The sequence below is a fragment of the Lampetra fluviatilis genome, chromosome 7 (assembly GCF_964198595.1).
Source record: "Lampetra fluviatilis chromosome 7, kcLamFluv1.1, whole genome shotgun sequence".
Lineage (NCBI taxonomy): Eukaryota > Metazoa > Chordata > Hyperoartia > Petromyzontiformes > Petromyzontidae > Lampetra > Lampetra fluviatilis.
The window spans coordinates 2,396,753-2,536,880 of record NC_136281.1 but is presented as its reverse complement, the minus strand read 5'-3'; the positions used below and the strand labels follow the sequence as shown (position 1 = coordinate 2,536,880).

The window sequence follows — 140,128 nt, the reverse complement described above, 5'->3', positions numbered from 1 at the left end:
ACAACCCCAACCCCCACAACCCCAACCCCCACAACCCCAACCCACACAACCCCAACCCACACAACCCCAACCCACACAACCCCCACAACCCCAACCCCCACAACCCCAACCCACACAACCCCAACCCACACAACCCCAACCCACACAACCCCAACCCACACAACCCCAACCCTCATAACCCCAACCCTCACAACCCCACACAACTCACACAACCCCAACCCACACAACCCACACAACCCCAACCCACACAACCCCAACCCTCACAACCCCAACCCTCACAACCCCAACCCTCACAACCCACACAACCCTCACAACCCCAACCCACACAACCCACACAACCCCAACCCACACAACCCACACAACCCCAACCCACACAACCCACACAACCCACACAACCCCAACCCTCACAACCCCAACCCACACAACCCCGATGCGCGTAACCCTGACGGGGCATGCCTGTGGCACGAAGGCTCATCCACATCACATCTCCCGCAGAGTGACGCGGAGGCGACAGTCACGATGGCAAGCGCCGTAACAAAACGAACGCACAATGAGCTCTTAACTTTGCGACGTGCGCTTCTGTCGAGTTTAAAAACCAGCCTAGCGCAGTTGGAAGTGTACGCATGCGTTCGAAAACTTTAGGGTCTCCTCCCCCCGTGGCATTTTTTTCTGCCCGCCATCTCTTGCCCTCCTTTCCTCGCTCTGTTTACCCGTATTCTTCTCCATATGTCTCTCTCTCTCTCTGCCTCTGTCTTGTCTCCCTCATTCCCGAGATCACAGCTGGGGATCGCTACGGTTAAGCTCGTACGCGTCGGTCATTTGGAGGATGTGTACCCCGGTTCTTTGTGCCTCTGCACCCTTCCGAACCAAAACACGTCGATGTATTTCTCCCATGGGTCGACAGCTGATTTATGGACACGGGTGTCGATAGCGATTTGTTGAGAGCACGTGAGTAACTTGACTTTAGAAACCAGCAAAGGACACGTGATACATTCTGGTATTTACATTACAAAACAAAGAGGGCTGCTTAAATTCGAGCACGGCATGAGGATCTGTGCAGAGCAGGGAGGTTCCAGATGGTATCGCCTGTCTGCAAGGCATGTTCCCTAGCAGGGCCATATCACTCCGTGCAATTACTTTGCCAGCAACCCTATCGCGTCGATAGAGTTACACCCAGGACAGGTCTAAGCAGCAAGGATGCCGAGACACCTGCGGCCAGAGTCCGTGTTACCATCTTATCTACACAACAAACCTGTCAGGTGGCACATCGTGCCCATGTTGTACAACGCGTAATCAAGGTGCACAATCACATTTAACAATAAAAACGTTGGTTACAAATGCAACGCCGATCATTGTGAACACAATCCCAATATTTCTTTGTTCTGTACAAATTATAGATATATCGTGTTATATATTTAATTATGCAGACAACTTTTATACTATCAATGCTTCACGACATTAGTGATACCACGTATACCCTTGCCTTCGCTCTTACTACATTTCAACAATTGGTTAATCATGATTATTATTTCTCTTGAAACATTTGTGCCGACTGTATGGATCACAATGGGTACGAGATCGATGGTTTGCGGAGTTGTATTTTATACTTCGTATATGGTCAAATTGTCACGAATCCCAACTTGCTCGAATATATGCAACAGTTCCGCTCGTTGATTAAAAAAATCATTTTCCTCGTGGCTTGACCATTGCAAGTGTGTTTTGACCGGGGCTGCAGATTTCCACTTAAAACATCAGCGTCTCCAAGATGCAGCTGTTAGTCCTACTCAGGGTGCTACTCATAGCATGCAAATATGACCATGCTACTCCTTTACTGGATCGAAGGTCATTATCTTTACTGGTAGGAACCTCCTGGTTCCACCAGCCCACAGGGGATTATTGTGTCCGTCCGTCGTGCATTCAAAAATGGGAGGGGTGGGGCTGGGTGGAGAGGGGAGGGTGGGGAGGGGCTGGGTGGGGAGGGTGGGGCTGGGTGGGGCGGGCCTGGTCACCCCGTGGTGCCCTTATAAAACTCAACGTTTAACCTACTCACGCCGGCTTGTGCTCGCCCTCACAGTCGGCTATATTTGCGGAATACACCACGCCGCCGTTGACCCTGGCCATTGACCGAGCAACCCAACGTTCCTACCAGCTCCCTCCGCAGGAATGTGTTCTTAAAACACTGTGCCTCGTCTTGTTCCAAGCTACGCCCTCTGCTCTTCACCCATTTGTCCAACAGCAGACTACATTCAGGAGCTGCTGTGAGCGAGCACCTATGAAGGAAGGCACGGCCAGGACCCCGCTCGGCCGCCTTTGTCTCCCCAGTGTTGATGTTTACACACTGCACCAGGTACTAGTTTGAGGCCGAGTCGACCGAGGGGAGGCCCAGGAGTGGTTCAGACAATCATCGTCACTGGCGTTGGCCGTGTGCGGGAATAGAACTCGGGTCGCGGTTTCGTAGCGCAGTGAGCTAATCACTGCCAACTACTGCCAGCACGGTGCCCAGAGGGATGCCGGTCACCGGGCAAATCACGACCGACGCTCTTCAAACTAAACCGGAAGTATTACATCTGACACCGTAACGTCGAAGCGCCCCCCCCCCAACAAAGCAAGGGGCCCGGGGCGGTCGCCCTTGGGACGGCTCTGACTAGCGCACCCCACAGACACACGGAGAGACGACAGCCGCCGTTGCGTCGATGTCAGCACGGCGCTCGCGCGAGGGCTGTGCGCACCCTGAAGGCACATCCACAAATGCACACACACATATACGTACACACAGACACGTACACACAGAGGGACATACAGACACGTACACACAGACACACAGACTCGTACACACACAGACACGTACACACAGACACAAACACGGACACACAGACACGTACACACGCACAGACACGTACACACAGACACGTACACACAGAGGGACACACAGACACGTACACACAGACACACAGACTCGTACACACACATACACGTACACACAGACACAAACACGGACACACAGACACGTACACACAGAGGGACACACATCCACAAATGCACACATACACAGACACGTACACACAGACACAAACACGTACACACAGACACGTTCATCCAGACACAAACACGTACACACAGACACGTACACACAGACACGTGCAGAGGGACACACACAGAGACACGTGCAGAGGGACATACACACAGACACGTGCAGAGGGACACACACACAGACACGTGCAGAGGGACACACACAGACACGTGCAGAGGGACACACACACACACAGACACGTGCAGAGGAACACACAGACACGTGCAGAGGGACACACACACACAGACACGTGCAGAGGGACACACACACACAGACACGTGCAGAGGGACACATACACAGACACGTGCAGAGGGACACACAGACACGTGCAGAGGGACACACACACAGACACGTGCAGAGGGACACACACAGACACGTGCAGAGGGACACACACACACAGACACGTGCAGAGGGACACACAGACACGTGCAGAGGGACACACACACAGACACGTGCAGAGGGACACACACACACAGACACGTGCAGAGGGACACATACACAGACACGTGCAGAGGGACACACAGACACGTGCAGAGGGACACACACACACAGACACGTGCAGAGGGACACACACAGACACGTGCAGAGGGACACACACACACAGACACGTGCAGAGGGACACACAGACACGTGCAGAGGGACACACACACAGACACGTGCAGAGGGACACACACACAGACACTTGCAGAGGGACACACAGACACGTGCAGAGGGACACACACACACAGACACGTGCAGAGGGACACACACACACAGACACGTGCAGAGGGACACACACACAGACACGTGCAGAGGGACACACACAGACACGTGCAGAGGGACACACACACACAGACACGTGCAGAGGGACACACACAGACACGTGCAGAGGGACACACACACACAGACACGTGCAGAGGGACACACACAGACACGTGCAGAGGGACACACAGACACGTGCAGAGGGACACACACAGACACGTGCAGAGGGACACACACAGACACGTGCAGAGGGACACACACAGACACGTGCAGAGGGACACACACACAGACACGTGCAGAAGGACACACACACAGACACGTGCAGAAGGACACACACACACAGACACGTGCAGAGGGACACACACACAGACACGTGCAGAGGGACACACACACACAGACACGTGCAGAGGGACACACACACAGACACGTGCAGAGGGACACACACACCACACACAGACACGTGCAGAGGGACACACACAGACACGTGCAGAGGGACACACACACAGACACGTGCAGAGGGACACACACAGACACGTGCAGAGGGACACACACACACACACAGACACGTGCAGAGGAACACACACACACAGACACGTGCAGAGGGACACACACACACACAGACACGTGCAGAGGGACACAAACACACATACACGTGCAGAGGGACACACAGACACGTGCAGAGGGACACACACACACACCACACGCCACTGAGAGGTGCACGCGCACCTGGAGAGTGAGGTGAGTCCAGCGGCCCGGGGGGAACCTGTCCGTGGCGTTGATGACGAGGGGACCCTGCGGACCTTCCGCCGTGTGGTAGTGAAACCTGACCTCGTCGGGCGCCACCTCCAACTTGAACACAGTCCGCCCCTCCGTGGCCTTCTCGATGATGGTCCTGGCCACACCGACCGTTCCACAAACAACATCGTTTCGTATTCTTGGTTCTTTCGGTAAAGTCACGTAGGAGGGAAATAATAAAATAATAAAAATACGCGACTTTACCGAAAGAACCAAGCATATGAATCCCTGCAGCCACCAAAGCTTTAAATGGAAAGATCGTTTTGTTTCAACGGGCAAGGCGATGTAGCGTGTGCTGCTGCATGCACTGCACACGCCTTCAGTGGCGTAATAAGCTCGTGCGCGGCCTGTAGCATATGTTATAAAAAAAAACACACTTCAATATTAAAACACGTACATTTTTAACTTGCATAGTAAAGTTATTGTATTTTTTCATTTGCTACACGGCCAGATAATACGACAAATCGATAACCGTAAACACCCAGTCGTTCATAAAAGTTGAAGGTGGTACAGTACTATAGTAGCAGAGCAAGTGCAGAATCACTGAACCGGAATTGATAGCTTGAAAGCGTTTAGCACGGGGCCCTTGAAAGTGCGAGGCTTGTAGCATCTGTAGCTACTACACGTGTAGCTACTACACGTGTAGCTACTACACGTGTAGCTACTACACGTGTAGCTACTACACGTGTAGCTACTACATGTGTAGCTACTGCACGTATAGCTACTGCACGTGCAGCTACTGCACGTGTAGCTACTACACATGCAGCTACTACACGTGTAGCTACTACACATGTAGCTACTACACGTGCAGCTACTGCACGTATAGCTACTGCACGTGTAGTAGCTGCACGTGTAGCTACTGCACGTGTAGCTACTACACGTGCAGCTACTACACATGCAGCTACTACACGTGCAGCTACTACACATGCAGCTACTACACGTGTAGCTACTACACATGTAGCTACTACACATGTAGCTACTATTGCTACTGGGATAATTCGGCTGTGAGCGTGTGTCCGCGTGTGATCAGCGCGCTATCGCGTAGGCCTCGCCTGCGAGGGCCGCGCAAGGCGACCACCACCCCACAGTGAACTCGACGCAACCGTGTCGTGCACGACAGCTCGTTACCTTGACAAGATATCCGTGTACGACTGAAGTGGTTGGTGGTGGTGGCGGTGGTGGTGCACAGGCCACGAGATTCACTCTGACGCTGTAATGAACATTCGCGAATCGCGAACGAGCGCAGCCACCTGTTGCTGCTGCGCGCAGCCGAGCCGCCGACAAGTTCAAAGCGACCTCAAAACTTGCGCGGCACGACCTAGTTGTGCCCCCCCCCCTTACCCGTATGCGCCCACGCAACCGCGGACCCCCTTTTACTCACGCCAGGCCGGTCCCCTCCTTCTGGAGCCAAACGGCGACGGTGAACGAGGCGGCGGCTCCCAGGGACTCGCTGGGCAGAGTCGCGAGGCAGTCGCCGTCCTCGGCGAACCGCAGCACCGGCTCTCCTGCCCCAGCGCCGGACGGCCCCTGGCCCCCCGGATCGACGGCCGCGCACGCCCCGGGCTCGCCCGCCCACGAGCGCGAGCCCAGCGTGGAGTGCGGCGGCGTTGCGGCGCGGTGCGGGCAGGCGTTGGCGCACAGGGCCGGCCTGCACGCCGGGCCTCCTCCTCCCTCGCCGGGGCCGGGACTGGGGAAGCAAAAGGTGGTCGGACCCGAGAGGCCGCAGGTCGCGCCCGGGGGCGTTAGCCTCACCGGCCTGAAGGCGGCCACGTTTTCCAGGCGTGGGAAGAGGCCCAGCGCCGCGGCCCGGCTCGCGACGAGCAGCAGCGGCAGCAGCAGCAGAGACGCGACCGCGGCGCGCATTGTGGGCGTCAAGAGAGGCGCTTGAAACGCATCCCCCAGTCGCGACCGCTCGCGGGCGGAGCGGCACGGGGCTGCGATGTCCGCACAGCGACTCTTCAGCTCCACGGGCTGAGCCCCGCGTCCAGCAAGCAGCAACAGCAGCAGCAAGAGCAGCAGCAGCAGCAACAGCAGCAGCGGCAGCAACAGCGGCAGCAGCCGCCGCCCTCTTCAGCACCACGGGCAGCGCTCACGGCGCGGCTCAGCCCTCGAAACCAACTCGTGCTTGAAACCCCTCGGCGGGGAATGCATGCGCTCGTGTGTGGTGTTAATGCATTTGGCGGTCAGCGAGTCCTGCTTCGGCACAGAGCATGTCGCTCAATCAATTGCACACGCGAATGCTGCGTCTTGCACGCACGTCGCCGTCGACGGGCGGAAATAATTCTCTGGTAATGTATCGCGCGTAAGCGGCTTTTGGATAGCTTGCAGTCACGGCGCATACACTTAATTAGCAAAGAGGGTTCCCGGCCGAACTTGAGCTCGCGTCGAGACAGCTTTGACGGACAGCGGCGCGTCTTCTTGTGTGTGTGCCCGTGTCCCCGCGTCCTTGTGCTCTCGGCCGGGTTGGCGCGTACAGTGAGGACCGATCGGAACGGGGGCCCGGCCGACCGCTCGCTCCCTCTTCGACGGTCGCCAGGCAACGTCGAGGGTGTCCTCCACACTCCACGAAGCGGCTCGAGTGCTCGGGCCGAGCTCCACGAGACCCCGGGGGTACTCGCGTTAGACGAGAGAGAAACGCCACGAAGCACGAGCGCGTTACACAAACCCCCGGTACCCGCGCACTGTAACGTTGCACATAACTGCATGAATATTGCATGCGACGGCATGAATATTACATGCAACTACAATGGACCGCGCCGCGAAACGCAGCTCACGAATCTCGCCGGGCTCCACCGGTTAAAGAGGACATTGAAGCGTGGTGCGATTTGTAAAAGCATGTAAATGTGACTGAGACGAGTCGCCTCCCCCTCCCCCCCCAAACAGGCCAACGTTGGCTCAACGTTGGCCGAACGTCCCATGGTTACTGGGCTATCGGCAACCTGTAAACTAAACCTGGCGCTACGCTTCGTCAAAAGTTCCTCGACGCCGTCGCAGGGCCGGGAGTGGCTCGGCGGAGTGGGGTCTGGGCACCTCGGGTCAAGGCACGGAGCTCGGGGAGGGTGTTGAGCGACCTCGGTTCGAATGTAGGTGAAGGCGCTTGGTAGCGCGCGACCCAGAGCGCCGGGGAGTACAACAACACGAGGACGTGGCTCTGGGAGTCGCTCGCGACTCGCCGAGGTCGCTCTGTCCCCGTGTCTTTGACTCGATCACCCCGTTCTGTGATTGTCTTGCGAATATTTATTATATTAGAGGCGAATGACCCGGTTCAACGCGACAGGCGTGGCTGAAATGTCCATGTAAAACCAAGTTATAAACTAGGGTTGTTAATTTTCTTTTATCCGTTAAGCGGTTCTCGTTTTAAGAACCCAGTAAACTTGACTTAAAGCTTTCGTGACTGTAGGAATCCATACTCTTTGGTCTTTCGGTAAAATCACGTCGATAGAAAAATAATAACATAAAATGATGACGTTTAGATCGCAACACAAGCAATCGTCTCCAGGTGAAAACATAGAAAAAAAAATCACGTGAAAAATATATGATTAGCCGAGGTATGCCTTACTCTGCGATCTTACATTTACTTTCAAATTCCATCTCTTACCCTTGTGTTGTACCCACCTCAAACATATATAACTTTTGGCTGCAGTAGCTCTCTCGCTACATTTCTTCCTGCCTCAGCAGTCCACCTGCTGTATTTTTACACCTGAAGACGATTTCTTGTGTTGCGATCGAAACTTCGTGATTTTTTTTCTTATTTTCTTATTTTTTTTCTATCTACGTGACTTTACCGAAAGACCCAAAGAGTAAGAACTCAGTAAACGCGGAACTTTGATTCAACTTTGGGTCCAGGTGGGTCCAATGATTCTTACCACATTCCCAATGTTGGCCCAAAATGTCACGTTTACTGGGAATAGATCACCGTTTGACAAAACACAATAATTGCCAATAGATTCCAGTGCAATTTTAGTAGGAAGAGGTGGACATACACCGCAGCTTACCCCACCACGCGAAGTCCGTCGATCGATGTACCGTGGTGTACGGTACTGAACCAACTTGACTGCTGGGTTGACAGAGGCGGGTAGATTTTAAAAGCATCGTCTCTATCTACTGCGGCGTGGGGAGATCTCCGCGGTGACCTCGGGATGATTAAAAGCCGCGTTTGTCAACCCACTCCACCACCACCACGGCGACTGACATCGTTTCACAGCCACGAAGGTCAACTTGTTTGTGCGTATTGCTCTCGAACAGGTGTCTGCAACCTGCGGCTTCGGACCCGCATGCCGCTCTTTAAGGACCCCCCCCCCCCTCGTCTCGTATTCACCACACATTGCATTGCGGCTCTTGAAAGAGGGGGGAGGGGGGCGGGGGGTTTGTTTACCGAATTCGAAAAAAATGTCTCTTCTTGTGTTTTTTTAGTTGTCGACCCTGCTCTAGACATTTCAATGCGGCAAACCGGTAGCCAATTCCTTTGACCGTGTTGCCTGCGTTTACCAGTAATGCAACAACAACAACAGCAGTGTTTTTTTTTTAAAACAACCCTCGTTAAATCGATGTGTCCGCAAACGTTGCAAATATGATCTCGCCACACGTAAACGCTTTGATCAAAGTGGCTCTAACGCTTTTGCATGCGAACCAGTTTCGTTTCCACTTTGTGCGCGACTGCACGTGCACATCGTGACTCACACCGTGTGCACTCATCAGCATCTGCTTTGCAATGGGCTCATTGCTCCCATCCACCACAGTCACCAGCACAGCCACGATCCACCACCTCACAGTATCGATTACTCGTTTAGGAGCACACTTGCACCTTGTACCTAGCCATTTCTGGCGCCTCTTGCTCTCACGTTCTATTTGCACGGTGTTCTTTCTTTTGTATGCACGCGTGTCTCGTTAATGACCGTTAAATGCCTCGTTTGTTAGTTGTGCAAAATGGAGTATTGGTGTTGTTTGTATGCCTTTCTTTTGTTGTTTATGTGCTCACGCGCCACGGATCTCCCTTGCAAAATAGCCAAGAAATTGGCGGCACGGGATTGTGAGTGGAACAAATAAAATAACCACAGCGACCGTCTCCACCGATCTCTACCCAAACACATCTGGTACCACCACATCCTTCACGACAACACCCACCAAAGACAAAGATCCCCCGTATAGCCTTAACAGACTGTTGGGGGCAAGTGCTGTTAGCGAGCACCTATGAAGGCTGGGGATGGCACACGAAGGGGTGGGTGGATAGCACCACGCCCGGACGCCTTTGTCTTCCCAGTGACGATGTTTACACACCGCACCAGGTGCCAATTTGAGGCCTAGTTAACCTAGGGGAGACTCAGGACCGGTTCAGATAATCATCACTGGTGGCGTTGGCCGTGAGCGGGAATCGAACTCGGGTCGCCGGGTTCGCAGCGCGCTAACTGTTGCACTCCACGCTCCCCCCATCCAGTGGCGGATTACCCTCGTAGCACAAGTAGCTACATATGTAGCACAAGTAGCTGCATATGTAGTAGCCACGGGCCCCGCACTTTCAACGGCCCCGCGCTAAACGCTTTCGAGCTATTAATTCAGGTTAAGGGATTCTGCACTCGCTCTATTACTATAGTACTATACCGCCTTCAACTTTTATGAACGACTGGGTGTTTAAGGTTAGCGATTTGTCGTATTATCTGGCTGTATAGCAAATTAAAAAACACAATTACTTTACTACGCAAGTATAAAAATGTTGTTTCAATATTTATGTATTTATTTATTATAACATATGCTACAGGCCCCGTACCTAGCTTAATCCGGCACTGCCCCCATCTTTGTCTCACACCCACCACCACCACCGCATCCACCGCGTCCACACTTCACCCCTCTAACGTCATCTTCCTCTACCACTACGCACCAGCCCACTTGTGGGTCGTCACCACAACGCGCATGGACAACGACGAGACCTGTCGCCTCGCTCGCGTGTTCCCTGAATTGAGCAGGGCTGCTCGTCTGTCAGCGGGTGCGCGCGCATCAAGCCCAGCTGCACTTGATTCTGTCATTGCAAATGTGCATACGGTGGGGAATACAGATGTCACGGAATGAAGATGACGTTGAATAAATGCCTTTGTGCTGCTTAACTTCCAGTGGCGTATCGTGTAAAACACTGTGATTGGATTTCACCCCGCCCCCCCCTTAACTTGCTATTCAAAGCATTACATGTGAAGGGAAGACGCCCTGAAGGTGTTCCATGCTTTCGGCCAGTGGAGTGATTGAGTCACACTGATTACGTCTGCTATGTTTAGTAAGCGATGGTGCAAGTGGCTCAGCTGCTCTCTGCAAATTAGCTTCCACTTAGAAACGGTTCCAGTTTCAATAATATCGAATTTAGCTTATCGCCCATCAGCATTACTCGAGCAGCCGTGCTATTGGCAACCTTAGGCTCGTTTAGCCAACAATAGCCAACAATAGCATTTCCCTTTCCCTGCCAAAGTCGCTGCACAGTCAGACCGGGCCAGAGATTGGAGTCAGGCTGATGAATGCCTTGAGCAAACTTTTCAAACACGAGACTGGACCCTTTACCGTGATTAATGAATGTATTTTATGTAAAGTCTGTGCGCTGCGATCGATACGTTCGAGTCAATGGCTTGATGCATCTTAGCGGCGCTGCCCAGCCGGGGTTCCGTGCTTGCCCACGCGGCTCGCTAAGGGGGGCGGGGGGGGGGGGTCATCGGTGCGCCCTGCATGGAAAAATGTGGCCGATGAAGCATCGACTCGCGTCCCGAATCTCGCGCGTGGGGAGCGCGGCACGGCCCAGGGCTGCGGCTCCGGCAGCCTCTCTCGCCCCGGGACCTCCGACTCGCGCGGCGCGTCAACTCGAGCCATGGAAAAAGAAACGTGCGAATAGCCGAGCTTGGTCGTGGACAAAATGCACGAGTGCAAACGCCATAGTCCGTATTATTTGGGTCTATCGGTAAAGTCACGTAGATAGGTTCAAAATTAATTAATTAATAAAAAAAAACACGACGTTTCCATCGCAACACGAGCGATCTTCTTCAGGTGGAAAAAAAGGTGGAAAAAAGGGGTGGAAGCTCCCAAAGGCAAGCTGTCTTTAAAGTTGTAAGATGGGCGAAGCCCAAGTGTCAACTTGCAGTGCATCCACAAGGGCCCTGGGGCCAGCACAGGTGGAGATGGTTGTGTTAATGTGGGAAATTAACAACTTCCTTGTACTTGTAGTACACCCAAGTTCAAGCGGAGATGTTTATGTCGCCCGTGGTATTGGAATAACACGCCGATGCAGGACCCTCCTCGAGAGAAGTATCGAGGCTCAAGTGAAGCTGCCCTGGATACATCGGAGGTAGACTACGTGCGCGCCTGGGCGTGATCTCGACTCGTGTATTTTTATTTTGTTTTACCGTCCCTCGTACGTGTCCATAAAAAAATACCACCGCTTGTTCTTTAAACTGACTTTAATTCCAGCCTTAAACGCCGGGGTCAACGCGCTGCGGTAAAGGGTCACGGTGCAATCAGCGCGTAGAACCCGCATGGACGCACGTGCAACGTATCAAAAAGTTGTCGCTTTACCAGCGCCGCCTCCTCCTCCTCCCCCCCCCCCGTCGGCGTCGTTGGGAGCGCGCTCGTTTTGCTTCTCGCCGACCGCCGCCGTCCCACGCGGAGACGCCGCGAGCGCCTGGCGCGTCGTGGGCTCGGTGAGGTGCGCGCCCTCGGCAGTTGTCTTTGTTGAGCGACTGTTTTGATCGTTGAGCAACCACCCCCCACCCCCCCCCCCCCCCCCGAGTTGTGCGCGCGCGCGGCGTGTGATTGACATACCCCGGGAGACTGAGCGACAGCGCGCTCTTGCCTGGAGAAACCGTGAGGTTGACGACGACGACGATGATGATGATGATAGTGATGGCTATGAAACCAATGGTGTTAGCTATTGTGCCGGCGGTTGCTGATATAATAATAATAATGTCAGCGATGATGATGATAATGATGGTTGTGGTGATGGTGGTGGTAATGATGATTGATAATGATGATGGCTCGCAACGCTCGTGTGTCTCTGTGAGTTGTCCGCGCCGCAGCAATCGAGCGGTGGGAGACCGCGTCGGGCAGGCGGCTGATTGATGGCGTTTGTTAAGATGCGATACTGACAGGGGAAGAGGAGGTCCTCGCGGTGCCCCGCGCCTCATGGGCAACACCGCTGCCCCCCCCCTCCTCCCGCCCCCCACACACCGCCCACCACCCCCACCCCCCGATCGCACCCCGCCACGAGGGTTAATGAGCGACCGAGACCTTTAAAACGTGGGCGCAACCTCTCTCGCAGCACGTGGCGAATTACCACCCGCAATCGATTTGCTTAAACAAATATCTGCAATGAATCTGCACGCCCGAGGCAAATATGTTGCGAGTTAATAAAGGGGAGATTTATTCGGGTCTTCCGCCAATCCCCCTTATCTCGCTCTGCCCCCGAAAGCCGCGCGCTGTGCTCAAGGCCAGGTGAGGCCGTCTTCACACCTGGCCGAGGACGAGGGTGGGGTGAAGTGGATCGGGGGGAGGGGGGGCAGGCACCTGCTACGGATGGCCTCATCCGTAGCAGGCGGGCAGGTGGCCTCGTGCTTTAAGTTGCTCTCCGCCGTGTACGGCTCAGGCTGCACGACCTGCAACACCAAACCGATTGCGCCACTTGCTTTGCCCGACGCGCGTGTTTACCGCGTGCGCGACTTCATGGCTCCTACCTGCAACTACCTGGCCTGCGTTGCCTGTGCACCCCCGACTATTGCAGTGAGATATCACCCGTCCTGCCTGTGAACTCCTGGCACAATTTGCATTGCTGCACTTACCTAGCACTGCCAGCTGCACCGCCTGTAACGGCGATTATAACTTTCCCTGCGTTACGTGCACTACATGGGCCCATAATAGAGCTTTGTTTAGGTTCGATCGCGTAAATATAAGTGCATCGTTAAATCCGCCACCACCCGACACAGCCATTTAGTAAGGTTTGTCACGTAAACGAAAGATGCCAATTCGTTACTAGTGCAGCACACCGGTGTGTGTTGGAGAGTAACACCCACAGCATTTACGCGGTCCCACCTGTCCACACACACCGCGTGCGTCACCTGTGAGTCGTGACGAGGTCAACGTCCGCCTCGATGAGATTGGGCGCCGTGAGATGACCGGGCGGGCGTCTTTGATGAGGCTGAGCACGGCGCCGCTCCCCAGTCGCCACTTTCACATTCTCCCTTGGGCTGAGCTCGCGTTGGCCCGGACCTGCGAGCCGCCGACAGTAGGTGGCACCCGACTGTCTGCCGAGCGGCGAGCTGCGGAGCGCGACTTTGAGACGAGGGACCCGCGCTCTTCGTATCAACATTAAATTTAAAAAAAAACCCAGCAGCAGCAGCAGCGACGACGACGATGATGGCGAGATGTTTGCATAACTGGCAGTGCACTCCGACGAACTTTGAGTATCCGATGGCGCCTGCTGCCTTCGGCGGGGATCTGTGATTCCGATTGTCAGGGTTCATCCCTGATTGCTGTGATGTGTCTGATGAATGTGATGCATATGATTGTTGTGATGTGCCCTATTACTGTGATGTGTCCGATGAAAATTGATGTGTGTGATGGCGGTGGTGTGTCTGATGTGCCTGATGCCTGTGATGCGTCTGATCGCTGTGATGCGTCTGATGATGCGATGTGTCTGAAGCGATGTGCCTGATAAAAGCAATTGATATGTCTGATGGCTGTGATAGTTCTGTGTTGCATCCAATGTTGCCATGGGGGGATTCCGGCACCACAAAACACTGGGATAAAACGGCCGTGTGGCCAACGGGCATGAAATCACTTCTCATTTCATGACGGAAGAATTCCCAATGGGAAAATCCTGGGAATGTGCTCGCTGAAGGACGCCGCTTGACAATGATTCACCTTTTAGAGAAGTGGCCCCATCCGGTGGTCAAATTATTTAAGAGCCTATCAATACACTGTGGCACTTTACCGATAGAGTGCGGTTGGTGTCTGTCTCCGAGTATTAATTGCTGTAAATATTTGAATAGAATTTCAGAAGCTTCAGGGACATCGAGCCACGTTGTGGGTTGAGAATTAGGAGCCCGGGTTTTAGGTTGTGATGGAAATTGGAGGCTCTGTCTTAACCTGAGACAAGGTGTTAACGCAATGGAGGTTTCGACTTTAATACAAGTGAGATAATAATCCCAGCCTGATGAGCTCGATTGCTGCATGGAGTCCGTGCAAGGCAGCACCGACCATGCTCCTGCTGTATTGTCCTTCCCATCACAATCCCTGACTTCGTAATAAGTGATTCAATCCCATATCACCATATCCGCCAGCCAAGTCTCTCGGTGGTATGACTACACTTCAGCCTTGCACTGATTACTTAACGTGGCCTGGACCCCGTCCTCCAATTGTCATGGAGATAAGTTTGCAAGGTACGTCCCTGAAAGGTGTGAACCACTGGAGTCCTAGGACATGAGACTTGGGACTACCTCTGCACGAGTCTAGGCATGCGAAGTTACCGTGGGCTGTGGCAAGAGGGTTTCACAGACAGCACAGAGCCTCGCTTTGTGCTGCACGCAAAGCATTAATTTGCACTCCACTACGAACGCCAGTAAACGTGTCATTAACGCGTAGAAGCATTGGAGTCTGTTGGACAGCAAGCAATTTCTTTCTTTCACATTTTGTTTGAAAGGATTTTCGGCTACTGACTTCATATAAGCTTCTCTAAATGTCCTTATTCGGAGTTAGCACTTTTCAGTTCAGGGTTTTATGTCAGCTGCGTACTGTGGAGTGAAGGAAGGTTGCTCGCTCTAAGCTGAATGAACGAGCCAGCAACGCACAAACCGACTGTGCAGCCGCTAGTCTGCAACGTTCCAGGTACAGGTGGCCGTGCATACCCTGCACCCACTGTGGCATGTATCGCACGTGTGTGGGTACAGATGTAATTTCTCGTAAATACTTGATATTTCCAGTTTTTTGTTATATATATATTTTTATCTCGACTTAACGCTTTCGTGACTGCAGGAATTCATATTCTTTGGGTCTTTCGGTAAAGTCACGTAGATAGGTTCAATTTTTTTACCAAAACACTACGACGTTTCCATCGCAACACAAGCGGTCGTCATCATGTGGAGACATTTTTTTAAAATGTTAAAGCTTAAAGTCATTCTTCAATAGAATGTATGGAAATAAAGACCCAAACTGAGTTACAAATGGCGTAAGCAAGTTCGGTAAAACCTTTTGTTTTCGTGTCACAAAATGCTCGCCTACACTGGGGCTTGCTACTGCTGCGATGGCACAGAACACTATCTTCTGGAGGGCCCCGCGCCGTGTTCGGCAGCGTAATGAATGGCAGCCGCGGGTGGCTGTGATGGAGAGGGCCCCGATAGGCACGCGCTGAGCAGGATTAGTCCCATTAGCGGTTGTTGCCGGTATCCTGCGCACGTGTAACATCGTTATAGACCAGTGGACCAAACATTGGAAGCAATCTCTTTGCACCCCACAGAGAATTCTGTGATTACATTTATAATTGTTAACTCTTCCTGTTCCTCTACGTGAAAATATCAGTCGATAGCTTTTGAAATTCATCCAATAGGTTATCAGTTTGTAGTTTGTTGGAATCATGGAGGTAAAACGGTGATTTCTTAGTGACAGCACCCTGGGTCTGCCGCGAATGTAATTCGCAAGGGATGGGAAGAAAATCGGAGCAAGGAAATGCTATTTCGAGCATTACTGTTTTGCATTTAATCAACTAATCTGGATGTAACCGACTAACGTGACATCGCTTTTGCTTTTGTCACGGCCCTCGGAAAACAAAGCAACAAACATGCAGTTAATTCGACAGAAAGCAGTTGTAATTTGATGATGGTACAAATGTATCATTGTTTTTATTCATGCGAGCAGACAAGTAGAAAGTTAATGGAGCTGCGCGTGCGTGCGTGCGTGCGCGCGCACACCAACGGGGTTTGCGAGGGCGCGCGGCCGTGCGCACGCGAACCCGTGTGGCCGCCGACTTCGCTCTCGGCCGCAGTCACGAGGCGTGGACCCGGGCACACGTGCAGGCAGGGCCACGCCGCGGCTCTGGCTCCGTCCGCCCGCTTGCGTCGAGTCGATCGGCATTGCACACAAGTTGCTCTTTGGGTCAAATGTCCTGTGCGATGTTATCAGGCCCGAGTCAATGGGCGAGCGAGGCTGCTTCTAGGCTCGGCGCAGGTTAGAATTACGCTGACGGGCTGACACCGCACGGGGATCGCCTGTCCCCCTCCCCCAGCATCACGTGCCGCACGGAGCCCGGCGTGAGCTGCCCTGAACCAGGCGGACTGGATCCCTCCACTCAATCCACCCTCTGCGCTGTCAGCAGCAGCAGCAGCTCTGCGTCACTGCTATATTTGCATTATCGGACCAGCAATCTGCCACAGCAAGACAGAACATGATCCTCAAATGGCTGAAAGCAGGCACAAGCTAAGCTGCTTAGGAACATGTCAACTTCAATATTGCATGACTGTTAGCTGGGAACACGTGCACGTGCTTAAGAACCAATACATTGTTGTTGCCGAGGTTTGCTGAACAGTTTGCCTCTTGGTTTCAGCAAATAAGTGGTCATATTGCACGTCAATTCGTATATGTGCAGCTTACATTTGTACTAAGTTCACAAGATCCCGGTTGATTGGAATTACAGCCGTCTAACACCAAGTAAATTAAAAGGCTGATCTCCGCAGCTTCCCACTGTCCTGTAACATACGAACGGGGCATCAATGTGCAGTTGTTCTTTTACTTCAATAGACTTTGTCATTGTCTCCTTAAATAGCCGGCGCATCGTGTTCAAAAATTACAACCGTCACGATCACGCTTTAAAGTTGGATTTCAATACCAAAAGCTTTCACGTCCTGCAAGACCACGGACCCAAGAAAGGGAGACCAGCACCGGTGTCGACTGACTACACGTGGCGAGTACACGCGTCTAAAGTGAACGGGATTACAACGCCAATTTTAAATCAGTTGCGCATTTTATATCAAATACAGCGATTACCTTTTTTTTTCATCGATAACAAAGTGACTTCTAGAATATACAGTAGAAGAAATGCACTGCGTTTAGCCACGAACAGCACGGGTTGAATAACAATGCACGTTTACAGTTGGCAATCAGGTTAACGGCACCACCTTGCAGGTATAACGAGCTAATGGCTTCCTAGACACCACACAACACTGATTCACGTCCCACGGCTGCATTGTATTGTACTTCAGTTGCAATATACAGCGGAATTTTTTTTGGTAATTAAGCACTTTCAACATCGAATAAATGCGAAAAAGAAAAATCAAAACATCTTTTGTTTATAAAATGTACACGAGTATTTTATCTGTTATATTACATTACACAAATGTCCCTTAATTTAAATCCTTACAATAGTTATATTATTTGACATGGAAGATTGACACAAGAGGCTTTAAATAAATCTACCTGCACTCGACATAATAATTTTACAGCAGCTATATCATATAAACTTCACATTCATGACGGAAACACTAGCCTACCCTGTTTCTAAGTGACTTGCACAGTACACCACAGTCAAAGCTACACTCAAAACGGGAGACAGACGATGGGGGTCACACATTTGCAGGAGTTTTTGTTGTTGTTGTTGTTGTTGTTTTCGAGCCAACACCACAGCACACAGCCGAGCCGATCCCTTCCAAAAAAAGGCACCAATCATTTTCCATTTGGCGTGCCACGCGGCCGTTTTGACCATCGTAATTGCACGGGGGGACATCACCCATTGGCCAAACACGTGGCATAAACCCGATCCAAAATGTACCACTAAATTTAAAGACTAAAATTACCCGTGTTGTGTGTTCTCATTCTGAATGCTACGACTTTGCTTCAATTCCTCAATTATTGCTTGCATCGTCATTGGTGGCAGTGCCATCGTCAGTCAGGACATGGACATCTGCGTACGTGGAGGATCTTTCAAAGTCTTGTCCGCACGTGCTCACTTACTATGTGTTCGGTGTGTCGTGGTGCAGTGTGCTGCTGGACACTGGCTGTTGGCGAGCGCAAAGCTGTGTGTTATGGTGCTGTTGTCTGCTGGTGTGCAGTTGCTGTTTCAGTGCAAGGCTGTGTGTTATGGTGCTGGCCGAGGCTGTAACAGCTAGCTCAAGATCATAGCTGCTGTGACGCCTCACTCTGCACTCAAAACCGCTAACAGATGCACTAACACTGCCATTATTAATAATTAGACCTGATTTGTGCATTTATTTTACAATATTATCTACAAGTAGTCCTACATGTAATTAAAATGACACGATTGGAATATGAAGGAATTAATCCTGAGATTGAAACTCAAAGTTTACAGAATTTACATAAATTAATCACGTGTGTTAAATAAGCAAAGCAGTACACATTTTAAGTGAACACAAAAAAAAAGCAGCACCGATATTACAAATTGCATAACGTCTGCACACGGGAACATAACAACAACAATGTGGAAGACTTGATGACTACCTATCGGAACTTATGATGTATTTAGATATAAGAATTATTCATCTTTTTTTATTAAATAGGTATCCTTGATTTAAATAACACTGCTACGACTCAGTCGGTGAGTGAGGGTAGCTCCTATTGGATCCGCAGTCTCCGAGTTTGCCGCTGTCCACGCGTACCAGCGCCTGCCACCCCGGCAGGAGGTCAAGAAACCACAGGCGGGTTGGGCAGTGTTGCTCTCTTCTGTGCTTCATTTACAAACGTGGAAGCTCCACTCCTCCGCGCAGCCGCCCCCACGAGCAGGACATCCTCGACAACACGCACGCGGGCGAGGTGCTGCCGCGGTGGCGGGCGTAACGACGGGCCTCCTGCGCAAAGGGTCCCAGCAGAGCCTCCGTCCTTTACAAGAGCGTCCATCAACATCGTCAAGTGCAAGGAATTTCCGTAGTTGAAAGGGAGCGAACGGCCGCGCGTTACCCCCCCCCTCCCCCTCCCCCCCCCCGATTGCTGTCCGTCCGTCCATACAACGGCCGACCCCAAAAGGGCGCTCCTCCTTTTTTTTACTTTTTTTTCTAAGCGCCGCTCAAGGTCCGGTCAGACCTTGGCCTCCAGCATCTCGAGGAAAAGTTTGTGCATGGGCACCTTGCCCTCCAGTTTGACAGAGTAGAAGTGCTGCACGGCGCGCGTCGCCGTCTGCCGGAGCAGCGGCAGCGTCATGAGCAGTTTGCCGACGCGCCGGGCGTCCTCGCCGTGCATGCTGCCCTCAAAGTCCTGCAGCGCCTCGTGCAAAACGTCCTGAAGCTTTTGCACCGCCTCTCCGTCCTCGATGTGCATCGAGTCTGTGGGACAGCCACGGCACGAGCACGACACACAACGGTTAGCAACGCAGCCTATGTTCACACTAAATGTGCAGCACCGCGTCGAACACTTTCGGATAATGCCTTGCAGATCACGACCTGGTACCAGTATTTGGGCGCAGTGGTGGTGGGGAGATGTTATCTACCTCGAGTGATATGCAGGAGATCGTGGGTTCGACTCCGACCCTGACACACGTGTATTCAAAGTGTGCGTGATCTTCCCGTGGTCGCGTGGATTATTCTCTGGGTCCTCTGGTTTTACCCTCCACATTTTCAAAACGCGTTTATATTATTTGGCTGCTACTATAAATTCCCACATGATCATAAGGCACTTACATGCGCTATCATGTGTGGCCAGGTTGCCTCTGAAAAAAATCTCATATCTCAGTGGTATTTACCTGCTAAATAACATACAAAAAAAATACTGAAATTTTAGCCGGTTCTGTCTGGGTCAGTGAACTGGAAAATATTTTGGCACATCACATCCAGTATACTTCTATGTGCTGTGGCTGCTAGTCATGAGCCTGCTCTAGTTTGCCAGTGACCCATAAAATATTCAATTCTAAATTAAGCCCTGTCTGATACCATATTCAAAAGTATTTTGGTGACCAGAAGATACGTCACATATGATCGATGTGTTACTTGTTTTCTGTTACTGTGTAATTGTTTATACCGTGCTGTGTATATAGTTGAAAATTAATGATGATAAAATATGTATTGTAAAAATGTCAGAGGTGCCACCATGATCGTGGTTGTCTCCAGTGCCTCAGTAGATGGCAGGAGCTAATGCAGGTGAGCCATTCAATTTCATATCCAAACCAACTCGTTACTATACTTAAACCTGGACGTACAATTTGCACCTACGTTTGCCATACACAAGAATAAGCTGCTTTACTTATACACCTTTTTTTCACAAGTCTCTCTTATAAAGGCGACCAGTTGCCGCCATGCGCACTCACCTGCTTTGAGCAATCTACTTATTTTCACATCAACTGTTCATCCCGACTCATCTGGTTGTCTCTCAACCGAGCTTGTGCGATGGAATCTTTGGAATAGAGTTTGTTAAGTTCTGACAGTCTTAGTACCCCCCCCCTCTCCCTACACCTCCCATGCTAATTGCTGTACCATTATACCAAGTGACCAATTTAAAACGAGACGCAAAAACAACCGAGGTGGCTCACGTCACAACAGGGCTCACACGAGGACGGTGCGCGGCACGCCAAACAGCGTGCGCCACCACTTGCCAATGCCGTCGGCGCACGTGCGTGCCCAGTATGAATGTTGGCGTGCATCGCGATTCCGGGCGTTAGTATGCAGCTCGCAGGAACACGAGCAGGCTGTGGCTAATGTTGCATGAGTATGCGGCAGACAGGCACAATTACGCTGCAAGATAATTGCACAATGGAAATAAAAATTTGCTGCACCCAACTAATTTTACATGCGACTGCATCATTGCGGGCAGCATCTACTTGCGACGAATGAAGTTGGAAAGGACATGCCTATTGTCTGAACCATCCACCGTACAATAGTGACAACTCGTAGATGCATTACCCTCTCGTTGCTGCTAACACGGATTCACACACACGCACACATATACATACACACACAAGAGTATGCAGCGTACAGTGTTTTCACCCGCACACAGAACACACGCACACTATATGAGTCACAACCGCCCTCTTCAACCCTAATGTAGTTCTCAATTTTTGTAACGTGTCTTGAGATGCGGTTATAATCAAAGTCAATATGAATTACAATTATTATCGTCAATTGTTTTTGTTGCGGTGTGTACATCGAGGTAGGTACAGAGTACCTTGTACACGAAAGCTCGTGTGCTCGATTGTGGTGGACCGGGATTTTAAAAGACAAATCGCTCAATAAGGGAAAGCGCACGTGCCCTGTACTTTAGGCACATCGCAAGTGTAATCTCAAGACGTTTAGTCGTCTAGCTTAGCCAGGCTTAAATGTTATTGTTTTTAAAGGGCTGATACAAAGGCAGATCAGTTGAGATTCTCGAACACATAACTTGCAACATCAGAGCTACTTGAGAAGACAAATGAGCACGGTGTTACTTTGGTGAAACAATTTCCTTCCCATCAGTCAACAGGCCCTACGTCGATGGAAGGGCTGAACCCGTTAATTACAAAATCAATTAAAAATAATTTCGAAAGGAGTCACGTTTTAGTTCTCGGGGGCACGATTAGACAAAAGCCTCGTCTGTGGCTTACCGCAGCCTCTAATGCCTCCGCTGAAACTGAGCAAAGCCAATCTGCTTTTTCATTTTTCAGTTTGACCGATTCGCAGCCACCATTGATCAACGCGCTGCTCCCAAAACAAACTGTCAATACCTTGAAGAGCGAACAATGCGAACAAATGACTGCCCTCCCATACGGCCACTCATTACATTTCATTTAACACATTTTATTGACATTTTCCCCCGTTGTAATTAACGAGAAAAGCCAGCTGGCCTCAGACCAAGACGCTGGCCTGTGCGCGTGTGTAGCGAGCGTTTTCAGAGGCACGGGGCGAGCGCGGGCTGCGCTGAAGGGAGGCTGCGGCACACTTCGCGCACGACCTTGACTTTTTCATCAATGGACTGACGTCCATGTCAGCATCTGGCACTGCTCAATACAAATATTTATCAAAAAAGAATAAAACATTTGCTTTGGATAAATTGCTGCGCTGGAGCATGGCTCTTAAAAACCGATTGAGTGCGCGCGTTCACATTGTGGGAGTGCGGCTTGCACATTATATTCTACTGCGCAAAAAGGAAACACTCTCAAAGTTGTTCACGAATTACACGACGACCTACATTATTTCATTAAATGCTGCAGTTATACGCCCATTAAAAACTGACAAATAATTTTAGGGGAAAATGTGAGCTTTGTTTCTGTTTGCGTTAGCTCATTCGTGCAACAGAGCAGTATGGTATCGTGAAGGATTAATAAAGCAGTGTTCTTCTTCTCCTCCTCCAAACACTTGTGGTCCTGTGCGCTACTATGGATTGTATCATCATCAGCCCCGGTCTATCCACTGCTGGATGAAAACCTCCCCCCACCATCGCCTTGCAATGTCACAATCCATCATCTCACTCTTGCACACTAAATGATCTCGTCGCTCCATCTCCACGGTGGGGCGTCCTCGCCAGAAATATGGATTCATTGTGTAAATTCAAACATTTACAGAATCTTGTACCACAACCAAAGACTTTTATAAATTAGTGTAATGTTGCATCTTTTTCCATTTTTTTTACACGGGGTGATGTGTTTGACGCAGCACCGTGCTGAGGTGGGCTCCGTGCTGGCCGTACCAGAGTTAGCCAGGGCGATGGCCTTCAGAGCCACAAACTCCTCCTTGTCGAGCTTCAGGGCCTTGTACTTGCGCACGAGCTGCAGGATGGCGGAGTTGAGGTCGAGCAGACCGGCCACCTTGGACAGCTCCTCGTCCATCACGTAGTCCTCGGCCCACACGAGCTCGTCTTCGTAGGGCAGCGAGCGGAACACGACGCCCAGCAGCAGGATCTCCATCCACGCGCTCTGCAGCAGCGACATCTGGTCGCCCAGCGACAGCGTGGAGAAGCCTGGCACGCATGGCGGGCACACGCACAGGCACGTACACACGTACACACACACACGCATACACATACACCCATACAACGCTTTGAGATCCACGTTTTTGGTTGAGTGCTCAATAACGGTGTGTACCACTGTGCTCCTGCCGATGTTTTCACGGAGTGATAACTGCCTTCCCGTACGACAGAGTTTTGTCTTGCTCCGTGCAAATTAAATAATCCACTCTCGGTCTCGTCAGTACCATTAAAAATTATAACATAAATGTGCAAAAGGGATGAGGATAATAAGTTAAGTTCCCTTTTTTCATTTGTGGAGTTGCAGCAAATTGCTCTCTGACTATCTGTCTATCTAATTTAAAACTTTATATTAATACATCTTTTGTTTGACTTATTAAATTAGAGCACTGCAACATTTTAATGAGACGAGTCTGCGAATCACACCGAGATTTCACAGTTAATATGACACCTTTGCCATTTGAAACTTTTTTTTCGAAATAGTTTTTAATGAAACAAATCTATACTAATTTTCTATTAACAAGCAATGAGAATGATACTGTTTCATCACCGGCAGATACCACTAGCCTTGCGAACCTCACCGAAGCGGGCACTTCCTTGACATTTATTTTCCCGACAGCAATCGCGTTTTGCGAGGATCGTTTCGAGCACTAAACTACTGGCACCGGTGTCAACGGGCACGGCTCAGCGGCAATGCGGTGCGCGTACTCAACGGGTGTAGGATAACACTGGCCGGTGCGCGTTTAAACCTGTCACTGCATCGGGGCCTCGTGGGGCATGCGGCGGGCAGGGCTTGCGTGCGCCGTGCAGCGAGTCCCGGCCCCCGAGCCCCCCGGCATCCGAGAGGAATGCTCAGCACACTCAAAACTGCCAGCGGCAAACGATTGGATTTATACGCTTTCAGTTGGTCAGAATCTTCGGGCCAATAATTAAAACCGGGATGATTGGTCTATTGAGCGCTGGCAGAACTTTTTATCTACGGGATATTGGTGATGTTATCAGCCTGACACTTTTACTGTTGTCAGCCCCATCCCAGTGTCCAATTTTTCTTATCTCGCTGATTAACACAAGGGCTGCTTCCCACTGCATTAATTAACAGATACAAATCTACATTCACATGAAGAGATCAATACGGGGGGGAAGAATAGGCCTTCAGAGTGAATTTACTTTGGATGATGGAGAGGACGCCCCCGTCGATGTTTACGTGTGCAGAACGGCAAAAGGCTGGCGGTGGCCAACATCGCCGTGGCGGTTGCCCGGAGCGCCCCCCACGCGCCACATTCGGGGGGGGGGGGCCACGGCGGCAGCCGTGAGTGACGGGCCGAGCGCTGAATGGGAGCGCGAGAAAGAAGGATGCCTGGTGCCGCTGGAGGTTGCCGTGATAATGTGTCCCTCTATTTCTGGTCACTTGAAAAGATGCTATCTGTGGAGGTCTTGGGGCCTCCTGATTGTGGTTTTGGAAGAAGAAGAAAAAAAACCTCACAATAAACATCTGATTGAAAAGATCATTTTGTTTCAGTGAATGGAATGTAAATAGCTTGAGGCTGAACGGTAAGCAATTTAAATTAGCAGCGTATAAAGGAAACAGTGCTTATTCCACACAAACTGCACAAAGCATTGGTTGGCTTTAAAACGACTCTGCTGATGCCCCCATATCAGCGGTGGTGGTGGGTCCTGCAGCAAAGGTAGGCTTAACTCCATGGCAAGTTGCCTGGGCTGTGCCGCTTCATTTCCTGCATCACGGAAACTACTGATCATAATCCCCTAATACCTAGCAGATGGATGATACAACTTGCCAAATTTGTCAACATCATAGGACTTCCAGCCAAGATTGGCAACATTTAACGCCAGATAATTCTCAGCCACAAGAAGTGTTACATTTCATTATTATCAATTGCGGAAACGCAAACAGTGGATGCAAAAAAAATATCTTTACAGCGTCGCATGAACTACATTATTTTGTGAATCTTTTATTCAGTTTTATCCTAAATCTCACTAATACCATTAAAACCCTGCTTCACATTTTACACATTCAATTGGTCAAGAATAAAGGATTCACGTGTAATACTTGAGACTCAGATGGATGTCGGGACAATTACACGAGAGTCTTGTGTAAGGCTGAGTCCCCAAAAAAAGACAAGTTTGATCGCTGTGTTAGCCGCTACATGAATACTACAAATCCTAGTGGATCAGCTTCCAGTTTAAATCCCAGTCTCTTGTGCTAACCACAGCTGACCTTTAATCCAGACAGGTGTGGGGGCTGATTAGCGTGGCTCAGGTCTGCTCTCGGAACAATGTAATCCACATTCGGAGCCCTCAGCTCTTCTCTCGGGGCAGCCTCAGTCACATGGCTTCAATGAGCCTAATTAAGCATGCCGTAATTCCAGACCATTGCATAAATTAGACTATTCTGAGCCGAGATTAATTCTAAATATACTGGAGCAGCTGTTCAGGATGCTTGGATCGTTCGCCTGTTTGCCTAATTAGAGGCCAGAATTGCTGGGAGAAACAGAGTTTGGGTTTTGGCGGCGATCGCTACGCTGGCACTAATTTTGAAGCACCGCGAATCGCAGCTTGTGAGCGTTCAGGGAGGGCGGTAAGTGGCACACGGGGAAGCGACTTTTATGTGCCCAAATATCAACATTTACATTTTAATCAGCCAATCCCGAGCGCTGCCGCAAGAATCCTGGGCTGCGCAGAGGGCAGCAGGGAGTGGCGCAAGGCGCAGTGGGGCACTTGGACCTTCGCTCAGAGCAGGGGAACAGGACGAGGGCAGCAGAGTGGCACAGTGCCCATGGGGCACCTGGCCCGCCACTCGGCCCCGCCAGCGGCATGCGCTGTCCCGCCATTGGCCATCATCGGCGGGACGGCGCATGCCACTGGCAGCCTTAGCGGCAGCCTGCAGGGACCCACGTGAGCCATTTTCCTCTCCAAGTGTCGTCCACGAGGAAGGGCTGCGTGTTGCAAACGGTGCCACACAGCACGTCCACAGGAGGCAATTAACTCGTGTTTTGAAGACAAAATAGAACACGGTCCCACAGAGACAATAAATGTCTTGTTGAACCAAAATAAGGGCGATAATCACACTACCCTGCGCTCTCCATCAACATGGAATCATAATTACAGCACCAGTAAATCAACCAATTTTAATATTGATTTCCTTGTTAGACACAATAAATGCATCTCACTAATTGACTCAATAGCCAATTGTGGCAACATGAGCAGCCAAATGCTACAGAAATCAGTAGCCAAGTGCCTAATCTGCTTCAGGTCAGAATAATACAATTATTCACACTTTTTCATTCCAGGACTTGTGAGGGGAGAGCCATGACTGTTTAAACTGAACCATGCAAACATCTGCAATAAAGCCCAACGCATTTATAAACACACACACACTAAGAAATCCTCAAAACTACTCGACGATATTTCTTCAACAAATATTACCCACTTAGCGTGGCGTGTTTTTGCTAAATATGTTTGTCGAACACGGAAAGCGGTTGGATAATAATGGCCCTCTGTTGCGCGGCGACGCGCGCTGGGACATTCCGAGCCGCCTTCGTGTTTTTGGGCTGCACACGCAGTAAAGCAGAGCCGCGGAGGGGCTCAGAGTGTGTAGGCTCCTCCCTCCCCCACCCCAAATAATTCCCTTAATTCTCCGAATCTACGGCTCATAATCTCCTAATTAATTATTCTTTTGCGCCGCTTCAGGATCATTACGCAATGCAATAAAGGACATGTAATTATGAAATTTTACAGCCATTACAGATGGCGACGGCTCATATTTCACAGTAAATATTAGGCGGTGTGTGGGCACGGGACCTCAGCGGACAGCGTGCTGGGTTCAGATGGATGAATTGTGCCCAGAAGTAATCAGCACCCGGGGCCCATAATGGCCGTGGCCAGATGAAGCGGCGGATAAAGACAAACTGCGCCATCAGTGCACGCCCGGTGGTACCATAAGGCAGGCTCATCTGGCTGGATAAACATGGCTGATTGAGGCTGGGCTGGGCACTGTGGGCGATCAGCGGGGGCGAGCCGAGGGGGGGGGAGAGAGGGCGGGAGGGCAGCACGCGATGGGCGAGCAGTGCCGGACGCCCGCCGCGGAGAGCGGGGGCTGCAGGAGAGGTCCTGTCCACTTCATTATCGTTGCCGCACAATACAGTTTCATTAAGGAGCAGAGGGGCCGCAGATGGGGAAGGGGGTCGAGCGTCTCCCGGGATGTGCCCTGCCCTGCTCCACTCTCCCTGAGCATCACTCAGCAGGGATGCTTGCAACTGCACACGAACACCCCCCGGGACTGCTGCAGCCACCGTCGCTAACTCGCAAATTGCGCTGGCCTGGCCACACCGACGAAATTTGTGTTTTGTAAAAAAAAAAAATCAAGTCACTCTGCAAAGTACATGGCTGGATAATGCGGCTGTTGTAAGGTGTTCCTCTAATTTAAAGCCACAACTCGATTTACTGTCATTTTTAAGAGGAAAGGGAATTGGGGTTGGGTGAATTTGAGGCGGGGGAACAAAGTGGAATACATTAGCTCCTCTTGTCCCACGGTACCCGTAAACATCTACTGATGGAATTTAAGAAGAAATCCCCTGGTGGAATGAATTGGATTAAATTTCCGAGTCCAAAAAGCCTCCTTAAATGGAAGAGGAGTCCAGACATGTGAGAGAGGAAATCCAGCTGCATCACGGAGTGAATTATTTAGAACCTCGCGGCCCAGCAACGCCAGCCCAACGCCCTCTCCACCAGCCGCCAGAGGCACGGTTTATGCTACGGAGTTTACGGCAGCGATAATAATAATAATAATGCGGAGAGCGCACCAACATGTGTCTGGGAGAAAGCGAACAAGAAAACATATTATGCGAAAGCAATCTTTTCCATACGGAGATGGTGGATGCGACGCCACCGTGAGATTTGGTGGACCGCAGGCACTCGGCGGATGCGAGCACACTGCGCGCGTGCATCAGGCTAATCTAAACCCCGCGTCGAGGCACGGGGCTCAGTGCTTGCCGAGGCCACCGCAGCAGATGGACCTCGCTGCAGCCAAAAGTGAAAGTAAGATAAAAAAAAAATTAAACCCTTCGCCGCAATTAATCTAAGTCCGTATAATTTCAAGAGACATAAAGCATAAATTACTATGGCCGCATGTTATTCTTTTTGAACGCAATTTGTGCTGCAAATTAGCGTTAACTTTAATGGTTTGCAGGCAAACTCCCACTCCTGGTTGTAGCGCCAAAGCAAACGCAAATAAGCATTCAGATCTACAGAGTTCGTCATTTGAGTTTGTTTCTACAGCACAACACGGCGCTTCACACAGGCATTCATCCCTGTATAACATATCATCGGGATTCGTTAAAAGTTTCCATTAGACTGGCCGCACAGACTGGACAGGAGGATTTGTCACGTTTAACATACCTGGTGCCCGACAGATGTTTACAAACAAAACGTTAATGGTTAAAAGTTGCCACTGATTAGATCATTGCTACCATATGGCAGGCAATCAAAGTATAGATCATCAAAATAATTACTTCAGAGATACAAGAGGAGATAAATAAAATAAACACTCGCACGGGCACCCCGCTCGTCAGACAAAACAGATGCGCGCTAGGAGCCGTTCAGGCCCAGGGTGCCGCTTAAAACGTCACGACGGTGCCACGGTCTCGTGCCCCCACTCTGCTGGCACGGACCCAGCGCCAGCGTTGGTACCTCCCTCACAGCTACACCGGCAACCTCCTATGCCCAACCTCGCCCCCCACCCCCCTGCCCCAATGTTGGTATACAGGAGGTCGTTGGTTCAATCCCGACCCTGACCCCTGTAGATTTGGAGTTTGAATATTGTCCCCGTGGTTGCGTGGACTTCGGGGTTTTTCCCTCTACATTTATAAACATGCGTTTTCAGTATTTGGCTGCTATAAATTTCCACGTGATAAGCCACTTCGTTGAGCTATTATCTGTGGCCAGGTCGCTTCTGATTATAGCTACATAACTCAGTGGGCCTTACCTGGTAAAATAAAAAAAATGTTTACTTTAGTTTTAGTGCCAATTCTACCACGTACATCGCTATCCTACTTGACAATCCCCCTTCATGGCACCCACGTATATCCCTCCTACATCCCATGCCTCTGTGATAGCAACCTAGTGAAATCCCTCTTAAGCAAAGCGATATTACCGTAGAGGACATTTCGCAGGTGCACTCACGCTGGTGTATGCTGGTGCAACACGGTACATGGGACACAGATGGCACGGGGCATGCGGCACGGTCTGAGGGGCGCATCCATCAAGAGAGATAAAAACATTTATAACGATACAATATACATGTGATGCACAGTAAACATATATAACGCATGCATGCTATTAAATGAGAATACGTTAGGCAAACACGATTGTTACTTGAGTTTGATGAGCTATAATGCAGGAAATAGAGAAGATTAATAAAGTGGCATCAGAGATGTTGAATTTCTTTTCCACCGTACGTAGCCAACCATGCTAATAAACTAAACAAAAAAAAGCAGTTCTGAAGAAATTCGTTTTCAATTTAGATTTAAAAGTGGAAAGCTCCAGTGGCGTCCTAATATCGGAAGGAAGAACGTTCCAGACGGCCGCAGAAGCGCATCTGAAAGCGCGCGATGCAGTGACCGTCTTTGTTCCATGGTTAACCAAAAGCCGTTGCAGTGAGGATGACCGAATTGCACGTGATGATGGTTTATGCTCCTTGACGAAATCAGCGAGGTGTCGTGGTTCATTTGTGGCGAATACTTTGTGTGTAATGAGTGTGACCTTAGGAATGAGCGTGTGCGGTGGCCGGACATGCTGCGGTGCCCGCAGCCTTGCCCCGCTCTGTGTGCCCAACGACGTCTACAGACAATGCTGCCCCTCTCTCTCTTTGTGCCTGCTTGTGAACTTTGCCTGAACCACATGAAATAATGGGCCGTGATGACAGGAATGTTATTCCTTACACTAAATTTGCTGTCCAAGGTGAATTGAAATAGTGTTTGGTTTGTGTAATTACATCCATCTATCTTTATATTCCAGAAGGCATACGGTAAATTGAAAATACTAAAAATTGACTGTGCATTCTGATATTTAATGATTGCCACCGACAGGATGGTGATTTATAGGTAACTCGCTTTCAACACACATTTGCATCTTATTACAAGAAGATTGCAAACCGCGAGTGTTATTAATGACGATGATAGAAACTGATGAATTGATTTGATTTGCAAATGCGATCGAACTAACCACGAGGAAAATGCGCAATAACGCCGTGTTTTGCGAGCGGCAATCGCTCTTGTCACGGAGGGCTCACTCCGCGGGCCGACAGCGCTATACGGAGCCTGCTTTTATTCTAATGACTTGTGCCACGCCGTGTAAAACTAATCCCTTATAGAGCCACGTAAGGACCTCCTCAGCATCTTAAGCTGCTTCGTCTAATTTTAGGTCCGAGAGCTGAGAAAATGAGCGCTCGTGCGAGTTGAGAGGGTGGGGGGGGGAATTTTGTTCTCTCAGCAAACAGTGAAGAGCAGCGGCAGCGGCAGCATCTGATGCAACCCCCAGCACAGTTGAGAGAAGCAAATATGTATCAGCCTCGTTCACGGGCTCATTACCTTTTCAGGGTTATTAAACAGGGGGAAGAGCAAACATATTTCCTGTTCCTGTAGAGAGCCTGGCTGGGCATTACCCTAAGTCATGCTGAGTGCTGACAGGGGAAGTGATTGGAACATAATCAGGCGGCTGAGAGGGCCTTTCCACTTCACGTTTATTGATGACTTGGAGGACGGGGCAGAGAGAACAAACACATCTAATGGCCATCAATTAGAAAAGAAAACCAATTAGACAAAGTCTGGAAATGAAAAATAACAAAACGAAGGATGGAGGGAAATGTATGGCCTGCAGGGGAAGCGAGAAACTCGGATGTGAAACGCACGAGAAACAAAGAGAAGGAAACTGATTAACACAATCAAAATAGCGATAAGTTTAAAATGAAATTGAAATACAAAAATGACAAATAATTCTGGATATGTCAGAATTGTGGAACACACCGTGGAGAGGTGAAATATGAATGCAGTTTAACAGTTATCTAACAAGAAATGTGCTGGAATGGAAAACAATAATATAAAAGTAGGAAAAACCTTTCACAAATGTGGACTAGACAGATGAAATATTGTGAACATTTGTTCAGCTCGTGGCACTAATCTCTACCTTTTATATCAGTGACACTCAGCAAATCTTTAGAAAGCCACAATCAACGCGCGCGCTAAGCCAAAGGGAAAGCCACGAGGGTCTGCATTATTGGCAACATCACCCTCCAGCGGAAATGCTCCCATCGGTATGCAGCCTCACTCGCACACCAGCCCCCCCTCCACCCACTTCTAGCCCCCGAACGCCGTGTGTGCCTCACAGCCACCCAGCCGATCCCACCTCCTCTTCTCCCTCCGCACCGCCACGTGCCACGAAGCCCCTTGACAGTGCACAGGAGGAACTCATGGATGCCTCTGGGAGGGCTCTCAGGGGCTGTGTGACCCCTGTGGCCCAGTGGTCGCTGGCCCCATGCAGGTCCCTCTGTGGAGGCCAGAGGAGTGGCCCCGCACTGACAGCCAGGAAGTATTGATTAATCATCGCTTGGAAGGACTGTCGTCCACTCCATCACTAAACAAACGTCAATCCTGAGCACAAAATTCACGTTTTATATTTTACTGGCGGCACTTCCAGATGTGCCTCGATATCGCGACGTAGCAGAGCACAAGTGCCCCCCCCCCGCTACCCCACGTCTGTGCACGTACGATGGAATCTTACACCAATAACATCGACGGGCACAGTTAATATGGAATCGGCACAGGCGAATGAGACACGGGCTGGGACAAGTTGACTGGGATTCTTATTCCAGCTATCAGCTGCGAGGTCAGCAATGCCATCATTAGCAGTGTAGGGTACCAGCATTGCAGAAACCAGAAAAGCGGATAAGATCAGCTCAACCCTGCTGCTGCAGAAGCCCTAGCTCACACATGCTCAGCTTCCTGCCTTCACGAGTGCAGGCCCATCCTTTATTTCTTTGTCAAGCCCTCATACCAACACTTCACTACCCCCGGGAAGTGGCTGCCAGGATCCTCACTAAATAGCAGCATCACATGATTACCGGACCCTCCGCTGGCTCCCAGTCCATGGGGCCATCCACCACATCACCCACGTTATGGCCGTCAATGCAGCTATTGGCAACGTGATAACTGGAAATGTGGTTATTAATGGCAACGAAGTCGGTAATGCGATTACTGCAACGCATGAGGCAGTTTGCACCCAACACAACCGCCATGCCATATCAATACTGACGGATCTTTGAGGCCCAATTAAAACTCGCTCCTAGGCTGGACTCGGTTTGTTTCGATTGAGCAGTTCATTGGTGAACAGTACTGGATTCGTTCAGTAGAAAAACACCAACACAGAAGCAGCTCCACTGATTCAATGGTGGCCTCCGGCAGGAGCAACGCGTTGACCACCCCATGTCATTTCCTCTGTCGTCGTAACTTTAATTGCCACGCGAGTTTTGCCGGCCATTAAGAGTGCCCCGATGCCACGCGGTTCTCATGGCCGCGGTCTGCTCGACCAGCGTGACAGCGCTTGGAAGCCCCAGCCCGCAGGAAATGACGAATTAGGGCCACATTAAATATACTACGGTTAATGTTCCCATGCTCTGCCTTTAATATGACTAATGTTAAAGAACGATGCGTCTCCTCTATTACGAGAGAGGCAGCTCGTCCACGCTGAGCGAGAGAGCCGCTGCACGGCTTGGAGGCCAACAATCAGGCTCCGCAGAGATAGGAACAAAGCACACGTCTGCCTGCTTCGGTGCTCCCCTTAATCTCTCTCTAAAAACCCATCTCTCAAATAGATTTATGTTATCGAAGCCACTTAATTTCATTGTGCCATAATCAGTTAAAACGCCCGACTGGCCACAGAGCACCTTCCTAATGCAAAGAAGATATTAGTATGGTAACTCAATTTTATACAGAGTACTCGCAGAATTATTTTTTTTTTGTCCATTTACAACACCTGACCTTTCGTGATGGAAAACCACGGAAGATACCCACAACACTACATAACATTAAGCAAATCAATTTTCTTATTGCATTTCATATATATCAAGAGACCCCTATTGATTTTATTTCAATGCTCCCTCGCTCTCTTTTCCACACCGGCACAGTTAAATGTTAATTGCGGTTAGATGGGGCATTCATACTTATTTATCCATTAAAGCGGCATCCGAGGGGACCAATGAATGGGCTGTAAAGTCATCACGAAGAGCCGCAGTGCCTTGCCGATGCAAGAAAAATCCTCATGACTGAACTCCCGGGGTTCACAAGAGGTGGGGAGATCCAGGTCACATTAAGAAAATTATAGACAAACCCGCGCATGACCAGCCACCGCATGCACTCTGCAATGCCGACTGCACGACGAACACTTTGCACAAGCCGCATAAACTCGAGACTTTAAAATTCCAAACAAATTCAACTTCATGAAAATCCCACCTGTGCTAAGAGGTATCTATATATATATTTTCAAATCTTGACTTCATTTCTAATTTAGCTACCGTAGTGTTTTTTGTGACGTACGTTTGCAATGTTTTATTTCACAGCGCTATTTAAAGGCTCAATTCGCGCGTGGGCTTGTGTGAGCTTCTGTGATTCACCTATGCACGTGTGAGAGAGCACGTGCACAAATAGAAACCATAATGGGGCTAGATTGTGTGTCTGCATGTATGTGTGCATGTATATGTGCGTGTGCGAGCATTTAACTTGATACAAGCGTCAGCGTGACATCATTTTCACGTAGTGGCGAACAGTGATTCTGTTTGTTATTATTATTTTGTGTGTGTGTGTGCATGTCTACCAAACTTGCCTAAGATATACAAACTCTCATGGGGCCTGTGTGTGTGCGTGCATTATATGCGTGTGTGCCTCTGCTTTTGTATCTTGCCAGCCTTAATAAGTACTCATTAACAGCACTTGCCCCAATAGCCCACTTACGGCTATCTGGGTGATCTTTGTGTGCTTCTACGTGTGGGTGTATGCAAAGCAAATTGATGGTGCAGTGGTCTTGCAATGAGTTTTGAACCCACTACTTGAATTCAGTTCCAGGCCATAGCCAATTCAGCCTTATATAAATACCTGGCACTGTGGGTAAACATCAGCACGATAGAGACAAAGGTGGCTGGGCATGGTGCTGTCCACCCATTCCCTCCTTCGCCATGCCAGCCTTAATAGGTGTGCTTGATTGGTTAGAGACCACATGGGGGATCTTTGTGAACGTGCATCAGCCATTCACTCCAGCCAGGTAACCCATAACACCTGAGCCTGTCCTGTAACCTCCTGTCAGCGAGGTGTCACCACTTCACTGAGCCTCAAAGTCTCGCTAGTCTGGCACAAGGTTGTGATGACATCCCTGCCAATTAGTGATGAACTGCAGCTTTCAGTTGTTGTTGTTGTTGTTGCATGATCTTAAAGGTGCATTGAAAAATTATAATACTCCGATTGATGCTCCTGCTGTTGTGGAGTGACTCATGCAGCCAGCTATGGCTGCAGGGTTTTGGTAGTACATGTTGTTTATGCCATTTATTGTGAAAATTTCGTCACAGTTCCTACGATTGCTTTTTCATTGCTTTCATGGCTTAATTTTGGTGATTTCGAAAAGTGTATGGGTTTAGCCATTCTTGTTTGTTGTAGTACAGAGTTAGACTGATGGCCTTAATCTAAGTTGTCTTGTGGTTGTTGTTTGACTTGCATCCCACTGGGATTTTTGCACACAGCGTTGGTGTACGGTGCTTTTTCTGCAATATTTTGCTGTCTTTTCTTGGATTTTCTGTTTGCACTCAGTCACATATTCACTTTAAGATGTTTTTTGTTCATGCTTTTGTTTTTTTGTTTGTTGCGGTTGCACCCGATTCAAGAGCCGTAAGGCTCACAGGGCTATACCTAATAAATGAACTTGAACTTGAATGTGTCAGTGTATATAGGTGACGAGTGGTGGTGCAGTGGTTATCCGTGTTCAATTCCTGCTCACAACCGACATCTGTGATGATGATCTGAACTGGTACTGGGCCTCCCCTAGGTCAACTCAGCCTCAAATGAGTACCTAGGCCACCCATTCTCTCGTGAGGCCCTGCCAGCCTTCATGGGTGCTCGCTAACAGCACTTGCCCCAAGTCCATTATAGGCTACACGAAAGGGACATTTGTCTTTGTGTGTGCGGGACCGCCTCACCTGGAATGTGCTTGGCCCAGCCGATGATGACCACAAGCTCGCGGTCGGCCAGGTCGCACAGCGTGGTGAGGGCCTTGATGTCTCCCTCGGGCACGGTGGGGTCGGGCATAGCGTAGATCTTCTCGGGTTCAGCCACCAGCAGGTGCGAGATGATCTTGTTCACTGGAGGGAGCAATGGAAAGGTGGCGTGCTCAGTGCGATGCCAAGGGACCAGGACCACACGTGTCCTGAACTTGGGAACCAAATTGAAGCCACGCACTCCCCCCCTGCACCGGAAGACTCTTTCCCGATGGCACGTTTAAGAATAAGTCAAACATTTTACCTGCGATCGTCGAGAAATTTGATGCAAAACAAAAATATGTAATCCGTAATTGTGTGTGAGTACGTGTTTCAAGATTACGTTTTAAATTTTTATCTAACGTGCAATCACAACATTGTGTCCTCATGCCTAATACTTAGCAATAATAAGTAATTAAAGAGAAAAACGGTTTTATAATTGAATATAAATATAATAATATAGTAAATGTCATTATTTTCATTTACATGTTTGAGGCAATCCACGCTATTGATTTACATTCACGATCTTAAATGCTCATTAACACTGACAATTTATTATTTAAGAACCAATAATTCTACACATTAATTGACTTGAACTGCACATTCACTGTTCAAATTGCTTAATCAATGCGTGCGAAACATATTTTTCTTGTCGACGCAACGCCAAACCCTGTATTCATTTCATTTCCTCCATGTCAAGCAGAATAAGGGACAGTAGAAGATGCTGGTTAATGTTGGCATAAGTGGAATCAATACAACTATTAACATTAATGGCTTCGGGAGCTGTAAATGTTCCAGGCAGCCAGAAGAACAACAGGACTGGGACTTTACGACAATAAAATTTCTTGCCTGAATGAACCTCTGACACCCAGTAAATGGAAACCGGCCATAGATTACGCGGGTGCCCGTGATACCACGGCCAATTAAAAAGCCCTCCGGTGCATTATCTGCAGTGCTTCAGATAAAGAGTGAAAATTGAAAGGGCTGCAGCCAAACGGGGGGAGTTAATCACGGGCAGCTCTGGGGTTGTTTTCCCCGTGCAGAGCGCACGGCTTGAGTCGGAAAGCTGCAAAAGCCGCGAGAGAGAGGAGAGAATGGAGGGAGGAGAGAGTGGCGAGACGCTCTGCGCCATCACCGTTTAGCCGTGGAGCCTCGAAGTCTAGACGCAGCACTGAGGCTGCCAGGTGATATTTTTTTCTGCTGCTGCTGCACTGGTGGATTTCCAGCGCAGCGTGGAGACAAGTGATACACTAATCCTCAGTCGCATCACCCAGGGGAGATCTCGCCCCGGCCGAGTGGGGAAGCATTTAATTACAGTCTTACCCATTGACAAACGGCTCAATTCTACCAGCTCTGCAGCGTCTCATAACAGCAGGCATGACAAAACTGTCTCCGGCACACACGCCGCTACTCACCGCATTGGAACACACATTTCGAACAAAATCCTTCCCTTATCGCTCTTTGGGCTGCTGCCTTTCCAAAGCCTAGACACCTCCGTGTCCCTCTGACACGGGACGTCAGAACCCAGGCGAGTGCATAAAACACCGCCGAACAGCAGGTTTGGCACAAAGGTGAAAGGAAATGCGAGTGCGTGTCGTGCGGTGGCATCGGCCGGGCACGAGTGGGCCCTGCACGACTGAGGTGGAGCGGGCCCCACCGAGGCTCCCGTTGCAGGGCTTCTTGACTGGCTGCGCCAGCTGGGGGTTGAGGTAGGGGCTGTTCTCGGCGTCGATCCGTCGCTTGTACTTCTGTCGCCCTCCTCGCACCCGGTCGAGACGCACGCCTGGAAGGCAGCGTGCGAGGCAGACACAGCGGCAGCCGCAGCGACAGGATGCGTGACCCCTTTACAACCATTATTATTTCCAGCATTATCATCGTTCCCCATCGCCCCGCACCCCCCAACCTCCTCCCCCCCCCCGCCCCCCCATCATTAATGTAAATTCAACAGTCACAAGTGTTTTTAAAATGTAGGTGTTTGCAAAAATATATAGATGTATTTAATGATGTCTTAAAGGTTTGTTTAATAACTAACCACATAATTTATTAATTCTTCGAAGATTAAAATTGGAGTTATAACATTTAGATATCTAAATAATTTAAATGTAGTTCCACATATTTGGAGAGAAACAGAATTTAATAAAAGGGCAAGTCCTTATTTTAGTTTTTAAATATGAGATGTAAATTACACATGCTAGCGGCACGCTGGCTCACTCTCAGCGGCAGTCTGCACGGAAGGTTACATTGCTAGAGCAGTCATCATAACACTTCACTCCGCACTGACATTTTAACCGTGATAAATGTTCAATACGAGTGGGGAAATTTCCAATCGCAAAAACCTTGATCATAAAAACAGAGTCAAACGGATTTAGCACATACCTACATTGCTGATGTGTTTCTACATGAATTCAAATGCATTTAATTGAATATGTGTTATGTCCTATTGCATTGATCTTCCATATGATTGCCAGTTAGGCCAATTTAGGTGGCTCTGTTGTCAATAACGTCTTGCTTGGAGGTAACGTTCAGGCCATCGATAAATAACCCGTCCACGCTGGGAAGGTCAGCCCTGAGTTGGCGCATCCCTGATTTACACGCAGCGCCCAGCGACCCCACATGAGAGCGCTGTCCTTTGCCCAATCTATCCTTTTAATTTACTTTCATCAAGAGGCCCCTAATTTAATTAATCCAGTTTCTCATGAGACCCGCAGCGTCACGGTAAACAGCTAACCAAAAATGACACCTCACATTTGACACGTTAACGGCAATGCCGAGTGTAAAATTGAGGAGCGTTCCGCACCAGAAGTCTGCTTAACCTCGTCCCAGAGCGAGCCCAGCATTCTCTACGACCCAGGCACTCGACTCACAACTCCGCGAGTTACGACTAATTAAACAGAGCTCTTGCAGTTCCCCTCCCTGTCTCCTGCAACGTAATCAGACGGTGTAACAAATTATTCAGCGGTGATGCGCATCGCCTCTGGAAAAGCTGCTCACCACGTAATGGAAATAAATGTGAGCCTCAGCACTTACGCCACGGTGAACATCTTCAAGTTAAAGAACGCGCAAACAAAATATGGGTGCATTTATTTTCTCAGGAATTGCCAGAAGAGTGAAAATTCATAACGGGCCGACGAGCTGCATCAACTTTTTTAGCGACTGCACGAATGTGTTCACAGCGGATTGATGAAGGGCGATGCTTGTGATTTTTTTTCTCATCTCAAATGCTTTCTGTCCTGCCCCCCGGGGGAGGCACGCAGCGTGCACGAGCATCGCCGGAGGAACGTGCGAGCGTGCGTCCACGTCAGGTCCACTTGCAGCGTTCGCACAACGACGGAGAGAAAGAGGACGAGGCGGCTGAGAGGTCGAGTGGGGAAGCTGTCAGGCGACGTGTTTGAGGCTCACATTCTAAGTCAGGAAACATGCCGTGACGATGCTGCACATAACCGCAGCTGCTTATAAATCACAAAATAACACCAGCCCCTCCACTTTGTGGTACGTTATCATCAGTTTACGGTCTCTAATGACTTCGATAGGAATCGCACCGAGGTGCTCCTTGCAAACATTTGCACAGAATGAATTTAATGACAAGCATAAAGATGGCACACAGAGATTTAAATGTGTATAATAGAGTCATCGCCTCCAGGCAAGGAATAAGGAATACAAATCGAGCTACGTGCCTGAAGGCGGCGTTTTTGTCGTCTCTTTCCACTTTGCATACGGTCATCCCGCAGACAATCTCAGCCGGACAAATGACTTCCCACGCTGGCAGGCGCGCTCATGAAAGTGACGGGAGAGATGTACACGCTGCATGTGTAACTCTCCATGACTTGGCGTACGAATGTGTGTAAGTGTCCTAATCAATATGTGTCTGAACTGTCCCGATAAGTAAACACAGCGCCGCGCGTGCAATTGACAAACAGCATTTGTTAACGTCGTGCTGAGCAAGGCAAAGCACGACTGCACCAGAGCTTCCGTCTAAAAATAAACGCGAGATACATTACAAGCATTAATTGATGGCTCAGCGAATCCAAAGATGATTTTCTCGCTTAAATTAGGATCGCATTAGACTTTCAGTTTGCTACCGTTCGTTGTCACATCTGGGCAAACACTTTAAGAGCTGAGCGACAGATGAGTGCGTTAGCCTTCCAAGTCTAGCACGCAGCACGCGTATCAATGGGACGGCGGGGGGTGGGGGTCTTGAATGTTGGCCAAAATGTTGATTTCCTCTTCCTTTCAGCAAACAAACTTCCCGTGTATTTGTCTGTACAGCACACATCCGCAGAACGCTGTGCCGCATTGATCGCAGCGGAATAATTTGCACCGAACTGTGGCTGTAATCAAACGATCGAGACTACGCCAGCACCATCCCTGTCGTGCAGTCAAAAATGAGCACGAGCTCCAAGACAGCTTTGTGTACAAAATGTACAACATACCAGTGTTTTTATTTGCACACAAAAAAAGGAAAACCCCCACATCGGTCCATGCGTAGGGAGTGATGGCGCCATGACCCTGTGCCAGCCACGTGTATTATAACGTCAGGGGGATATCTGTGGCACCAACATCCACACGCGCAGGCCAAGGGAGAGCTCGCTCATTCAATTTAAAGATATAATTTCAATTATGAAAAGCCCGCTGTGATATTGCGCAAGTTTGACAACGACGGTACATGCTGGGCAGAGCCAGGGTACACATTTTTTGTGATATGCGGTGCCTTTGCCAACGTCCTCTCCCGCTTTAATACGGAAACAAAAATGATTGCACATTACATAAATGTGTATAGCGTAATCCTCTTCAGAGCACATTCATCATTATTAACGAGGCAACCACGATACCTTTTACTCAGGCCAAACGAGAGGCTACCGTTTCTCACACTGTGCTCGTGAACCACTGGAGGAGAATGCAGACTTACTCCCTTAACATGTTTCAACACACAACAACCAACCGTCATTTACCAGTAAGTAGCGGTGACGTCACCACGGGGTTTGTGCCAGGCTATGTGCACTTTAAGGCCACGTGAACGGGACAGACCCAAGCGCCATGAGTTGACTGACTGAGATGAATGGCATTTAACACACAAAAGCAAAGATCCCCTATATAGCCTCAACAGACTTTTGAGGCAAATGCTCTTAGCGAGCACCTATGAAGGCTGGCTAGGCACCCGAGGGTGGCCAGCACCACGCCCGGACACCTTTGTCTCCCGAGTGGTGACATTTACACATCGCACCAGGTACTCATTTGAGGCTGAGTCGACGTAGAGGCCCACGACCAGTTCAAATAATTATCACTGGTGTTGGCCGTGAGCGGGAATTGAACTTGGGTCCGCCGGGTTCATAGTGCAGAGCACTAACCGCTACATTGCCACTCAACACATACAGACACTTCCTGGCCCACACTCTAAGCCAATTTCGCCGTGGCTCGAATTGAAGAGGACGAATGAACTTCGCACGCAGGTCACGAGTTAAGGAGGGCATTTTTTATCGGCAGTGAGCACTGGAAGCCGATGCGTGGGAAGGGCAACGAGAGGGGGGTGGCGAGAGGGTGGGGTGGTAGCGGCGGCAGCGGCGGCACAGCTGTTGGTAACGTGGCCGGCTCCAGGAGCCCGCACCTCAGATGCTGCTGCCACGGCGCATCGCTGGAGCGCGCCGGCCCTCGCTGTCACGGCGTGGCGGGCCGGGGTCACGTCACGCTGTCGCCCGCGCGCACCGCCGCCGAGCCGTCGCTGACGCCGCGCAGTCACGCGCCCTTAACGTCCCGGCCGGGCAAACGCGAGACGACGAGGGCCGCGTGAGGCCGACTGTTTGGCAAACTCGATCATTGTTTTGGCAGGCGGCGCTGCCTCCAAAACCCACCACTGTCCAGACTCCAAAGCCGCGGCGGCGCAATAACCAGAGCTGATGGAAGCTCCTACCGCGCTGGAATTAGCACGGAGGAGATCACAAACAATATTTCACGGGAGAGAAATGCTCGATGACACAGAGAAGAGGCAACAAGAGATCACCACATTTATAGCCCCCCGACTTGATTTTAGCAATCGCGACGACTCCTGCCATGCTCTGTAGGCTCTTTCTGCCGCACCGCACAGGACGCGCACCTCAATTTCAGCTCAGCCACAATAGCGCTGTACCTTTATTCTGAGCGCACACGTGCAAAGGGACGTGTTAAATGAAAAAAAAAAATTACCAAGTGTCCTGAGCAATTAATTTTTCCAACGACTGTAATGATGGCATAATTTGCAATCATTCTCACAATACCTAACATCATGAAGATGGTTCCATGCGAGGTTTTTCCATTGTTTTTCGGTATTGGTGCAAAATAAACTTCCAACAGGGCCCTTGAGTGCACCAACTGGCTGAAAAAGAAGTGACAATGTCCAAATATATTCCTTGGCATCGAAGCTCAGGCACACGCTACAATGGGATTCCCACAGGCCATGCTCCATGTCCCGCATCCCGCAATCCGTACTCATGCCTCACGCCTTGTATGACGTGTCCAACAATGTGTACCCTGTGTTCCCCCTCCTCCCCCGCCCCTCCGTGGCCATGCCATGTGCCTCCTGCGTTACTCTAAAGAGGAAGCTTTGTTTGGAGCCAATCTTCGGCCTAATACCCCTTCAACAATTTGCTTTAAAAGCACTGAACCAGTAGTGTCAAATAGCTCCACGAATATTGGCAGAAACGACCAAAATTCACTGTATATCATGTAATCGTCATTTGTTATTGGTCAGTATCAGAATCTTGATTTATCCTGGAGGAATCCGATAAGCTGTGAACCTATTTTTCACAGATGTCCAGTCGGGGTGGATAAGCAAGGTTCAGCAAAAATAGGAGTGAAAATTAGAGACCATGTAAGCAAGTCACAAAAAAATGTATGAATATAGATAAAGTACATAAGTACATCAATTACTGGGGATAAAAAAAAAACGAAATGCAAGCTTGGGTAAGGCAGCAAAACAACAACAAGAACAGTCCCTAACCACACCAACACAACACATAGTCTCACGATAAAAAATGAACATGTAACTATCGATACACAGATAAGGCTCAAAGTTGCGAATCACATTTGCAAATGTGGTTGTATCCAGCAATAATCTTCTGCTTCAGAATATTTTTTAAAGAAAGATTTACGATGTCAAGGGAGGCAACAAGGTTGTTCTAAAACGTTGGTGCTGCAACGGCAAAGGCTTTGTGTCACCTATTCCGATTCTTTGCTGACACGTTGTGTTTTATATTTACCACTTCTCCGCTGTTTTCAGCAGGACCGGTGCCACGGTAAATAACTTCTTCATTAGCCATGCACAAAATAGTGTATGCTAAAATCATCCTCTTCTCAGATAAATGACAATTTTTGTTCTAAACCATCAGCAAGACATATAGAGTGACTTTACGACAGCCTAACGTGAAATGAGGGTGTAAATCATGCGGAGCGTGAAGAGTGTGTCCGCTGTTCATCACGCCTGGCGGTGGCCACGGCCGAATGGGATCCACCGATCTGCAGCTTTCATTTCTGGCTCACTCTATAAACTGTCCTCTTAAAAGTGACACGCGGACGAGCGTGGGGCCGGAGCGGCGGGGCCGGAGCGGCGCGTCCGTCCACCCACCCGATGCCCGCGGACTACGCGGGGTTCCTGCAGCTGCCCTACTTCCATCTCTCAAGTAACACTCCCCTCCCCTCGCCCCATATTGATTTAAATAATGGATTTTGCATTGATCAGATCTAAAGTGACACGAGGCTTGGAATAAAAATACTTCCCGGGGATCCTTCTCTCCAGAGCCAAAACATCAATTAAGCGGCCAAAAAAGGGAAGCGGGCATTAAAGGTAGGCGGCAGAAAGGTAAACAGCCCGATGAAATTAAAACCATAATCAATTCGGGCAAAGTGACTGGGAGCTGAGCCGTGCTCGCCATTCATCACGCGGCGAGAGGCCCTGGCCCTAGTGAATGGGAGAGCAGCACCGCGGCCCGCGCTCGAGCCGTCGCGGCGCCGGCACCCGTCGCGGCGGCGCGGCCGCACGGTGACGCTCGGCGGGCCCCGGGCCCCGCTGCTGAATTTGACATAACCGGGCTGAAGCCCAGCAGCCGACGCGACCGGCCTAACCCTAATCAGAGCAGGCAAGCCGCATGAAGCACTGGCGGATGCAATATTTCAGCTCAACTGCAGAGATGCGGCACTGCTATGCGATCGCCGCCTTGGATTGTCATGGTGTCTGAGCCACTCGTGTTCTTTTACTGCCTGCCCCCCCCCCCCGTCCACCCAACTGCAACACGATCTCTCCATCTTTCGGAGAAACACCGTGTTATTTAAAATTTACAAATGCGTCTCCGACAGTTCCAGTGAAACATTAAAAGGCTTGCGGTGGGTATCTCTGACGTGTTTCATTGCGAACCCGAAGACGGCTACGTTCGGTCAGAAAACTGAAGACGGCGTGCACAAGAGAACGAACGTGAGGGTCATCATGGAGGTGAGATCGCCGCCTCATCTGTGGCTGACACAGCCCGAGCGATCATCCCTGGGCGCAAACGAGGGCAAGCAGCCAGCGCCGACTGCCAAAGCCGGCGCTCCCCAAGGTGTGACGCGCCGAGAGGGACCCTCGGCGGGAGACCTCCCTCCCCGCGACCGGGGTCAGAGCTGAACCCGTCACTCGGGACGCCGTCATTTAACCCGGGCGGCAGTAGCGCCGCCGCAGCTCGAGCAGTCGTGCCTGGTTCTGACAAGATAAGTGAGGTTGGGTACACTTCCCCAGTCCCACGAGATCCTCCCCCACATCAGCCACCCACATCCCACTCCGGTCTCACACTTCCAGCACGCACACCCTTGCACGCACACGCGCGCGCGTGCGTGAGGACACACGCGCGCACGCGCCCGCTCACACGCGCATGTCCCTGTCGTCTGCCAGCTGCCGGTGCCTCTCTTAGCGACAAATTTACCGCTGGCAAGAGTATGACATCCATTAGGCAGACAGCCGTGCAAACGGGAAATGCGCGACGGGTTCAGAGGAGTAATGAAACTAGTTAACATGCATTAACGGGGGAACAGGTTCATTTGTGCTCCTTTTCTTTTTTTGTTTGGAGGCGGCTGTAATAAATCCAAATTAATTACAGTTAACAGCGGTGACGAGCTGCGTCACCCCAGGGAGAGCAAACGGAGGCCTCCTGACGGCGAGCGAGCGGGCAAACTGAATCGGGGGCTCGGCAAAAACCTGCGCGCTCACTCACTCGTAAACACGGGCACCAAATAAATGAGGGCCGTGATAGAGTCTGCGATAATTAAAGTGGAGAGCGGTTGTGCGCACGAGCGAAGACAGAAGGCGGAGCGCACACACAAAGCGCCCGCTCCGCCTCACTGACTTACAGCTTAGGGAGGCCGAGCTTTCGCCTAAATCATAAAACCTGACGGAAACAAAGGGAATAAAAGCTGTCAGATGGACAGGCCGGTCAATACCTGGCTAATTCCACTGTTATGTTTCATGTAATACGTTGCTTTTTTATTTGTTAATTCCGGCTGGCTGGCTGTGACACCTATTTGACAGATGAGGGGAGAAGCAATCTGGAAGGATTTGAGATGACAGCACCTTTCAGCGCAATCCCTCCACGCGGCCATTCAATGGTAGCCTTCAAAAGCTGTCGAGCAAGATGCAAACTCGCCACGGCACCCTCCCGAGGTGTCCGTCCACTAAACAAATAGCGAGCGGGCAAGGGTGTTTATACACAAGCGCCATATATGGTGCATACGTCAAAAAAAACTCGCGCACCCCCAGCCGCGCAGAGCTGCGTTAACTTGCGTTTTTTTTCTTGGTGATATAATGCACGTGGGGAAGAATGAGGTGTCATTTCTGCGAAGGCGACTGTGGGCTCAATCCACCCTCCCTGCCTACTGCATCTTTGTTGACTTTAGCACCGGAAATATTTGCAGAGATATTTTAACATGGCACTCGGATGTAAAACTCACGCCGTGTGTTTGCGCACCAGTGAATTATTACCATTATTATTTATCATCATCGTCATATTCGGTCACGTGGTGCTAAGAATACGCAGTACCCAATTGGAAGGTTTCGAGTTCAAATCGTGGTCAGGAGCCAGCTCAGCCACTCATCCCTAGAGGTGTCAATACAACTTGAGACCACTTTGTGTAGAATTCAACAGTGGCTGCATTTTGAAGTGACTCGCAGGCCCCCCCAACCCCACCACAGGAACGTGGAGTTTCCACCAGTGCCCCGTGGGGCTGTGATTGAGAGATGAGCACGGGCCCCCTGCACTCACCGGAGCGAGGGAAACAACCACTGTGGCTTTTGACTCGAAGCGTTTATTACACCAAGTGAAGCAGCGGCGGCGGTGGCTCAACAGCGCAACGCCGACGCGTCGAGGCTCGTGCGCGGCGCGAGCCCTGCCGCCAGCGCAGCATTTGTCCGCATTTGATGGGCGAGAGAACTTGAAGCCGGGAAGGTTTGTGTGTTTTTTTATTTTGACAAAGATGTTGCATCCAGTCTTTCGCGGAAGAAGAAGAAGCAGAAGGAAAAAAAAGACCATCCCTGCCAAACAAATGATGAGATTCTACGCTGACATTGCTGACAGTAGCTTGACAGATAGGGATGCATTCCTCATTGCACAGCAGCCTGCTGAGTGCAAGCAATTTCTAACTGCCACTCAAGCTCCTCCGCCTACTTTCTCTCACCACACCTACCGACGATTACGCTACCCAAATCAAACTGCCGAATCAATACCATCTGCATACCACAGGGGCTCATCCACCGGAGGAATAAAAAATTAAACCTCAGGATTTTCCAGACGGGCATTCTGGATAGGGGGGTGGTGTGGCCAAAAGTAAAGGAGGGAGCGTCTCCAGGGAGAGACGGGTGGAGGGAGGGCGGGAGGGAGATAGGGGAGAAGGGAGATAGGGAGGAAGGAATGGAGGGAGATAGAGAGGGAGATAGGGAGGAAGAGAGATAGGGAGGAAGGAAGGGGGTAGGGAGATACGGAGGGAGGGAGGGAGATAGGGTGGAAGGGAGGGATGGGAGATAGGGTAGAAGGGGGGGAAATAGGGAGGGGGTAGGGAGAAAGGGAGGGGGGTAGGGAGGAAGGGAAAGGGTAGGGAGATAGGGAGGGAGATAGGGAGATAGTGAGGGGGGGAGATAGGGAGGGAGATAGGGAGATAGTGAGGGAGGGAGACAGGGTGGAAGGGAGGGAGGGGGGTAGGGAGGAAGGGAGGGATGGGAGATAGGGAGATAGTGAGGGATGGGAGATAGGGAGGAAGGGGGGGATGGGAGATAGGGACGGAGGGAGCTGGGAGTGAGGGAAATTGAGAAAACACTGATTTCTGCTTAAGGGAGCAGCCCAACGATCCAGCAATGTCCCATCTCCCCCCCCCCCACCTTCTCTCCCGCTCCATCCACCAAGACCCCCAACCCCCAAGCATGTAATTGTCTATGCAGTCCCAGGAGAAAAGTGTAACAAATATGAAGGTCCTGACACTGCATTTATTCAGGAAGCATTTATTTGATCAATATCTGAATCATCTTGGTGCATGAGGTATGCGGAGTAAAAATACCCGATAATTAAAACATTGCTGTGAAGAGAAAAAAAAAACCCCAACTGAGAACACGCCGAGTGACAGGCCTTCATCGGGGTGCTCAGGTCATGCAGGGGGGCATGGCCACCCCTCTTTTCCACCCCTCCCACCCACAGAGACGCGCGCAGTTGGCGACGAGGAGAGGGCTTGGAGTGCAGCTTTAATGTCTGCACGCGCGCAGTCCGCTACTGAGAGGGGCACTCGTTCGTTCGCGCACGTGGGTGTCTGTGTCTTTGTCTTTGTAGGTCGGCGGGTGTGGAGCGGTTAGCGTGGCGCGCTGCACCTGCCGACAGACCCGAGTTCGATTCCCGCTCATGGCCAACGCTGGTGACGATTATCTGAACCGGTTCTGGGTCTCCCCTAGGTCGGCTCAGCCTCAAATGAGTACTTCGTGCGGTGTGTAAACATCGCAGCTAGCGAGACAGAGGTGGCCGGGCGTGGCGCTGGCCACCCACTCGCTCGTGTGCTGTGCCGGCCTTCATAGGTGCTCGCTAACAGCACTTGCCCCAACAGTCTGTTCAGGCTATACGGGGGATCTTTGTCTTTGTGGGGTGGGGGTGGGGGCAGCTGTGGGGAAGGGGTTACCCTGCTGCCCGTTATCTTTTTAGGGCTCAGATTTACTGGCGCTACAGATGAGTGCCTCTTCCTGTCCACGCTGCACTAAGACAGACAAAGATCACCCCCTATAGCCTTCACCGGCTTTTGGGGCAAGGGCTGTTAGAAAGCAACTATGAAGGCCGGCATGGCACACGAGGTGGTGGGTGGCCAGCACCATGCTGCACACACATGTGCATACACTACACGCAATCATATTTATGCTGCGCACGCGTTAATGCATTACACGCAATGATATCCATCCTGCACATATGATTACACTACGCAGTTATATCCACGCTGCACCCACGCTCGTACGTGGAATGAAAACCACTCGAGAGGTTTCGACGAACACCGTGCGCACAAGGCCAGCGCTTTATCACTTTTCTCTTCAATATGTTCACCCCTGACATCAATTGATGTATTATTACGTGGTTGACTGAGAACATGACTAACGTTGGACTGGCATAACTCGGTTTCTACCTCCGCTATCAAAACTTTTTGACCGCTATCACTTTGCCTGGTGCACTGATCAGTGGACAATTTACTTGAAAACAAACTTGTAGCACGCAGGTGTCTGCAGTTGTGCTGTAACGCCGTCCGACGTGGTTCTTGTGTTGCGTGCCGCGTGCTGTTCGGCGCGACGCCCGTTTCACACACCCGCGTGCCGGAAGCTTCTTCAGGCACCGAACTGAAGAAGCCCCCCGGCGCGCGGTGTGCGAAACGTCGGACACCGCGCCGCACAAATACGCGGCAACAACCTCGACCGCGCGTCCGAGAGCTCTGCCACATACGCTCCACCAGAGCTTCGTGACGCAAGTGCGGATTTGCACGCCGCGCGTCCCTGGCTCGCTTATCGCAGTGGCGCTTTGTGACACCGAGGCGCTGCCGTGCCAACAGGGACAGAAATGAAGGTCACAGGCGGCTGCCGCGTTTCCAGGGAGCCGCATTTGCTCTTACACCTTTAAAGGACAGGGCCACTTATCGCAGTGCACGGTCCTCTCCCAATAATGAGTAATTTAAGCAGATTTTCCATCTCCAAGCCACCACGGGCCATCCACGACATTGAGACTGGGGATCGAGTCTACTTTTTCTCTTCATTTTATTATTTGAAAAAATGTTTCATTAAGGTCAAATTTGGTGCCGACCATTTGAAATGGGTAATACATTTAAAATCGGAGAACGCAGCACGACAATGGTTGAAGATGGATGTCATAGAAAACAACGAATGCGGCAGAAGTGAGGGTGTCGATTGACAATTCCCAAATGACATTCCTCAGATAAAGAGTTGGAACCATAACCCGTGATTGAAATTGTATGCAGAGATCTATAGCAAAAACATCGTTTATCCCTGCATTGAAACCATGGCTTTGATGAAGGGGTAAAATTCCAGATACCTAAAGAAGTAAACACTTGCCCTTCACACGATGGAAAAATTTGAATATTCCTGGACCATCAGCTATAAACTGTGAACATTATCAAATAAGCAAGACTGGTTGTTGTGCCAAAGTTAGCGGATATATTTACTAAACGTTTACACAGAAATTAAACACCTCAATCTTGGAATGATACCTCAATCATTCTTCTATTCAATAAAGCTGATAAAATCGACTGGAGGAATTGAAGACCCATTAGGTGCCTCTTATCGCGCATATATAAATTGTTCACGGTGATCATTGGGAATAGAATAAAATAAAATTTAGAGGCCGACCGGCCACTTGAGCAAGCAGAGTTGAAGAAATGATTCTCTTACATCGATCACATAAATACTATCCACCAGATCCTGGAAAAGATTAAAGGACTATCAATGGACATTACGCAGGGCCTCTGCGGATTATGAAATCGCATTGAAAATTGATGCAATCATCCGACCACTAACAAATCAGGGGCCTAAATAAAATAAACGTATGAAATGATGAAAAAAATCATCAAAAATGGAACCTCTAAACTGAGATTACATTAAAAAAAAATAACAGAGTACATATTACAAAGTTGAGTCAGACAAACAGAGGAAAGCTATTCACAGGAACAATATAATGTTTTCTGATAATTAGACCTGAGAAGTAAAGGCATCATTATGAATGGAGAAAACATGAACCATGTCGGATTAGCCGGATAACAGTCTTCATATTATCCAGAAAAAAATTTACTCGGAATTATAGAGAACGATAAACGGGCTAAAGTCACTTACAACAATCTCCCCAGAAAACACGAAACTGGGTGAACGCTGGGCCAACTTGTGGGCCAACGGTTTCCAGCACGTGGCAATATTGGCCCGATGTTGGGATGTTTACTGGGTTGCCAAACAATTACACATGAACGTAGAAGGAAGACAAATGGAAAACACCATAGAGTATGTATAGCTCGGACGGTTATTGAACGTGAACCGAGATAAAACAGTGTTTAAATAAAGAGGCAGACGACAAAATGTTTGCGGTGCTGTGGGAAAACTGAACTTAATGATAGAAATCAACGTCGCAATTTACCTAAAAAAGACCACGTTTAATCAGTGCACATCACCCACTGTGACTTATGGATCAGAAACATGGACACTGACAAAGAAAACGGAACGACAGATTGAACGTAAACAAAGAAGCGTGGAGATGTGAATGCACGGAGTGACACTGGAGGACAGGAAGAGGAACGGATGCTTGGGAGAATGCACGCAGGTTGGAGACATTGTATTGACTGCTAAGAAATGTAAGTGAGTGAGGGCAGCATGCAAGGCGAGGAGAGATGAAGGCTGGCGGTCGAGACTCGCGACATAGCAGCAACTAAAGGAGGGAACACGCCGGAGATGATGTCCACTGCAGAGACAGAGTGCAGAAATCAGCTGACATGTAAGTGCCAAGATGGATTGCTGAATTGCAAGACCATGAGAGATGATGACAGCTTGGGAGGGGGGAGGCGGGGACAGGGGGCAGGCCTTCATCCAGCAGTGGATTGATCAGTGCTCATGACGACGATTACGATGCTTCAGATGGACAAACAGATAAGTGTACGTCACCTACGGCACTTGCACCGACAGAAGAGATTCCGCCTCTCCCGTGGGCACCAATCGCACGTGCAGGTCATCTCTCAATGAACGACCGCGTTTAATTTCTTAACATTCCTCTATCGATATTGGGTAAGTGATGCGATGCATTTGAGAATCTAAAGTATCACCATTCACAGCACAAACGCCACCACCCCCCTTCGTCTCTCTCTCAGAGGCCCGTTGTTCAGCAGGGGACTTGAATCTTGTTTTGTGCCGGAGGGACTGCCCCCCCCCCCCCCCGCAAGGCGCTCGCGCTGATGATGACGGCGTGGCACCCGCGACTCAGTTCAGCATCGTGGCCTCATTACCCTCCTGTGACAAACGCCTCGTCAAGTGTCCGCACACGTCAGGACCTACGAAGAGGACGGTGAGGGCGCCGCTCCTCCTGCGTTTACCGGAGTTTCATCTGCGGGTTTTTTTCTTCCCACCCCACCCCCCCAACAGCGGTGGAGAAACGGCAGGCGAGGTTTTTATTCCCACAAGCGCAACGCCCATCAAACACAAGTACCATAAACAACTGGGCGGCGCCGCGCAATCCATTTGTGCGTGCGGAGTTTGGATCGTTGTAAATCACGCAGACTTCATCGTGACAAATATGGTTTTCAAGTCTGCGCATTTGCCAGTGATGACGGTCGTCATTGATCCGGAGCCCTTATTTACAGCAACATTAGCAGCAGCACAGAGCGCGCAGCGCAGGCATACGCCCTGCGCGATGGGACCGTGTTCGGGAGAGAGCAAACTGCCGTGTGGTGCAGGGTGGAGTGTGAAGGTGGAGTGTGAGGGTGGAGTGTGAGTGGAGTGAGGGGTGGAGTGTGAGGGTGGAGTGAGGGGTGGAGTGAGGGTAGAGTCAGGGTGGAGTGAGGGGTGAAGTGAGGATGGAGTGAGGGTGGAGTGAGGGTGGAGTCAGGGTGGAGTGAGGGTGGAGTGAGGGGTGGAGTGTGAGGGTGGAGTGTGAAGGTGGAGTGAGTGAGGGTGGAGTGAGGGTGGAGTCAGGGTGGAGTGTGAGCTCTGAGACCTCGGAGCGTCACCCTGTTGAGCCTCTCCCCCTCTCTCTGTGCCGGGGGAGCTGAGGGCGCCCGCTCGCTGGCATGTCGCGCGCATGACGGGCGGAATGTCCAGATCCAAATAAAAATTTTAAAAACCCGGCGCACACAATAAAACACGCGCAGACGCGGCCGGGAATGACAAACGGCCCTCGAGAGGGGTGAATCCAATTAAACAGAAGGAGCTTCAAATCGACAGGGCTTGCATGCAAATGCCCGGAGATGCAACCGGCACCGCTTGCGTCTTGTGTGTCCGGCATGCCCGGCATTAATAAGGCTGAGTACGTTCTCGGTATTAGATAACATTCATAAAGGAAGAGTAAATGTGCATTTAGACACATTTAGAAAATGAAGTCGGGGAAGAGCCCAGTATATCAGTAAAAATGATGGACGACGAGGCCATCTGTAACACTAAAACACAAATTACCAGCGCCAGTTACTCTCCTTTATTATTCGGGCATCGAGGCACTGCGTTGCTGCATTCAGTTGGACTCCCCTCCTCGCCGGGCCGTCTCTCACATGAATAATGATTAATAGGTTGTATTACACTGCAAATTAACAAGCTCTTTACACATCATCGCCCTTGCCTTTTTCCTTCTCTCTAATGATACTCTGCTATACAAATGGGAAATTGTATAACTGTTCAAGGTTTCATTGCGCAGCCAATTTTTGCTAATGCATTAGTTCATTTAGACGAACAATACTTTTTTAAATATATATAAACATTGCGCAAGCGCCGGCTTAATTTAGAAAAAGGTCCCGTAACAAGTGCTGCTCCCACAGCGCACGCATCGACAACACGGCTTTAGGTGGCGGTAGTTGACGCCGGTGGAACGCCGATTTATCCGGGGCGGCGTTATTCTATTTGTTTGCCATCATTGCACCCACAGTGTTGTATCCTGCTGAGATAGACGACAGACGCAGGCACGTCAACTTTGCTGGCACTTGATAATCCGAAGCCGGGCCCTCTCCTCCCTCCACCTCCCATTCGCATGTGTGTCATTCAGAGCGTGGACCCCGCTCCCCTGCGACGAGCGCGATCGCTGCGATTACAGACAGCTCCCCCGGGCTCCTCTAGTCAGACCACCGCCCCACGGGCCATCCCCGCTACCCCCCCCCCAAGCCTCCTCTTGGAAACAACCATAGAACGACCACCCCCTTCTCGACCAGAAGGCACGACGGTTGGCCCAAGAAGTGCGAATTAAATATTGTGGGCGATGCTTCCTCGTACCCTCACGACACTCCACGAATAACTCACGGCCGTGAAGCCCGATTAATGACGCTCGGAGAGCGTGGGGCTTGCTGGCACAAAGCGGCTCAGGAGTTGAAGTCTCCATCGCCGCGTACGCCGGTGAGCACGGCCGCAAAACGAGCACGTGGCGCTGTCAACGGCACGTGCCGAGAGGCACCGGTCGACGAAATTGGATTCGTGGCCTCGCTCGCCACTGTGGGGAGGATGCGCACTCAGGTCACGGAGATGCACCGCTCGTGTCGAGATGATGAATGACCCCGGTCGTGAAAATGCGTGCATGCGCCACACACACACACGCGCGTGCCGTTGGCCACTCACCTTCCTTGAGCATGCCCACCTTGAGGCACTTCATGAAGCGGCACGCCTGGCACGACTTGCGGCGCCGCTTGGTGATCTCGCACTCGTTGGTGGCCGGGCAGCTGTACTCGATGCTCCCTGCGCGCGGGGGCAGCGGTGGATAGTAGCGGCGGCGACGGCGGCAGCGGCGACACCGATGTGGCAACACAAAGCGAACGCAGGAGACAAGAACATTAGACCCGGCAAGATGTGCCAGCGCTCGAGTTGACTGCGGTGAGGGGCGATTCATAGCGTCGGCGGATCCTGGACGGGCTGACAGCACGCTTCCACACACAGCATCCAGACCAACCATTTAAAAATACGAACATGAAGACACCCTGGTCCATCTGCTGCTGGATGAGGGTCTCCCCAAGCCACGCCAATTGTTGAGGTTATTCGACCGTACTCCACCATGCTGCTTAGTGTTGGTGAAGATAGGGGAGCACAGCAGTGATACAGAGAAGGAAAGTTCAACCATTGATTTTTCTGCCCTCTGCTGCCCACCACATAGCTGATAATCCTACAACAACCTGCCATGCATGGTGGTCGTCCATCCAAGCACCACCCAGTCTCAGACATGCTCAATCTCTGAGATTTGACGAGTTCAACTGCATCCACGGTGATTTGGTCATAATCCTCTAAAATGTGCTTAATGCTAATCTTAATTGACACTAAAATTTACTTGGGTTCAATCATAATGTGGTGAAATTTACTTCTCAAAGAGGAACGACATCACTCATTATGAATGGGACTCTTCAAATTCTTCATATAGATGTTAAACGTGACAGCCTGTGACGAGTGTAGTTCATGCCGGATGAGTGAGAGTGAAATATGACCCATGTGGATGAGAGAAAGAGAGAGAAGCGTGATCCACGTGGATTAGAGTGAGTGAAGAGTGATCCATGGAGATAAGAGTGAGTGAATAGCGATCCGTGTGGATGAGAGAGAGAGAGAAGAGTGATACGTGTGGATGAGATTGAGTGAAGTTGTCCGGGTGGTATTGCCACTCATTAGACAAGACAGGGCACACAAGGGGCCTTGCTGCATCATCCTCACACTGGATCAGAAGCAGCCAAGAAACCTTTACAGATCATTGAACCACATGCGTATTAGCGTAATTAGCACTCTGGCCCCTGGGGATGCAAGCCGAGATGAAATATTTCAGAGTTAATCACACTTAGTAAACACTGATTGATATTGACAAAACACGGTCGGTCGAAGCCAGGCATCGGAAAAAGCAGAGAAGCAGAAAGCAAACCACTGTCGATAATTTGCCGAGTGGACAACCTCAGGCGTCAGAACTTAATCAGCCCTCGCTGCGCCGACGCGCAGAGACAGGAAAAACCCCTCACTTGATCCCGGGCCACTCCACTCCAATTCAAATGCAAATGCAGAGAGAAAAACTCGGATTCTTCAGCATTACTGAAGTGAAACGTGTGATTTTGTTGTCCGTTCTGATTTCATCTCTTCTTTAATTCCAAGTAATTTTTGCATTTAGAATGTAATTCCAGTATCCAATTACCGCGCCGTCGAGCACTTACGTAATTACCACGCAGGACTGTGGCTGTTCCGGACAAGAGCGCATTTAAAATTAGACCCAAATATTTCACTCGGTGACACAGAGGAGTACAGCCCTTTTGAAATAATGTGTTCTTATTTTTGTGCTCCTTTGTCTCTTTCTCAACTCAGCAAACACACACGCACATGCATATACATACCCACGCACGGAACACCCACGCGTGCCGACACACACACACACACGCGCGCACAGCCAGACACGCAATATCAGATGACACAAAAAAGCGTATGTTTGCATTGACACAACAGTGGGCAACCGGCACACACTGAATGACACACGCAAATCTAACGCACAACACTCCCGATAAACTGCAAGAACGCCCATAATTAGTTCAATAACCCTTTGTTCCATCTAAGCAAAACTTGCTTTGGCACATTGAGAAGGAGTACACCCAGTGCAGACATCTGAGAAGGCATGGGGGTTCCCTGAAGGGACTCTCGGCTGGGTAATGTATCCAGGTGGATGGCAATGCTTCGGGTCACTTTATAAAAACGCGACATGCGCGTGAATAAAGCAGCTGCTATAAGAGACAATAATTTATATCATTCTGGACCACCGGACACGAAAGGTGCATGCGCGTAAACATAAAGCGGTTTGCGATTATTAGCAAAATCTGTATGGGTTCAAAAGGGGACTCCAGGTTCTCTCTGCATTTTGAACTCTGACTGCGGAGCCACCAGCTGCAGGAGCCCTTGCCCAGAGATCTCTGGCATGACCACTTCCACCGTACTCATCCTGCACAATGTGGGCCACACGCGGTTTGTGAAGAGCGCATGCAAATGCGTGGGGCTGTCAGCAGTGGAGCAAATCGGTGCTTTTACCGCACGAAGGCCAAGTCACAGAAGAGGCGTGCAAACTAGGCGGAGTGCCGTTTCACGAGAGAAAACTATTCTGAGGCCGTGGAAGTCGAAGAACGCTGGAGAAAGGCCCGTACCTTGGATTGTGCGCTTGAAGAAGGCCTTACAGGCCTCGCACGAGGCAACGCCGTAGTGGTAGCCGGACGCCACGTCCCCGCACACCAGGCACAGGCGCTTGGGCATGGCGTTGAGCATGTACTCGCATTTGGCCGTGGGGTCATCCGTGAGCTGTGGGGGGCCTCCACCCCCCACTCCAGCCGAGCAGTCCTCGTAGCGCCGGCGCGGCACCGCCGCGTTGGGCATGCCGTGGAAGCCCACGGGGGGCGAGTCCAGGCCGTGGTGGTTGTGGTGGTGGTGGTGGTTGTGGTGATTGTGATGGTGATGATGGTGGTGGCCGTTGATGCTGCCGGCGGTGGAGTAGCTGCCGCTGCCGTCGGAGGAGCCACCGGGGCTGTGGTGGCTGCTGGAGATGCCATCCAACATGGAGCTGGGGCTCGACGGCTCCGTCTTGATGTATGAGCCCCCGTTGGAATCGATGCGGCGATCTTTGGCTGACATCCTGCTTAGGAGCCTGGGAACGACGTCAATAGAGAGGACAGGCGGGGGCGGCACGGGGGACAAGGGATACAAGAGCGATAAATTACCATAAATCTTGGGACTTTCTTGAAAGGCAAAAGCCGTCAGCATCAGTCACTCCACAGTCAATACGGCATGATGTATCGTCGTGAAAATACAAGGAAATTAAAATGACCCAAAGGAAGAATAATATACGTTCAGCAACATTTAAACCAAGTGGCCTATTTATTAAATATCTTTATTGTTCGATAAAGATGATGCACTTATACATCTGAAGAGTTCAAGAGGGTGTGCATTGCGTTTGCTCCGAGACGTAACTGGCGAACAGGCACGGCACGTGAATCTGATCTGAGCGCAGGGTTCCTGACCGTCTGTGCGCCGCCGCCGCCACAAGCACCGCTTGTTCGGCACAACGTGCGGCAGGCTCCTGCTAAAGGGAGTGTGCGCTGCCTCCCACGAGCACACGGTGCTCGGCGCACACGGGTAATTAGGCTTTGAGAGTGGGAGCAAAGGACGACAGACATTACCAGTTTGTGGTGCTACGTACTGCAGCGAAGTCATTTATTGTGGAATTGGTTGCTGTCTGTTGACTTAGTGGATAGGGAGAATGGGGTTAATCCTGCAGCCCTGCCTTCCATGTCAGTAATCAGGAGATTTGAGGACACCAATTAATTACTGGCCTCATTAAGGATATTGGCTGGAGGGGAAAAGGGTGTGAGCGTGGGGCCGAGCTTAAGTGCACCGCAGAATTGTGAAGATGTCATGTTGTACACCTAACGCAGCACCCCTTAACCAGCACGGGAAACTATTAGCGTCAGTGGTGATTCATGGTGTAGGGTGCGGCCAATCAGCTGGGACCCGGCACGGCACAACCGCCGTGGCGCCTGCGGAGCGAGCGGACACCCCGAGCACGCATGAGATCAGCCCAGCGGTGCCGTCAGCTCGTGGAGTGAGGGCGTCTTGCCCAGCGCTACGGGCACCCCAGCGCCCCGGACCAGCGGCCCAGGCTGTGGCCTTTCTGTGTTGGTGACGCTAGTGCTATATCTTCCACTAACACCACCACTACCACTACTAACTACCGCTACCACCACCAACACTACAGTCCTCGTGTGTAAGTGGAAAAAGCAGTTTGATAGGTAAGAAATTAACCAGAGCATGAGAGTGCCAGAGACACGATCAATTGTTATGGAGTTGGTCAATAACGTTGGAGTTGTCTATGGCGTCCATGGCAATAGGAAGGTTTAACAGAACTTGGAATGAGAGTGAGCTATGGTCTGAAGAGAGAAGGCCATTTACCACATGAAGGAAAGCAGTTTCAAAAGAATGGCCTTGGCAGAAACCAGATTGTACTGAATCGTGGAGATCACGAAGGGAGAGGCGTTTGGGGACATGCGAGAAGATAACACCTATTCGAGCTTTTCTGATATAAAAGAGATTTGAGATAGGAAGGACATCTGCAGGCATGTTGGGACAGTTTGGATTCTTCTTGACAGCAGCAGTCTTGAAGGCTTGGGGAACGGTACTGGAGGAGACTGAAGCCTTGAACGCAGCTGGCGATTTACACACAGCGAGGCTACACAGTGAGGGACGAATTTGTGAAGCAAAGGATGGAGATTTGTAGGTTGGACATGATTGTAGTGACGCTGCTTATGGTGATGGACTGAGGAATGTCAAGGGAAGGTGACTGGGGACTAATAGAAGCAGAGTCAGATACCACAATGCAACTCTTGATGGTTTTACCATAGCAGAAGAATTAGAGGAGAGTTGTTAGCAACTGAAGGAGAAGAAGTGAAATCTGGGTTTTGGTGATGCAGGAGGGAGTGCTGAAGAGGTATTTAGGGGTTTCCAGCACCCTTTTCGATCATAAGTCTGATTTGGACCTTGTCAAAGCCAACTGAGATGATTTGATGTCTTCCAGACCTGATAACGGATTTCAAGGCCAGATTTCTTACACTGTCTCTCAAGCCTAGAATCAATGAATGTTTGCTTACGAAGGGCGGTTGAGTATCAGAGGGTCGAGGAGGTTCTGTAAGATGTACAGGTCTTTACAGGAGATAGATCATGGGGGATACTGAAGCTGGGATAAAAAGGCTGAATGTGGAAGCCGAGAATTGAAGGAGATGGGTGTCTGGTGAGGTGCAATTAACGTTGGTGATCTGGAAAGAGGTGGCCTTGAGAGGTAAAAGATACGTTTGTAAGGTGGTGGTCACAATAAGTAAAAGGTAAAATGGTGGTGAGAGTGATGGACTTGTGTGTTGGAGACGACTGTGGCCATGGGGCTGGGCTGAGTTGTTAAAATGAGATCAGCTGGGAGGGATTAATGAATTTCACGGGACTGGAGACTCAAATCACCAGCAATGGTGAGTGGAGGGGAGGAGAGACCTGACGTCGAGGTCAGATCTGAAAAGTTGGAGTTTGGATTCGGTGATCGGTGGACGACAGAGACTCTCGTGTTAGAGGGGGTCACAAGGTGACGGGAAGGGGTCACAAGGTGAGGGGAGGGGGTCAGAAGGTGAGGGGAGAGACCCTCAAAAGAGGTGACATTTGGGGGAATTTATGGTATGGAATTTACAGATTGGTTTAGGGATGACATCAAATTTCACCACGCCAGCCAGGGGAGTGAGTGCACCTGTAGAGATGGCAGCCAGGGAGGAACAACTCAGAGTGAGTGCAGCTCAGAGGGTGTGCGTGTGTCAAGTCCCAGTGAGACCAACTATGTCTATGGTGCCCTCCTGCAGGAATACCGTCAACAAGAAACGACATTCAGCAGTATAAAATTAACAAAAGGGTGGCTGGCACGTTTGTGCAGTAGGCCTCATGGTGATGGGGTTGTTGAGACAGGCATAGCGATTCCAACATAGGAGATGGTAATATGGAGAGTGGGTAGAAAGCTTGGGGTGGTGGGAATATTTGGTGACAGGAAGTAGATGTGAGCGTACCTCAGCCCCTATCACTACCACGACCCCAACCTCTCCTTAACCACTCCTATCTGTCCTTCTTTCTGTCACTATAGCTACACAGCCACTTTTAATAACCCCAATCTCCATGTTATCCACTATCATCGAATGCACAATTATACTATCATTGTTTAGCGCCTGGGACAAAGGCACTATATACATATATACGATAAGATAGTAAAAAAACGTATGGTAGAGTTGAGAGAACTGGGTGATATTCATGGTAGTGAGCTTTTGGGTTGGGAGTACTTTGGACAATGTTGGTACTGTTGGACTTGGAGTAGAGTCTGTTTCTCCTTGGGCCCCAGTGTCAAGAAGTGATGATTCCTAGCTGAGGCAGAGGGCATTGACATCAAGAGGGGCTGAATGGCTAGTAAGACCACTTCATTTGAGAGCAATGAAGGTGGCGACAGAGTAGGTTTCCACTAACAACACTGACACGACCAAAACTACCATAAACACAACTGCAACATTATAATTTCCAATACCGAGACTCCCACCACTAACACAACTGCCAATAACAACACCACCCTCGTATGTATGTATGTATGTATGTTGAACTTCTTTCGCACCGTACGTAGCCAACCGTGCTAATCGGAGGTGCGGCAAGGACAGCAAACTAAATACAGAAAGCCGTTCTAAACACACCATGACCAACCACATCACTACTACCAATACAACCACCACAACTACCACCACGGCCACTATCAGCACGAACACTACCACTGAGTAACACTGTAAATGTTGTGGATTTACTCTCCAACACACCGGTGGGCTGAAATAGTAACTAATTGGCGCGTTGTTTACGTGACAAACCTTACTGGCTGTGTCGGGTGGTGGAGGGTTACGACACATTTACACTTACACAATCTAACCCAAAAACCTTTATGAATTATTATGAGTAACACTACCAACACCACCACTATTACTACTGCCACGACTAACCTGCATGCCTGTACAACACTGCCTGCTGTTGAAATTGTAATAATGTTGCCCTTTTACTATTAGGAGTTATTTTCATTCTTTTTTTTTAAATCGAATCCAATTAAAACGTGTTTTTTTCTAAAACATATATGTGTTCCTAGAACTAATCTTTTAAACAATAATAACTGTAATGCTGGAGTGGCAGGTTCAAACTTCATCGAAGACATAATGTGGTTTTTCCACCCAAATTAAACATGTCCACATTGTAACATTTTGCTGGCATTAAAGTGATTCATTATGAGCCATGTATTATGCATACATCATTTACAAACCTATTCCCAACCCTCGCCCTTTGTAAGGCTATTATAAATCAACATTATCTCAGATGTTTGTCCCACATAGCAATGGATTACCGTTAATGTCCTATTATATCACGACAATTAAACTTTTATAAAAACATAGCTTGTGGTTAAAATCTACTTCTTTAGACTGCTAAGTGTCAGCTGTTCATCCCAATTGCTCAGGATGCACGTGGATGTACTTTTATTTGGGAAGTTTTAAAGTATAAAGGGAAACAAAATTCAGAAATCAAAGATATATACAACTGAATTTTATAGGATTTTTTCTTCTTTTCAATTCAAAGGTGTGAAGCTTGGAGAAACGTTTGCACATATACTTCTGTAAATACGTACTCACAGTCCATACATTATGTCCTCAGTGGTCAAATAAAACATTGGAACAGAAAAGCGTTTCCCTCGGAAAGGTGAATGACTGCAACTCTAATGATACTGTGCACGCCGACCGAGTCTCAGCAAGTCAACTCCATGCAAACGGCGTGTCTCTACTGCATGTGCACACAATGAGTGCTTGTCTGAACACGGAGTACATATTCACTACATACACAGTGCATGTGTGTCTGTGTGTGCATATGCACAGGTGGGGAGCAGTAGTCTAGCGGTTAGCGCACTGCGCTACGGACCTGACCACGATTATCTGAAACGGTGCTGGGCCTCCCCTAGGTCGACTCAGCCTCAAATGAGTACCTGGTGCAGTATTTAAACATCGCCACAGGGGATACAAAGGCGGCCGGGTGTGATGCTGGCCACCCACCCCCTCGTGTGCCGTGCCGGCCTTCATAGGTGCTCGCCAACAGCACTTGCCCTAAAAGTCTGCTAAATCTATACGGGGGATCTTTGTCTTGTGCATATGAAGTGAAGACATATGGCATATACATAGACAAACGTTCACTGTGTACATCTACAGCAGCACAGACAGACTAACGAAAGCCAAAAAAAAACTGTGGTGCACACCCTACAAATGTCCAGCAGGTTCTGTCCTGGCCACAAGATAGATGGATGCCAGCCTTCCACCTGCCCAGTGATGCCATTCAAAGCTGTGCCGCTGAATTATTGTTTGGTGTCTCCCAGCGCCACTTCTCTTGAGTCCTCCAGACAGGTCAAGCACCGATAGTCCAGGTGTCCATGCAGAACACAAGTTGTTCCATTCAACTGTGTCAGTCATTCATTCATTCCCAGCCTGTTTTTTTGGGTCGGGAATGAACTGGACATGACCTTTCTGCTGCGCAAAAAGAATTGTAATTTTAACTTTGCTGGCCTTCCTTTACCATCATATTATGATCACAACATTCAGCCAATACAGTTCATTATTTAGTTGTGGCTGTGAAGACACTGCGCTCATAAACAGTGGAATGAGCTGGCACGGTGAGCCCAATGTGGAGCAGAATGGCAATGCGCAAGGCCTGCTCCGACGCACTTGGCCCTGGAATCTGACATTGACGCTGTTTTTTCAGTTCGCCTTCTCCGCAACGTGTCTTTCTCCTAATGCTCAGCCATCATCTTCCCGACAACACCCCTTACATCTGCTCCGTAAATACCGATGTGCAAACGCCCAGGCTCTCGAGCAAAAAGAAGCTGCCCCGTGGCACCCACTTCAATATATCACACCAAGAGGCGGACGTAGAGCAGCCTAAAAAAATACACGTGGATGTTTTAAATGTTTTGCTCTAACCTTGAGATGCTGAGCGATTAATTGCAAGTGTGAAATTATCATGATTATAGCCGATATCCTTCCCGTGCAAACTATAATTTAAAAGTCAAAACTTTCCCGAGTGTTTGGATCTTTACGTAGTTGTACGTTTTACGCGTGTTTTTAAAAGTGCAAATTACGTTATCACAAATATCTATGTGTGTGTCTCTGTACATTTGTAAGCATGGTATACGTATGTATGCGCGCATGCTTCGTGTACGTGCAGACGGATGCACGTGCACGCACGTGAATGGAGATGCTTATTTGTATATAAGCGTGCTTGTGGATGTACACGTGACAATATGTATGTGCGCCTCCGTGTGTACAGCGAATCGAGATGCATGTACATGCTACATAAATCCGCATTGTATTTTATGTATGTGTGTATGTATGTTGAACTGATATCGCATCGTACGTATGTGTGCGTGGCAGTGTCACTGGCAGCACGTGCGTGACCGTCCCTTTAATTCTGCAACAAGATTGATCGTTACATTTACCTCCTTGTGTTAATTTACTCCCCTTGTACTCCGCTTTGCTATTGTAAGTGTGTGAATGCATTTAGTATTTATTTTTGTTTTGCGTGACTGCCCCTACCAACACTAGACTTATTTAATCAGCACGGCATTATACTATCTAAGCGCAAACATCTCGTACATTTTACTCATGCGTGTAATATTTTGCATAAAATATTCGATGACACAGCGATCCCCTGGTGCGGTGCGACAGACAGTGATGTTCTAGGCGGGCAGGCAATGCGACAGCGAGCAGATCGTCGCAACGGGGACACTCCCACCACAGACGCGCGTCCATCGGCCGCCGCTTCACTCGCTGCAGTTTGTTTTTGCTACAAACTTGCTCTGGCTCGAACGCCGCTACGCTGTGTGCGTGCGCAAGTGCGCACGTGTGTGTGTGTGTACGTGTGCGTGTGGAGCGGTAGTGTAGCGGTTAGCGCGCTGCGCTATGAAACTGGAGACCCGGGTTAGATTCCCGCTCACGGCCAACATCAGTGACGATTATCTGAACCGGTCCCGGGCCTCCCCTAGGTCGACTCAGCCTTAAATGAGTACCTGGTGCGATGTGTAAACATCGTCACTAGGGAGACAAAGGCGGCCGGGCGTGGTGTTGGCCACCCACCCCCTCGTGTGCCGTGCCGGCCTTCATAGGTGCTCGCTACCAGCACTTGCCCCTGCAGTCTGTTAAGGCGAAATGGGGGATCTTTGTGTGCGTGGGCGAGCGGTGGAGCAGTGGTGAGCGCACTGCGCTATGATCCCGGCGATCTGAATTTCCAGCTCAGTGACAAATAGTTGAAACCAGTCTCGGGCTTTACCTAGGTAGACTCAGCCTCCAATGAGTACCCGGTGTGATGTCTAACAATCATCTTTGGAGAGACATGGGCGGCCGGGTGTCAGGCTGGACGCCCACCTCCTCCTTTTCAGTGCTGGCCTTCATAGGTGCACCTTGACAGCACTTTCCCCCAACAGTCTGTTCAAGGCTACACGGGAGATGTGTGTGTCTTTGTGTGCGCGCGCGCGCGTGTGTGTGTGTGTGGCTTCGGGGTCACAAACGCGTGCCCCCTTGGTCCGCTCTGGGCGAGACGGGGTGCATGAGTCTCATCAGCGCTCTGTGAAATTAAGAGCTCCCACAGCGCAAAACTCTGAAATAAGACCAGGGGTGATAGAGTATAGGTTGGCTTTCAATGAACGTGCTCGACTGCCTCACTCGCGTAGAACAATTGTCAGCTGAGCATAATGAAAGTATTAAGACGTGCACAATATACGCCCGGTATAATTGTGCTTACATGGAATGTGTTTGTCATTCGTAAATTTTTCCCGTGTGTGCGTACTGCTGCGGGGGAATTTATTTTACACAATTCCTGTGAAAAAGTCAACATTTTTTGCTGACGTACGGTAAGTTTGCAATTGTTGTTCGCTGTGAAACAATGCAGTAAGGCAGGGGCAACGCATTTGTTTCAAAACAATACCGAAACAGTACCGAATCGCGCCAAGCGACGCCAATTTGAAGCAGTGCGTAAAAAAAAATGCATGCGACTACGAAACGAGTTTTAACTCTTTAATTTCTTCACGACACCCGCTGATGGTCCCGATATGCATCGGCATCTATTAGACGAAGCCATCGTGAATAGACGATCGTTTAAGCCCGGCGCGTGAATTTGTATTCTTTACGGCGGAATATCCTCGTCCTGCGTCAAACCAAACGACACGCGCGGTCTCGTTGTTGCCACGATGAACATCGTTACATCGCAAACACCCCCCTTAAATAGGCGTTCTCGTAGCCACATGCGTAACGCAATGCACAACTGCTGCCTCAAGACGTCTACATAGCCCTATATTAAATAACTACAAATATATAATATCTAACTCTCGTCATTTTAATTGGACTAAATTCTGGATAAACAAGGGGTTTACGTGTTTGCCTCTTCTTTCTTTTGTACGGCTGCTGATGTAGACGCAGAGCCACAACTACAATTTCACATTCAGATGGTCAAGCTGGAGTGTATCACCGCCGTGATGTCTCATTCGTATTTTGTGGATCGGGAATCGCGTCGGTGTATGTCGTAGGTCTCTGTTCTCGATGATCACGGTCGCACCACCACTGGAGAGTTTTTAATTTCCGATTTGTGCATCTGCCATGGTTTGTGTGGATGCAATTTAGGGTGGACAATGCGTTTCGCGGAAGATGAGCTCCACTGATATTCTGCGTTTCTCTCTCGCAACGTGTTTGTTTGCGAGTTCTCTTGGACTCCATCCAGTTCTCCAAGCTTCATTGGGGTTCGATTCGCATTGTTTAAGGTTAACGTGTTAAGCTCGTGGGTTCGTTTTTGCAAAATAATTTAAAGATGTTTACAAAAAATATTTGCCAGAACAGTAGATTATCCTGGCATTTTGATTTTCCACCGAAAAAAAAGTTCCGAATATTTTAGTAAAATATTTGCACGTTTATTGTATATATAACTGGACTATCCATTTAATAGGAATTAATGGAAAAGATAAGCTAATTGCGGACGGCACTAATCAGCAGCGAGAGTCCCTGCCGTCCGTCCCCTTCCCTCCCAGCTCGCCGCATTTATATTCGGCTAATTACCCCCCCGGCCACTCGCCGTGCCGACAGCGAGGAGCGCGAAGAGAAGCGCCGGCGGAGTCGTGGGACACCGGGAAAGGGGCGATGCGCAAGGGAAAGAGTGGCGAGTAAGATGGGTGGGTGGGGGGAAGCAGGGGGGGGCAACGATGGAGAGCGATGGGGAGGCCCGAGCGCGCTTGTGTGAGATAGAGGCCGGGGGAGAGTGATGGGGAGGGCGGAGGGCAGCCGCAGCCCGCTGTGCTGCCACAGTACACCCTGCTGGCCGCCTCGGAGGGGACCCACCAACCATGGAATATAGCACTTTAGATTTAAACAAAGCCCCGGCGCTGTCGGCCTAACTGCTCTGTGATTATGGCGAAATTTATTTGATGCTCATCAAACTGTGGAAGAAGGAAAATGCCTCCACTTGGAAAGCCATTGGAGGTAGAAAATTGGATGAACCGGCTCTGCAGCCCGCTACCGTGTGTCATTATCCCTAGATAAATATGTCATAAATCAGACGTCAACGCTTGGTTGTTCGCGACTCGTCTGGCTGGAGATAAGCCCCCCTCCCTGGCTGCCTGTGTCACATCATTTCCCTGGCTCACAGTTCGCCTGGCTAAGAGTGCTGACCTACAGCAACTCTCAGTGCAGCACCTTCTGGTAAAAAGTGTTTTACTGAATTTTGTCCGGATCAGAGCATCGATAAAAACACACAAAGCTCTGTCTACATTGCAGTTATCATGGTTATAATAACCACCTGCTCTGGTTCGGACCAGTGGAAGCTATAAATAGGCCTAGTAGCCAGCTGGTGCGACTGCACATTCCGGATCTCTGGTGGAAGTATTTACTGTACCGTCACTCAGATAACCAGACAATCAATCCTAAATCCACATGGCTAAAACACAAATCCCCCCCCCCAGCAGCCCCCATGCCTCATCTCCCTCGCCCACAGCCGCGTGCTTCAAAACATCCAGCCGCGCCGTGGGGGTCACAAGGCCTGCCTCGCTGCACATCCCCCACGGCTCGCGATCACTTCCCACCACCAATTGTGCGCTCACTCTCGCCGCTGCCGGAGGCGGCCAAGGCGCAGGCGCTCGGCTTCGAGTCTCCGGCACGTAAACTCAACGGTCGCTTCCCGGTCGCCGTTCACCCAGCTCGCTCGCTCGCTCGACCTCTCAAACTCTCAGTGTCTACCATGCGTCGCCCCTTTAGGAGAGCCGTGACCCCGTGAGCACAACCGCCGTGGCTCTCTGTCACTCCCAGCCGTGCGAGAGCCAACAAGCCGCCCCGTGACCCTTGCGCTGACGCTGTTCGAGTTCACGGTGACCTTCCCGTCACTGACCGTGTCGAAATTGGAATGCGCAAAATTCTGGCTATTAATGCCACAACCACGCGGCCTCTACCGCCGCCCTTGAAGGGCTCTGCTTAATGACACACGCCGGCGAAACATCATGCGCCAGACATCCCAAAACAAACAAATGTGTGATGCGCACTCATCTATACACAAACGTGACGAAAGTTTACGCTCTATTTTAATTCTGGCAAAGTATGTACGCATTTAATAAAAAAAAACTATGTTTGTTTTAAACATTATTTTACATGAAATTAATAACAGTAGTTATAGCAATATAAAGCAATATTAATATATCCCCAAACTATAAAGAAATATTCTTCCGAATACAAATGTACGCATAAAGGCCTTTTGGGATATAAAATTTATTTTATGCACGCGAACCCCATTTACTCTTCAAGCATGCTAAAATAACCCTGTGACTGATATTCCCACTGATGTATTTTATAGCGCAATACGCAGCTGACGCTGTGAGGCAGGGAGCAGTGAAGTCATCATAAAAGTCACAAAGCCATTGTCAAATTTTTCCACGGGCATGTCCGAAGGAGTGCGCGTCGCATCCCTTTATCCGCTCCCCGGCGCGCGCATGTGTGTGCGTGCGCGCGCGCGCTTTGTGAGGTTTTATCGGAACGCATGGAGCTGCAGACGGCACCCGTTCGGCACCGAGCCAGGGCGACGGGGGGGCTGCAGGCTGCGACAGTTCACCTCGAGGAGGCCGGAGCGGCAAAACGCGCGCACTCCGCGGCGTGACCCCCCCCACCCACCCACCCGATACTCTCACCGCCACTGTCAAAGCAGGTACTTTAGATAACAATGATGAATGAGCGCGCAACGGCGGCGGAATCCCCTTGCAAATTTTCTGGACGCTGCGAGCACTTTCCGTGTAACGCTATAACATGCGTCACACTAAAACCCGTCATGTGGTGAAGGCGTTCTAAAAATATCGGGACACACGCGCGGCGCGGCGCGGCGGTGGCTGTAACGGTCATGATGTTGTCGGTCATGTAACAATGCTCAAGTCCGGGAAACAATGAGGGGTAGAATGATGCCCTCGCGCCCCGCTCACAGAGTCACTGCGGTACCCAGCGCACCCATTTACGAGCACACACCGCCACCCCGTACAATGTAAGTCGTCGAGCCGCACCGACGGAAAAATACACACCATCTTTCCCAACACTGCGCACGCAGCCAATGCATACTCATAAACACACAATGTCGTCCCACGGCGGTGCAGACAGAGAGCCGATGTAACAGCGACGTACACACCAATGTCCCACACACTGAGCAGATACACAGCCAACAGACAAAAACACACAACACCACCCCTCTCCCTGTTCCCCAACACTACTTTACACCTACGACTGGAGATTGTTATGAGTCTGCTCGTGATGCATTGAGAAAACAATCATAATGCGGCAGAGCTCAGTTTATTAATTCACACAATTATGAGTTGAGTCATCTCTCCTCCGGTATCATCACCAGTTTAAAAAGTGCAACCAGCCACAATATCGTTACGAATCACAACACTACCAATCGCAACAACACTACCAATCGCAACACCGCTACCAAACACAACACCACTACCAATCACAACACCACTACCAATCACAACACCACTACCAACAATAACACCACTACCAATCACAACACCACTACCAAACACAACACCACTACCAATCACAACACCACTACCAATCACAACACCACTACCAACAATAACACCACTACCAATCACAACACCACTACCAATCACAACACCACTACCAACAATAACACCACTACCAATCACAACACCACTACCAACAATAACACCACTACCAATCACAACACCACTACCAATCACAACACCACTACCAACAATAACACCACTACCAATCACAACACCACTACCAAACACAACACCACTACCAATCACAACACCACTACCAATCACAACACCACTACCAACAATAACACCACTACCAATCACAACACCACTACCAATCACAACACCACTGCCAATCACAACACCACTACCAATCACAACACCACTGCCAATCACAACACCACTACCAAACACAACACCACTACCAATCACAACACCACTACCAATCACAACACCACTACCAATCACAACACCACTACCAACAATAACACCACTACCAATCACAACACCACTACCAAACACAACACCACTACCAAACACAACACCACTACCAATCACAACACCACTACCAATCACAACACCACTACCAATCACAACACCACTACCAATCACAACACCACTGCCAATCACAACACCACTACCAAACACAACACCACTACCAATCACAACACCACTACCAATCACAACACCACTACCAATCACAACACCACTACCAATAACAACACCACTACCAATCACAACACCACTACCAACAATAACACCACTACCAAACACAACACCACTACCAATAACACCACTACCAAACACAACACCACTACCAATCACAACACCACTACCAACAATAACACCACTACCAAACACAACACCACTACCAATCACAACACCACTACCACACACAACACCACTACCAACAATAACACCACTACCAAACACAACACCACTACCAATCACAACACCACTACCACACACAACACCACTACCAACAATAACACCACTACCAAACACAACACCACTACCAATCACAACACAACTACCAAACACAACACCAATACCAAACACAACACCACTACCACACACAACACCACTACCAAACACAACACCACTACCAAACACAACACCACTACCAATCACAACACCACTACCAAACACAACACCACTACCAATCACAACACCACTACCAAACACAACACCACTACCAATCACAACACCACTACCAAACACAACACCACTACCAAACACAACACCACTACCAAACACAACACCACTACCAAACACAACACCACTACCAATCACAACACCACTACCAAACACAACACCACTACCAAACACAACACCACTACCAAACACAACACCACTACCAAACACAACACCACTACCAATAATAACACCACTACCAAACACAACACCACTACCAATCACAACACCACTACCAAACACAACACCACTACCAATCACAACACCACTACCAAACACAACACCACTACCAATCACAACACCACTACCAATCACAACACCACTACCAATCACAACACCACTACCAAACACAACACCACTACCAAACACAACACCACTACCAAACACAACACCACTACCAATAACACCACTACCAAACAGAACACCACTACCAAACAGAACACCACTACCAAACACAACACCACTACCAATCACAACACCACTACCAATAATAACACCACTACCAAACACAACACCACTACCAAACACAACACCACTACCAATAACACCACTACCAAACAGAACACCACTACCAAACAGAACACCACTACCAAACACAACACCACTACCAAACACAACACCACTACCAATAATAACACCACTACCAAACACAACACCACTACCAAACACAACACCACTACCAAACACAACACCACTACCAAACACAACACCACTACCAATAACACCACTACCAATAACACCACTACCAATAACACCACTACCAAACAGAACACCACTACCAAACAGAACACCACTACCAATAACACCACTACCAAACACAACACCACTACCAAACACAACACCACTACCAAACACAACACCACTACCAAACACAACACCACTACCAAACACAACACCACTACCAAACACAACACCACTACCAATAACACCACTACCAAACACAACACCACTACCAATAACACCACTACCAAACACAACACCACTACCAATCACAACACCGCGACCAATAACACCACTACCAATCACAACGCTACTGCCAAACACAATAACAGCGATGGCATGTTCATCATACCATGGAAATTGTGAGTAAGAATAAAATAATAACTACACTGAGCCACAAAAAATAATTTCGCAAGTTATGGAGTGTTTTTCTTTGAAAAAAAAAATGAAAATTATAATACGTAATCGTTGATGCTAATGAAAATTGAATAATTTAAAGTTCCACCGAGCAGAGCGACACGTCCAGCATGGCCGGCTCGAGCCGGACGCGCTGCAATGCACAACAACTTTTAAGACGCCCAAACGGTCGCTGACAACGTGATAAACCTGCCGTGCTCGCCGGGGTTTCTGGGTCTGCTTGTTTAAAAATGATCGTCATATCCCAGCACGGGATGGTGCCCGCCTTGCCGCTCGCTGATTTAGGGCCCACGTCTATGGGATCACCTGGAGTGGAAATGTGATTACTGTCAAAGATGAATTGCACAGATGGGCAGGGACACAATATGGCCGAGGTGCTGTATTGGCGCGAAGGACCAATGATAAAGGCGAGATGATTGATAAAGGCGAGATGATTTTTACTCGTATGTTTACATATTGATAGTGGAAAGTAAAGTGTGAGTTATGAGTAATTGTAATTACTGTAATGGTATAAAACCATGGTAATAAAAAAAAAATCCGACGACTGACATTCGAACTACGGCTCTTATTAATCCCCGGTGGAAGAGTAAAATATTTGACGAGTGCGGTGATTTTAATTGCACCGCTATGAGTTTGAATACACATCGTGAGGTTTGTGTAGACACATTACACGACGGACAAATTCCAATATTGTTTTTACATGCGGCATTTTAAATCTGGCGATTATTCGCAAATAACAATACACGTGTATTTTTTGTTTCCATGTTTTACCCGTCACAAGCATGTTCACAAAATGTATGCAAGTGGATTAATAAAGAATTAGCAAAAATGTTTATCTGGATTTTACCATTATTGAATAAGAGAAAAAATTGGATTTTTTTTGTTCAGATGTCCGGAAGTTTTTGGAAAGGATGGCAATGGCGCGTCGTCATATTTTCAACGAGAGCATTAGCGCGCACGGTGTGCAATGGGGTATTGAAAAGCGGCAAATTAAAAATACCCTCACAAAATGCTTAACACTTCACGGGCGGCACTTTTTAAAATACACACACACAGTGTACACACGCAGTATCGTTCTCGATCACGTACAGCCATCGACGGACAAAGCGACACACAACGAGTGCCAACCGTGACACCACCGCACGGGGCAATTAGCGGCTGGCGTTGTCTCGTGCACAATCAGAGGCGCGGGTCGGCGTGTCAGACGGCAGCAGCGGAGAGACGGCTGCGTGTGCCGTGCGCCGTTCATCACACACGAGCCCCGCGCCCGCCACGTCATGCTTGAGTAATTGAAAAGACAGTTGTCACTCACAGCAATTTTGATTCCTTTATCACGCTTCAACCGAAACGATTTTGTGCACTAATTCATTTCAAAGTCAATTACCTGGCGCTACACTCGAGTGTTCGCTTTTGCGAGCACTCAAACGGGAGCAGAATCGCGCGCGCGCGTGTCCATCCCCCTACGTTTCTCCACGGCGAGCTACGATCTTAGTCATTCGCCACCTCCCCATCTCCGATCGCATCGCTGTGGAACGCGAGAGAAGCGCCGTCCGCTTGCCACATCGCGCGCACCCCCCTGCGCCTCCGTGAGACGAGGGCGACGAGACTTCCCAGCGCAGGCGACGACGGTGCGGGTCACGCTCGGTTCCGGAGACGGGGAGCGCGCCACCATTTCGTATGTACGGGACATGGTCACACTCGCCCCCCTCGAACGCATGAACATAAACAAGAACACCGGGAAAAGACAGTGTTTGACAGAGTAGTTCATCTCCTGTTACCGTGTGAAATATGGAGGCAGGGATGGGGCAGAATGCAATAACCAAAAGTGCAACGCGCCGGCGATTGGATGTGTCAGCCCAGCGCTGTAATCTGCCCGTGAAGTATGAGCGCCGAGCCGCTTCAGTGGAAGAGGGCGAAATATTTCACTGCCTGGATAACACCAAGAGTGGCTATTTATTTCCCTCCTTAGTTTGGGACGATGACAATTTAATGCAGGGTTAGCAAGCGGCGAGAGAAGATTATACACGGCACAGCATGTCACCGTATAATCTGCTTTAAATGCGACCGGAGCAGCAAACGGAGGCGTGCGAAACAACTTTCTCTCCCTTTCCTACAAGAAACATTTGGAATTGAATTAAACCACAATGAAAGCAATCGCGGAGGCTTGCAGATAACTTTATCAAACACATTGTGCCGCCCGCCAAACGCCTGTCAGAGGATGCGCAGGACGTGTCGTCGAGCGGTTACCATGAAAGGCGATTATCATTTCAAAACCCGGCGGGCCCTGACACTCCAACGCGTCGTTCGCACACACGCACCGTATCAGAACGCACATTCACAACATGACAGCCACGCAAATGACCAGCACAATGCCGAGCGGCGCCACGGCCACCCTGCCATGTACCCCACGCTTAGTCCTCTCAAAGGGCCCTCTGTGCCCCGCCGGGTGAGCGGACGCGACCGACGAAATCGTACGGGGCTAGAGCAACTTTAATGCGCCATCCATCGAACGGTGGACACGCATCGTCAATAAACATTGGGGGCGAAATAATGCTGCCCACGACAGCCTACGCCAGTAAGTAAAAACAAAAATGCTACACTTTTAAATAATTACCAAACGTACACTCGCATTTCGATACGACATTTTAAAATCGTTAAAAAAAACACACCACTGTCATTTTCACAACAACACACACAGGATTGTCAAATGCGAAAATATCCACCGCGGTGGAATTTAAGTTTAAAATCGCATCGCAAGCACGGTGAAGAGTCACTCACGGCTGGTAGTAGTGGAGCGGCAGGGGCTCGGCGAGGCAAAGTCCAGTCCCGTCCATGAGCACGCTTGAATGCTGCTTCCACAGCCAGGCTCTCGACGTGATAAATCAAAGACCCCCTGACAGTGCTGAGCAATTAACACAACTGTCCTCCAGTGGCATGCTCCAAGCACAGCCAGCTGGGACCAAACGCACACAATCATCATCAAGAGCTTTAAATCAGAATGTGGGTCATTAATATGGAGAGGCTCATTATGTATGCGCGTGGGCCTCGGGAGCCGATTGGTCGGGCCGACCGCGCCGGACAGTCGGTTCGTCCGTCAGTCACCGGCCCAAGTGAGGTGTGGGGTGGGGGGTGGGGGGTGGGGGAGGGGGGTGGGGGGGAGGAGCTGGGGAGGGGGGTGGGAGCCGCAGTGGCGAGCGGAGACGGCGGCGAGCAGCGGCTTCGCGCACCTCCCCTGCCGCGAGCACCTGCGCGGCACGGGGGTGCGGGGGGTGCGGGGGGTGGGGGTGGCGGGTGCCGGGGGGAGGGTGCCGGGGGGGGACGCGCGCAGAGCTCGCGGATCAACTCCCCTCGCGCAACTCCCCTCAAAGGACTCCCCCCACGCAACTCCCCTCGCGCAACTCCCCCCGCGCAACTCCCCTCGCGCAACTCCCCTCACAGGACTCCCCCCACGCAACTCCCCTCGCGCAACTCCCCTCGCGCAACTCCCCTCACAGGACTCCCCCCACGCAACTCCCCTCGCGCAACTCCCCTCGCGCAACTCCCCCCGCGCAACTCCCCTCGCGCAACTCCCCCCGCGCAACTCCCCTCACAGGACTCCCCCCACGCAACTCCCCTCGCGCAACTCCCCTCGTGCAACTCCCCTCACAGGACTCCCCCCACGCAACTCCCCTCGCGCAACTCCCCTCGCGCAACTCCCCCCGCGCAACTTTCCTCGCGCAACTCCCCCCGCGCAACTCCCCTCGCGCAACTCCCCTCGCGCAACTCCCCTCGCGCAACTCCCCTCGCGCAACTCCCCTCACAGGACAACCCCCACGCAACTCCCCTCGCGCAACTCCCCTCACGCAACTCCCCTCGCGCAACTCCCCCCGCGCAACTCCCCTCGCGCAACTCCCCCCGCGCAACTCCCCTCACAGGACTCCCCCCACGCAACTCCCCTCGCGCAACTCCCCTCGTGCAACTCCCCTCACAGGACTCCCCCCACGCAACTCCCCTCGCGCAACTCCCCCCGCGCAACTCCCCTCGCGCAACTCCCCCCGCGCAACTCCCCTCGCGCAACTCCCCTCGCGCAACTCCCCTCGCGCAACTCCCCTCGCGCAACTCCCCTCACAGGACAACCCCCACGCAACTCCCCTCGCGCAACTCCCCTCACGCAACTCCCCTCGCGCAACTCCCCCCGCGCAACTCCCCTCGCGCAACTCCCCCCGCGCAACTCCCCTCACAGGACTCCCCCCACGCAACTCCCCTCGCGCAACTCCCCCCGCGCAACTCCCCTCGCGCAACTCCCCCCGCGCAACTCCCCTCGCGCAACTCCCCCCGGGCAACTCCCCTCGCGCAACTCCCCTCACGCAACTCCCCTCGCGCAACTCCCCCCGCGCAACTCCCCTCGCGCAACTCCCCCCGCGCAACTCCCCTCACAGGACTCCCCCCACGCAACTCCCCTCGCGCAACTCCCCCCGCGAAACTCCCCTCGCGCAACTCCCCCCGCGCAACTCCCCTCGCGCAACTCCCCCCGCGCAACTCCCCTCGCGCAACTCCCCTCACGCAACTCCCCTCGCGCAACTCCCCCCGTGCAACTCCCCTCGCGCAACTCCCCCCGCGCAACTCCCCTCGCGCAACTCCCCCCGCGCAACTCCCCTCGCGCAACTCCCCTCACGCAACTCCCCTCGCGCAACTCCCCCCGCGCAACTCCCCTCGCGCAACTCCCCCCGCGCAACTCCCCTCGCGCAACTCCCCCCGCGCAACTCCCCTCGCGCAACTCCACCCGCGCAACTCCCCCCGCGCATCTCCCCCCGCGCAACTCCCCCCGCGCAACTCCCCTCGCGCAACTCCCCTCGCGCAACTCCCCTCGCGCAACTCCCCCCGCGCAACTCCCCCCGCGCAACTCCCCCCACGCAACTCCCCCCGCGCAACTCCCCCGCGCAACTCCCCTCGCGCAACTCCCCTCGCGCAACTCCCCTCGCGCAACTCCCCCCGCGCAACTCCCCCCGCGCAACTCCCCCCGCGCAACTCCCCCCCGCGCAACTCCCCCCGCGCGACTCCCCTCGCGCAACTCCCCTCACAGGACTCCCCCCACGCAACTCCCCTCGCGCAACTCCCCTCGCGCAACTCCCCTCACAGGACTCCCCCCACGCAACTCCCCTCGCGCAACTCCCCTCGCGCAACTCCCCCCGCGCAACTCCCCTCGCGCAACTCCCCCCGCGCAACTCCCCTCACAGGACTCCCCCCACGCAACTCCCCTCGCGCAACTCCCCTCGTGCAACTCCCCTCACAGGACTCCCCCCACGCAACTCCCCTCGCGCAACTCCCCTCGCGCAACTCCCCCCGCGCAACTTTCCTCGCGCAACTCCCCCCGCGCAACTCCCCTCGCGCAACTCCCCTCGCGCAACTCCCCTCGCGCAACTCCCCTCGCGCAACTCCCCTCACAGGACAACCCCCACGCAACTCCCCTCGCGCAACTCCCCTCACGCAACTCCCCTCGCGCAACTCCCCCCGCGCAACTCCCCTCGCGCAACTCCCCCCGCGCAACTCCCCTCACAGGACTCCCCCCACGCAACTCCCCTCGCGCAACTCCCCTCGTGCAACTCCCCTCACAGGACTCCCCCCACGCAACTCCCCTCGCGCAACTCCCCCCGCGCAACTCCCCTCGCGCAACTCCCCCCGCGCAACTCCCCTCGCGCAACTCCCCTCGCGCAACTCCCCTCGCGCAACTCCCCTCGCGCAACTCCCCTCACAGGACAACCCCCACGCAACTCCCCTCGCGCAACTCCCCTCACGCAACTCCCCTCGCGCAACTCCCCCCGCGCAACTCCCCTCGCGCAACTCCCCCCGCGCAACTCCCCTCACAGGACTCCCCCCACGCAACTCCCCTCGCGCAACTCCCCCCGCGCAACTCCCCTCGCGCAACTCCCCCCGCGCAACTCCCCTCGCGCAACTCCCCCCGGGCAACTCCCCTCGCGCAACTCCCCTCACGCAACTCCCCTCGCGCAACTCCCCCCGCGCAACTCCCCTCGCGCAACTCCCCCCGCGCAACTCCCCTCACAGGACTCCCCCCACGCAACTCCCCTCGCGCAACTCCCCCCGCGAAACTCCCCTCGCGCAACTCCCCCCGCGCAACTCCCCTCGCGCAACTCCCCCCGCGCAACTCCCCTCGCGCAACTCCCCTCACGCAACTCCCCTCGCGCAACTCCCCCCGTGCAACTCCCCTCGCGCAACTCCCCCCGCGCAACTCCCCTCGCGCAACTCCCCCCGCGCAACTCCCCTCGCGCAACTCCCCTCACGCAACTCCCCTCGCGCAACTCCCCCCGCGCAACTCCCCTCGCACAACTCCCCCCGCGCAACTCCCCTCGCGCAACTCCCCCCGCGCAACTCCCCTCGCGCAACTCCACCCGCGCAACTCCCCCCGCGCATCTCCCCCCGCGCAACTCCCCCCGCGCAACTCCCCTCGCGCAACTCCCCTTGCGCAACTCCCCTCGCGCAACTCCCCCCGCGCAACTCCCCCCGCGCAACTCCCCCCACGCAACTCCCCCCGCGCAACTCCCCCCGCGCAACTCCCCTCGCGCAACTCCCCTCGCGCAACTCCCCTCGCGCAACTCCCCCCGCGCAACTCCCCCCGCGCAACTCCCCCCACGCAACTCCCCCCGCGCAACTCCCCCCGCGCAACTCCCCTCGCGCAACTCCCCTCGCGCAACTCCCCTCGCGCAACTCCCCCCGCGCAACTCCCCTCGCGCAACTCCCCCTGCGCAACTTCCCCTGCGCAACTCCCCTCGCGCAACTCCCCTCGCGCAACTCCCCTCACGCAACTCCCCCCGCGCAGCTCCCCTCGCGCAACTCCCCTCGCGCAACTCCCCCCACGCAACTCCCCTCACGCAACACCCCTCGCTCAACTCCCCCCGCGCAACTCCCCTCGCGCAACTCCCCTCACGCAACTCCCCTCACGCAACTCCCCTCACGCAACTCCCCTCACGCAACTCCCCCCGCGCAACTCCCCCTGCGCAACTCCCCTCGCGCAACTCCCCTCGCGCAACTCCCCTCACGCAACTCCCCTCACGCAACTCCCCTCGCGCAACTCCCCCCGCGCAACTCCCCCCGCGCAACTCCCCTCGCGCAACTCCCCTCACGCAACTCCCCTCACGCAACTCCCCTCACGCAACTCCCCTCACGCAACTCCCCCCGCGCAACTTCCCCTGCGCAACTCCCCTCGCGCAACTCCCCTCGCGCAACTCCCCTCACGCAACTCCGCTCGCGCAACTCCCCCCGCACAGCTCCCCTCGCGCAACTCCCCTCGCGCAACTCCCCTCGCGCAACTCCCCTCACGCAATTCCCCCCGCGCAACTCCCCTCACGCAACTCCCTTCGCGCAACTCCCCTCGCGCAACTCCCCTCACGCAACTCCCCCCGCGCAACTCCCCTCGCGCAACTCCCCCCGCGCAACTCCCCTCGGCAACTCCCCTCGCGCAACTCCCCTCACGCAACTCCTCCAATGCAACTCCCCCAACGCAACTCCCCCAACGCAACTCCCCCCGCGCACCTCCCCTCGCGCAACTCCCCTCGCGCAACTACCCTCACGCAACGCCCCCAACGCAACTCCCCCAGCGCAACTCCCCTCGCGCAACTCCCCTTGCGCAACTCCCCTCATGCAACTCCCCCAACGCAACTCCCCCAACGCAACTCCCCCAGCGCAACTCCCCTCGCGCATCTCCCCTCGCGCAACTCCCCCAACGCAACTCCCCCAACGCAACTCCCCTCACGCAACTCCCCTCACGCAACTCCCCTCACGCAACTCCCCTCACGCAAATCCCCCAACGCAACTCCCCTCACGAAACTCCCCTCGCGCAACTCCCCTCGCGCAACTCCCCTCGCGCAACTCCCCTCGCGCAACTCCCCCCGCGCAACTCCCCTCGCACAACTGCCCTCGCGCAACTCCCCTCACGCAACTCCCCCAATGCAACTCCCCCAACGCAACTCCCCCAACGCAACTCCCCCCGCGCAACTCCCCTCGCACAACTCCCCTCGCGCAACTCCCCTCACGCAACGCCCCCAACGCAACTCCCCCCGCGCAACTCCCCTCGCGCAACTCCCCTCGCGCAACTCCCCTCACGCAACTCCCCCAACGCAACTCCCCCAACACAACTCCCCCAGCGCAACTCCCCTCGCGCAACTCCCCTCGTGCAACTCCCCTCACGCAACTCCCCCAACGCAACTCCCCCAACGCAACTCCCCTCACGCAACTCACCTCACGCAACTCCCCTCACGCAACTCCCCTCACGCAACTCCCCCAACGCAACTCCCCTCACGAAACTCCCCTCGCGCAACTCCCCTCGCGCAACTCCCCTCGCGCAACTCCCCCAACGTAACTCCCCCAACGCAACTCCCCTCACGCAACTCCCCTCACGCAACTCCCCTCACGCAACTCCCCTCACGCAACTCCCCCAACGCAACTCCCCTCACGAAACTCCCCTCGCGCAACTCCCCTCGCGCAACTTCCCTCGCGCAACTCCCCTCGCGCAACTCCCCTCGCGCAACTCCCCCCACGCAACTCCCCCAACGCAACTCCCCCCGCGCAACTCCCCCCGCGCAACTCCCCTCACAAAACTCCCTTCGCGCAACTCCCCTCGCGCAACTCCCCTCGAAATTCCCTTCACGCAACTACCCTCGCGCAACTCCCCTCCCGCAACTCCCCCAACGCAACTCCCCCCGCGCAACTCCCCTCGCGCAACTCCCCTCGCGCAACTCCCCCCGCGCAACTCCCCCCGCGCAACTCCCCTCGCGCAACTCCCCTCACGCAACTCCCCTCGCGCAACTCCCCCAACGCAACTCCCCCCGCGCAACTCCCCTCGCGCAACTCCCCTCACACAACTCCCCTCACGCAACTCCACTCACGCAACTCCCCTCGCGCAACTCCCCTCGCGCAACTCCCCTCACGCAACTCCCTCACGCAACTCCCTCACGCAATTCTCCTCACGCAATTCCCCTCGCGCAACTCCCTCACGCAACTTCCCTCACGCAACTCCCCCCACGCAACTCCCCTCACGCAATACCCCTCGTGCAACTCCCTCACGCAACTCCCCTCACGCAACTCCCCTCACGCAACTCCCCTCACGCAATTCCCCTCGCGCAACTCCCCTCGCGCAACTCCCCTCACGCAACTCCCATCGCAACTCCGATTGCGCAACTCCCCTCAGGCAACTCCCCTCACGCAACTCCCTCACGCAACTCCCCTCAAGAAACTCCCCTCGCAACTCCCCTTGCGCAACTCCCCTCACGCAACTCCCCTCACGCAACTCCCTCACGCAACTCCCTTCGCGCAACTCCCCTCACGCAACTCCCTCACGCAACTCCCCTCGCGCAACTCCCCTCACGCAACTCCCCTCACAACTCCCCTTGCGCAATTCCCCTCACGCAACTCCCCTCTCGAAACTCCCCTCGCGCAACTCCCCTCGCGCAACTCCCCTCGCGCAACTCCCCCAACGTAACTCCCCCAACGCAACTCCCCTCACGCAACTCCCCTCACGCAACTCCCCTCACGCAACTCCCCTCACGCAACTCCCCCAACGCAACTCCCCTCACGAAACTCCCCTCGCGCAACTCCCCTCGCGCAACTTCCCTCGCGCAACTCCCCTCCCACAACTCCCCCAACGCAACTCACCCCGCGCAACTCCCCTCGCGCAACTCCCCTCGCGCAACTCCCCCCACGCAACTCCCCCAACGCAACTCCCCCCACGCAACACCCCCCGCGCAACTCCCCTCACAAAACTCCCTTCGCGCAACTCCCCTCGCGCAACTACCCTCGAAATTCCCTTCACGCAACTACCCTCGCGCAACTCCCTCCCGCAACTCCCCCAACGCAACTCCCCCCGCGCAACTCCCCTCGCGCAACTCCCCTCGCGCAACTCCCTCAACGCAACTCCCCCCGCGCAACTCCCCTCGCGCAACTCCCCTCACGCAACTCCCCTCGCGCAACTCCCCCAACGCAACTCCCCCCGCGCAACTCCCCTCGCGCAACTCCCCTCACACAACTCCCCTCACGCAACTCCACTCACGCAACTCCCCTCGTGCAACTCCCCTCGCGCAACTCCCCTCACGCAACTCCCTCACGCAACTCCCTCACGCAATTCTCCTCACGCAATTCCCCTCGCGCAACTCCCTCACGCAACTTCCCTCACGCAACTCCCCCCACGCAACTCCCCTCACGCAATTCCCCTCGCGCAACTCCCTCACGCAACTCCCCTCACGCAACTCCCCTCACGCAACTCCCCTCACGCAATTCCCCTCGCGCAACTCCCCTCGCGCAACTCCCCTCACGCAACTCCCATCGCAACTCCCCTTGCGCAACTCCCCTCAGGCAACTCCCCTCACGCAACTCCCTCACGCAACTCCCCTCAAGAAACTCCCCTCGCAACTCCCCTTGCGCAACTCCCCTCACGCAACTCCCCTCACGCAACTCCCTCACGCAACTCCCTTCGCGCAACTCCCCTCACGCAACTCCCTCACGCAACTCCCCTCGCGCAACTCCCCTCACGCAACTCCCCTCACAACTCCCCTTGCGCAATTCCCCTCAGGCAACTCCCCTCACGCAACTCCCTCACGCAACTCCCCTCACGCAACTCCCCTCACGCAACTCCCCTCGCAACTCCCCTTGCGCAACTCCCCTCACGCAACTCCCCTCACGCAACTCCCTCACGCAACTCCCCTCGCGCAACTCCCCTCACGCAACTCCCCTCACGAAACTCCCTCACGCAACTCCCCTCGCGCAACTCCCCTCGTGCAACTTCCCCCGCGCAACTCCCCTCGCAACTCCCCTCGCGCAACTTCCCTCAGGCTCGCGCCGGGCACGTGGCAGGGCCGTGCCCAGGCGTGCACCACCGGAGCGCCGGCGCAGTCAGCGCACCGAAGAGCGCCGAGGGAAGCCCCCCCGCCCCTCCCCCCCGCCCCCCTCCCCACCGACAAAACTGAGAGCACCGCACGCGACCGTCACCGCCGCGAACCAAACGCGACACGCAACTTTCCGAGCAAGGGAAGATCCGTGGGGCTCAGATCGAAGCCTCCGCAGAAACTACCTCGCACTACCCCAACACCGAAGCACCGCCGGCACACTTCGTCCGCTGTGTCTGCTGTGAACACCTCAAGCGCCGTCAACACTCCGCGTGACCAACAACTACCCCAAGCGCCATCAACACTCCCTCGTGACCAACACCTACCTCAAGCGCCATCAACACTCCACGTGACCAACACCTACCTCAAGCACCATAAACACTCCACGTGACCAACACCTACCTCAAGCGCCCTCAACACTCCCATGTGACCAACACCTACCTCAAGCACCATAAACACTCCCACGTGACCAACACCTACCTCAAGCACCATAAACACTCCCACATGACCAACACCTACCTCAAGCACCATAAACACTCCACGTGACCAACACCTACCTCAAGCGCCCTCAACACTCCCATGTGACCAACACCTACCTCAAGCACCATAAACACTCCCACATGACCAACACCTACCTCAAGCGCCATCAACACTCCCACGTGACCAACACCTACCTCAAGCACCATAAACACTCCACGTGACCAACACCTACCTCAAGCGCCCTCAACACTCCCTCGTGACCAACACCTACCTCAAGCGCCATAAACACTCCCACGTGACCAACACCTACCTCAAGCGCCATCAACACTCCCACGTGACCAACACCTACCTCAAGCACCATAAACACTCCCACGTGACCAACACCTACCTCAAGCGCCATCAACACTCCCTCGTGACCAACACCTACCTCAAGCACCATAAACACTCCACGTGACCAACACCTACCTCAAGCACCATAAACACTCCCACGTGACCAACACCTACCTCAAGCACCATAAACACTCCCACGTGACCAACACCTACCTCAAGCGCCATCAACACTCCACGTGACCAACACCTACCTCAAGCGCCATCAACACTCCCACGTGACCAACACCTACCTCAAGCGCCATCAACACTCCCACGTGACCAACACCTACCTCAAGCACCATAAACACTCCCACGTGACCAACACCTACCTCAAGCACCATAAACACTCCCTCGTGACCAACACCTACCTCAAGCACCATAAACACTCCACGTGACCAACACCTACCTCAAGCGCCATCAACACTCCACGTGACCAACACCTACCTCAAGCGCCATAAACACTCCCACGTGACCAACACCTACCTCAAGCACCATAAACACTCCCTCGTGACCAACACCTACCTCAAGCACCATAAACACTCCCTCGTGACCAACACCTACCTCAAGCACCATAAACACTCCACGTGACCAACACCTACCTCAAGCGCCATCAACACTCCCACGTGACCAACACCTACCTCAAGCACCATAAACACTCCCACGTGACCAACACCTACCTCAAGCACCATAAACACTCCCTCGTGACCAACACCTACCTCAAGCACCATAAACACTCCCTCGTGACCAACACCTACCTCAAGCACCATAAACACTCCACGTGACCAACACCTACCTCAAGCGCCATCAACACTCCACGTGACCAACACCTACCTCAAGCACCATAAACACTCCCACGTGACCAACACCTACCTCAAGCACCATAAACACTCCCTCGTGACCAACACCTACCTCAAGCGCCATCAACACTCCACGTGACCAACACCTACCTCAAGCGCCATCAACACTCCCACGTGACCAACACCTACCTCAAGCGCCATCAACACTCCCATGAGACCAACACCTACCTCAAGCGCCATCAACACTCCCACGTGACCAACACCTACCTCAAGCGCCATCAACACTCCCATGAGACCAACACCTACCTCAAGCGCCATCAACACTCCCATGTGACCAACACCTACCTCAAGCGCCATCAACACTCCCATGTGACCAACACCTACCTCAAGCGCCATCAACACTCCCACGTGACCAACACCTACCTCAAGCGCCATCAACACTCCACGTGACCAACACCTACCTCAAGCGCCATCAACACTCCCACGAGACCAACACCTACCTCAAGCGCCATCAACACTCCCACGTGACCAACACCTACCTCAAGCGCCATCAACACTCCCACGAGACCAACACCTACCTCAAGCGCCATCAACACTCCACGTGACCAACACCTACCTCAAGCGCCATCAACACTCGCACGTGACCAACACCTACCTCAAGCGCCATCAACACTCCACGTGACCAACACCTACCTCAAGCGCCATCAACACTCCCACGAGACCAACACCTACCTCAAGCGCCATCAACACTCCACGTGACCAACACCTACCTCAAGCGCCATCAACACTCCCATGAGACCAACACCTACCTCAAGCGCCATCAACACTCCACGTGACCAACACCTACCTCAAGCGCCATCAACACTCCCACGTGACCAACACCTACCTCAAGCGCCATCCACACTCCACGTGACCAACACCTACCTCAAGCGCCATCAACACTCCCATGTGACCAACACCTACCTCAAGCGCCATCAACACTCCACGTGATCAACACCTACCTCAAGCGCCATCAACACTCCCACGTGATCAACACCTACCTCAAGCGCCATCAACACTCCATGTGACCAACACCTACCTCAAGCGCCATCAACACTCCACGTGATCAACACCTACCTCAAGCGCCATCAACACTCCCACGTGACCAACACCTACCTCAAGCGCCATCAACACTCCCACGTGATCAACACCTACCTCAAGCGCCATCAACACTCCCACGTGACCAACACCTACCTCAAGCGCCATCAACACTCCACGTGACCAACACCTACCTCAAGCGCCATCAACACTCCACGTGACCAACACCTACCTCAAGCGCCATCAACACTCCCACGTGATCAACACCTACCTCAAGCGCCATCATCACAGGTGTACTTCTACCGATACCTGTTTACCAACCAAAGCATACCGAGTCACGACGACATCTGCGGACCACCACCCATCAACAGCAGTGTGTCACCACCGCGTGTGTGCCGGCAACAGCAATTAACCCACCGACACACCGCTACTACCACAAGCCTCTTGCATGTTTTTTTTTGTATTGGCACGAACACAACATCTACCTGATAGCATGTCACCGTAAAAAAATTAAGCACACACAAATATATCTCGCCCTTTACCTGTTTCTGTTGCAGTTCTTTTTTAAATAAAAATTCCAAAGAACAATGCGCACATGTGTTGTCTGCATCACAATCACATTAAAAGCCGTGAACGTGGCAAGTTACATTTTATCAAGTGAAATCTTGCGGTGCTATGTAAGAGAAAAACCCCAAATTCAAAAACCTGTGTGGCGCAAATGAAATTACGAGGGTTCAATAAAATGTGTAAATATTTTATTACCATATTCATCTTTTTGACTGAAACTATTTTCTTTTGAAATTGCGGGGGCAACTGTTTTGCTGGTGGGGGGGGGCGTGGGGGTTCGAAGCACGGGGACAGACCGGCAACGCAGCTCCCGCGAACGAACGAGCGAGCGAGAGCGGCCGGCAATGGCTCGCGGGAGGAGGGGGGTCGGTGACGAAGCCCACGGTACCGTCGGACGACGAAGAGAATGGAACCCAGAGCGGAGTACCCAGGCATGGTGCGACTAAGCGCGCGTGAACAGGGAGGCCCGGAGGCATCGGGGCAGCACGTGGCAGCATGGGGCGGCACGGCGTGGCACGGTGCAGAACGGGGCAGGTTTGAACATCCTAGAAGGACATTTCCCAAATTCCACGCAAAGGAATGCGTCCATGGAAACAGGGGCTGCATCATAATAGTTAAGAAAGTGAGTTCCATTTTTCCCAGAAATATCTGAGTGTTGTATTGATCAGTGATACCTCCACAGCATTGACTAAACTTCAGCCAATGCCACAAATGTGTATCAACTTTACGGCGCAAATTATCACTGCTGTTAAAAATAATACAAAAACTAAAATATATTCATTTAAAAGGTAGAGATTTGTTTGCGCTTCCACAAGAGTCTTACCTTGATCATTGAGCACAGAATGAGATTTCAGATAAAAAGTATAAATCTGACACGATGCAGGCGGAGCACCACGTGTGGGTCCACCTTCACCAGGCCCCTTCTGGGGGCGATGTTGCCCTCTCCTCCAGAGGCAGCGAGACCTCGCAAGAAGAGTTTTTATTTTATTTCAACAAACGAAAAAAGGTGATTTTCTTTATTAACCGTTTACCCACAAAACGTATAACAGTTTGGGAATTACGACTACTTCACCACGTTTGGATAGCGAATAAAACAATCGGAATAATTGTAAATTACCAAATTGAATGTTTACTGCTGTTTTCCTGCTTTGTGACACCAATGTCGCAAATCTCAAGGTTACAAAAACGCTGCAGCACAACAAAGTTCGAAATGCTCAGGCGATTGTGAACAAATGTCTTCCAAACCTATGGAGCGTTGTATTTTAGATTTCAAAGAGCATAAGTGTGCAAATCCCCAGCTCGGCGATTGACGGTCATCACACCGACGCAAACCCACGAAATCAGGCTCCATTCACAGATGATCGTGCCTTCATTTGTACTTGTAAGTGCCGCGGATGAAAATCCCTGGGTCTCTCATTCTCGGGAACAGATGAGGAGATGTGGACGATTTTGGGGAAAATATTTATGTATGTTGAACTGCTTTAGCACCGTACGTAGCCAACCGCACTAATCAGAGGTGCGGGGGGGGGGGACAACAAACTAAACACAAAAATCATTTCTAAAGAAATGAGTTTTGAATCGAAATTTTAAAAGTGCATAGGTCCAGTGGCTTCCAAATATCAGAAGGGAGAGCTTTCCAGACGACCGCAAAAGCGCATCTGAAAGCGCGCGACGCACGAATTCGCTATCGTCGGCCGCGTCGCACCATTGCAACCACCGCCGTTTGGGATCTGGAAAAATCCAAAAAGAGAGCTTGTCGATTGTGCTCGGAGGGCATAACACGCGGCTCACGCGTCGCTCAGGCGCGGGCGGCCACGCGGCAGGAGGCCCTCGGCGAACTCGCGCGGCTCCGAGCGCGGCACGCGCCCACTCCACGTGCTTACGTGGGCGACAGTTAGAGGCAGCTAAAGCTGCCACGGTCATTACCGACAGGGCAACCATCTCTACCTCCACTCCCACTTGCACCGAACCTCTGGTGCACAGAAAAAAAAGAAAAAAAACCCTCGACAGATGAATCAATGGAATGAGCGCGCGGATATTAACAAGTTGCACAGGAGCTTGCGAAGGTGGCTTGCATCCAGTGCAGTTAAATTGGGTAGCAGTGGAGAACAAGAGGGAGTGGCAGGGGATATGGTGGGTTAGCGGGGGTAGTCGAGAAGAGGCCATAAAACTATTCCAAACTTTTACGAAACACCAACCAGACATTCTCACACTCTCAATACATACTTTCTTACACTCATCCCCCTACAACACACCCATCTACCCCCTACCACACACCCCTCTCTGCCTTAAAGCACACCCACTCAATCACCTACCACACTCCCCCCTCACCCCCCCTCTCACTCCTCCCTCACTCCCCCCTCACTCCCCCCTCACTTCCCTCCCAAACTCCCCCCTCACCCCCCTCACTCCCCCCTCACTCCCCCCTCACTCCCCCTCACTCCCGCCTCACTTCCCTCACACACTCCCCCCTCACTCCCCTCACTCCCCTCACTCCCCCCTCACTCCCCCCTCACTCCCCCCTCACTCCCCCCTCCCTCCCCTCACTCCCCCCTCACTCCCCTCACTCCCCCCTCACTCCCCTACCACACTCCCCCCTCACTCGCCCCCTCACTCCCCCACATTCCCCCCTCATTCCCCTACCCCCCTCCTTCACTCCCCCCTCATTACCCCCTCACTCCCCCCTCACTCCCCTCCCACACTCCCCCTCACTCCCCCCTCTTTCCCCTACCCCCCTACTTCACTCCCCCCTCACTACCCCCTCACTCCCCCCTCACTCCCCTCCCACACTCCCCTCCCACACTCCCCCCTCACTCCCCCCTCACTCCCCCCTCACTCCCCTACCTCCCTCCCTCACTCCCCCCTCACTCCCCTACCCCCCTCCCTCACTCCCCCCACACTCCCCCCTCACTCCCCTATCACACATCCGTCCTCTGTGTTGTTATAACTACCATGGTTATTAATAAATCATGATTTGCAGAATTAAGATGTTTTTGTTTTCATCGACTGTAACGTATTCGCTAAGCTTCCGACACCTTTAATGACATTGCTAACATTATATTTTGAAGAGTCGGTTTCAAGTCATACATAAAATAACACTTCGGCTGCGATTTTTAATCTGACGGATGCTTTCAGTTATACTTTAAAAATTAGCTATCATACCTACGCCATAAAAAAGAGATATTCAAAACATTATCAAATTAGCTTTAGCAGCTTTCAGTAGCTAAAAGCAGCTACTGTGGCAAAAATTCCGTTTGAAGCTTTACTTGAACGTAATAGGATTTAATAGTACAGAAAAATGGCATTAAACACCAAAAAAAACCCGCATGAGGCTAAATGCAAAGAGGCACAGCAGGGCGGACTGCCCTTCTTAGAATCCGGCAGCCTGTGTGGAGACAGCCCCAAGGGCCCTCAGCCTCGACCTTCGCCAACACAAGAGTGCACTCGCACACGGCCTCCCTCTCTGTGCAAACGCAACGAACGCGCAAAAGACAACAATACGCAACTTCGTCTCGTCGACGGAGCCCGCCTATCGCAGCGCGCAGGGGGTGAGGGGTTGGTGCAAGAGAACCTCGTCAACCAACGGCTGCTGTCTGCCGCGGCACGAAGGGCAGCGGCGCTTTTTGACTCACGGCTCGGTGCTGCGGCGGCGTCCGTGAGAGGCTTTACGCAGGGGCCCCGCACCCGTCGGTCCCAGGCGGTGTCCGCCCCGGTCCCCTCCCCTGCTGCCCCCCTCCTCGCCTGGCGAGCGGCCAGCGAGTTTTTGATCTCAACGCCGAGCAACTCGGACGACGGAGACTGCGCTCCCGTGCGCCATGCCGCTTCCTTCCCAAGCCAGGTGTGCTAATGCGCTCAACTAAAGGCTCTGTCCCTCCAATCGCCCCCACACCCCCTCAACAGATTGCTATCTGCAGGCGGGTTTTTGTTGTTCTTTTTTTGGTTTCCTTTCCTGCTCTCGCCGGATCCCACCAGCTGGAATCTCTACTCGCCTTCAGCCTCCTGCTCACACTGTGCAGCCAAACAAGCTGTCGGCATGTCAATCTGCAGGAACGCTCTGCAGCGGAGTTGCTCGTTTGTGATAGCGACGGCAAAGCAAACCTAAGGCACTAATCTTCCTGGTCTATTGTTCTCCCCGGCTAAGACCCACACGCACTCACACACACACTAAACTCTCCCTACCACACACACACGCGCGCGCGTAACGCACACACACACACGCGCGCGTAACGCACACACACACACGCGCGCGCGTAACGCACACACACCAATGCTTTCTCAAGAAACAAAAGATTATGTTTGGGTACAAACTGTGAGAATCCCTGCCAATTCTAGCCTCGACCTGACTTGGTCAGCTCAAGCAGCAAACACTGACACGCATATGTGTACAACAAAGACAAAGATCCCCCGAGTAGCCTGAACAGACTGTTGGGGCAAGTGCTGTTCGCGAACACCTATGAACGCTTGCACGGCACACGATGGGGGTGGGTGCCCTGAACCACGCCCAGCCGCCTTTGCCTCCCTAGTGGCGATGTTTACACATCGTCCCAGGTGCTCATTGTAGTCCACCGAGGGTAGGCCCGAGAATCGGTTCAGGTAATCGTCGCTGTTGTTGTCTGTGAGCGGGAATCCAATTCGGGTCGACGGTTTCGTAGCACAAAGTGACAACCACTACACGAACTTAATCATGCGCGTAGGCATACATACGCTCGTACACACACACAGAGAACACAGAACAGTACAGACACGCATGAAATATAGGGAGCAAAAAACTTTGCATGAATTTTTTAAAAAACAACAATCGTGCAGCAGGCGGCGGATGAGTGAGCGAGCGCGTAGCGCGTTCCGTCGCTGGCGCGGGGGAGCGACACGGACGCGTGGACGTCCCCGCGGAGGAAGGCGCGGCTCAGCCTTCCGCCACCACAGGCTGGCACTTGATTGATGCGAAGGAGAGTGCATCATGTGGTGCCCTGGTGCGGTGTCCACGCCGTGCCCCGCGGTGTGCCTCGCTTCCCCGGCTGAGACGTGCTGGCGTACGGACGGGGGCCCGGCGTGGTGGCAAACCGAGCGGCAGCCGGTACCTGGAGCCGCGCCACCTGACCGCCGGCGCCACGCACTCCCTAACCCGCGCCTTGTCGCAGCTCGATGTGGCTAAGCGCTGCCTCATTACGGCTTCTCCGCGCGCATCTTGCACCGTTGGCCATGAGCCGGTGGTGGGAATTCCGCATTCTCACGACGGGAACCCAGCCTCTCTGCAAGAACACTGCTGTCGACGTCCCACACCGTGGTGCTTTGTTTGATGAACGAGGCTCGTGTCGCGATGTGGCGAGACTACGACCAATCACGCGACGCAAGATCCACGATAATCCTCTCGCCCGTTTTGCTAAATTGTCAAACCGTCGCGTGGTTATCATTCGGCGTTTTCATTTCTCTTTAAACGTTTTGGCTTCCCGGCACACAAAAAAAATTATACTCATTGCGATACTGTACGAGATGAGAAAGTTTTTTGTTATTCCCACCGCGATGACCTGGGTGGATTCCTGTCTGACTGGTTGCACCCCCCCACCCGCTCCCGAGTGCGCTCGCGCGTTCTGTGAGCAGACGTCATCCCGCAAAGCCGCCGCATCGAGCCCGCTTCGTGTGTGCTGGCGTCGCGGGGAATCCGCTCGCTGGCCGATCATCCACCGTACGCTCACGAAGCATTACGACTGAACGAGAGCACGAAGGGGTGAGGAAGGCCAGGGAGGCCAGGAGGGCCGGGGAGAGAGAGAGAGTTATACAGGGCATGCAACGGAGAGGGGAGAGAGAAAAACGGAAAGAGGAGAGTGCGGGAAAGAGACGAGCAGTGGGAGACAAGATTAGGGCGGGCGGGCGGGGGCGGCAAGAGAGATTGAGACGGGAAAAGAAGAGGTGGGAATAGGGGGAGCGAGGGTTAGAGGTGAGGGAGAGGGACGGAGAGAGGGGACGGGAAGTGGGTGAGGTACAGTGGAGGGAGGAGAGCGGGCAGAGGAATTGAGAAACATATCGAATTAAAGACAAAGCGAGAAATCGAGATAAATTGCGACATATTGTACAGAGAAAGCAAGCGAAAGGTGGAGAGAGAGAGAGACAGCGCTCTATATAATAAAAGGGTTCACGGCTGGCTGGGAGGGATGGACGGTCACGTCCAAAGGACGTAGGGTTGCTAGTATTTATGAAAAACACTCACTCAATAATTAATAAAGGTAAACAAACAGCATTTACATAACGTCATTTTTGTAGTTTGTTAAATCACGTCATTATTATTTGTATAACTGACAGCGTGTACGTTATAAACATTATAAATTGTAATGATCAAAAATAGCTACGTTGAAGCAGGCTTCATGTCGAATGGACTAGAGTTAAGATTGTAAGTGCTGTACTGGATGCGTTATGTCTACTAGAGGTACACGTTAACGCACAAGACCAAGACAAAACCAAAACATGCTTCGTACAATTTACACACGTATGGGAAATCCGATATTTCGATAATCGTATCGCAAACTCTGATATCGCATCACATCCTGAAAAATCGTATCAGTTCAACGTTATCCTTCACTGAGATTTGTTCTTTAAACTTTCCTGAGTTCGTAGAGTCATACAAGTCAGGGCGCCCTTTTATAATTTAACACGGGGAAGCGTTTCGATTTAAAGCTTTCGTGACTGCAGGGATCCATCTTCTTGGTTCTTTCGGTAAAGTCACGTGAGGACGGCTGCTTGCGTTGTGGCCGAAACGTCGTGAGAATTGTATTTTATTATGTTTTATTTTTATTATTTTATTATTTCCCTTCTACGTGACTTTACCGAAAGAACCAAGAAGACGGGAAAGAGATTTACGTCACTCCACATTCATGACACGCACTGCTCGGAACACCTGCGATGAGGCTGGAGTTCAACGATTCCAAATTGCCTTCATCATCATGATCATCATCGCCGGATTCCTCTGGAACAACAAAGCGCAGCGCGCACGAGGGCTAATAAATGGGGCAGCCGAGTAAGTGGCCGCAGTGCCCACTCCAGCCAAGGCAACTGCTGCCCTCGACATCGTCGGAGCCAGTGCACCGCCCACCGTGACATATTTGCCAACCGCACAGTCTCAGGCGAGCACTCGGTAAAAACTCACATCGTGTTACATCTACACGCCAGCAGTTGGGCGGGTGGTGGGGTGGTTTGTCCACCATACACATCACTTGCTCCTCACGCTCCACCTGGGTTCCGCGACGTGCATCATCTGTCCGGCTGCATCGACGCAAAGGCACCGGCACCAAGGGAGGCTCATTCCCCCCGGCATCGCGAGCTGCGGCGTGAGAGCACGTGGGCGAGCAGATCCAGAGGATCCGGGAAGCCGCGGCGTGAAAGTGTTCTGCCAGTGTGTCGTACGCGTGTTCAACACGTAGGCTTTCGCGATCAAATTCTATCCATAATGGAGGCTTTACGGGTTAGATCGCGTACATATGAAATGTGTCGTTAAACCCGCAACAGCCAATTGGCAAGGTTCGTCACGTAAACAAACATGCCAATTCGTCACTCGTTCAGCACACCGCTGTGTTGTTTGATAGTCAACAATACTCTGGCTGTCCGCCTGGTGATGCTGGTTGTAATTGTTGGCGAAACGACTCGAATTGTAAATGTTGTGGGCTTACTCTCCAACACGCCGGTGTGTGCGTAACCGTGACAAACCTTGCGAATTGGCTGTGTCGGGTGGTGGCGGGTTTAACGGCACGTTTATACATTTACGTGATCTAACCCAAAAAAACTCGATTATGGTGTACGTTTGAGTGTTGGACTGTACATAGCCAAGCATGTTAATTGGAGGTGTGCGGCAAGGGTAATAAGCTAAACACCTAAAGTTTAACACGTCGGCTTTCGCGATCAATAACCCCAAAAAACCTCTATTATGGATAAACTCAAAACGCAGTTCTTCTGGTGGGTACGATAGGACTCTTTTCAGTAATTTGTAAATGGTATAGTTATATCACTGCAATCTCACTCGACTGAAACCAAGGCCACAACGGAGAATTTAAAATCTTTACTCTTTGGTTCTTTCGGTAAAGTCACGTAGGTATACAATTAAATAAATCTAATTTGACAAAACTGGACGTGAAGCCAGGAGCAGAATATGGGCTATAAAAAGTGTGCACAGTTCCATACTTGTTACTTTACTTTCATTAACATCCATGTCAATTAATGCCAAGCCGTGTGATAACTAAGTCGACAATTGTGCGAAAGAGATGGGATTCGAAATAATGGTCAAACGAGTGTCACCTTTTCCGCGTCTCCCGCTCCGCAGTATTTCACTCCACCACGTGTCTGTGTGTGATTGTGTGCGCGCGTCTGGGGCGTTTGTGTAACTCGTCATCGTTGCATCTTGCATCGCAACACTTTAAAGAGAAGTAATATAATCAACGAGAGCTGTTTTGTCGAGGCCAGCAGGTGCCCTGCAGTGCCTGTGTGTGCAGGTATCGCTGCGTAAGCTAAATGCCGTGGTCAGCGAGGCTGTGATGCGTAGATTTCAGGGAACACAATGTGCGTGCAGCGCTCAGTGTCCCACAGAGCCAACGAAGGGTCACGGGTGCTGTAGAGGGCACGCGGTGCGGTGAGGGTGGGCGGTATCTGAGCGGGGGTGGGCGAACGACATCGAATGGGGTGGGGGGGGACAGCCCCGGGAGCGCTTTCCCTTAACCGTTGTCGAGCGGCAATCACTTCACGCTCAAATTCAGGGAATCTCACGCAAGAGGGCGCCCTGTCCGTTCTCGCTCACGAACGCCACAGAGGGTGGGGGGGTGGGTGGTTTTGCCCAAGCGATCGGGGCCGTGGGCTCGAGCCGAGGAAGGCACGGCACGTCAGACCGCAGCCTTGGCTCGCGCGCGCCAGGCGACCCCGAGAGCCGAGCCGAACCACCGAGAGGGTCACAGCCGCAAAAACCGCATGCCGCCACGGGTAAAACGGCGGCGCGGCGTGGGGCTGGGGGGGGGATGGACCGCTTACCAGCAGCAAGCGCATCCCGTAACGAGCGAGTCGCCCATCAGCCTGTCATCCCCTTGGTAAATGGCTTACAGAATCATAAAAACACACTTTTGACCGCTAATAAATTACTGCTGGGCTGGAGGGGGTTGTCAGCTCTGCCAATCCGTAATGGATGGGAGCAGTGAACGGTCGTACGCCAGCGCAACAAAGGCACCAGCGACGGCGCTGATTGAACGGAAGCTCAGCCTACAGGGGTCCGCTGGCATGATAACGGAAATATTTTATTTACCACAACTGTTTGACAAATTGGTCTAACATTCATATTTCTCGTGTAACATAAGAGGGCCTTTCAATGGATTCCATTTTACTGCCTTTGAAATCCATCACTAAGGGACAGTGCTTAATCTGTCCCTTAAAGTTTCTCCACATAGAGTCCACACAGGTACTGTATAAAGTACGATATCGTACTATTTGGTTATTTCGGTAAAGTCACGTAGGTATAAAATAAAAGAGTATTAATTCCTGCAGCCACGAAAGCTTCAAATTACGATTTCGTAAAATTTCGATTTAAAGCTTTCGTGACTGCAGGGATTCATCTTCTTGGTTCTTTCGGTACAATCACGTAGAAGGGAAATAATAAAATAATAAAAATAAAACATAATAAAATAATAAAAATAAAACATAATAAAATACGATTTCGTACTTTACAAAGGGCATTGCTTTCTTTTAGGTAATACATCGAGCACCTTATACGATATATTTGAATAATCAAACCTCTCATTCTGCTCATGCGTGAATGTTGTTTTTGAGCTGAGGAGCTGCTCTACGTTTGGCGTTATCTGTGTGGTTGTGTACCCGTCAGGCTACTGTCTGAACGCGTGGCTGTGTGATCTGCACCGTTAAGTTTCACGATGTGAGCCTCCACCACTCGGATTCATGACCAACCGTGATCTATCCACTGCTGAATGAAGGTCTCCACCCCACATTGTTGGCTATGCCTCACAGTCCCGCGATGCCACAATTCATCTCGCTCCTCTGCATGAACTCATCCAATCACTCCATCTCTGCAATGGACATCCTCTCAGGCATGTTCCCGCCTTTGGCTGCCATTAATTCACCAGTCTCATCAATCTGCCATCATCCCTTAGAGCGATGTGTCCCGCCCGAGCCCACTTACTTCCCCTAACAGTCAATACCGTGCCTCTCATTTGCATTTGTTCCCCAATCCGCGTGAGTTTGCTTCTGTCTCTCGGTGTAGCTCAAAGCATGCGCCCCTCTCCATGCTTTGAGCACTTTTAACCATTTGTTCCATGTTTATCTTTCTGATCCACGTCATGGCCGACAGCGGGACCAATGGAAATTAACTACTAGAAATACTGCGATTGAACAACTTAACACTGATTCAGACGATGTCTGCAGCATTTAAGAGTTTACATGAAAGGCATTCAAATGTAACCGTGTTTATTTTATTTCAGGTGATACAGAGATCTGAAGTAACTAAAAATTCGATGTGATTTGTGAAATGGAATTTCACGTCACTGTCTCTCCCTTGACTCGCTGAGCTTGCGACTGGCAGGTGAAGGAACATCCACTGTTGGTGTTGTTTCCTTTCATTCCAGAAGCCTGTAATGTTTTGATCTTGTAATACCTGCTACGTTGCTCAATACACAAAATCATATTTTAGTTTTTTTTTATATCAATAGTGGTGAGCATTGTTGTGTCCGGTCACGCCTTTAATCACGTATTTTATTTTACTGTTTAGGTTTGTCAGTTTGTGCTGATATAGCGTCTTAGTCTTGCAATTGCAGCCTCATTCCGCCTGCTTGACTGTGTCCCAAGATGTGGGCACTGGGCCGCCACCAACAATGAATAGCGGCCTCGACAACTCGGGCAGTCAACTCCGCACTGGATCCCAAAAGCTGAGCAGGTTTTGAGCCTGGATTGGGACTTTTTTAAGTGACCGCCATGCACAACACAGGTTGTCTTAGGCTTTGGACCTATGTGGTACAGTCGGTAGGGGGAAATGCAGCAACATACATTGTTGCACTGTACTTCTTTGCTCTCACGGACACATTTATTGTCAAAAACCCGAACTGAAGTATGGTCAAATGACCCCCATGACCAGCAAGACATGTAGAGGCCCTCCTCCAGCATTGGAGTGACTAAAAATGCGGTACATGTACATAGCGCAGTGTATCATGGGCTCACCAATGCGCCCTGCACCAAAACACCAGCAATCCACGCTGCAGAAACAGCAGCAATCCCATGGCCAACAGCTATCTGCTCGCCGGCCTCTAATCGGCCTCATCTAAGGTGATCACTGAATGGCGTGGACATTTCTCCGTGTCACGAACAGGAACAATGCACACAAGGCGAGCGTGGTTGCTCTTTGAGAAGTGTCACGAAGTTAGCGCACGAGGGGTTCGCCCGCTTTCTGAAAAAAAATCTGAATATATTACGTCATCACGTCTCACTAAAAAGACGCACCATTTCATTCCTGCACACTGCATTGCCTGGCATTACAGATTACATTTTGTGTGACCTGAATCAAACATGCAAGGTAAGTTACGTGAATTGGCGGTTCACCAATTACCAATTTTCAGCAGTAGCGAGCAAATGTTTAAAAAGCATGCGCTTTGGTTTCTCTGGAGGTTTGTCAAACGCAACCCGAATTGCGTACTCGAGTGTGCATCGGTAGCTCGTGTGTGGCTCTGCTTTAAACGGAGCCAGCATTGTCCGAGCGGTCGACCACGAGCGATAGTTGACCACCACGAACCAACTCAACTTGTCACCGCTGGTTTCTCGAGTACCGAGGTCAAAGCCCCCGACCCCTCGAAGCCACCACCCCCAAAGCTCGCTCCACACACACCCCTTCACATGGACCCTTCACCATTACATCTTCATCTCACTCCTCATCCCTGCCAGCGGAATATTAATTCGGCTCAAACACGCACCCAGCCGCGCTGGTGGCGTGCCCAGGCTGGGCTCAGTTGCTTCGCTCTCCTGCCACAACATTTACAACTCTTGGAATGTTTTATGCGCGCCGTAACTGGGAAATGCAAGAAAACACAGCTGTTTTTATGGCTCCCGTTAGAGGCGGTGTGGCTGCCACCGCTCGGCATGCTAAAATAAACAACGTAAACTAAGGGCGAGGAGACGCGGAGCGGTGCCCCCCCGCAGCTCGCAGTGACAGCCGCGTCGCAGCCGCTCGCTCCGCGCAGCGCCGCGGCCTCTCCATCACGACGGAGCCGCGCGCGCCACAGCGATTACGGCGTCGGGGCTCCGGCCACCGCGCGCGCCGACTGTGAGATTCCATCTGGGCAGTCAGATGGCATGATCGGCAAGAGACCTGCCCACGTGTCGTCACATCACACGGCGCCAATCTGGGGCCATCGGGCTTCCACTGCTGCGCCGTCCCCCCCCACCTCCCCCCTCTTTTAAAAGCCTATTAAAGGGCTCCCGGTGTGGGCGCTCCCCGAGTACATTGTGTAATGGAAAAGTTAATTTATGGCATATTACTCCCATTACTGTCATTAATACGAGCGGAATCGGTGTGAAATTAAAGGCTGAACTTTGGCGGTGAGAACGTCGTGCTCGGATCCACATGGGGACAGGGCCTCCGGCACGCGCGATGTGTAATTACCTTCCCCTCCATTTAAAATTTGGCTCCTTTGTTGACTGTCAGCACCGCGAAGCGCTGCGGCTTCCAAGGGGCCGAACTTATTTCTGCCTTCAAAACAACTGCGGATTTCGCATCGCGGTCCCGAGGCCCCCCCCCACCGACCAGTCGCGCGGGTAAAACAAGCACATTAACATTCACATGCCAAGCTCAGTAGCTGCAGAGCTCGGATATAGCCAGAGATCGTTCTAGTGAGGTCCCAAAAAATAAAATTTCAACATTGTACTTCGTTGTTATTAGCAGCAACATTAAAGAAACCGTTCATCACTTCCTTAATCCTCCCACTCACAAAGCAGCACATCCCTCTGTTTTGACTGATAGACCAGTTTAACTCATGCCCTCTGATTTATATCTGAGCGCGTTTGTGCTTTCCATCACAAGTGCTTAAACGGCCTCGACTGAAGCCAAAGCACAATTACTTTGCGTGAGAAATAAAGTTTTCACGAAAGGACTTACGCCGTGCTTTGCAGAGGCACTTAATGTACGACCAGCAATGGAGACCGCAAATGGCCGCGTTACTTTCATATCACAGACATTGAAGCAGCTCATATCTGGCTGATTACATTAATCATTTTTTTGCAGAATATGTACGTGCATAAAACGCGTGGATTTTTGTGTTTGTTTCATATATGTCAAGTTCGTGGAGAAGCGAACGTGCTGGGCGATGGACCGTCATCACCCGGACTGTTCAGCTGACCACCTGCCGGATAATAACCTGCCCTCCGTTGACAACGAGAGAAGAAAAGAAAAAGAAAAAATACGACGTGCCCAGGTAAGCCACGGTGGAAGTGTGACAACGCTCTGTCACGACGCGGGCGACACGCACCGCGACAGGAGCCGCGAACGAGGACGTCTCAAGCCGCGCGCGTGTGCGCCAGCCCCAGGCTCGACGACTGCCCCCCCACCCCGCTCGGCGCCTTCGTGCACAAAACACGGGGCGACCGAAAATCCGGTGCAATCTGCCGAAATAGCTCGCCGAGCAGCGTCCGGGGGGTGCGTCGGGGTCGCAGCAGCCGTCACATGATGATGTAGCGGCTAATTTTGCGGATTCGGTCCCGGTAGTGTCCGGCGGTCGCTGTAGAGCCGGAACCATGCAGGACTTTCATTAAGTTTGCTCCTGGCGCGCACACTAATACGTCCCTCCATACCATCCTCTTATTTGAAACAGCACTACGAAACTTTGTTGGGGGGGGGGGGTAGGGGTTCTCCCCCCCCCCCCCGTCTGTGTGACATGTAAAGCCGGAGCGGTGTACGCTGGAGGGTTGTTTACACTGCTGGGGAATGTCCATCGATATAAACTTGTTGCGTAAATCTCGCGCGCGCGGCGCACGGCGCTGGGACAGGCGTGGCGACGCTGCGCCGAGGCCGTCCAGCCGACTGTTGTTGTATCCCGCGCGTCCAAAAACAACCGCGGCGACATTTCACGCGAGCGCATTGTTGTCACAATTTACACGCCCCCCCCCCCCCCCCGTGAGTAGTAATAATAACAACTGACAGCCGTGTAAGTGTATGTAAGGCTGGGAAATAATTTTAACAAGTACTAACCAGGACCCAACGTCTGCGGTACGGGCGCATCAAAATAACGTAATCAGCGGAGACAGCCTCGAGCAAAGCGCTATACCCGCTACTTTAATATTCCTTGATGACAATTAGGGTTTTCACCGGTTAATCCAATCAAACTGAACTGATTTGGCACCAAAGGCACAGGTCGGGGCGAAGGAGCATGTGGCTAAGGGCCCTGCGTTCCGACACCTGCGTGATTAAATGCATTCATTAATTAACAATGAAAAATTATATACTCAAAATAAACTGTAACAATCAACAGCGTTAGAGGATTTAAATATTTAAAACGCTCACATCCTTTTTTTTTAATCCTATAATTTTCGCATGCCATTTATGAAGATAAGCAATCAGCAGGCGGGAGGCCAAATTATGTTAATTCATGCGCACGTTTTCACTGTTGTGAAGCTCAGCTAGACACCCTTCAGAGAAGACATTTTTCATCAGCACATAAAATAAATCCTTGCCACGGGACTATAGAAACCCGTGGGGAATCCCACTGTGTGGTTTTGTAAATTGGGTTTAAACAAACAGCGGTTCATCATAATCGGGGGGGTATTTGCCAGCAGAGCCGTGGGGGGGGGGGGGGGGTCTGGGGGAAGGGGCTCCTCTCATTCTGGGCAATGCGACGTGAGTAGCAGCGAGGCAGCCGCTGAACTGTACACTAATCCCACGCAGCATGCCGCTGATGGCGTCTAAACTCCCCGGGAAAGGGGTGGGGGTGGGGGAACCACACCCCCACTGTGTAAACAACCACGTATTTTAGACTATTGTTTAAGATGCAGGGGGTGTGTGGGCACACACAGTGATGGCCCACATTAAATATGTCTGCTGCTGCTGCATCTGGACTATTTCGCCGAAAATATCCGAATGGCCATGCGGTCGTTGGAGTCTCATCGCTGACTTGGTTGTTCTGAGTCATTCACTTTTCCCGTTGGTCACAGTGTTGTCATCGGCATTAACAAATCTGAACAACAAAGCACGGCCACCGCCCGGGGCCTGACGCAAGGGCCAGAACGTGCGATGCCACCCTGCCTAGCCTCTAAAACCAACGAAGGGAGAACGGGAAACCCTTCGTGGAGACCCAGATATGAGACAACATCATCATCAACCCGTATAAATGATTTAGCCCGGTCACGCGGCCCGGAAGGCCCTCGCCACCACGAAGACCTCCCTGCACCAATGCCATCGTGGAGATCGCCTCGGCCCGCAAGCCACGACAAGCATTGCCCCTTCCACTGCACACCAGCCACCTGGTGGCAGGCGGGGTTACAATCGCACCCAGATGATGCGACAGGGCACTGATAAGAGCAGACGCGAGGGCAAACACGACGAGCACAGGCGGTCCATGTTAGTAACTGGGCGTAGAATCCTACAAAAACGACTGTTGGATATGTTACAGGGCTGACAGTACGCTGGTCATGTTGTACCTGAAGGGGGCACACAATGTGCTTTTCCAGAGCCCGCGAGGATGTGGATAAGGCATTGCTAGACGATGGGCCGGGGAACGACCAACAAAAGCAGCCAGGTGAACCACACATGATAAAGCAAGCAGCCAATATAGAACACTCGGGAACGTGAAGTCCTGGGTTAACAACATACCCTTGAGTGTTGAATCTAGGGACACACAAATATGCTGGTCGTGCTCTACAAAACGCCGAGCGTATGAATACAATTGGCTGCATTAAACAATTGCAGCACGTGAAGGTCGGTTCAAAAGTACGTTGCTCATGCAGGAAGGCTCGTGGCTCAGTGTTCGGGCCAACGATTTCTGTTCTATAATTGTCTGGCGATGAGGGATATCCTAAAGGCCCTCTGGGTGGCTCCTGTGGGGGAAGGCGCACATGCAGCGAGGTCACTGCTGGCCAGAGCACGGTGTGTGGGTACGAAAGGATAGCGACCTGGCAACGATGCATTGGTGTATATGTATTTCAGAGATATAAACACATGTATAATATCGACGAATGGACAACTGGTTAATAAGAATGGTAGAGGGACTAAGAACCACATCCCACCACTCGGGTGACATTCAAGGTAAAGCGCCTTGGGGGACAGGACAGACGTGGATCGGGGGTTGTCTTGGAAGTCTGCTAACCAGAAAATACCAACGATGGTCCATTTAAACGGATGAAACAACTGACTAAGAGGTTGATTAATAGGGAATCAATGATTCAATTGGTAAAAATAATTGATAGGGAGGGGTGAGTGGGTATTTCTACGGAGAAACGGACTTGAGATTTAGGTGTTGCAAGGAGCTCGTCGAGTAGGAGACCCGGAAGCTCCTGGCAAGTCGTGTGAGGGGGACGGGGGAACTGGGTTGACGTTGACGGCGTGTGGCGAGGTGGCAGTCGTCATGTCCGGTGAAGTAGAACAGCGTGAGGACGCTGGGGGAGATGGGGTTGGACATGGCTGAATCGAAGCTGTGGTTGAAGTCACAGCAAGATCTTCTTGATTCGTTCGGTAAAGTCACGTAGAAGGGAAATAATACAATAATAAAAATAAAACATAATAAAATCCAATTCTCACGACGTTTCGGCCACAACGCAAGCAGCCGTCCTCACAGCAAGAGCCTTCTAACTTCTCAATGTCGTTGCATTTGTTCCATTGTGGTGGACATTATCTTGCAATGTTCGCTGACACTATCGACACCACAACAAGTATGAGTTGACCACAATGCATATGGGGTGATTTTCTTTTCTCTTTACACTTGAAATAACAAATTAAGGGGGAACTTTAGGTGCTTTGTGCAAACGGCAAAGGCAGGGTTTCCCAGCCTCGCTCTCTGCACGCATTCGCAAAGTGAGAGCCGCAACACGAAGTCCCGCGGATCGGGCAACAACATTAGGAACTTTCGAGGAATTGCAATAGATGTTTTTGCAGTTAGTTTAACAAGGCATGACAAAAACCCAGCTTGGAGACCTTTTTTTTACGAGATTGCTTTCAGTTTAATAGTCGCTGTTATGTTCACCTCGTTACTTACAGCACTGCTTTGCCAAAAAGGTTCTTGTTTTCTATTTACAGCTGCAATATCCGAGCAGGCTTTTATTGTTCTCAGTGTAATGAACATGCAAGCAAATACAACAACACAACCAAACCATTGTGTTGGGCAATCGTATTGCAAGAATCCCGAGTGCCTTTAAACATCACCTAATTTACACGATATGTTTCCTGTTATAAACACATCACGCAGCTATATCCGGACGCGTGTCATTGCTGAGAGAGAGTGTGCGTGGCGCTTTTTTTTGTTATTATTAAAAAACGCCGTGTAAGATTTCACAGTCTGCTCTGAGATTACAGAGCACCCGATCACAATCTCGCCGTGGCGGCGAGACATCCTGATCCTCGTCGGAGCCGGATGAACAAACCGATCGCGGGTTCATCGGCACGGCCCGGCATCGCCAGAGCATGAGGGCCCAGCGATACCTGGACCAGGGCAGAGGAACCCCCTCGCGCGACGGCCACGCGACACGTTCAACAGAGAGCGCAGTGCCGGCTGAGTAAGAGGTTTGTGGGATGCGGCTGTCAGAAAACGACTCGCGATAGACGGCGCTGTGTGTGGATGACACGGTGATCAGGAAACTAAAAAGGTGACAAAGATGCCCTGGCAAAGCACCGGTGGAGAGGCTCGGGTTGGCGGCAAGAGGGCGGTGGGTGAGGGGGGGCAGGTACTCGTGTCTAGTTATTTGGTGAACACTGGGGGCAGGGATAGCATTTGAATGGCTTTTGACTCCACCACCAAACCCCTTCTTCTCATTGCAACCCCCGTGGCCCTTTCAGATTGTGGCCGCTCTTCATGTGCCGCTGGCGCGTGGCATTTCGCTCTCTCGCGTCGTCATCGCTGCGTGCCCCGAGGGCGCCTGAGGCCCTCGGTGCGGCAGCAGCCGTGAGCAGGGCACGCGCACAACTTTAGTTTCCAGTTTACAAACGAGCGTCAACAGTAAACAGTCGTAATCGCAATGAAAAGGGGGAGTTTATCGGGTTTTGCCTGGAAAGCCTGAAACGTTATCCTCCCTTTGTAACGACGGGGGAGGGGGGGGGTTAATGCGTGCCTTTGTGTGGATGGTGTGCTTTACGACAACAACAAAAAGAGTTGGAATGAAGGAGTCTGTAAAAAAAAGTCACTGGAACATGTTTGTCCTGGGGGAACAATGGCTGCTCAGAAAGCTTTATTTAGCGTGTCGTTTGTCCACGGGTTAGCACGAGAAAAACCACAAGCGATGTCTGTTCAAGAGCCCGTTATGTTTTAATTAACTTTGAGAAGCGTTGCATAAATCACTGCCCACCAACTCCTCGAAATGCGTCGTCTCGTTTCTGAGGTTCTCTCATCCACTCGCAATTAATTCAGTGAAATGATAGCAACACGCGTTTATAACACGGGTGACGCCGATGCAAGGAGATAAGTTAAATATTAACACGAGGATATGATACTCCCGCATGTGGCCTGGAGGTGCCCTGTTAGCGAACTGACCATGCACTTGTTTTTTCGAATCCAGCTGTCAGCCACCCATTAATTAAATCAGCTTCTCAAGTGTAGCGAGTCGATGGTCACAACCTGACCTCGTGATCAGGCTGAGACCGTCGACTATGCAAAAAAACGTAATATAAATTGGCTTTTGTACTTACTTGAGCTTATTGATAATTTCACATGTGACAAGAAGTCTTTGCACGGTATTTAAAAGGCACACAATACAACTCATCAAGTCAATGCCGCAACGAACATACACACGTAATAAAAAAAAAATAACAAGGCTTTTTAACTGTTGTTCAGAGGAAATGAAGCTCTCAATGTTTTAGCCAACTGTTCTTCTTCCTGAAACAAAGTTGTTCACAAAGAAAGAGTATTAAAACGTCTTGGTAGGTGACATTCGGTGGTGGGTGGCGTCAGACTATGAACTCACTGGGTGCAATGAGTCGCCAGCGTTTTAATGCGTGCTCGACTGCACCCTAGACATTAATATGCATTCCACATATTGTAATTCAAAACGTGCAGGAATGCAGAAACACACTTTCTGTGGGGGCCGTTTGTTCTTCAAGAGGCGTGTTCACATCCACGGTCACATTAATCCGCAACAACTTTCATCAAACAATCACATTTGGCCAACGTGTTAGATGTCCACACAGTGAGTCAACCTCGTTATATTTCAGGCAGACAGTCCGTACATCGGATGCATTCCAAAAACAATGAAAACGCCAATGACCCATCAACATTGAGTCCCATCAACTGGTACCACCCACCACCCTACTTACTTCACCTAACAAGGACATTTGAGACTCTCTCTCTGCGCGGAGTTCAGGCCAGTCGACAGAAACATCCAGCTCGTTTTCCGACAATATAAAAAAAACTAGATAAACACTTTTTCCCTGTTATTTTATATAAGCGGCGGGGCTTCTCTTGTGGATAAAGGGGTCTGTCGAAGCATCCTCAGATGCAGTTGTGTGAACGTCATCCTCTACGGCCAACTGCTAAAACGGCGAGAGTTCCAAAAGGAAATCCCGTTATCCCTTGACAGTGATGGCACAATTAGAATACGGGACGCTGCTATAAATCATCACGCGTGCGGTCTTCCCGAGGACCACTCGGTGTCAATTCGCTGGCACGGGTGGTGCACTCGGTGTGGCAAGCAAAGCTCACAGGTCACGTGCATGAGAGGACAGGTGATCAGAGAGGGAGGCCAGGGCAGGCAGGTACCACAAGGTGTCGGCTGCCGACTGCACAAGCCATTAGCCCAGGAAGATACATCGATGTTCCTTGCCGGTGCGTATCGATCAGAGGGGAGACACGGGGCACAGCAGGTGACGCTGGACAGATCGGTGAGAGATACAGGCTACATTAATTTGTAGCTATCATATGAAGCTGGCGCTATGGCATATATGTTTTTATTTTAATGTACGCAGTTACATTGATGTTTAAATTTAGTTTTGTCAATAGGGTGGTAAACAAAATACATCTACGTAGAAAAATCGGGCTTTTATGTTGAATAAAACGCCGCGTTGTTTTTGTAACATGAAGCGCTTACAACGTGACTATAACAACAATTACTGAAGTGCGCTGTGACAAAACGGATGCTGCGAGAGACAGTGATACATCTGCGTGCTTATCAACCGGCTCATCGGCGAACTTCAGAGCAAGCACTGCCTGCTAAGCGGCCCGAGCCAGATAGCGCGGTAGCCGGCAATTTTAAATTGTGACGGGTGTTACGCTGCCTCGGTATAACAAACGCACGGCTCCGTGTGCAAATGAGGCCCTCTCCAGTCAAAACATCTGCACAGCCACCAAACAATTACTCCGGCGCGCAGGCCTGGCACCAGGCCAGCGGCTCGGAGCCGCCGCCACTGCTCATCCCTGTAAACGTTCCGAACACGGCACTTTACACGGCTAAATTACCAAGTGACGGAGCAATTAGGGTGGGTTACAAATAGCACTAATTTGTTCTCTTACAGCACGCAGTGGGTTTTATGTTTTATTCAAAAGTGACATCTGCGCTGGAAATTATAGCAACACGTCGAGAAAGGCAACGGATCAGACCCGTCACGTTTTCCAGGGATCCTACGCGCGCCATGTGCCGTGGTATTTCCCGCACGAGGACACATTAAAAAAAGATTGTTTGTAAATATTTGCACTTTTCCGGCAATAAGTATTCACAACTATGAAGCGTATTCGTTTTCTTATTGATTAAATACGTCGTGAGAATTTTATTATTTTATTTTTATTATTTTATTATTTCCCTTCTACGTGACTTTACCGAAAGAACCAAGAATATAAATACGTCTCCCTTTCAAGATCCCTTGCCTTTTGAACGAAACCTCAATCGTCGCAACATGGTGCTCTGTCGCTGCTGCTGCTGCTGCTGCAGCAAGGGTGGAAGGGGGACGAATGGTGCTGTCGAGCTGGTCACGGCTGGGTCTGGGGAGAGGGCAGTTGACCTGGGGCACGAGATGCACGGCTGGCGAGTGCATCTCTTGAAGCGGCAGAGCTCACGCGAGCGTTCGCGAAGCAAGAGCGAGTTGGGTGAGCGTGCCACAAGACTCCACCATGGCCCGCCGAGTCACCCGTCATTCAAAGCCCTGTCGCGAGCACGAATTACATACTTGTTGTTGCTGTTTTGTTTCCTGTGGAAGTAATTCTAAATTGATGATATTGGCAACAAAAAAAACACAATCAATTCTCTGCACAAAATGAAAAATTTACTGTTAAAGTCCATAAACTCTAGATTATGATTTGTAAAAAAAAAAAAACCCTGATAAATTATTCAATAGGCCATCTTTGTAATGTTTCCGCGGCTGGTTTAATGGCATGACTTACATCTTAGTTTAATCTGTTGAGTAATGAACAACCTGTCAAACAAACTGACATTTTTCAAATGAAAAACATTAGTTTAATTTTCATTCATTAATAATGTGTATACACTGCTGTGAGATGAAATATGAATTTTTAATGACGGGGTAATAAGTAACATGTATGAACTTTAGATATAAATGCACAAATTTCATCTCGTCCCAAAATAGTATATTTGATAAAGGCTGTTGCTCACGAAATATAACCAAGAACAAACTGTTTCCCGGCCAAATTTTCTTTGCTAATATAAACCATATTAATTCATAATGCCGCCTGCCGCCGCTGGGATGTGTGACCGCGCCACGACGAGCCCCACAGAATGAAGATGAATGACACGGGTCACAAGAAGTGTTTATTTTAGGTCTCCGCTCCTCCGCTAGGCGAGAGACCCCGTTGCAATGCTCGCACGACCCCTCCACACCCCTCGCCGCCCACAACCGCCATCGTTCGCTCTTCACAGCGACCCCCTCCCCTCCGTGATGCCGCCCACAGAAAATTAAGAAAACGTGACTTTGTTGACGATGTTGGCGGTGTGCGGCCGTAAGCCGAGCGGTTGCGCGTCTCGAGGAAAAGCCCCAGATGTGTCTTCCGTGCTGCCCTGTTCACATCCTCGTGCGCACGCGAGAGACTGTGCAGTTCTACAGAGCACCTGTGTGCGCATGAATATAGATTTGACACTCTGACGCATTTAAATGTCTATAAAAACAATGTGACAATGTAATCTTAATTTCACCTGGATTACGTTCAAAGCAAGGGTATAATTTACTCCGTATGAAAACATTTGTCGAATAGCTTCAGTGCGTTAAGCTGATGTATTTCATACAAACGCATGACAATGCTCCTTTGTAACATAACTTTTTTGCAGAGTAATGTAAGTGAAAGTTGTAAAAGTGTAAAACTACCAAACACATAGCTTGCTTAAGACAGGTAGGATTTTGCAAATAATTGAGCGGAATACAGCACCGTGTTTCTGCAAGAGGTGTAAGGGCTGCAGACAAGAGGTCACTGTTGAATTTGTACCTGGGATGGTCCGGACGGGAGCAGCGATCCAAAGGCAATGACGCAGGTAGCTGCCCTCACAAGAAAACTTGTATCATTAAAATTGAATTTTGTGTGAGCGCCTCAGCCCAGCCAATCCGTCATCAAGCGGAATATGAAATTCCATCGGATTTGTCTTAATAAGGCTCCTCCTGCCGCTCCTGTCTGCCGCCGCCCGAAATGGGCTTCACAGTAACGACACGAAGCGAGCCGGCAGAGAGCCCTCAAACACGACTGCCTAATTCCCTTCTCCGGCATGGAATATTTTTTTAATATAAATTAAAGGAAGAAAGGTGCATTTTTTTGTACCTGCCCAAGGGGCCCTGTTGTAACAAACCCCCCCTCGGCTTGAAACAAATCCGTGCGGTGAGTGCGACAGTTCCATTACTGTTATAGCTTCTTGCTCTTTGCAGAATTTTCCTTCTTAATTTTTGCTCCAGAACAACAATGACCTTCATTGTTGTTCCCAAGCTGAGATTCACAAGTGCCGAACCGTTAGCGCCCAAGTGCATGTTCTCTCCCGCCCGCTTTTGAACCCTTAAACCCCGAGCGTCAAACCAATTGCTGTGATTAGCATACGAGCACCTCTGATGTCCCGATGGTCCCAACCGGCAGTCGTCACGCGATCCCACTCAGTGAAATGGCCGCATGGCACAGCGGTGCCGCCGCCACCGCCGCCTCAATCGGCTTCCCTTGCAAGGGGCCGCGGCGTTCTTCGAGACTTTAAATATGTCCGACACGCCGTTCCGACAACGTTGAAACGAACCGAGCAATGCTCCCAACAAGCCGCATTAAATCCTGCCAGAATCCAGAATGGGAGCACCATAGTTAATTAAAAAGCGCACATTGCGCAATTACTGGGCCGGCAGCACGGAACTCTTAAAAAGGTGAAGCCATGAAATGCGAGTCGTCAATCAGTTTTATCAAACGGCTAGAATAAGCTTTCAACATTTTCATTAGCTTCAAAAGGCTATAAAAATGGATTTTAATTTTTCCCTGACCTGAAAATGTGAAATTGTGGGTTAATTCGTAATAGCGACCCCCTCATTTCCTTGGGGGACGTGGCGGGGAGGGGGGGCTTCCCGTAACAGCAGGTGAGGGTTGAGTTCGTTTTGGCCTCCGACGACCCACCGACTGCTGCCACGGCCACCGCAGCAACGCCTTGGCGGACATGGTCACCGTCGCGAGCGCACGCTCCCCGCTCCAATCCCGTCAACAGGCAAGGGGCGACCGCGCAGGCGCCGTTGCCGTTACGGGATTGGGCAGTTAATCTAAAATTCGCCTTCTTAGGCACTTTAGACGGTGGCAAAAAAAAAGCTTTTAAATGCAAAAAAAAAACGCTTAAGGTGTGCGGTCAAATTGAGATATTCATCAAAATCAGGGCCAATCAGTGGATTAATCTGTTACCCAATTATGGGGACAATCAGCGTGGAGTTCCCGACTGCTTTATAGCCACATTACAGCTCACGTCGGAGGACTCGGGGGGGGGGGCGGGTGGAGTAAATAGATTCTGGACAAATGCCGACTATCAGAAGGCGCAGACCCAAAAAATGAGACTGACCCAAAATTTACGGGCACTGCCGAACGCATTAGCGGCGAGACGTTAATCAACGTGACAGGAGAACAACGGTTGGCCACGCTAATTTTATACCCTACTGATTAGGGCCTTTTCTCCCTTGTTGTCCAGGCTCCTTCGCTGCAGGTTTGCAGGAAATCACTCATTGTCTCGCCTCACTTTCCCTCAAGTATTTTGGATCTTCATATTCCATTTGTTCCGTCTGTATGTCTGACTGCATTTCTATTTGTTCAACTGTGTTTATGTATGTCGGTCTACGTTTCTGTCCACGTTTCTGTCCATCTTTCGCTCTGTCTTTCTTCGTGACCCTACTGATATTTGCAGCTGAAACTAATTTCCTGAGCAGTATGTTGTCGATCCTTTGTTGTACAATTTTTTTTTTAGAAGACTGAGGTATCAAGCACCATGAATGTAACAGAGGAAACATTGTCTCAAATGTTAAATATATACGTCGGAACATTTTCTTACAAACACTGCATTTTTAGAGTTTAATCAGCAGTAAATGCCTATTTTCTGCGTTATTTAATTGTGCTTGTTTAAACTATCCTTTGACATTTAGAAACACTGTGAGGCAAATCTTAATGAAAATAACATGAATAACACGCAGCATACCACCTTCTTTCAAGTTGGCTTTAAAATGTTATTTTTATTTAACTTAAAAATTCGTATTCCTCAAAAATAATGTATTATACGGTGCAACACTTTTTTTCTCATCAAATGTTAATTACACATAAAAGTTTAAAACAGGTACTTTGTAGAAAGTAAGTCAGATTTATGCCAAATGACAGATAAAAGAATACCAAAATACATCACAGCTCAACAAGCCATTTAAAATGTTAACCATAAAAATATGATGCACTCACTCGTGCTCAAGTCAACTTCCCCAGAGCGCACACGAGCACAAATTTGTTTGTTACGTTTCCCCGCACAGCAATCCTCAACATCCGCCGCCCACCAACAGTCTTTCCGGCATTCTTCTAATGCAGCTGTTTTGTCTTTTTATTTTTTTAAAGCTTTCACATTATTACGGCAGCCAAGGTTGGCATGCCGGACACGTTTCCCTGACACGCCACCATAATGAGCGTGATAAATTTCCATATTTAAAGCCATGGCAGTGGGGAAAAGAACAAAGAGCTCAAGAATCAAGGTGTGGGAAGCAGCAGTATGAATGTAGGGTGAATGTGTGGGCGGAGATGCCCAGGGGTTTTCGGAGACTTTGTGCGGCGTAGCCCACCCGGGATTTCTCAGGAACGAGTCTCGGTGGCCACCACGGTGTGCAGGCCTGCCCGCCGACAGGCTGGGCCCTATCGCTTAATGTGGCAGCCACACGGGGAGCATGTGAGGCCTGGCTTGATTTCAGCCGGAGCTGTCTGGGGCTGAGGCTCTGGAAAATACATCCCTGGCCCTCGGGCGATTGTGAAAAATATTCCATGAGAAAGTATTAACCCTTGAACTTAGGATACTCCTGGTCAGATGTGTTGCTTGAGCATGGGTAAGTGGCACGAGCGTGCGCTGCACGGTGGGACACCACCCGGGGGCGGACACACGTGCTCTAAGACCGTGTTCACGCTCCCTGTTCCCGCACCTGGTGTCACACCGTTTGTCCATTTTACGAACAAGAATATAGAGAAGGCAGAGCTCCCCGCTTATTGTCAGCAGGTTTGCATGTCAGCAAAAAAACTAGACTTGGATTTTTGTGCCAAATAAAAAAAGAGATGGACCAATCAATAATAGGCATAACTTGCATCCACACAGAGCCACACGCAGCATAAATACACAGCGTGAACACAGGGCATAAATGCTCACAACATGATACACTACTCATCCACCCGCGATGAAGCGATGGCATGGCGCTGCTCGTGCGTGTTTGTGGGGTGCGGACACTTGTCCAGTTTGCTTTGTTCTGCTCGATGGCTGCGATGCCTTGCATCGTCTTTCCGAGCACTTCAAATTTCATGACCGTTTAAAGCTACTATCAGCACTCGGCATGTGCACGGATGTACCTGCACAATTTTTAAAACTGCACTCCAACATTTTTCCTCATTCAAATTTAATATATTACATTATGTATATTCCACATGGATCTTATCATGAATCATCAATCAAAGGGGGTGGTCTCATTAAAATATTTTCTGAATTTAATAGACAAAAGCTATACATTTTCTTCAGAAATGCAAAAGCACACTCTTTTGTACAAATGAACCCTAACATCTCAGCAAACACCTGAGGGATTAATTTTCAAAACCTGAGCTCTAAAAAAAAAAGATTTAAAAAAATGGAATGGAGCGTGCGCTGTCGCGCTTGCTCCAGCTACCACCGTCCACGCGACCGAGGGGAGGCTGGACTGGCACTCCTGCGCATCCACACTCAGCAAATTAGGCCAGCCTTTCGGGGGTTGTGAAATCTGCAAATCATTTATCATATTACCCACTGTCGTGCAGAAACTTTGGGGCAGCCACTTTGTTCAGTCCCGCACGGCAAATGTATATGGCCAAGTGAGAAGTCATGAGATAATCATAACGCTACCAAGGCATACAACAATTAGAACAGGTCGCAAACTTAGTTCAATGGAAACACAGTCTGACTCTGGTTCAATCTGGATAAGAACATCTTGTAAATATGCGTGCAGATTGTGGCCCATTAGTGCCACGAGTAGAGTGAAAATCGGCCTGTGCGGCAAGTATGAGGCTATTTTATGTTTGTTTGGTGTACAAAACAACGTACTTGCTCGGAATAGAACTGAAAGACAGAGAGATTAACAAATGGATCACAGAATGTCTGCAGATTAGAGACATCATTTTTGACTCTTCAAAAAAGTAAGTGGACCTGGACAGAACACGTTGCTAAATGGGATATCCGGTGGTCAAGGCTAGCAATGGAGTAGCAGCCAAATAACAAAACACGCCAGATAGGATATCCAATGCAGAGATGGAGCAATGAAATGAGCGCGTATACAGGAGCTTGTTGGATCGTAGCATTGCCAGACCGTAAGAGATGGCGATGGCTTCGAGAAGGCTTCATCGTCATGGCCGTTGTTGTTGATGATGGTGCACAAATGAATCCTACTTTCTCCAAAAAGAGGAAAATTAAGGATGCGGGTAGAGAGGCAGGGAACGCACAGTGCTACAGAGGACAGAGAGAGAGAGAGACGCAACGAGCGGGGCGAGATGAAGCCGGAGGAACGCAGAGCCGAGGGGAAGCGAGGGCTCCTTGAGACCAGGCCAGGGGCGGCCGCCACAAATCAGCTGTAAAACCCCACTCAGATTAGCCGAACCAACGCGGCAGAAAATTAGCTTTGCCGTGCGCATCATCCAGTCCTGTTCTAAATTGATATACAGCACAGACATCGGCAAACTCTATCATACTGCTGATAAGCCAGCCACCCCACCCCCTTTTTTATATTTAACACGGTTTGTTTAGAATGCAATATCATTTCAGAGAGCCTGTCCGAGCCTTTTTTTTGGAGCTGCCATGATATGAAATGAAAACAATTTACAGCCGGCCACCACAACTCCTGCCATCTGGCCCACAAAGCAGGGCGCACCATATCTGCCTTGTGATCTATCAGCCCGATTCCAGCAAATCTGTCCCCGTTAAACATCAATTACAGCGTAATCCCATAAAGGTGGCAGTTGCAATTACCCAAAGTGAAATAAATTGAGAATCTAATTGAGTATCAGTGACAACCGAGGCAGAACGGTGGAGTGGCGTTCCAGGGATTCCTAATGAGGTGCACGGGCCGGATCGCGAGCCCACGAGCAGGGAGACAAACTCAACACAGGCAATATTGCGCACCGAAGCCAAGCATCTCACTCCGCAGGCCTCGGTCACGCCGTCACACGCATTGTCCCAACGCAGGTGCATAGACTGCGGCCTCAATAGCGATCCGCAGAGAGGCAGCGATGCTTGAGGAAACCTTTGCTTCTTCCTGAAACGCCGATACCTGCTATTGGCGTTTCAGGAATCCTCACCCCGAGTGCGTACATGTGGCACGGTGCGAATTGGTCGTCGCGATGAGTATAGTTAATGGCTTTGCTGCTGCTACTTCTGCTCGTGTCGGGTGCATGACATTCATACGCACGGTCACTAAATTGCCACTACTAATTAACGAGCATTAGCAGCGCGGGCAGAAGTGGCAGCGGCGGCGGCTTTATAATGAGTGCACTGTGTGAGAATATCACAATGCAGGACAAAACGCTGCCTATTTTCACCCGCGCACTCTTGTGCCGTTCTGTGGAAATAGTTTTCACGGCAGCAATGCCACTTCGATTCATGTCAATTGTCATGCGGCCTTATTACTGTAATATGCCGCGCGGTGCGCCAACGTGATGACTTTTGCACCGCTATTACTGGCCCAAACTACGGTCGCTGAACACACACATAAGATGGGATAATAAAATGTGTTTAGCAAACTGATGCACCGCACTACCACCAAAAGCTACCACCACCAGCTCGGACGTACGGTGGAGACGTAGCTTCATAGGATTGGTCTGTTTCTGGAAGAGTTCTCAAAATCAGACGAGCGAAGTCAAGTGCACCGATTCAATCGGACTGCCCTGCGTCTCAGCACGGTAACTAAACTGCATCGCAGTGCACCGCAACGCATGCGTTGTATTAAATCGAAGTCTGCTCGTATCTTGCACTGGATCTGGCCCCGTGCAGTGCTTTCTCCAGCAATGGGATTGAAGTCTAATAGCATTTTGATGTAAACACTGCATTAGGAACATAGAGCAGCATGTGCTGGGACCCGGTGCCTTTGATGAAATGGAAAAGTTTTATCCTCCTATCTAATCACTGTTAAACCGGTACATTGCCAACCTAAATTTCCATGCCTTCATTTATATTACATGTCGCAGAAATTCAATATGTATCCTATTTAGGCAGACATTCGCTTGGTTATAAAGTCTGTGTTCATGCTGATTTTGAGCGCCGCTTTGAGCTTTGAATCTCAGACAGGTATCACTATTATAATACGCTACCATATGCATCGGCGGATCATTATACCGCGACACTTGATTGACATTCCCCGCACAATAAGACAGTATCACAAAGGAACAAACACTGCCAATCCTCGGGGCTTCCCTTGGACACAAAGTGCCGGGGATGTTGCCGAGACGGTACTGAAGGCTAAATGAGCGCGTGTGCTCATGAAGATCTGTAACGCGACCTCTGCTCCAGCAGCGCTGTGGGAGACGCGATGGCGAGCGTTAGTTTCTCGACGACCGCTCCTCTCGCCATCCTCGCCGTGCGCCTCCACACAAAGGGAGGCGCAAGAGCGTGCACGCCGGGTGTCCCACCTGGGCCAGATCAATATTTGGCTTTTGCATTTCGTGTAAGACATGCTGCGACTTGCTGATAATCTCTCTAATGCCATTACAACCGAGTCGCCCCCTCCACAGACGTGTACAGGCGGAACGTGTGATTTTTTTCCCTCTTATCGATAATCCTCGCGAAGGCAAAACGGTACAGTGTATATCCCCTTCGCGAGCTCGCCCAGGCTTGCCGGGCGGCACGGGCGTAACAGACACGAGTCAGGGCTCTCTTCCTCGGCAAGCGACTCGACGGCACGCCTCCCACGGCTTCCCACTCCAGGCCTGGCAATTAATCTCACACGGCGCCGGGGCGCGCAGTGATTAATCAAGTTTCCCCTGCCGTTATCGGCCTCTCCTCGGGCTCCCGCGACAGCGCTGTGCCCAGAGGGACTGCGCCACGAGCCACCGGCAGCAACCTCCACCCACTGCGCCAGCGAGGCGCGCGCGCGCACGTGCACGCGCGCGTTCGTGCACACGCGCACGCGCGCGCGTGTGCACGCGCGGGCAGGCACACCCACTCAGGACACTCAAAGAGCGGCGTCTGCAGAACTAATGTGACAAGCTGTGAGGGGGGCTCACCTCCAGAGACCCCTGGCAGACAGGCCCGAGGAAAATTCATTTCTTCTGGGCACACTTCACAAGGGCTCACACCTGCTAGTGAAGGTGAGCTCTATGGAGATGAGTTTAACAGCTTTATTAAGGCTTCTTTTTAATTAAATAACAACACGCCTGAGAATAAATGATCGTACCCAACAAGCACAACACGTAGCCAAGCTTCATGCAAAAGGCAGGAATTTTTTTTCTCACGGTGCCAATCATTGCAAGTGCTCATCATCGCAGGGAATGAATGCTAATTGCTGCTGTGAAACCAGACAAATAAGTTGAAATGTTTCATGAGAAAACCCATGATATAACAAGAGCTGTCTAATTAAAGCAGATGAAGAGTTTTGCGAGTTTAATTAGAGTGTTGTGGGCGCAGTTAATGCAGCCGAAGGAAGTCGGCGGACAGCTCCCTTTACAGCGAGGAGGAGGATGATGATGATGGACGGCGATGCCTATTTTATCAAATATAAAAACGTTATTAAATTTAAGAAATATGTTACCTTGGCACACGAGACATGGACTGCGGCGAGGAGGCCCCGAGTTGTCCCACGCGTTAGACACGGGCGGCAAGTGACGACACGGCCGATTGCGCCGTTGGAAACGTGGGTTCGTTTCACCCACAAGAAGCGTACGACCCACAAGGCAAGCAAACTAAACTATGAAAAACTAAACTTTTTTATTTTATTTTACCAGTTGAGGACCACTGAGCTACGTAGCTCTTTTTCAGAAGTGACCTGGCCACAAATGATAGCGTAACGAGTTGGCTTATCGTGTGTTAATGTATAGCAGCCAAATACTCTAAACGCACGTTTTCGAAATGTGGAGGGGGGAAGCCGTAGAAAAATCCACGTGATCACGGAGCGAACATGCACACTCCAAATATACAGCAGCAGGCGTCAGGGTTGGGATCGAACCCACGACCTCCTGTATACCAGGCGAGGGAGTTAACATCTAGCCACCGTGGCGCCCTTCCCCCAAATGTTGAGCGTCTTCCAAATTTCTCCCAAAATCTTGCCTTTGGGCTCCCTGGATGGGCTCAGTGTTTGCTCACCCTTGTGTCTGAAGATACCTTCCCAGAGACATGAGAGCTATGGTTACTTTGAGATGGGGTTTAAACAAATAAATAAAACACAATTTATTAGTAATATCGTGCAGTTAGCCGCATCCCAGGCTAGACGTTAAATTAAGCAGATTAAACAGCATCGATCCGCTCGTTGGGCTCGCGCTCCGTAGAGGAGCTGCTTGCGCCATGCAGAAAGAATTCCCAGGCCGCGATGGCGCGGCTGAAATCACTCGGTGACTCCTAATTGAAAAAATTGTCACTTTTAATTTTGCTTAAAGAGAATGGAGGCAGCGTCTTCCTAAAGACACCACAAAAGACAATACAATCTGGAATAAGACTGATGAACATCCATGCAACACTTCCCCAGGCCCATTGAAATGCATATTCGATGGTTAATATAGGCTAAGTAAGCAAAAAAAAATGAAATAGCAATTCAATAACCACATAACATCACCCGAAAGAAATTACATGTCAGAAGAATGTCTTTTAAGATGCTTATAATAAAATTTATGCTGTCATCAAGCCTTGCTAGCGCTGTATTAGTTGCTAGAACACGAGATTGCAAGGCAGATTGCTAATATTGTAGGTGCGAGTAATGCCACATATATCAAGGTCTACAGACCTGAAGCAGAAAAATAACAAGCGAGACACAGCTTTTTAATCTGAAGTGCTACTCCAAAATATCAAATACAAGCCTAATGCCTTGTTACAAGTTATTTGAGGGATTTACCAAATGCCAGTATCGATCAAAATAGCAGGGCTTCATTGTTTAACCCCTGCTGCCGGAGCCAGCTGTGCCACAGCTGTCGGGATTCCCAACCTCGCGAGCCAAAGGTTTTGCGCCGGAGCGCGAAACGAAACGACGATCGGCGGTGCGGCCACGGGGCCCGACCCAGGTATCCCCCCCCCCCTGGAGACAGACACCGGGCGACGATTGGGCAACCAGCAACAGGCTCTACCGGGCGACAACGGGCACCATCGGGTGACAAAATAGGGCAGAACGTGCAGCATTTTCCAATCACAGCCGAGTTGGTTTCAAATTAGAAGCCATCAATTATTCAACCTAGTCGGGGGGGGGGGGGGGGTGGAGGGAAACATGATGCCTCCTCCATTGAGCAGGCAGGAAGCACTCCCTCCAGCGGGAATGAAAAATGAATTAGCCCCAAAATTAATTAGTCAGCATGACAAGTAACTGACACTTCATCATCACACGGGCAAGGCGGCATCGCGGCGCACCGGGTCAGCCAAACTCGCCCGTCCACGGCATCCGTGAAGGAGCTGGAGGGGGCAAGAAAAGGTGCCACTCCAATCTGCCACCGCACTGTCCGGGTAATTATAATTAACACCCAGCCCCCTCGTCCAACACCCCATTCCTCACCCCCACCCCCAAAACTCGCCCTCCCCCCTCCCCCGACAACACGGAGCCACGAAGCAATTTCATCAGCGTAATCGATAGTTGTCTCACGGCAGCGATCCCCGCCAGAGACTAACTCTGCTCTTACATCACAAGGCATTCCGTCCAAATTAATGCTACATTACAATCGCAGCTGATTGCAACATGCTCTGAGTCTTGTATTAATCACAGGCCTGCCCTGATTACACCTTAACGCGGCCCTAAACACAAGTCATTGTGTCTGTTGTACACGGCTTTACGAGGCCCCATGCGACGGCAAGTACTGGGGCTGCGTCTGCCACCAGGGATGGACGGTGTGGCCGAGGGCCCTCCGTGAGGCGTAGGGCCAAGCACCCCAACACCGACGCACACCACGTGGGGCCTCCTCCCGATGGGATTCCCTCGCTGCCATTCACTCAGAGAAAACATTTTGACGGTATAAGACGTGGAGCTTTCAAGCGGTGGCTCTGGAGGTCAACTGTTTTTTTTATCTATTGTTTTAAGATTCTTTATCAAGAGCTCCATCGTGACCCCCCCCCACCCACCCTCCCTGGGTGCTGGAGTGCCTGTCGCTTGTGAATTATTAAACAATAAAATCCACAAAAATTGATTCTGAACCAGAGTCCTATTGATTGAGCTGTGACACTAATGACTTCCTGTGACATCACTACAACTCTGGAATAAACAAAGTGATTGCGTGCGTGTGTGTGCATGTGTTATTATGTGAATATCATTTAATTTGTTTTCATGATGTATGTATAATCTTAGGAGATTTTACTTTTAATCTGACCTCTTGGAATGTGGAAATAAAACTGCGTAGCTCTGATGATGGAGGCTCAGACATGCGAGTTCTTCAGACATGACACTCATGACGGTCATAACATATAAACCAAATGCTAAACCAAGCTTTAGCTGAGTTTCAATTAAGTCTCAACCAATTCTGTTGAAATCTAAATCGAGGCTAAATCAAGGGAAGCCAAGACCAAACAGAGATTGAGAGCAAGGCAAACACCAAGGTTAAACCACAACTAGATCAAGGCTAAACAAATCTAAACAAAGTCTAAATCAAGGTTAAGCCAAGACTAAGTCATGTATAAACTAAGTCTCCAACAAGGCTAAACCAAGCCTATGTACATCGCGAAAGGACAAGTTTTCAGGAGCTCCGCTGACCTACAAACTGCTCAGCCACTCTTTTCTCGAGGATAGAATTTTTAATCGGCAAGCTCACATTTCACCCAGCCGGCCAGCACTCGAGTAGCCTCTGAGGTGATATTGTGTTCCTGGCGCACAGGATCGTGCAAAGATTTCCACTAAGAGGCAAACTAACATCATAGCTTTGCGCGACGGACTCTGCAGTACGCACGGAAGTAGAAAGGATGCTTCTAGAACTATAATAAACATAACCGTGCCATGAACGTAAAAAACAACCTCTGTTATGTCTAAGGTGAGGTGAAAGGGAGTAGGTGGCCAGGGAAACAAAAGCAGCAGCAACTTGAACATGGTGCACCGAATGAAATGGGGTCCCCTGTTATATTTCTTCTCTCTTCATATCCCAGCACCTGGGGACCCTGAAGTCCGTGGGCTCTGGTGCAGTTGCACAGCCTGCACACTCGATAGGCTACACAACAGCTCCCAAAGCCAACCCTCACTACTGGAAACCAAAACAAACAAAGCTGATGACTTTTGGCCCTCGGAAGTTATGGCAAAATGCAGCCAGGCCAAGCAGGCCCCTTTACCAGCTCTGACCAATAGGTCGATAACTATGCAAAAAAGAATCTGCACTCATGCATTAGAACAAGTAGAGTGAAACATGCCAGAGATTTATGGATTTAGAGAATTTGATAAGCATGTCCATATGTGGGACTGCATAGAGTCAGTGACCATTTGCAAATGTGTGGTAAAGGCTTTCAGCAAAAAGTGTGGGTCAAAACGTTCACCCCTTCTCTCGTTCATTACAAGCAAATCCTCTTTGTGTTTAATATGATAGTGTGTGTGCTTAAACGTGGTGCCAGGGACGCAGTAGTACAGCTAGGCTATTGAACGTGCAGGTGGTGCACAAGCACTGGGGCGCACGGAATCAGGGGGGCCTACATGTCGGAGCTACGTTGAAATGACAATGAGATGAGCGGGGGACCCCCGTTGCTTATGATGGGGCCGGAGCGACTCCTACAATGGCCCCCATTTTACCCATTCTCACAAACTGCCTCCTCACAAACTGCCTCCTCATAAACTGCCTCCTCACAAACTGCCTGCTCACAAACTGCCCCCTCACAAACTGCCTCCTCACAAACTGCCCCCTCACAAACTGCCCCCTCACAAATTGCCTCCTCACAAACTGCCCCCTCACAAACTGCCTCCTCACAAACTGCCTCCTCACAAACTGCCCCCTCACAAATTGCCTCCTCACAAACTGCCCCCTCACAAACTGCCTCCTCACAAACTGCCTCCTCACAAACTGCCCCCTCACAAACTGCCTCCTCACAAACTGCCCCCTCACAAACTGCCTCCTCATAAAGAGCCCCCTCACAAACTGCCTCCTCACAAACTGCCTCCTCACAAACTGCCCCCTCACAAACTGCCTCCTCACAAACTGCCTTCTCACAAACTGCCCCCTCACAAACTGCCTCCTCACAAACTGCCTCCTCACAAACTGCCTTCTCACAAACTGCCCCCTTACAAACTGCCTCCTCACAAACTGCCTTCTCACAAACTGCCTTCTCACAAACTGCCTCCTCACAAACTGCCTTCCCACAAACTGCCCCCTCACAAACTGCCTCCTCACAAACTGCCTCCTCAAAAACTGCCCCCTCACAAACTGCCTTCTCACAAACTGTCTTCTCACAAACTGCCTTCTCACAAACTGCCCCCTCACAAACTGCCCCCTCACAAACTGCCTTCTCACAAACTGCCCCCTCACAAACTGCCTCCTCACAAACTGCCCCCTCACAAACTGTCTCCTCACAAACTGCATTCTCACAAACTGCCTCCTCACAAACTGCCCCCTCTCAAACTTCCCCCTCACAAACTGCCCCTTCTCAAACTGCCTCCTCATAAACTGCCCCCTCACAAACTGCCTCCTCACAAACTGCCTTCTCACAAACTGCCCCCTCACAAAATGCCTCCTCACAAACTGCCTTCTCACAAACTGCCTTCTCACAAACTGCCTCCTCACAAACTGCCTTCTCACAAACTGCCTCCTCACAAACTGCCTCCTCACAAACTGCCAATTCACAAACTGCCTCCTCACAAAATGCCTCCTCACAAACTGCCTCCTCACAAACTGCCTCCTCACAAACTGCCTCCTCACAAACTGCCTCCTCACAAACTGCCTCCTCACAAACTGCCCCCTCACAAACTGCCTTCTGACAAACTGCCTCCTCACAAACTGCCCCCTCACAAACTGCCTTCTGACAAACTGCCTTCTCACAAACTGCCTCCTCACTCACAAACTGCCTCCTCACAAACTGCCCCTTCACAAACTGCCCCCTCATAAACTGCCCCCTCACAAACTGCCCCCTCACAAACTGCCTCCTCACAAACTGCCTCCTCACAAACTGCCTCCTCACAAACTGTCCCCTCATAAACTGCCCCCTCACAAACTGCCCCCTCACAAACTGCCCCCTCACAAACTGCCCCCTCTCAAACTGCCTCCTCATAAACTGCCCCCTCACAAACTGCCTCCTCACAAACTGCCTTCTCACAAACTGCCTCCTCTCAATCTGCCTCCTCACAAACTGCCCCCTCACAAACTGCCCTCTCACAAACTGCCTCCTCACAAACTGCCTCCTCACAAACTGCCCCCTCACAAACTGCCCCCTCACAAACTGCCTCCTCACAAACTGCCTCCTCAAAAACTGCCTCCTCACAAACTGCCCCCTCACAAACTGCCTCCTCACAAACTGCCTCCTCACAAACTGCCTCCTCACAAACTGCCTTCTCACAAACTGCCTCCTCACAAACTGCCCCCTCACAAACTGCCCCCTCACAAACTGCCTCATCACAAACTGCCTCCTCACAAACTGCCCCCTCACAAACTGCCTCCTCACAAACTGCCTCCTCACAAACTGCCCCCTCACAAACTGCCCCCTCACAAACTGCCTCCTCACAAACTGCCTCCTCACAAACTGCCTCCTCACAAACTGCCCCCTCACAAACTGCCTCCTCACAAACTGCCCCCTCACAAACTGCCCCCTCACAAACTGCCTCCTCACAAACTGCCTCCTCACAAACTGCCCCCTCACAAACTGCCTCCTCACAAACTGCCTCCTCACAAACTGCCTCCTCACAAACTGCCCCCTCACAAACTGCCCCCTCACAAACTGCCTCCTCACAAACTACCTCCTCACAAACTGCCCCCTCACAAACTGCCCCCTCACAAACTGCCCCCTCACAAACTGCCCCCTCACAAACTGCCTCCTCACAAACTGCCTCCTCACAAACTGCCCCCTCACAAACTGCCCCCTCACAAACTGCCCCCTCACAAACTGCCCCCTCACAAACTGCCTCCTCACAAACTACCTCCTCACAAACTGCCCCCTCACAAACTGCCCCCTCACAAACTGCCCCCTCACAAACTGCCCCCTCACAAACTGCATCCTCACAAACTGCCCCCTCACAAACTGCCTCCTCACAAACTGCCCTCTCACAAACTGCCCACTCACAAACTGCCCCCTCACAAACTGCCCCTCACAAACTGCCTCCTCCCGACCTGCCTACCAAACAAGCGGGTACCGGGTGTTCACACACAGCAACTCACATGAATACTTAGCGGTGTTTACTCTGATCCATTTAAGTATGCGTTTTAAACGAATTCCTTTAAAAAAATAATTGATAACACCAAATAATTACACCGAACGAAATGCTTTACCTCCTTTTCGCAATTAAGCTAATCACTTTTATTATCGCCGGTGAAATATTTATGTGGCACTTCCGCGAGCCCCCTTTAACTGTACTCAGTCTGCAAAATAAATACAGCAATGTGGTGCATAACTTAACCTCCTCATGACATACGTTTAAAATATGTACAGAACATCAAATTCATTTTCATCACAATTATTGATTAATGCATTTGTAGAGTACCCAGTAGACCTGGCCGGATGGTTAAAATGCTGAAAGTGAGCTAGTAACTTCATTACAGAAAGCCGTGAAAAACCAACAAAAGTGACCTCTGGTTTTTCAAAAGCACCTGATTTATTTCCATAGTGACCATTAAGAGGGTTTACCACAAACAACCGTTTGAGCCTGCAAAGATCGGATAACGCGCATATGCCCGTGACATTTGATCAAAGATGAATAAATACATTAAGGCTCTTTTTATGATCCCAACACGCGCCAACAAATGTCACACGCACAAATGACGACCGAATGCACGCAATTAGTGTCAATCATGAGGCCAGCCACAGCCTTGTGGCTTGATAATCACGGCAGCCCTATGGACTGCACATCTCGCAAAGACACGGCGCTCCAAAGCCACACAGACGTGCACACCAACACGTGCAAGAGAGAGTGGAGCCATGCTCACACACGTGCACAACAACGCACCCTTGTACTACAGCCAATGCAGACTGTTGGGGCAAGTGCTGTCTGTGCTGGATCAACACCACACTTGCTCAAGTTTACAAAACACACCAGGGTACCCATTTCAATTTAACACGTAGGCTTTCGCGACCAATATTATTCATAATATATGTTTTTGGGTCAGATCGCGTTATTTATAAATGTGTCGTAACCCTCCAACACACGACACGGCCAAACAGTAAAAAATGTGTCACGTTTTTCAAAGGACAAAAAAATGCACTTCTTTAACCCACCGGTGTGTTGACGAGAGATTCAACAGCATTTTTTAATTTGAGTACGACGTTTCGCTGATAATTACAACCATTTCAGACTGAGTTGACCTCGGGGAGACTCAGAAACAGTTCAAATGTCACTCACCGCTGATGCGAGGTATCTCTCGGGATCCAACTCAGGGCACCAGGTTTGTAGTGCAGTGCACGTAAACCTCTTCACCACCGCTCGTCATACAACAACAATAATCGCCATACACCAAGATAAAGGTCCCCCGTAAAGCCTGAACAGACTTTAGGGGCAAGTGCTGTTAGCGAGCACCTATGAAGGCCGGGACACGGCACACGAGGGGGTGGGTGGCCAGCACCACGCTCGACCGCCTTTGTCTCCCCAGTGGCGATGTTTACACTTCACACCAGGCTACTCATTTGAGGCTGAGTCGACCTAGTGGAGGCCCAGGACCGGTTCAGAAAATGGTCACTTGTGTTAGCCGTGAGCGGGAATCGAACTCGGGTCCTCGGGTTCGTAGCGCTGCGCTACCGCTCTCGACAAAGATAAAGACAAAGATCCCCCATATAGCCTCAACAGACTGTCGGGACAAGTGCTGTTAGCGAGCACCTCTCAAGGCTGGCACGGCACACGATGGGGTGGCGATGTTCACACGCCGCACCAGGTACTCATTTGAGGTTGAGTCGACCTAGGGGAGGCCCAGGACCGGTTCAGATCATCGCTGTCACTGGTGATGGCCCTGAGCAGGAATCGAACCCGGGTTGCCAGGTTCGTAGCGCAGCGCGCTAACCGCTACACCACCACTCCCCACACTGCTCTCCACACACACTCACATACACAAATATATGCACAGACACACATATGAATTCACACTCGCACACATAAACGCTCACACATTCACATCGACGCACATTCGCACGCAACTCACACCGGCACAGTGGGGGCATGCCACTGGTCTACTTTAAGCGCCACGTGGAAATACGCCGCACGTACCTTCGAAGCCCAAGTCCCATGTCGCCAAGTGGGGTGGTCAGTGCGATTTTAATTCTTCAATTACAGAGTGGCCACCGCGTTCAGGTGGTGACAGACACGCACACCCTCCCATAAAATGTGGCATTTTTTGCCAGTATCAACGTATGAAAACATAAGAATAGGGTTGTATCCATTCCGGCAATAAAACAGGCGTTAAGATGTTCAAACACCAAATTGATTCCTTCTGCAAGGAATCATGTTACTGCATTAACCACACACGATACTTGTGAACATGCTCTGATAATAACTGTGTAACAAAAAAATGTGTTCCTGGGTAGTAAGTGTTATTTTTAAATTGCTTATGCCTCAAAAGTACAGAAATGGCTATTATTCCCCACACAAAAGCAAAGTTAATAATCCACTCCATTAATAACACTTTGTAACAAATGTATTTACTTTTTGTTCCTGTGTAGTAAGTGTTATTTTCTAATCGCTTGTGCCTCAAAAGTACAGAAAGTGGTTATTATTCCCCACAAACTTTGCTTTTGTGACCAGGACATTGATATTTTGAAATGCTCCTATTTTCAATGAGAAAACGTGGTGTGCATTTGTGTCATTCCTTCACGTAAATTCCTGGTCACAAAGGCAAAGTTTGTGGGGAATAATAGCCATTTTATATACTTTTGAGGCATAAGCGATTAGAAAATAACATTTACCACCCAGGAACACAAATCGTGTTACATATGTCCACCACAAGCACGTGTTGTTAATGCAGACTTGATTCCTTGCAAACATTTATCTATTTGGCCTTTGAACATCTCGACACCTGTTTCATTACCAGAAAGGGTAAAACGTCTTCTTATTTTTACACTCATCTCCGCCATGGCTCCATCCGCAACATCATCGTCGTTATCATCCACTCTCAGGACATAATAGAGGTTTTTGGGTTATGGATGATGATATTGGCCAGCGAAAGCCTACGTGATAAAACTCACTCTCAGGACGTCCGTTTGCATTCACGCAGCGAAGAGCGTTTCCGTACAACTCCCGCAGTACGCTCACGATCACGACCGCGTTGTGGATTCGTGACATCATTCATAGCGACTCGAGATTCGTTACAGGTACCAAATGGAATATTTCAGACGAGTACCCCAGCCAGAGAGAGTGAGCCGCCCTACAAAGCGACGAACTTGCTCGGCACTCACTGAAGGCGGTCCCCGCTTTAAAGTCGGCGGACGCGCAGCCCTTAATTAATAAGGCTTCACCCTCGTGGAATGAAAACAACGGCAATTGTTGGCGCTAATGACGGAGGCCTGGCACAGAGGCCACAGAGCGGGTGCCGTGGAGTCGAGCCAGTCCCCCCCCCCGCCCTGCCAGGCCCCCACATTGCTCCTAATCTTACGGCGCGCCTCCTAATCTCCCATTAATTGGTCATCAACTACGAGTTATCAAACACGTTTTCTCCCGGGCGTTCTCTTGCGCGAGCGATTTTGCGGGCGAACGCCACGACCGACGATGAAGTCGTCAGCTACTCCCGTGGCTCGCAGACGAGGCTCGCATCACGAAACGTCCGTCGTCACATCGCCACCGCACACTGATTTGCCATGCCACAAGTGAAGTCATATGTCCTGGCGGATGTAACTCAATACGAACGCACAATTCGCTCCCTTATTAATAGAACACACCACCCGCTATTGGGAACCTTTTGAAAAATAATCAAAGGTTCAAAGCCCATTAAACAATTCCAGATTTAATTCGGTTACCTTTCACTGGCAGCAAAATCGAGCAGCTCACGCATGTTTTGGACGTGCAAGCCTGACCCTCTGTAGGTTACATCGTGACACCGTGTGCACACACACCCGTGTCACCGTACCTGCCTAACCATGGACCACCTGCATAGACGCACTGCAATTAACATTTGCTGAGATGGGTCAAATTTGAAATCTTTCAGAGAAATTGCCCGATACACAACCGCCAATCCAGGCGGTGCAGCAGCAGCACAATCCATTCCACGAACTGACAATGTGTCACTGTACCTGTCAATTCCTCTAACTGCAGTGCAAGCCCCTTGCCAAAAGCAGTCGCGAGGAAGAACAGAGGCCCTCGTCGCCTCCAGCCTCTGTTTACAAAGCGTCTGGTGCTTCTGCTGCGACCGTAATACCACGATGAGCGATCAACGTGCTGCCCGACGGCTGCTGCTACAATGAGCAAACTCCGTGCTTTTATGCACGAGCTGTGAGCAACACACGCCGCATGGATAAACAAATGAAATGCTAATTAAGGAAGTAACACCAGAACCGATCTTCTTGGTTCTTTCGGTAAAGTCACGTAGAAGGGAAATAATAAAATAATAATAAAACATAATAAAATACAATTCTCACGACGTTTCGGCCACAACGCAAGCAGCCGTCCTCAGGTGAAAAACAGGTCTGTCGAAAAGACAGCGTCTGACAGACCTGTTCTTCACCTGAGGACGGCTGCTTGCATTGTGGCCGAAACGTCGTGAGAATTGTATTTTATTATGTTTTATTTTTATTATTTTATTATTTCCCTTCTACGTGACTTTACCGAATGAACCAATAAGATGAATCCCTGCAGTCACGAAAGCTTTAAATCGAAACCAGAACCGATGTTAAAGTTCGTAATTAAATGCTGATGCGTGTGCTATGATGTCCTTAAATATAGTGTGAAGGCAGCCACGTCGTGAGGAACGATGTTTGTGACTCACTCGAGTGATTCGTTATCTTGGCTACGCCAGCACCTTGCAGGCGACGATTCCTGCTCCCTCTTTGCTCCAACAACCCCACGCTGGACACGAGAGGGAAACTTATTTAAAACTGAAAGTCACAGGAGGTGCCTCCGACACACCCACCCAGCACTCTTCGGCATCACGGGCACTGCTACATCACCACTCCTCAACCCTCACGGTCCTCGCACACCACACACAACATCCTACGCCGGTCACTTTTTAGCACGGTTGGTGACGTACGGTGCAAAAGAAGTTCAACACACGTAGAACATACATGTACATACAAATGGGGGAGCTGCAGCAAAAGTGGTTTCCGCCCTGCACTACGAACCCGACGACCTGAGTTTGATTCCCTGCCACAGTAGAGTACAGTGTGTATGTATAGTTACATTAACGATGAATAAATGATAACACGGTCGTGCATGAGACTCTCTTGGGAAGGGCCCCTTGTGCCAACATTTTAACTCACTCTCTCGTGTTCATTGGAAAATATTTCATGTTTCACCTTTCAGCAATTTCATTAACCTTTGCATCGTCACTAAATAAGCTTCCGAAACACCGCAGTGTTCCTGTATGCATACAGGAACTGCGTGTGTAAGGGTCAAAACTTTTTGTAAAACGGCCACAATTAGAAAACACAGTTATTCTACTTTGTCCTTATGCAGCGAGTGTGATAAGTCTCTTGAGTGCTTAATATATTGACACTCGACTTTAAAATCTGTAAAAAAACAAAAGAGAGCTTAATGGCTCATCGGATTCCTTCAGTAGAAATAAATATTCTGATTCTGAAATACAAGTCAAATATGTCATATCACGAAATGTATGTTCCCCCCATTATCTTAGCCGCTGGTATAAACCAATGCACAAACGGCATACAATGTTTCATATCATTGGTACTAACAAACATATACATACATTCGTACGCACAATAAGACTCCTCCTCATCATCAGCGGAAGTTTATCTCGGCTGGGGATGCACAGACTTCACCTGACATTTGAACCTTATGGTGGTACCCCGGGGTTCCATAGTACCACGGCTCTCGCACAATGCCCGTGATGCAGTCACTTTTAGTCTGTTGATGGTCGGCGATGCGACAGTCGACTCATCTCGACGAGCTGTACACGATGCACCACCACGGTGCTTGCAAGCCTTCAGGGTTTCAGCGCAATCGTCCTCGCTGCATTTCGACATCGCGGAGTGGCACTGATGTCGGATTGATTGGTACCCCAGTCGCGGAGTTAAGTACACCCCTGGAAAAAATAATGTCCCAGAAATAAAATATTTAATTGCCTCGGCCCATTTTGTATTATTTGGTACCCCGGGGTACCGCCATAAGGATCATTTGCGCGCATGTGGAAAATAGTTGGGGCGCAACGAGCCACACACCGCTCAGAGTAACCCCGTGTACACCACGGCGTGAGCGCACTTTGAGCACGAAGCAAAGAGCCAGCCTTACCGCAGACTTCCTCCTCCTCCTCCTCTCTGAGAAATGTGTAATTTATCACAGAAATTAGCACAGGCTATATCTGTCACCTGCAGTAATAGTGATCATCATTGCCATATTAGGGTGCCGTATAGCCTAACGACCGATTAATAATAATTAAAATTGTACTGGCACATCAAATACTGAGCAGTGATTGCGAGCGCGTGAACACACGGCTTGCCCTGAATTAGAGGTAACGCGTTCACATACAGGAGGATGTTGTTAAAACGAGCTCATTAGCGCCTTCTTTCACCAAACAAAACGGTAATAGGCATCTTTGCGCCCTTTATATTTGCCCACGCGATGAGCGTTAAGATGCAGGGGCCCCCGTCAACACGGCGGTGCGCGTTGTCCACACTCGAGATGTCTTGCGCCGCACGGCCGAGACCGGGCCGGTGCATGAATCCCACACGAAAGTGGCGAGCCGCCGTGATCACACCGCCGGCGTGTTATTAAAAACATCTTGGATTTCACAACACTTTTATGACCACGGCTAATACATTAATGCACTGTGGCATAATGCACTTTAGTTGGGAAAATTGATTTCTACCCCCTCCCCCCCCCCCCAAAAAAAAAAGGTCTTACTGCATCATCTTTGCAACTAAATCTGCACCTAATCCCATTATCGCCTCACGCCTACATGGAGAGACTAACTGTCGACACTCAAGGCTTGCTCCCCACCGGCACACCGGCTGCCAGCTCCAGAAAAGCCTCGTGGCCAGAGACGCAGCAGTTCGCTGCTGCTGCTGCTACTGCAACAGCAGCCCATGTGACCAAAGTGAAATGTGCAGCGGCGTGCAACGGTGATGTCAAAGTGCAGCAGCAACGTTAAAGTGCAGCAGCAATGCGCTCCGGTGGTGCGGAACGACAATCCACCTCGCAAACCGGAGTTCACCAGCCCAGGTTCGTCAAGAGGAGGAGGATTTCGAGCCGTGATAACATGGCGAGCTTATTGCCCCACTCTGGTTTAACTCCGCGGCCCGTTTCCAGAGAACCACAGTGGCATTGTTCAGACGAGAGCCCGTCATTAGCAAGTCAAATCTAATTTGCGAACAGTTTGGCAATTGTGAAAGAGGCCCAGTGAGAAAATGTTGCTGCTGGGCATGTTGATAATTAACTGAGTGTTGCATCACAAACTCGGCCTTCAAATGCGTGCCGAGGCTGAGCGAGGCCCTCTGCGAGCAGAGGGCCCGTAACTCCAGTGCGTACCACGACGATGGGTGTTGTTGTTGTTGTTCAAACTGTGCAGCTCACGAGTAAACTTCGGCCACTGTTGCTGTCCCTCTCACCGTGTTAGCGTGGCCTTTACTAGGTGCGCTCATACACGACGCTATATCTGCCCGATGGCAAACTTATTCCATTCAATACGAAGTCATTGGGGACCAGTTTTGACCAAAATGCAATGCCAGGCCTCTTGTTTTTGTCATCGGTAGTATAACAGGTGTCAGCTGTTGAGAACAATTTGGGTAATGGCACACCAGAACGTGTTTGCTTTGTGTTTAAAATAAAAAAAAAGATATGGGTGAACACATTTCCTCAAGCGTTTTGGAAGCCGAAGCCTTCCCTTTCCTCAGAAGCGTCGGATAGTTCTCATTACGTGAAGTGATCACGCACGCGTGAGCGTTTTAACTAATTATAAATATGGAACATTGTTCAACCAAACTTTCTTAATGTATTAAATACCTGCCGCTCGCATTAATACATATGACAGTTATGAAACACCATATAGAAATATTACATATTGGAATAATGCTTTAACATAATTAAAATCGTGCTTTACAGATGAAATAATAGCATGCACACTTGCCAGACGTTATTTGTTCTGACTGAAGATCAATGTTTGTAATGAATGTTGCTTAATGTGCACCAAAACTTTTACTTCCCGTAATGATTGCCAATTAGTAATCTGCAGAGTGGATCATTTGCATACGTGGCAGGTGGGCATGGTAAGCGACTGGGGCTGTGTTTGTGCTCAGACTGGAGCCAAGACGCTCCTTGTGGCTTCTGGTGTAAAGGACGGCACCTCCACCACTAAGATGCTACTCCATTACCACTAACACTCCTCAAACACCAAGTAGCAGCAGCGTGGAAATGTGTAACCACACAATGAAGAACTCATTATATTAACACACTTTCATCATTATGGTTGACACATTGTCACACACGCAAACAGACAGCACTCAAACAAGCATGAGCACACCGTTACAGACACGCACACACTCACAAATGCAAAATGCATAGCCTGAGCAGACGTTTTGGGCAAGTGCTGTTAGCGAACACCTATGATGGCAGGAACGGCATAAAAGGGTGGGTGGCCAACACCACGCCCGGCCGCCTTTGTCTCCCCAGTGGTGATGTTTACACACCACACCAGGTACTAATTGGAGGCTGAGTCGACTTAGAGGAGGCCTAGGACCCGTTCAATTATTCGCCACTGTTATTGGTCCGTGAGCGTGAATCGAACTCTGGTCGCCGGGGTTTGTAGCGCAGTGCACTAACCACTACACTACCGTTCCAAGACTCAAGCGCACACACACATACACACAATAACAAACACACTGACACACTAAATCACACACACTGATAAAGGTGACACACATATAAATAGATACAATCGAGCACACACAGCCAAGAGCACACTCACACAGGCGCAGATCCACTTACACACGTACATACACACACACACAGATGTTACTTACACGAATACAGAGAATAATCCAAACACCAATAAACGCACACTAATGCACACACAGACGCAACTCACACTGAAATATTCTCACACACAGAGGACATTCACACGAACAGAGATACGCGGATGACACATACATACATACACACACACATTTAATCAATCATACACACACGTAGAGACACACTCAATCACTGACTCATTCAATGACACCAGCAGTCACTGTCTCAGACATTCATTTACGAACACACACAGAAACCGATCCACACTCACGCGTGATACACTCACTCTTACACTCACCCCGACACACACACACTGCACTCATAAACACGCACGCACACTCACTCACACTTACCCACTCACACCTTCATAGACACACGCTCATTCGCACTCTCACCTTCACCGACACTCAAAGTCACTCACACTCGCTCACACTAATTCACCCACTCAACTTAACTCGCAATCACACGCGCCCTCTCCAACTCGCACCCAATTCACCCATCGCGGACAACCGCACTCACTCACAATCGCTTCGAACCTCTGGATCACTCACTCACACTCGCAGGGAGAAGCCGGCTCTCCCCATCGCCTTGCCCGCCTGCTGTACCCATCCCCACACAGCCGACCGGTATCTGATTGAGTCCTCGCAACAGCAGCAGCAGCAGCGGCAGCAGCAACAACAGCAGCGGCAGCAGCAACCACAACCAACATCAGCCACCAACGATAACGCAGCGCGGCCGTGCAAGCTCCCGGAGCAAGTGGGGCACGGCTACCCAGAGGAGGACCTCCGCTTGCTTGCCACTTACCGGGGTACAAGCTGCGGCCGTTGCTGATGCGGCTGGAGGCGGAGGAGGAGGAGGAGATGATGGTGCTCGCGGGTCTGGCGTGGCGCGGTCGTGAACACCGTGGAGGAAGCCCTCGGCTCTCTCCGTCTCTCTCTTCTCTTCTCTCTCGCTCTGTGCGCTCGTCTCGCGGCGGAGAGGATGCGATCGGTCCGGGACGGGTAGGAGCGAGGGGAACAGAGGCGGAGCAGGGGCGGGGTACGGGGGGGTTCGAGGCAGCGCGTTACACGTGAAACGGTGTGCGTCTGTGCGTACGCGCGCGTGTCTAGGGGAGCGGTAGTGTAGCGGTTAGCGCGCTGCGCTATGAACCCGGCGACCCGGGTTCGATTCCCGCTCACGGCCAACACCCAGCGACGATTACTCGAACCGGGCTTGGGCCTCCCCTAGGTCGACTCAGCCTCAAATGAGTAACCTGATGCGGTGTGTAAACATCATCACTAGGGAGACAAAGGCGGTCGGGCGTGGTGCTGGCCACCCACCCCCTCGTGTACCGTTCCGGCCTTCATAGGTATGCTCGCTAACAGCACTTGCCCCTACAGTCTGTTAAGGCTACACGGGGGGATCTTTGTCTTTGTCTAGACCGCACGCCGACGTCCGTGCACACACGCACGCGCATGGGATGTGCACACGCGCGCGTGAGAGATGCTTATCGCGGGAGGGCATGGGAGTGGGTTTGTACACGTTGCGTGTAAAGGTGGTCCTGGGAGGGCTGCGTACACGCGTGTGTGTGCACGTGTGTGCACGTGTGTGTGCACGTGCGTTACACGCGATGTGCGCGCGTGTGTGTGCACCGCGTGTGTTGTATTCGGAGTGGTGGCGGTGGTGGTGGTATTCATGTGCAATGGCGTGCCCTGATCGTTCGTTCGTGTGTTGACCCTGGCCACGTGTGCCACGGACTTGTGTACGAGGCATTAAAGATGTTCAAAACGATTGAATTCCGTCTCATGTGTCAGCAGCAGGGGAAGCAGTCGCCGCGCCCGATACGGCAGCGCGCTCCCACGTGACTCGCCTGTCCCATTCAGACGTCACAGCCCCGTTCACAGCCCCGTGTGAAACTTTGTTGTTGTCCTGGGCCGCTCACAGCCACGTGACCTCCACCACGAACCCGCATTACCACCACTAACCCGTGTCACCTCCACCACTAACACGTGTCACCTCCACCACTAACCCGCGTCACCTCCACCACTAACCCGTGCCACCTCCACCACTAACCCGTGCCACCTCCACCACTAACCCGTGTCACCTCCACCACTAACCCGCGTCACCTCCACCACTAACCCGCGTCACCTCCACCACTAACCCGAGTCACCTCCACCATTAACCCGCGTCACCTCCACCACTAACACGTGTCACCTCCACCACTAACCCGCGTCACCTCCACCACTAACCCGTGTCACCTCCACCACTAACCCGCGTCACCTCCACCACTAACCCGCGTCACCTCCACCACTAACCCGTGTCACCTCCACCACTAACCCGCGTCACCTCCACCACTAACCCGCGTCACCTCCACCACTAACCCGTGTCACCTCCACCACTAACCCGCGTCACCTCCACCACTAACCCGTGTCACCTCCACCACTAACACGTGTCACCTCCACCACTAACCCGTGTCACCTCCACTAACCCGTGTCACCTCCACCACAACCCGTGTCACCTCCACTACTAACCCGTGTCACCTCCACCACTAACCCGTGTCACCTCCACCACTAACCCGCGTCACCTCCACCACTAACCCGCGTCACCTCCACCACTAACCCGTGTCACCTCCACCACTAACCCGCGTCACCTCCACCACTAACCCGTGTCACCTCCACCACTAACCCGTGTCACCTCCACCACTAACCCGCGTCACCTCCACCACTAACCCGTGTCACCTCCACCACTAACCCGTGTCACCTCCACCACTAACCCGTGTCACCTCCACCACTAACCCGCGTCACCTCCACCACTAACCCGTGTCACCTCCACCACTAACCCGCGTCACCTCCACCACTAACCCGTGTCACCTCCACCACTAACCCGTGTCACCTCCACAACTAACCCGTGTCACCTCCACCACTGAACCGCGTGAACACCACCACTAACCCATGTCACCACCACTATTACTAAACCCATGTTACCACCACAAACTAATCACCGCCACCACTAAACCTGCGTTACCACCCATGAGGCCTGTGTCATTAAGACTAGACCCCTATTAACACAATTAGACTCGTGTTAACACCACAACTAGACTCGTGTTAACACCACCACTAGACTCGTGTTAACACCACCACTAGACTCGTGATAACACCACAACTAGACTCGTGTTAACACCACAGCTAGACTCGTGTTAAAACCACAGCTAGACTCGTGTTTACACCACCACTAGACTCGTGTGAACACCACAACTAGACTCGTGTTAACACCACTAGACTCGTGTTAACACCACTACTAGACTCGTGTTAACACCACAACTAGACTCGTGTTAACACCCCCACTAGACTCGTGTTAACACCACCACTAGACTCGTGTTAACACCACCACTAGACTCGTGTTAACATCACAACTAGACTCGTGTTAACACCACCACTAGACTCGTGTTAACACCACAACTAGACTCGTGTTAACACCACCACTAGACTCGTGTTAACACCACCACTAGACTCGTGTTCACAACACAACTAGACTCGTGTTAACACCACCACTAGACTCGTGTTAACACCACCACTAGACTCGTGTTAACACCACCACTAGACTCGTGTTAACACCACCACTAGACTCGTGTTAACACCACCACTAGACTCGTGTTAACACCACAACTAGACTCGTGTTAACACCACTACTAGACTCGTGTTAACACCACCACTAGACTCGTGTTAACACCACAACTAGACTCGTGTTAACATCACCACTAGACTCGTATTAACACCACCACTAGACTCGTGTTAACACCACCACTAGAGTCGAGTTAACACCACCACTAGACTCGTGTTAACACCACTAGACTCGTGTTAACACCACCACTAGACTCGTGTTAACACCACAACTAGACTCGTGTTAACACCACAACTAGACTCGTGTTAACACCACCACTAGACTCGTGTTAACACCACAACTAGACTCGTGTTAACACCACCACTAGACTCGTGTTAACACCACAACTAGACTCGTGTCAACACCACTAGACTCGTGTTAACACCACAACTAGACTCGTGTTAACACCACAACTAGACTCGTGTTAACACCACCACTAGACTCGTGTTAACACCACAACTAGACTCGTGTCAACACCACTAGACTCGTGTTAACACCACAACTAGACTCGTGTTAACACCACCACTAGACTCGTGTTAACACCACTAGACTCGTGTTAACACCACAACTAGACTCGTGTTAACACCACCACTAGACTCGTGTTAACACCACCACTAGACTCGTGTTAACACCACTACTAGACTCGTGTTAACACCACCACTAGACTCGTGTTAACACCACCACTAGACTCGTGTTAACACCACCACTAGACTCGTGTTAACACCACAGCTAGACTCGTGTTAACACCACCACTAGACTCGTGTTAACACCACCACTAGACTCGTGTTAACACCACCACTAGACTCGTGTTAACACCACTAGACTCGTGTTAACACCACAACTAGACTCGTGTTAAAACCACCACTAGACTCGTGTTAACACCACCACTAGACTCGTGTTAACACCACAGCTAGACTCGTGTTAACACCACCACTAGACTCGTGTTAACACCACCACTAGACTCGTGTTAACACCACCACTAGACTCGTGTTAACACCACCACTAGACTCGTGTTAACACCACAGCTAGACTCGTGTTAACACCACCACTAGACTCGTGTTAACACCACCACTAGACTCGTGTGAACACCACAACTAGACTCGTGTCAACACCACCACTAGACACGTGTTTACACCACCACTAGACTCGTGTGAACACCACAACTAGACTCGTGTTAACACCACTAGACTCGTGTTAACACCACTACTAGACTCGTGTTAACACCACAACTAGACTCGTGTTAACACCACCAGTAGACTCGTGTTAACACCACAACTAGACTCGTGTTAACATCACAACTAGACTCGTGTTAACACCACCACTAGACTCGTGTTAACACCACAACTAGACTCGTGTTAACACCACCACTAGACTCGTGTTAATACCACCACTAGACTCGTGTTCACACCACAACTAGACTCGTGTTAACACCACAACTAGACTCGTGTTAACTCCACCACTAGACTCGTGTTAACACCACCACTAGACTCGTGTTAACACCACCACTAGACTCGTGTTAACACCACAACTAGACTCGTGTTAACACCACCACTAGACTCGTGTTAACACCACAACTAGACTCGTGTTAACACCACAACTAGACTCGTGTTAACTCCACCACTAGACTCGTGTTAACACCACCACTAGACTCGTGTTAACACCACCACTAGACTCGTGTTAACACCACCACTAGACTCGTGTTAACACCACAACTAGACTCGTGTTAACACCACTACTAGACTCGTGTTAACACCACCACTAGACTCGTGTTAACACCACCACTAGACTCGTGTTAACATCACCACTAAACTCGTATTAACACCACCACTAGACTCGTGTTAACACCACCACTAGAGTCGAGTTAACACCACCACTAGACTCGTGTTAACACCACTAGACTCGTGTTAACACCACAACTAGACTCGTGTTAACACCACAACTAGACTCGTGTTAACACCACCACTAGACTCGTGTTAACACCACAACTAGACTCGTGTTAACACCACCACTAGACTCGTGTTAACACCAAAACTAGACTCGTGTCAACACCACTAGACTCGTGTGAACACCACCACTAGACTCGTGTGAACACCACCACTAGACTCGTGTTAACACCACCACTAGACTCGTGTTAACACCACTACTAGACTCGTGTTAACACCACCACTAGACTCGTGTTAACACCACCACTAGACTCGTGTTAACACCACCACTAGACTCGTGTTAACACCACCACTAGACTCGTGTTAACACCACCACTAGACTCGTGTTAACACCACTAGACTCGTGTTAACACCACAACTAGACTCGTGTTAAAACCACCACTAGACTCGTGTTAACACCACCACTAGACTCGTGTTAACACCACCACTAGACTCGTGTTAACACCACCACTAGACTCGTGTTAACACCACAGCTAGACTCGTGTTAACACCACCACTAGACTCGTGTTAACACCACCACTAGACTCGTGTTAACACCACCACTAGACTCGTGTTAACACCACAGCTAGACTCGTGTTAACACCACCACTAGACTCGTGTTAACACCACCACTAGACTCGTGTGAACACCACAACTAGACTCGTGTCAACACCACCACTAGACACGTGTTTACACCACCACTAGACTCGTGTGAACACCACAACTAGACTCGTGTTAACACCACTAGACTCGTGTTAACACCACTACTAGACTCGTGTTAACACCACAACTAGACTCGTGTTAACACCACCAGTAGACTCGTGTTAACACCACAACTAGACTCATGTTAACATCACAACTAGACTCGTGTTAACACCACCACTAGACTCGTGTTAACACCACAACTAGACTCGTGTTAACACCACCAGTAGACTCGTGTTAACACCACAACTAGACTCGTGTTAACACCACCACTAGACTCGTGTTAATACCACAACAAGACTCGTGTTAACTCCACCACTAGACTCGTGTTAACACCACCACTAGACTCGTGTTAACACCACCACTAGACTCGTGTTAACACCACAACTAGACTCGTGTTAACACCACCACTAGACTCGTGTTAACACCACCACTAGACTCGTGTTAACACCACCACTAGACTCGTGTTCACACCACCACTAGACTCGTGTTCACACCACAACTAGACTCGTGTTAACACCACAACAAGACTCGTGTTAACTCCACCACTAGACTCGTGTTAACACCACCACTAGACTCGTGTCAACACCACCACTAGACACGTGTTTACACCACCACTAGACTCGTGTGAACACCACAACTAGACTCGTGTTAACACCACTAGACTCGTGTTAACACCACTACTAGACTCGTGTTAACACCACAACTAGACTCGTGTTAACACCACCAGTAGACTCGTGTTAACACCACAACTAGACTCATGTTAACATCACAACTAGACTCGTGTTAACACCACCACTAGACTCGTGTTAACACCACAACTAGACTCGTGTTAACACCACCAGTAGACTCGTGTTAACACCACAACTAGACTCGTGTTAACACCACCACTAGACTCGTGTTAATACCACAACAAGACTCGTGTTAACTCCACCACTAGACTCGTGTTAACACCACCACTAGACTCGTGTTAACACCACCACTAGACTCGTGTTAACACCACAACTAGACTCGTGTTAACACCACCACTAGACTCGTGTTAACACCACCACTAGACTCGTGTTAACACCACCACTAGACTCGTGTTCACACCACCACTAGACTCGTGTTCACACCACAACTAGACTCGTGTTAACACCACAACAAGACTCGTGTTAACTCCACCACTAGACTCGTGTTAACACCACCACTAGACTCGTGTTAACACCACCACTAGACTCGTGTTAACACCACAACTAGGCTCGTGTTAACACCACAACTAGGCTCGTGTTAACACCACCACTAGACTCGTGTTAACACCACCACTAGACTCGTGTTAACACCACCACTAGACTCGTGTTAACACCACCACTAGACTCGTGTTAACACCACAACTAGACTCGTGTTAACTCCACCACTAGACTCGTGTTAACACCACCACTAGACTCGTGTTAACATCACCACTAGACTCGTGTTAACACCACCACTAGACTCGTGTTAACACCACAACTAGACTCGTGTTAACACCACAACTAGGCTCATGTTAACACCACCACTAGACTCGTGTTACCACCACCACTAGACTCGTGTTAACACAACTAGACTCGTGTTAACACCACCACTAGACTCGTGTTAACACCACCACTAGACTCGTGTTAACTCCACCACTAGACTCGTGTTAACACCACCACTAGACTCGTGTTAACACCACAACTAGACTCGTGTTAACTCCACAACTAGACTCGTGTTAACACCACCACTAGACTCGTGTTAACATCACAACTAGACTCGTGTTAACACCACAACTAGACTCGTGTTAACACCACCACTAGACTCGTGTTAACGCAACTACACTCGTGTTAACACCACAACTAGACTCGTGTTAACTCCACCACTAGACTCGTGTTAACACCACCACTAGACTCGTGTTAACACCACCACTAGACTCGTGTTAACACCACAACTAGACTCGTGTTAACACCACCACTAGACTCGTGTTAACACCACCACTAGACTCGTGTTAACACCACCACTAGACTCGTGTTAACACCACAACTAGACTCGTGTTAACATCACAACTAGACTCGTGTTAACACCACTAGACTCGTGTTAACACCACCACTAGACTCGTGTTAACACCACTAGACTCGTGTTAACACCACCACTAGACTCGTGTTAACACCACAACTAGACTCGTGTTAACACCACAACTAGACTCGTGTTAACACCACAACTAGACTCGTGTTAACATCACAACTAGACTCGTGTTAACACCACCACTAGACTCGTGTTAACACCACTACTAGACTCGTGTTAACACCACTAGACTCGTGTTAACACCACCACTAGACTCGTGTTAACACCACCACTAGACTCGTGTTAACACCACAACTAGACTCGTGTTAACACCACTAGACTCGTGTTAACACCACTAGACTCGTGTTAACACCACAACTAGACTCGTGTTAACACCACTAGACTCGTGTTAACACCACTAGACTCGTGTTAACACCACCACTAGACTC

At 50.8% G+C, this 140,128-nt stretch overlaps 2 protein-coding genes across 5 annotated transcripts in view; both read right to left on the bottom strand.

Annotated features, from left to right (window-relative positions):
- USH2A (usherin) overlaps positions 1-6,549 on the bottom strand; it is a 112,258-nt gene extending 105,709 nt beyond the window's left edge. Inside the window, exons 1-2 of the mRNA XM_078858151.1 lie at positions 5,988-6,549; positions 4,538-4,703 (exon numbers count right to left, since the gene is read on the bottom strand). Coding sequence (XP_078714277.1) covers positions 4,538-4,703; positions 5,988-6,469 — 648 coding nt within the window. The 5' untranslated portion in view covers positions 6,470-6,549. The remainder of the gene's footprint in view (positions 1-4,537; positions 4,704-5,987) is intronic.
- Positions 6,550-19,079: 12,530 nt separating this feature from the next.
- Positions 19,080-132,239, bottom strand: ESRRG (estrogen related receptor gamma). 4 transcript variants are annotated; one of them, XM_078858159.1, is made up of 7 exons: positions 132,166-132,239; positions 56,133-56,626; positions 53,602-53,718; positions 37,456-37,581; positions 35,742-35,903; positions 23,216-23,485; positions 19,080-19,887 (listed from the first exon to the last, which is right to left on the bottom strand). In XM_078858159.1, exons 2-7 carry the CDS (start codon positions 56,611-56,613, stop codon positions 19,643-19,645), a joined length of 1,401 nt encoding a protein of 466 aa, XP_078714285.1. In that variant the 5' UTR covers positions 56,614-56,626; positions 132,166-132,239; the 3' UTR covers positions 19,080-19,642. The 4 variants fall into 4 exon arrangements, with proteins under 4 accessions (XP_078714285.1, XP_078714283.1, XP_078714282.1 ...); XM_078858157.1 differs by lacking the exon at positions 132,166-132,239 and adding an exon at positions 88,760-88,992; XM_078858156.1 differs by lacking the exon at positions 132,166-132,239 and adding an exon at positions 73,745-73,812.
- Positions 132,240-140,128: the final 7,889 nt, after the last annotated feature.

Bases quoted from the DNA above. Each gene is read 5' to 3' on its own strand.
- ESRRG (XM_078858156.1), bottom strand. From the start codon at position 73,800: ATGGACGGGACTGGACTTTGCCTCGCCGAGCCCCTGCCGCTCCACTAC. The intron at 35,904-37,455 runs GTGGGGCCCGCT...TGCTCCCTCCAG, and splicing joins GCCCTGCAACGGGAGCCTCG to TGAACAAGATCATCTCGCAC. The intron at 23,486-35,741 runs GTGAGGCGGTCC...CATGCGTGCCAG, and splicing joins CTGGGCCAAGCACATTCCAG to GCTTCTCCACGCTGTCGCTG.